Source organism: Emydura macquarii, unplaced genomic scaffold (genome assembly GCF_026122565.2).
Source record: "Emydura macquarii macquarii isolate MOO-44397 ecotype Brisbane River unplaced genomic scaffold, CSIRO-AGI_Emac_v2 contig_295, whole genome shotgun sequence".
NCBI lineage: Eukaryota > Metazoa > Chordata > Testudines > Chelidae > Emydura > Emydura macquarii.
In genome coordinates, this window is record NW_027130432.1 from 3,242,300 (window position 1) to 3,386,478 (window position 144,179).

General features: G+C 39.9%; 2 protein-coding genes across 3 annotated transcripts; both read left to right on the forward strand.

The window, feature by feature from the left end:
* The first annotated feature begins 3,160 nt into the window (after positions 1 to 3,160).
* HEATR3 (HEAT repeat containing 3) lies at positions 3,161 to 48,402 on the forward strand. 2 transcript variants are annotated; one of them, XM_067550748.1, is made up of 16 exons: positions 3,161 to 3,348; positions 8,024 to 8,196; positions 9,462 to 9,549; positions 12,637 to 12,746; positions 14,389 to 14,498; positions 15,212 to 15,352; positions 16,782 to 17,065; positions 18,235 to 18,325; positions 20,077 to 20,234; positions 22,686 to 22,768; positions 23,108 to 23,244; positions 24,607 to 24,695; positions 25,651 to 25,794; positions 25,895 to 26,071; positions 27,170 to 27,335; positions 47,715 to 48,402. In XM_067550748.1, exons 1-15 carry the CDS (start codon positions 3,205 to 3,207, stop codon positions 27,290 to 27,292), a joined length of 2,052 nt encoding a protein of 683 aa, XP_067406849.1. In that variant the 5' UTR covers positions 3,161 to 3,204; the 3' UTR covers positions 27,293 to 27,335; positions 47,715 to 48,402. The 2 variants fall into 2 exon arrangements, with proteins under 2 accessions (XP_067406849.1, XP_067406843.1); XM_067550742.1 differs by lacking the exon at positions 47,715 to 48,402 and having other exon boundaries at positions 27,170 to 28,693.
* Positions 48,403 to 52,129: 3,727 nt separating this feature from the next.
* On the forward strand, positions 52,130 to 104,777 carry TENT4B (terminal nucleotidyltransferase 4B). Its single transcript, XM_067550761.1, has 12 exons — positions 52,130 to 52,893; positions 70,826 to 70,949; positions 81,495 to 81,541; positions 86,707 to 86,827; positions 87,805 to 87,912; positions 95,004 to 95,132; positions 97,949 to 98,162; positions 98,902 to 99,028; positions 99,127 to 99,230; positions 99,988 to 100,175; positions 100,743 to 100,907; positions 102,144 to 104,777. The coding sequence occupies exons 1-12, from the start codon at positions 52,382 to 52,384 to the stop codon at positions 102,318 to 102,320; spliced, it is 2,016 nt and encodes a 671-aa protein (XP_067406862.1). The 5' UTR covers positions 52,130 to 52,381; the 3' UTR covers positions 102,321 to 104,777.
* Positions 104,778 to 144,179: the final 39,402 nt, after the last annotated feature.

Genomic DNA, 144,179 nt, shown 5'->3' on the forward strand with positions numbered 1-144,179 from the left:
TTTTGAACTAATGACCTACAGGTCATCCAGCTTCCCTGGAATGTCTAAACGTACTGCTCTTTTAATATGCTGAAATAGTGTAGGTCACCCTTTTGTAAGTTAAAATGCATTTTATTACTTACTATCATGGAATGTGGTGACACTAAAGTAGCAGTGCAGTCATTGCGCTCTTCTTCCCATCCCTTCTTGGGTTCCGATGAAAGCTGCATGGGTGCACGAGACAACTCATGCAATATTGTTTGAGAATTGGGGCCATAGATACTTTTGCACAGAGCCAATTTCTTTACTCACTGCAGGAAAGCAGCATTTAACCTATACTACTTATAGGTAACTGATGCCCTTCAGATACACTTTTATATTGAAAGGGAGAACTTTAGTAAAATGAAGGCTCTTACCCAAGACCAAATTCACAACTAATATCTGAGCTCTTACCACTTTTTACACTCAGGATAAATTAATAACTTTGATGTCAGCCTTATGAGTCACTGAACACAGTCTGCAAAGTTGAGCAAGTGTAAAGTCTTCGCAGGAAAAGGGCCTAAATTTTGTTTTTTATATTTGTTAACACCTTCACTTTATTTCGTTGCTTTTTTGCATTGTAAGATGTTTAACTAACAGGATAATAGATTTAAATCAATGGGGTTTGTCACTGATTTTAAACATGATTTAAAATTGGCAAGCCCAAGTAGGAAACCATGATTAAATAATTTTAATCTTAGAGAGCTTGATTCTCATTGGTTGATAGCTGCAAATCAACATGTTTTAAGGGTTAACTATATAACCTTTATACTAAATTTTGCTATCTTTTGCTAACCAGGATACACTAATCTATACATATTTATTTAAGCAATTGTATAGCTCATCAGTTATTCAGATTCTTCACTTTCACATTTTTATTATGTTAGAAAATTATGAATGATGCATTTCTTATTTACTATATAATTTCTTTTTTACTCATGATTTATGGTAAGCTCTGTTTGCATGGAAATTGGAGTGCAATTAAAAATGCACCAAAAATTAGCATTTTAAAACTGTTTTTATTATTTAGTTACCTTAAATGTGTTGGATCCATAAAGGAAAAAGGTTTATCAAAACATGTTTTGCATTTAATACTTATTTATTAAGCAAAGGCTTATCTCTAGTTAGTGAATGGAATTGATTGTTCTGGTCACCATGGCCTTCAGTAACTCTAACTGGTAAATCTCATCCTTACACTTGGTTTATCACAGATTGGAAGAGGAAAACAAGCTTTTCTGCCTTTTCAACTCCCAATCAGTTTCTTGACTTTGAATGAACTGATCATTAAACTGAACTAGTTGAATCAACTGAAAGAAAGCAAATGCCTCTGCAGAAGAGGCTACTACTGTGAAAAGTGGGTTAGTGCCTCAACAACCATTAGTTCCAGGTGCTTCACCAGTTTCAGCAGTTCTGTGGTTTAACTCTTCTTAAAATTTTGGCAATGAATGTACTACTTGAATACCTGATTTAATTTAAATAATTTAACAGATTATAATCTAGACCTTAACATAAATTGATATAACTTTTAAAAAAGTCCTTTTAAATATAAACGTACTTAAATATATCTAGACTTAAACCCATTTTTAAATTTTAAAACTATTTTTAGTCACTCTGCAGTTGTGAACAAAGGAGATGCAGTTTACTCCACTTGATAGAGCATTTGTACTAGACTCCTTGAATAGAAATTCAGTGGGGTAGCTCTTGTACCAACCCCCAATGAAGACTAGTCCTGTCTCTGTCTTAAATACCTTTTAATCACATCACTTATTTTCTCTGCCTCAGTTTTCTTATCTGTAAAGTTGAGATAATACTGTATGCTTCTTTGTAAAGCGGTCAGATACCCCCATTGTTACATAAATGGAGTATTTCTATTAATTGCTATCATGCTAAAAGTTTCCCCATTGTTCATATGGATATAGTAGTATTTGTATATACACTACATACCAGTTGTCATATAATGTTGCAGCATTCTGTGTAGAAGGTTACCGTACACTACTAAAATAAGGGCAGGACCAAATTTTTCCTTTGAATGAATTTGTTTGTATTGTATCTCCAGGAGGAGGATAAAAAAAAAAAAAAAAAAAAAAAAAAAAAAAAAAAAAGTTGAGGGCTGTGGGATACTCAGCTGAAATATTATGTCACTTACAGTTGAGTAGAAGGCCTACATCTATACATACATTATTGCAAGTACAGGAAATGCCCCAAGTCCTTGCTCTTGCAGGTTTTCCTCACTCAATTACTTTTGTCCTGGCTGCATAGCCTAAAATGAACAGCCTATGCCTCCTAGTGTGTCAAAACCAAAGGATCCACAGAACTACGTGATTGTAATGTGACCAATAATGGGGCTATGGTACTCTAGCAAGTCCAGGTCTACTGCCTATTTTATTATGTGTGTACAACAGTTTTGTACCTTTCTTTGTATCTCTCTATATAATGATTTCCTAGTTGTAGCATCTGCATCACTAGTGCTACCTCGGGGGCTTCTTTAAAATTGTGTTCTAGCATTGGCAACCCTAAGCGGCAGATTTAAAAAATAATGAAGGGAAATTTATTTTCTGTGTATTGAAACTCTACAGTTTGCTGTGGGGAAAGCTTTTCACAATCAGCTGGTTCCAGCGTTCTGCCTTTGGATGAAAAGTGAGTCTTACCTGCTTGTGGCTCGAGGACCAGGAGGTTTAAGAAACCCCCACGTACTGGCAGCTGTGTGATAAAATGGAGATGAGAACAGTGCTGCTCTCCTCCCTCTCCTGAAAAGTGCAGTGGCTCCAGCCTCTGCCCTTGTGGAAAGGCGTGGACTGGCCACGCACCCCTTAGCTTCCTTCCCTCCTGGAAAAGGAGCAGCTGGCTGGGCCTAGTCTCCCCACCACCCCTCCAAAAAAAACCAAAACCCAGCCTGGGCTGTCTATGAGCACTATTGTAGGCAACGGCGTAGGTACAGCATTCGTCGGGACCCAGGCAGTGCTCTCGCCGGGCTCGTGCAGCGCCCCCTAAGCGATCGGAGCCGGGGGCTCCTTCCCGCCGCCCAACGCGCCGGTGGCGGAGGATGCGCGGCGCCTGCGCCCGGCAGCCCAGGGGCGGAACACTGCAGACAGGCTGCGGCTTCACACGTGGGGGCTCTGCGCTCCCCGGCCCGGCGCGACAGGATCGCTGCTGCTGAGTCGCCGCTGCCGACCGCGAGCAGACACCATGGGCAAGAGCAAGGCCCGGAAGTTTCGGAGAGCCCCGTTCTCCCCAGCCGGGCCCGGCCCCCAGCGGGCGGTTAGCGGAGAGGGGCCGGCCGGCGGGGAAGGCGGCGATGGAGGCTCCCCAGCCGTGGAGCTTCTGGAGAAAGTAAGGGAAAAGCAGCTCCTCCCCCTCCAGTTCTGGGGATGGTGGGGGGACAGGCCGGAGTCCTGCTGCTGCCCCGCTGTGTGTGTCTGTAGGAGATTCCCGGCGAGGGGGGGCTTCTCCTTTCGTGTGCCCGGCCCCCCAGCCAGCCTAGAGGGGGACGGGACAATTGTCCGCCCACGTGGGACCGGGGAGATACCCCCTCCCTCCCCCGTGGATTGATTTAAATCAAGTGTCCCACTGCTACTTCTTTGGATATTTATTAAACAATGGTGCAAATCTGATCACTAAAAATGTTAATTTACAACTCAATACAGCATTTTGCACCATCTAGGAGGCTATACTTTGTGTAATTTTTTTAGGTGACTTGATTTCTATTAATTTAGGAAGTAGTACATAATACCCATTACCTGTGTCAAGCTGTAGGTGCAGCAGCAGTACATTAGGAACGGTAAGAACTAAATCATACACACAAACACAATAGCACTTATATTTTATTAAACTAAATCTTAAATGTTACATAAATGTTTCTAATTTTCAGTTGCCCAGTCTGCTGAGCGAGCTGATAGCTGTCCTTAAACTTTTTTTTTTTATTTTCAAATGTTATTAACTTTAACAGACAAGTCATCACAACACTAAACATATGTTGTCCTTAAAACTTCTACAACTAGCTCTTGTCTTCTCCACTCCCACTGTCATTTTTATTCATAGACTGAAACAAATACAAGTTTTCTTGCTTTTTCAACTCCCAGTTGATTTCTTAGCTTTGAGTGAATAATACCAAACGATGAAAATATTCTCTCTGCCTACAGAGGAAGCTACTGCTGTGAAAAGTTGGCTTAGCAACTGAAGGAACTCTGCTTCAAGGTGCCTGACTAATGATTTCCACCAATTCAGGAGAGTGACTTTGTTCAAAACATCATCAGTAAACATGTACTGTTTAAATGGTTCCGCTCTAGCCCTGAAATGTATTATAACTGGCATAATTGAGAAGTGATTTTGAGATGTCCATGCCCTGGCTGCATCATCTTCAGAAGTTAGGCATCTACCTTTATATCTGAGGTCGAGAGTGCTCACAAGAAAATAAGGTGGAGTTAGTGCTTTATCCATTTGCTTCTTTACTGCCTGCAGTTTAACTTTCTGGTGAGGTATTTCTTTCTTCAATGTCTCTTGAAGTGCCTTCCAAATTTCAACAGCATCAGCAATGCAGCAACAATTTCTCTGAAGTTTGTTTAAGGCTGTGGTTATATAGGCTTCAGTATACTGAGCATATTATCTACATTCCTCTTTAATCCAATGTTAGATACTTTGGATGAGATACTTCCATCTATTTTATCACGGTTTTCTTCACAAAGTTTTATGAGAATAGGCCAAAACAATCAACCATAGAATTCCATCGAACATCTTGAGGGAGAATTAGCCTGAATCCTTCTGCTCTCTTCAGTGAAGCTGAAGCAAAATTGTTGTTACGGAAGTATTTTGTGACTTAACAACATTTTCTTTTATTCCTGGAGAAGATGTACTTAAGTCTTTGGCTAAAAGTTGCATTAAATGAGCACTGCAGCCATATGTTATTAAGGAGCATCCTTCCGTTTCTTCTTCTAAGTATCTTCTCATCTTTGCCACATTTGCAGCATTGTGACAAAATTGCGCACGTGACAGTTGAATTTTTGTTCACAGTTTATTACAGCTGTCACTGCCACTCCTTTTAAATATTCTGTTGGGTGGGCATTTCCCGATGTATCTATTGTTTCTGAAAGATATGCAATCCCATCTTCTGTTGTCACACAGGCACATATTACTGGATCATTGTGTACATTGCTCCACCCATCAAGGCTTAAACTGGCAAATTTCACTTCAGTATTTCTTGCACACTGTTCAAGTTCCTTCTCATACACTGTATCTAGCAACCTTCCACTAATGTTTGCTCTACTAGGTGGAGTGTAGCCTGGTCGGAGGGACTCAACCATGTCAATGGAGTGTTTATTGTTAACAATGCGAAAAGGAGAATTTGTGGCATAAATGAACCAAGCAATGTTTTCCTCTATGGGTCTTGTTGGTATTTGCTGGTCCTTGCTACAAACCCATCCATGGTGGTGGTTTTCCCGGATGATTGAAATCTTTTGCTTGCTACTGATATTTTGTTGTCTAAAATACATTTAGTTGCAGCACTGCTGCTAAAAGTACCAACGGATGACTCTGAAGTTGTTGCAGATAGACCATCACAGTCAAAGTCTCTTATGCTTAAATGGAATCCTGAAACAAAATTCAAAAATTATTTTCAATAGATGTTCTTCTCACTCTATTTTTCAGTTAATCATTAACATTTTTTTCAGCAAGGATGCGGATCTGATTCCAAATTACCAAAAAAGCTAAGACTGACTGCACTTAGAGTGCACTTAATTTGGAATAAGCCCCATAGAACTCACTGGCACTTCTGTTTTTTGAGAAAACAAGAATAGAATGGGTTTCCCTTGGAAAAGCTGAGTTATGCTGAAGTAAAATAGAGAATAGACTTATGACATCACGATTATTGTTTGTGGCCACGATGTTCCAAAATAAGGGGCATGTATTATGTAATATAAAATAAGAAAATGACACACAGTGGCAACTGGCAACTCTAGTTTTCTCTTATGCAGCTTTCTGTACCGTATACTTGGGCGATAGATTCTAAACCTAGTTCACTAATTAAACAAGCCATAAGGATTAGCTAAACTAAACTTTTTTTTCTAGCAACATCCAACATAGCAAACAGCTTGGGAATTTACTTGTTAAATCACATTAAACTAAAAGACATAGAGAAAGTCTTGAAGAATGATGCATTGCAAAGTGAATTATTTAAGTTACTAACCAGTTGATCTACATTGTTCTTCAGACATATCCACATCTTCATCCACATCATTTTCTCCCAAGAAGCAGTTTTCATTGTTATGTTTCAGTCTTGCAACTAGGCCTTACATCTCCTCCTTGCACTGCCTACACTTGACACGTTTTCCTTTTTTACCCAGGGAAGGAATTTCTTCAAAATATTCCCAGATAGGGTCTCTCTCACGCCAGAAGCCGTGACAGTTTTTCTATGGCAAAAGTATGGGGGAATATAGGAAGCTGTGTGTGTACTGAATAATGTCTTCCCTTTTTCTTTCCAGTCCACTCCATTGTTCCTTTCTACTCAGCCTCTGTCCTTTGTCTCTCTGTCTTTAAGACAGTGTCTTAACTAACTTCTCTGCTTTGCTTGGCCCAGCTCCACCACCACATAAGCCCAGAACAACAACAATCCTATCCAGCCTGTATCTTTCTTTGCACGTGTGACTTTAGTTTGCTGAGAAACTGAAACAGAAACTGAAAGCCCAGTACTTTCAAAGAGCAAGAGCTGGTAGTTAGACTGGACAGATGAGCCATTCATTCATTTTTATGAAACTGTAAGTGTAGGTTTAGCATGTTTGTGATGAGATTTAATTGAAACTTATTTTTAAATGAGAGAAATTTAGAATTTTATTGATTTATTAAAAAAATAAAAAAATCCCTTTTAAATAAAAAAAAACAGATTTATTTGATTTAAAAAAAAAATCATTGATTTGTATCCACCCTGCCCCCCATGCACACACGCATGCAACAGGTTCCCAGCCAGGAGGAGAAAGAACTGTGTGGCTTGACTTGAGTTGAGCAGCAGGCTGTGATCCTTGCAGGGTCACACAGATTGCTGGGTAGTTTCTTGAGCCTGGCTTTACCTTCCCCTGAATCTGGGAGGGGAGCCAGCCATGGTGTCTGTCTGGAAGAGAATGCACTCCACACCTTGGGTGTGCAGGGGGAATGTTCCCGCTGTTGTGAGGAATTTCATTGGCTCATACACTACCTGGGTGGAGTTCGTTAGCAAAAGGATCTGAGTCTTTGCTCCCACTCCCTTTACCCAGACTCCTGCCTGATGTTCTCCTATATGGCCTAACAGCTGATCAGCCCTCCTAGCTGCCCCTCCCACCTAACAGCTGATTTGCAGTTAAGCTCTGCCAATGGCCTAACAGCTAATCAGCTGTTTGCTGAACCTCTGGCTGGCAGCTGCTTCAGCCCTGCCCCAGAAGTCACAGATGTCCTGACCTCTGTGACCATCCGACTGCGATCCACAAAAAAATAGTCCATGGATATCAGCATCCCCATCCACGGATATAAAGGGGATATCTGTGGATTTGCAGGGCTCTATCCCAGTGGCCTTGGGGGCTGTCCATCTCAGGGTCCTGGTTTCTTATTGACCCTTCCCCTGTCCTTTGGTACTGAGAGATGGCCCACTAAGAAGACCTACTAAATTTTAGTAAGGGGCCAACAGTCCCCTTACACTGACTCAGGCTTGAGCTGTAGTGGTGTGCAGTAAGTAACCTTGGTTCTAAAGCCTTGGCTGGTCAGTTTCCCACTGCTTCCCTTTTATTTTGTGTGCTCATTTTTCTTTTAAGATATAATTTTCGCCTTTCAGAGTTTAAAACCTAGAAGATCTTTTATTTTTTTAAAAAGTTTATTCCTTTAAAAAATTGTTTAAAAAATCTTATTCCTTTCCAGAAATAAGAAAATGTGATGATGAGGGGGAAGACAATGTAGTGTGGTGGGAGGAAAAGGACAAGTTTTGCCTCTTGCTATAATGTAATCTTTTGGTGAACTTCCTTTCTAATCTCCCTTGTTTGAATCTACCAAGCTGCAACACCCAAGTGCTGACATAAGAGAGTTTGCCTGTGCCAGCATTTCCAAACTGTTGCAGCAGAAGCATGCAATCCCAGCCTTTCTGCAGAAGGATGTTGTCCGGTGTTTGGGTCCCATGTTGCTTGATCAAAGTTTAGCTGTTCGTGAGACAGCAGCTGGAGCTCTCCGGTAAGTGATCAGTAATGTATGGTGTAAGAAGGAGTTAATGTTGGTAGGGTAGATAAGGGGGGTTTCTGATACAAGGAAACAAACTTGAATGTTGTCATCTTTGGGTTTGTTTGGTTTTTTTACTTTAACCCTATTATAATATGTTATTTTAATCAGAAAAGTCTTGATGAATGACTGTTTACAGTCCTGATCTCACAATGAGATTCATTCACTTGAGTAAAGCCCTACAGGGGTCTCATTGCAAGATCACAGTTTACCTTAGTAGTTATTGCTACTCTAATGCCTGCTTCTTGTGGCATGTTGTTTTCCATCCCTGTAATAGAAATAAATGCCAAAGGGCAAAATTTTAAATTCTTGAAAATATGTTTCATGTGGAAATCATCATTTTGATAATGGCTTGGGAGCAGCAGGTTGGTGAGAAAATGCAAAATAGTAGCTTTTAAGGTAACTCACAAATATCTGACACACACAATTGTATATGACTAAACATACTGCACCTGGACCTACTGTTGTTTACTTTATTTGCACAAAAGCATAATGTTAGTGTTTCCTTTAGACATGTTTAGTAACCGTTTCCTGTAAACATTTTGCACACAGGTGCTTAAAAGATTAGCTTCCAGTATATCAGAAGGAAGGACCTGGGGATATGTTTCCAAAATGAAACTTGCATGTTTTAGTAGGAGTAACACAGCCTCAGGGCACAGCTACACTGCAAAAAACACAAAAAGACCCCACAGCAGCAGGTCTCAGAGCCCAGGTCACCTGACTTGGGTTTGCACTGCAGGGTTAAAAATAGCAGCGTAGATGCTCCAACTTGAGCTGGAGCCTGAGCTCTGAGGCCCTCTCCCCATATCAGGTCACAGAGCCTGGGCTCTAGTCCAAGCCAGAATAGCTACACTGCTGTTATTAGCCCTGTGGCGCAAGCCTGAGTCAGTGGAACTGGGCTCTGAGACTTGCTGCTGTGGGTTTTTTTTCTTTTGCAGTGTAGATGTACAGCTCATTGACCTGCTGTCCACATGAGACCTGAGATCTGCTTTTTTTAAAGCTGAGTTTAATATATTTTTAGATTAAGAAATATAAGAGACTAAAAGCAGGTGATTCATACCGTAGCGCTTTAGTAATTAAACAATGTGTTCTTTTTTAAAAAAGTGAAACCTGTCAGAACCTTTAAATCTGTTCTTGTAGAAATATTTAAATATATAGTGTTTGAAATATTCAAGGCAGGTAACTATAAAATATGATCCAAAGCATTTAACTTGTTTCAGAAATCTCAGTGCTTGTGGAGGATTTGACGTTTGTGATAACATGGTGACTAAAGATATCATGACACCTCTTGTAGCACTTTTGAAAGAGGTATGTTGATTTTTTTAACTTCTGTACGATTTTTAAATTGTCCCAGTCATTAAAGGTTTCTCTTTTCAAAACTACCGTGAAGTGTTTGTAAAATTGTTCTGAAGAAGTCACGTGACATTAAGGCAGAAATTCTGGCAAGATTAATGTATTTCATAGTCTTTGAATTGTAAATGGGTTTTTTTTTTCTATTTGTAGTAGATACAACCAAGCATAATTAGAATATTAGCTGAAAATAAATAGCACCTCTAACAATCAACATCCAGAAACCCCAAGGGGAGAACGAGGTTTGAACCCTAAAGAATAAGCAGTTGAATCAACTGATTGTATACAATGATATTGGGCTAGAAAAGTTTTCCAAATAAGGTCTTTTATGAAAGCTTGTCAAATTCTAAACTTCTTCATCATTATGAGGTATATATACACAAACTATGGTTATGAAATTATGTATTTATGTATATGGAGAACTGTACTCATAAATTTCGGCTCCATGTCACGGCAGGACAGTGAGCAATCAGTCAGGGAGAGGCACCTCCCAAGCCAGGTGTTCACGCAAAATCAGACTCAAGTAACAATCCATTTCACAATTCAGAAGAAGACAATGATGGTCCATTCAAGTTCATGGAAAGTCATTGAGACAAATGGGGATTTTCCCACTTTGAATATCTGTAGTGACTGAAGAAAAATAAAGGCCCTTAAAACCCTTTTGAAATAGAAGAAGTTGGAAGTGAAAGGCAGCTGAAGGACAGTCTCTAGGTGGGAAGCTGTTTGTGAACACTAATGCCGGCCAATAGCTATGGTGTCTGTCTGCTGGGAAACTGTTCAAAGGCAATAAGTAACTGGTAATAGAAAAGGGATTTTATTTAAGGCTATGTCGACCTTTAAAAATACTTAGGTCGACTTATAGGACCTACCTATATGACTTATAGATGTCCACACTGCCCTCCTTGGGTCGGTGGAGTGCATCCTCACCACAAGCTTCTGGGCTCCCTGGGAGCCGGAGGAAGTTGTACAGGGCTTCTCCATTCCCCGCTGTCCTCCGGAACAGCCATGTCAATTCCATGGCTCAGCACATATTATTTTCTTTTGTTTATTTCGGATCAAGAGGAATATATCAAGGAAAGGGGAAAATGAGCCAATTAGAATCGTTGTATGCAATGGATAAAAAGCAGCTTGGAAGCTTATGTTTGAAATTGGAGCCATAGAACAGAGCGTTAAGGCACCCCAGGGTCACAGGGCAGGCTGTGACAGAACCCCTTACTGGTTGGGATGATCCCCAAAACATCACAGCATCCTGAGGAATTGCTACTAAACCCTTTTCACATAAATTATTACACAAATGCAACTCTTTATTTCTGTGATAGTTTACTGAAATTATATGCAGATTGAGAGAGAGAGATCCCAAGCAAGGATGTGATTCTGCGCTCTGATTTGTTAGCACAGACCCCTGTGCCCATGCAGAGGTCTGCTGAAATTAATGGGACTCGACACAGGTTTAGGGAGGGTGAATCATGCAAGCAAATCTGATTGCAGAGTCTTTACAATTTTACATTACATGCCATGTCTACTGAGCTTCACAGTGAGTGCTGTAATCCAAATTAATGATTGAATTTACAGTTGGCAAAGTTGCCATTGTAGCAGTCAAGTAAGGTAAGAAAGTGTTTTTAATACCTCTAATTGTACTATATAGTCTTCATTTGGTCCAATGGATAAGGCCCAACACTGGGAGTCAAGACCTGGTTTCCATCTGTCTGCTAACTTTACTGTGTTATCTTGGACAAGACACTTAACCTCTGTGCCTCACTTTCCCAAATTATAAAATGTAGATGATAACTGTCACAATCCCTGGGCAGGCTGCCACTTCTGAGACCCTTTTCCAGTCCACTGAGTGCACCCCTTTCAAGTGGTAGGTCTGCCCCTCCCCATCAATGGCTATTAGCAATCCCTGCCTATCCTGGCTGTTTGCCAGATGCTGGGAATGGTCCACGGGATGGATCACTTGATTATTTGTTCTGTTCATTCCCTTTGAAGCACCTGGCACTGGCCACTGTCAGAAGACAGGATACTGGGCTAGATGGTCCATTGGTCTGACCCAGTATGGTGGTTCTTTTGTTCTTTGGGATGGGCTCCCACAATCCAGCCGGTCTCCCATTGGGTCTCTGATTTACACCCCCTGGCTATCAACCATATTACTTAGCAGGGCCAAGGGGTTTGGCACCTGCAAGAGATTTCCTCTGGGAGCTTGTGGATGGGAATAGCATTCAGTGACACAAGAGCAGGTTCTTGAAAGCAAAGTATACTTACTTTGCCATAAGGTATCCAGCACTTAGGTAAGTGGATTTAAATTAACAGAGATCTACACAAACGTTGTCTTACCTACACTTGGCATTCCCTGTTAGGCCTTGGGTAGACCTGACGTAGCTCTTCTCTCTGGGCACCAAGCTACAGTTTGGTTGCTGCAGACCTTTAACTTCCAGTAAGTCTCTGTGTCATCCTGACAACTTCCTTCGGTGTAGTGGTGATCATTTAAAAGAACAGTGTCTCTTGAACACCAGATTCTGAGCCTTGGGTATTGTTTTACCTTTCCTGTCTTATTTCTTTAACAATCCTTCTTGATCTAACTATGCTTTCAGACAGGGTGATCACACAGATGGGTATATGACATTTATAAAAAAACAACATATTTCCCAGTTCTCCCCAATAGCCATGTTTGTAAAGTGCTGTGAGATCTACAGATGATGATCTGTAAAGCTGCTTAATTATTCAAATTAATGGAAATGACATTGTTTATGAGAAGCATCTGGCATTATTTTCTTGTGGCAGTCAGGCAAATAAACTTGTTGAACTTTTGTTTACAAGAAAGTGCTTTTGAAAACCAGGGTATGTGTGACATACCTTTACCTTTGTAAAAGTATGTAATTTCTTTTCTATGGAAGGGAATAGTTGAATTCTTATATGACCTTGTTTGCCATGATTAGTTGCAGATGAGCTGTAATTTCTGTTATTAAGCAACTCTTCTGAGATCTCTGCTTTTAATTTTTTTCTTTAGTCCAGTTCTTTTCCAAACCCTTTTTGTCTATTTGTTTACAGTGCAGTGCTGGACTAGAGGCCAGTGAGGTCTCCCCAATGAAATGCAAAGATACCAAGAATTATGTTGAAGACATAGCCAATGAGGCTGTTAATGTGCTATGGAATGTATGGTAAGCTCCATGTTAATATTAGCACAAACGCTTTTCTTATATACCTAGTTCTGAAAAATGATTTGACCTGTTATGCATGTTAATTGAGGGAAAAGAGAAATATCTTTGAAGATAAAAGCAATACTACCTGATTGTCATTCCTGAAAGTAGCTTGTATATTAACATGGTTATCCCTTTTCAAACTAGAAAAATGTATTTAAATATCTTTCCCACATAAATGGCAGATGATACAAAAAATAGTTTGTAAGTGAAAGATCTTGAAGATCCACAAAGTTGTTATAAAATTATTATTAATCAAGCAGTGAGACTGCTGAAATCTGACTTCCAAGAGTTACTCAACCTGAATTCTGATTTTGACTTTTGTGCAACTACTATACCAGAGTCTCCCTGAAGCTGAAGACTTCCTGTAGTTTATGGGAGACTGAAGACTACACCTCCCAAAATTTCCAAAGGGTCATCCTGTAATGGAGTCAGTAAGTTTGGCCACCCCTGAGTTATGCTATACCTAAGAGGCAAAATTTTCTAGCTATTAAACAGACTCCACTGTGGAGCCACTTTGCAGCCATGTGGGGGGAAGAGTGAGGATTTCGTCTCTTCCTCCTCCCTCTGCAGCTCTTCCAGGTGCCCACATCATATAGTCAGACCAGGGAGTGGATTTGCCTGTTAGTGCTTTCATGCAGGAAGGGTGCTTAAGCATATTCAGTATGTAAATAGTCCCATTACTAATTTACATTCATTTGTGTACCTGATATGAAGAAAATTATAGGTTGCACAAAGAGAAGTGGAAGCAATACTAATACAAACTCTGGTGCAAATATTAGCATGACACAATCTGACAAAGACTTGAGCTAAGAGTTCAAACTGACATTCAGCTTAGAATTGTTTCTTGTTGTTCATTTAGGCTCCATCCTGTAAGCTGCTCCATGTGGGCAGAACCTTGAGCCCTCATGCCTTCATTTGGGCTCCAGGCATCTGCCTACATAGAGTAGTGACAGAGTTGGAGTCTAACACTCCTAGGTTAGTTGCTAAAATCTAGAACTGTAAAATAATTACATGCACAAGTCTCTGTGCTGCCACATGATCTTTTGTTGTAATCCTTGCCATATGTAGAACTGGTTTTTTTATTCATTTGTCACTTGTCATGTATATTTTGAATGTAAGTGACTTTGAGACAGTGACCATGCTTTGGAAAGCACTTAGCATATTTTGGGCGCTAGACAAATAATAATTCTCATGAGTTTCCTAGCCACTGGCTGGGTTCTGTGGTATTTCTGTTCTGTTAAAGTTGCTGTCCTGTCTTAATATTTTAGTTCCTAAGTGAAATAGCTGAGGCAATTTAAAGTAATACAAATAAGATCAGTAAGATAATTAAAGTAAATGGCACCTTTTAGATTGTTCTACAAACATAGTACAGACTTCTGAACATCAACTATCTGTGCTCCTTACCTTGACTCCTTATTACTAGCTAGGAAAGAACCACCCCTTAAAGTGGAAAATGTATCCATGAGCTGTTAGTTTTTTTAAAATGGATTTGTAAAAATATAAATTCCAAAAATAAAATGTTTGAATAAATTGTTAGACCTCTATAATAGTAACTTTTGTTAAAAGTGAAAAATGTTTTATCATTCTTCATTTTTCTTAGTGAGTGCAATGGTACAGCAGTATCTGTATTTAATAAAGAAGGGTGTTTGGATGCTGTGTTACAATATTTGAAGAAATTTTCCACAAACGTAGATCTGGCTATCTCAGTAGGTAAGTGGTGAAAAGCATAGTGATCATCTTGTAGTGTTTTGATCTACAAATATAAATCTAGCTTTGCAATATGCTGTATTATATGATCATATTAGTGATCCTATAGATTCACAACTGAAAATAAGACTTCAGAAAGGATCCTTCTAAAAATTATACTTTGGAGGTTGAAATCTCGTATGCTTGTTCTCACTCCAGAAGGTGTATGGGATATTTTAGTGTTTGAGAGAAAGGGAAGGTTTTGTGGAGAAAAATAAACTAATTTAGCTTTTTTAGGGAAGGGAGATGAGTTTGTAATGCAAGGGTGCACCATCAATTGAAAAAGCTTTTCTCTGAAAAAGTTTGATCTAACTAATATTGTTACGAGTACTTCTCAACACTTCCACTGTTTTTGTTGTCCAGTCAGTGTTTGATCCAGAAAATATTTCTGCATGTGACTGAGTAACTGAATTCAGTGGGACTGCTCTCTGGGTAAAGTTGTTCATGTCCAAAAGGGTTTGTAAGACTAAACTCTTACATTGCTTTCACCTGTTTGTGAGTGTCTTTCATGCAACAGAAAACCTTTCTTTAATAGAAAAAGGTGATTGTCAGGGTTGATGTAGTACTGTAAACTACTTTTATCCTGCACTTATGAAATTGAGCAGCTTTCAGGATGATAGTGTCTCATCTGGTTAGAGAGCTGAAAATATTACATTTTTGTTTTTTTGTCACTACAGCACATTGCTTGCAGGCAGTGACAGAAGATAACCCAGAGCTACTTTCTTCTTTCAATGCTTCTGTGCACCAAGTACTGGAATCAATAATGCTATCTCCAGACAGTACCATGGAGCATATCCTTTTAAGGACACTGGTGGCAGGTATGGTTCAACAGGACCCTAACTTTCATAATTGAAACATGTTGTATAGGAGGTAAGGTGGGATGGGAGAGAGAGAGGTTTTAGATCTCCATCATGCCAAAGTTATATCAACAATTTGTGCCATAGTGCCAGCTAGAAGCAAGAGCTGGGTAGATTGTTCTCAAGTCTGTTCCTGCCTCTGTTATACCTTTGTCAGGAGGCCTGGGGTTTCAGATTTCATCTCATAGTGTAAGATATCCAATATCTGAATGATGCCTAAAGATAATGCTGCCTCTTGATTGTGAATTCAGTTCCAGTTTGGTTTGGTGTTACTCATTCATTAGTTCTTGCTAAGGGAATATTGCAATAATAAATATTATGTTGCTCTTACCTTACCTATGCTGGGTTTTGAAGCATTTGAAAACATATTTTGAACTTTGGTTTAGGAAGAACAATATTTCAATCATTTTTAATATGGTTTATCTGGCCACTCTGTTTAAAGCCAAGCTATTACACGGCAACAGAGATTTTGAAAGCGGTTTTACATGCTTGTCGAGGCTGCCCAACCAAGACTTGTCTAAAATTGGTTTAGCTGGAAATGTTGAAACATACTTTGAAAATCTGTTTTCAGACATGGTTTATAAAGCCCAGTATGAAGTGCCTGGGCCATCAGGTGCTTTGTTTTCATCTTCACCATCTTGTGTTGCACCTTTCAGTTAAGATGCTTAATTCATGATGATTTCTGACACTGAAGTAACAATTAACTAGAATTCTCCTGTCTAAAGCATTCAGTACCTGTGCTTGAAAAGGGAGGGTTTTATTTAATTTCTCTTTATTTTTGACTGTTTATAGGTCTGATGAATAATGATATCAAACAGTGTAGTGTGGAAGAAAATCTCTCTCTGTTCTTTTAAAACAATGAATAGCTCAAAATTAAACTCATTCAATGTCATGAGGCTCTGCTATATCTGTCAGGCAAATTGTCACCAGGAATGCCCTATGGAAATATTTGTCCATCTTTATGTGATGAGGTTTGCCCCAGCTTAAGGTTTTGGCCCCAGAATGTTCAATATAAGTTGGCACCTAAAGAACTGAACAGAAAGATGAAAATCTATAGGAAACTCATGAAATTTACATACTTTTCTGAAGCGGGAAGTTGTTTCTCAGTTAATGCAAGGGATTGGAAATCAGGAGACCTGGGTTGTTTCCAGTCATGCCATGAAACCTCTGTGTAATCATGGGGAAATGTATGTGCCTTGGATTCTCCTTTTGTAAGATGGGGATCCATATCTGTCTTTGAAAAGTACTTTGAGATTCTTGATGAAAGATGTGGTATAAATACTGAGTATTATAGTTCGCATAAGCTCTGCTTTTACAATTGCAGTGGCTACAAGAAGGTCATGCACCATGTAGCTTAATGGTTTTGATATTCTAATTCTTCCCTGTTTAGGCACTGTCTGGAACATAAAGGACACCATTCCATCCAGTAGCCAGGCAAGCACAATTAATGCTATCCTGAAGATTTTCTCAGAATCATTGGTGGTAGATTCTGGTGAAACAGTTATTAAGATGAAGGAAGCTGAAACACAAAGGTTAAAACTCACTGCAGAGGCAGAAACTGAGGAGAATGTGGGTGATACAATAGACAACTCTGTATTGAATGAAGATGATGAAATGGAAGAACCACCTAAAGGAAAAGTCAAAAGAGAAAATGACATTTCAGATCTGCTTCCAGTAAGTATGGCAGATTGTAGTTGACAGAGTTTAGTGCAGTGTTATGCTTTTGTTTAGTCTTTCGTTAAGTGTCAATCTCATTTTCCTGTAACTCATTCTCAGAAACAGATGGACTGTTTTAGGTGAAACTTTCCCAAAAAATTCAGCCTCAGACACCTGGCATAGAAATCTTCATCATGAATTGTTAATGTTTGGCAGAGTTGTTATAAGGAACTGAAAATAGGGTCCTATAATGGAAGGTGAAACCCAGCTGGGCTGGGTCTTGGCTGCTCCTCCTTCCTCTACCCACTCCTCTCTGGCATGGGACCATCATGTTAATCCCCACGAGGCAGCCACAGCTTCCCCATTGTAGGAAAAATTGCAGCAGTTTTGGAGTGGGTGCGGGAGGCAGGGGGTTGGTAGTCATGCCTGTCCTGTGAAATTCCAATACGTACCCATGATTCTGCTGTTAAATTTTTTCTTTTTTTTAACCCTGTGATTTACAAAGGGCCTTACAGCTAGGCCAGATTTGTATGGTTTTTCATCAGGACAGCAAAAGGCACATGCCTGACACAAAGGCCAAGCCTTGCCAAATTTCAGGTGCCTGTTCCAAAGCATGCAGGTGCTAGACCTTTTCAAAGAAAAGATTGTCAGAATTCAACCTGAGCAAAACAGTATAGTTTTCCCTAGCCTCATTCTCAGAGACAGCTGAGTCATTTTGGCTGAAATTCTTTTTTAAAAAAAATTAAGTCTGAGGCAGACATCCAGCCTGTCAAATTTCAGCCGGAATGGTTAAAGGTTGTGATGTAAGTAACTGAATTAATGGGAAGTGTCAGGCAACCTTAATCACACCACTATATATATATTCTTATAATTTGTTTTTATATATATATATAAAATATATATATAAAAACAAATTATAAGAATTCAGTAGAACATACTGAAGAGGGGGGAACAGAACAACTAGTAAGGGATAGAGGCTCTGTTAGCCTACAGAACTAAATACTGAACAAGTTCTGAAGTTTGGCACACACCAGTATTAGCAGAACATTTGATATTCTCTGTTAGTTTTTTATGTGACACCTATTCACAATTATATTTTATCTTCTTTGGTTGACAATGTAGCTACTTTAAAACTAGAGTGCTTAGCAGTGCTGTCCTCCAAAATTGTTGGTTTGTTTTTTCTGTAGTCTGATAAGTGGGAACTGAAACAAGTGACAGCCTTACTGATGGCTCAGCAGACTGCTCTGGAAATCATTGTTAATATGTGCTGCAGTGAAGGTATGTAGGCAGCTTTTTCTTTGTTACCATGGCTTCCATTTTTAGTAACATGGCAAATTTAGTTGGACAGTTCTGGGCTCTTATCTAACTGGACCTGCTAATCATCCCATTCTTAAAGGTGAACAAACATAGATTTGCATCCTTTAATGCCCCTTACTGTACATAAAGAATCTCAAGATACTAATTTCTAATCCTTTTTTTTTCTGTGTTTGACATTGCAAATTTGAGGTGTATCAATTTCAGGCTTCCCTCTCTGTTGGAGTCCTTCAGCAAGATTGTACACAATCTCAGACCACGTCTGCACTTAAGTTCCTCCAGCCATAGCTATGTTGGTTAAGGGTGTGATTTTTTTTTTTCATGACATAGTTGTGCCAGCAGAAGCCCTAGTGTTGAACATCTGGGTCCAATTGCAGGATTGGCGCCTCAATTTGTTACAGTAGATACATCTTTTACTGTTCAATCATATTCTCATTATGGAACTATCTTCTTCTTCTTGCATTGGCTTTATTATTGTATGTAGTTTTTATACCATTTTTCCTTTAACATCTTTGCATCCTAGGATTATGGAATGCAGCTTCAAAAGGGGAGGAGAGGCAGCTTTTGCATTGTGCTGACAATAGGAATTATATACAGACAATGTGGCTTGTGTGGATAGTTCAGAGGGCTCTATGTACATGAAGCTTCTTTTGGAAATTGGCTACTTTACTTTTAAAAGGGGGAAAAAATAACCAAATAACTTTAAGATTAATATTAAAATGAGTAACTAAACTTGTAATCTCTGACACTTCTGCACCTCACCATAATGTAAATTTGATCCCCAAGTTGTCCACATTTAGGTGATAACTTAAGTAAATCTTGCTGGTTCTAATGAAAGCCCTACTAACACCATATGTTCCCTTTGGTAATTTCTACTATGTGAGAAAATCTGCATCTAATAAAAGAAAGTCTTTTTAAATTAGATTTCTCATCTAATGAACAGTAATTCATAAGCTTTCCTCATTTAATTAGAAAATCTCTTGTGTGTAGCTGCATATGCTGCTGTTTGGTTTGTATTTTACATTGAGTAAACAATCAACCTTGCATTACTACTGTACAATACAGTTCAGGATTAGACAAAAATGAGGTCTGTAGGAATTAAGAGAAATCCAGAGACAGGTGTTCATTTAATTTTCAGATTTTTGGGGGACTAAGATGTTTTGATTTCCAAACTCAAGCTAGTATACTGAATTCACAGAAATATCCTCTTCACCAGGGGACCAACAGAATTAGCTGAAATGGAATGAGACAGACACCACACCCCTGAGGCCTAGCAGGCATTGAAGGAGCAGTGCTCCCTTCCTCTCCATGGGGGCATAAAGCAGGCAGCAGGAGTCGTCAAGTGGGGCTGCAAATATGTGTTTCACTGGGGACCATCTTTAATGAGGAAATGCTTAAATCCCTTGCCCTCTACATACTACATCTTGAAATGAATAAAATATCCTGAATTTGGCAGTTTGTTCCATCCTGTAGTATTTGATAAATTGAATAATTTTAAACTAAAAGCTAGCCATTAATTAAAATAATTCATATGATACTAGTTTAAAGTATCGTGCACGAGATTGTAGGCCTAAAATGCACTAGTCCCTAGAGATTTGGTCTTGTAATATTTTTCTGGAGTTAAACCAGGCACCAGACAAGATAATTCAGGAGTTGGTGATGCCTAGTTTGTATGATTCTTAAATTTCATTCTTAAATCTGTGTTCTATTCTCAGATCCCTCTGATGATGAATGGGAAGAACTCTCCAGCAGTGATGAAAGCGATCTGTTTTTGGAGAACTCCTACAATGAGGGCAGCGGGCAGCCCATGTCACCCCTTTGCCTCTCTGCGGAGGTTCATGCAGCACTCATGAATAATCTTATTCCAAAAAAGGTATATCATCTGATCTGTATATTTTACCACTGTATTTGGCACTGGTGTGATTGCTACTGGAATACTGTGTCCAGTTGTGGTGCCAACAATTCCAGAAGGATGTTGATAAATTTGAGAGGGTTAAGAGAAGAGCCATGAGAATGATTAAAGGATTAGAAAACATGCTTTGTAATGATAGACTCAAAGAGCTCAACCTATTTAGCTTAACAAAGACAAGGTTAAGAGACAACTAGATCATAATGTATAAGTATCGATATGGGGAACAAATATTTGATAATGGGCTCTTCAGTCTGGCAGAGAAAGCTATAACACATTCCAGTGGTTTGTATGGAATTTCCTGCACACTGCTTCTTTCCTTCAAGATGTGCTGGGAACCCTCCAGGTCTGTCCCTCTCCACATGGCAGCATCTTTTATAGTAGAACCTCAGAGTTACGAACACCTGGGGAATGGAGGTTGTTTGTAACTCTGAAATGTTTGTAACTATGAACAAAATGTTATGGTTGTTCTTTCGAAAGTTTACAGCTGAACATTAACTTAAATACTTTGAAACACTCCTATGCAGAAGAAGAATGCTGCTTTTCCTTTTTTTTTTTAGTAGTTTACATTTAACACAGTACTGTACTGTATTTGCACTCTCTCTCTCTCTCTCTCTCTTGCTGCTGCTGCTGCTTCTGCTTCTGCTTGATTGTGTACTTCTGGTTCCAAGTGAGGTCTGTGGTTGACTGGTCAGTTCGTAACTGGTGTTCGTAACTCTGAGGTTCTACTGTTTTTGCAAACTGCGAAGCGGCCCCTCGTGGCAGTCGGCAGCTCTGCAGCACCAATTCTGTGGGGGGGGAAAAAGGGATTTCTGCACAGCACATTAATTCTGTGCAAATTCTGCATTGCTCTGTGGTGCAGAATTCCCCCAGGAGTAGAAGATAATCCTGGTGATCCTTTCTGGCCTTGGAATCTATGAATCTAGTTAGTTCTATTTCTATCCTGCCCCACCAACCTCAACACAAGTTTCTGTGGTTATCTCAATTTTTGCTTTTCCTTTCTAGGCCACTTTAACAAACGCAGAGCCATTACTCTTACCTTTTATTTTAAAATAAATGTACATATATTTGGATCCTGCACAAAAGTACACTGTATTTTGATTAACAGGTTAAGAGCTTTGGGTTGTTAAAACTTGCTTCTAATTCATCTTTATGACTGATGCATGCTAGGAAAATAATTTTGATCCTCTAGAACTTAAAAGGGACACCATCAACTTAAAATCACATTTTTGGAAAAATATTTCACCTGCTACTTTTACAAGTAACATCTCAGATAACTATAACTGGCAAGACGAGAAAAATATTTGTTTTAGTTTGTTTGCTTTGTTTGACAGTATTTTTATTTTTATTAGTTTGCATAGTCACTTTGCTTTTTCTGTGTAAAGTCAGGTGTGTTTCCCCTGTTTGTGTAGATATTTCATGCAGTGACAGGGAAAGGGAAACATTTTTAAAATAAGAAAATGGGATTGTAAAATAAAAAAAATTCAGAGGGAAACTCCAAGGTAGGTATAAAATCCAAGACTAGGTTGAGTACATTTTTTTTTTTAATTGACTGATTTCATGTTGAAGGTATTCCTTTGTAATAAAAAGATCAAACTCTCAAACATTTTGTTCAGTGATAGTATGTTCTGTAAAGTCATATTGGGGACTCTGCCATTAAGTGTTGATGTTACCATAAAGATTTATCTGTGTAGGTGAAGGAATTTGATTTCTCTCAAATGAGGACCCAGAATATCAGTAGATGATCTGAATATTCTTCCTCCTTACTACCAGGGTCTTTTGTGGAGGGTTCTCTGATATTTTCAGTCCAGCTGCAGGAATCTTACCTAAATTTTTTAATCTTAAAGCTTGGTTCAGGGTTGCTTATTTGTAAAGTGCCTTGCTCGTTCTTTCTTGTGGGCTGGGAAAGTAACATGCCTCATCTTATAGTAGTAGTTTGGCAGTGTGGTAGAATTGAAAACAAAGGGTGTCTCTGCGTAAGGTGAATGGTATTCAAGGCCTTGTGTACTCTGGCAAACTGAACCTAAAATTTCTGGCAAGGTCCCTGGATTCTGCAGCATTCTGGAAATCATGGAGTGTATTCATTTAAAATTGTTTAAAGAGGTTTTACATTAAATATGGAAATTAGTAACTTAGTTTCAACAGTAGCCCTTATTCAGTTGAATTTAATATGGAAAATCTTATGCTAAACCCAGGGCATAACTTCATCATAGAAGTTGTCAGGGGAGAAGCTGGAGATTCCGGCAATTGAATGAAATATGGTTGGGGCTTTTGACATCTGGGGCAGCTCTGGAGTCAGTTTGGGATTGCTGGAGAAACACGTAGGTTCATGTTTCTGCTGAATGATCAATAAAGAAATAGCTAACATTAAACTGTCCTTCACCCCAAAATACTTACTGCTAAACTTTTTTCCAGATTCTTGAAAAAACTGCTTTTCCGAACAGTGTTGCTGTAGACATCTGTACGCACAGTGCATCTTGGAAGCCATTAATTAGAAAGTAGGAATTTCCTTGATTTGCTTTTTATTTTCAGTGCATTTGTAATGATCTTACTAACATAACATCACATCTTCAATTTCAAGATCTTTTGTATCACAAACATTAATACTTTAATGTATGGGTTCATCTTGGATCACCTTAGAGAACTGGACTTACCAGTCTGCTACATTGTTTTAGTAACAAGATACAAATATTTATATGCAGATACTTTGTGATCCCCAGGTAAATTATACTCCATCTCAAGATCTCATAATTAAATTAAAATTCCTTGCTTATATTGATCACTTTTTTATGAATAGGGCCTCTAAAGGTATATTTCTGTTATTTACTTTGTTCCAGAATGAACACAGTACAGTGCAGAGCTCTAATGTGTCTCCATAGCATTTTGTTAGTATCAGATGTGGATTGTCTTGGTGGAGCTTCAACACTTCAGTCACTTGCACAGCACCTCTCCCAGCTAGTTTTTTCTCAGCCAGGTAAGTTTAAGGCCATGGTATTAAATAAACTTAACTCAAAAGAGTTTGACTGCTTCTGTTATAGGTAAATTTTTTGTGTAGAATACCGTTTTTTTACTAATTTTTTCTTCACTGCCTTACAAATGCAAAAAAAGCTGATGTTGGGAATATGCTGCCGTGTACAGAAGCTATGTAAACTATTTACCCATGAAAGCTCTGATCGAATGCAGTTTTTGGAGTGTGTGGTATGTTTTACATCAGTGTGTGAAAGCACTAAGATATAAAGTGACTTAACCAGTGAGGCAGCACTGCTCTGCTGAGAGACCACAACATCTGTATTTGGTCATTTTTGTGGTGATGACTATTTTTTCTCTTGATCATATAAGTCAAACTATTGTCAGGGAGAACCGGATTCCCCGAGTCCATATAAACAAATCTGAATTTGAGAGAATTCACTTATCTGAAATGACATGTCACCAGCATTCTAATTCAGATTAGGCACCACAGGAAGCTATTCCAAAAGTGATTTTCAAAGCTTGCTGAAACAAAATCTAGAATTCCCATACTTATCAAAATAGGAAATATAACAGGCCTCTCTCTTTCTGGGGCATAAATTATGCGTGTGTGTGTTCTTTGTGTACCACTCTTGAAAATGTATATGTCTAATAATTTAATCATTTGCCCCAAAACATTTTACATTTAGGACTAAATATCATATCTGCTTATCAAATTTCCTGGTCTGATGATGATTTGATTTGAATGAAAATGATAAACCTGATGGACAATGTTCTTTTAAAACACTACCGTTGTGGAGTAGCAAATTTATCCCTATGTTGCTAAAAAGCTTCTTTGTTAATTCCACTGAGACCTGTTGTGAAGATTTCCCACAGCTACTAATGCTGCTTTCAGATTGAGAAGTAACGAGTTGAAGAGCAAGCATGCTGGAAATTAATAGTTTAAGGGCCCATCTACACTAGAAAACCAACATTTGCACATGATTCTGTGCTGTGGATAGGAGTGTCTGATGACAGATGCGCCTAGCTGTAGCAGATAATCGTGCTAACACATGTTGTAGACAGGCCCTAAAACACTGTAGCGAATTATGTAGATTACTGGGATAAGTAGATATTCAAAGCTCTAGTCACCTAACTGGGATAGGAAGTTGTAAAATACAGAAGCATATGCAGATACAGTTATGAACATGAAATTGTTGGCAGTTTCCACCCACAAAGCTAGAAGTCCTGTTTCTGAAAATCTAACTTTTAATGTACAGCAACACCAATAGATGTGGAATGGAAGGACATTTTTTCTCTGCTCTCAGTTCAGAAAGTCTTTAAAATGATTTGAAGATTGTTCTGACTCTTTGTGTTTATTTTTGAGCAGAATTTCCTAAACACACTGAATTCCTGGAAGCCATAACAAGTGCTTTGAGGGCTCTCTTGCAAACAATGGCATCAAAGAATATATCTCAGGTGAGAGTTTTTTCTACCAAATGTTGGGCATTCTAGTAGCTACAAGTACAGTAAATTTACAACAGATTGTACTTGAATGGTGTTTTAAACAAACCAATCTTTAAAAGAGTGGTAAATTCTTATGACTTGATGTTTAATGTTTTAAGCATTGTAACAGTGCTTATTAATACTGCTAGAATTAAAGCTATAAAAATTTCAACCTAATTTTTCTCATAGATTAATAAAGTTGTTGAAAAAAATATGTTCTTAGAAAAAACCTTTCATGGAAGTTTTGAGGCTTGTGATCATTTCCTATACTCATTTAAAGAAAAACAGTTGGGCCAACTTTCAGAAACAAAAAAAAAATGTAAAACCCAAGCTGTATCTGTGCAGCAGCAACAGGTTTTAGCATTTTGTCTACTAAATTACCAAGGCAAGAGGTGGATTCTCTCTTGCTTGATAGTTTCAAGACTGGATGCCTTTCTAGAAAGTGTACAAGTTATTGGGTTCAGTATAGGGGTAACTGGGTGAAATGTAATGTCCTGTGATATGCAGGTCAGACTAGATGATCTAATGGTCCTTTCTGGTTTTAAATACTATGAATCTAGGCCTAAAGATTTTGTGTCATCTTTATTAATGACTTAGAAGGAGTTATTAAAATATTTCAGTAAATATGTGGCTTTTGGTTCACGACTTTTTCCCTGCAGAGCCATGACAGTGAGCCTCAAGCCTGCTCTGGAGGAAATTCATGAAAGAGTAAAAGGATAATTTAATAATTTCCATGCTGATTCCGTCTTTAGTCTTTACATTTTTCATATTACTCAAAGCCTGCTTATCTGCTATAGGTTTGTCTGTCTTCTATAGAAGCATGTGACATAAGCATTTTTCTTTGAAAAGCATATTTAATTGAAATAGTGTTTCTCTGGAAATTTAATCTTGTCTGACATTGACTTTTCTTCCCTTTTTTTAAAAACAGTGTATGACTCCTGAGCAGCTGATGACTTTATGTGAAGCTGGTATTCATAGCAGCAATATCAGTGTTAGAGTAAATGTAGTTAGCATCCTGGGAATTGCTGGCAGTGTGCTTGCAAAAGTAGAAGATGCAGCTGAAACACTAAAGGTAAAAAATACATTGGTAGCAGCCCCTAAACTGCTTTAATAGCAATTACTTGCCATTGTTTTATAATGCCTTGTTTTTAAAAACATGTATATATTTTCAGATGATTGGAAAATTTCTTCTTGAGGTTGCTCTGAAGGATTCTTCTCTTGTGGTAGCTGGAGAAGCTCTGGATGCTCTCTTTGATGTTTTTGCAGATGGGAAAGAAGCCGAAAAGGCAGCAGTTCAGATTAAATTGCTCTCAGCACTGAAAGAATTCCAGCCAGTCTTCAAAATGAGGGTAGGCATCCCACAAACTAGTAAACAGTGTGAGGCCTCAAAACACAATGCAGGTTAAGACTTGAGATTAGTTTAGCTGCTCATACTACCAGGAAATTATATGGCATATTCCCACATAATTTTAAAGGATTCAGTGCCCAGGAGAGATGAAAAAACCTGATTCTCACATACTCTTATTCTGTTGTGGAGGAAAAGAAAAGTTCCTTTCTTGGCAGTCAATTTACACATGTGCATAAAGCAATAATTAATCCCTATTTACTGTGAGGCACCTTTGGTGTCTTAAATTATTGTCCATCTTTTTCTGAAATCCTAGTAAATTGATTCTGCCAATTCCTCCATGGGAACAGAGGACCAAACATGGCTAACTATTAGAGGGAGAAGCCCTCTTCTGAAACTAGCTTGACTTTTTGTTTTAATTTACATGGGTGTCCAAGTGTGCATATATATTTATCCTGTTGCTGCTTAGTTAAGATAGGTCTTAACCAAAATCCTCTACTGCTACGTGAGACTATACAAATGAAACTTCCAACCCCTCAAATTAAAGTATTTTTTCCTTCAAAGGGGAATACATTTTCAAAGCATCGTGTTGTTACTTTAGCCGGGTGACCCCCCTATAGGCAAAAAGCCCCAATATACTTTTAAAATTGATACCTTTCATTCCTATAGTTTATTGTTGGTTGGTATAATATCCTCTGGCCCAGCATTATAGGGCACAACAAATTCACTGTAGCAGAAACGGCTATCATACTCCAACAATTGACCCTTCATTAAATGTGTGAGTGCTTTGCATATCTGTAGAGGATAAATGCTTGTTACAGATTTATTGGATACCAATGATAGTATTGGCGAGATATCTGGCAATGACCTGTCTATATTAGGGGGAAATTCTGTGTTGCAGTAAAATGTCTTATAGTATGAATTGATAATAATTTGTGTGCGTGTGTGCGTGCATGCACGCTGTGAATGTGCTATTTTTGAATTGGTGAAAGTCAGGAATATCATATCTGCCAGAAGGTATCAGAGGAGTGCTTGGCTAGCTTAATCTGAAAAGCTGCCTTCTCAATTAAATATATCTATATATATGTATTTTTTATTGCAGATGCGGAAAGAAGGAAAAGGACAGTACAGTACAGATCAGTTGTGTGTTCTTGACAATGTAAAAATGAATTTGAGAAGATTCATTGCCTATCAAGAGACATTAGGGGAAAAAAAGACTTCTTGAAAAGGACTTTAAACTAAGGTTTTCTTTATTGATTGTCAAATATGTAAGTTTTGAATTCTAGGATTTTGGGGAGAGGGAGTTCTGTTTTTATGTTAACGTTGCATTTCTTACATTATGCATATTTTAAACTCTGGGATGATGCAATATTAAAGCTGGATTCAGCATATAAAAGTGTTGCATTACTGTTAACGCTTGTAAGAATGTGGTGTTGCAGTCTTAGGATATGTAACTTTCATTGCGTGAAAATTTTCATGCACCCTGGAACAAAATTATTCCACAAGAAATTTAGTTAAAAAAATAAAATCACAGTTGCTTACTAATTTGAGAAAACCCATAAAAACCTAGATTTTTTTTGTTGGGGCTCTAAGTACTGGCTGAATGCCTAAGAAAGTTAACATGTACTGTCAACTGTATTCAAAATTTGAAAGGGCAGCTTATGGCAAATTTCTTCAGCAAAGTATGATAGATTCATAGATTGTGATCAGCATTTGGATTTTTTTGCCCTCTGAGGCTTATCAAAGAAGAAGCTGTGACAAATTCACTTTCATCCAGTATAGTGAATTCCTATATGATAGGTAATTATTGTGGAAGTCAGTTTAGAAGAAAACCTGCAAAAGATATTTGGCCTGATTTTTACTTCATTTTTTGGGTGTTCAACTTTCTGAAAATCAGTTCAGTAGGCTTTACTTTCCTTCTGTAGATCCTACATCAGGGTAAAAGTTTGGATTCGGGGAAGTAATATACCTAATAACAAATATAACTATTTTTGTATTGAGATGTGATATATAAAAGATTTTTTAAAAATTGGTTAAATGGTCTACTCAAATGTTTGTGTTAGAGATTTTAAACTGAGACCCGTGAAAGGCCTGTAAAATACACTAGCTATTTTTGAAGAAGTGTTGCTGATTACGGATGCATAAAGACAAATATGGTCTTTTGTATATGAAACAATTTGTATTAATTTCTTAAAATGTATTTGTTTTAATTCATGAAAACAAAAGTATTGATGTAGAAAAATAAGGTTGGAATGTGTGTGTGGCTTTGGAGAACTGGGAATACAGACACTGGTTTTAAGATGTAATCAGTTTTATTCATTACGTGAAGTGGGACCTTATTCAAAGCTCAATCAGATTTTTATGTTATGATCATATTTTTACTCTATCAGCCCAGGAGTTTTTACCAGATTCCAGAAATTGATGTATTTTATTTTATTATTCATTGTCCTACTCCCAGTGAGAAGACAAAATATATTACTTAATTTCTCTAGAAGAGGAGATTTTATTCACAGCTTCTACCAGTATATATCTTTTTGGACACTATGTTGAGTTTGCCCATTGTGAATATATAAATCATTCCTCAGTGTGAACTAGCAGACACAAGACTTTTTAATAAAATAATTTTTTGCCGAAAAGTGCTATTATAGATATGCCAAAGGTCAATGCTGCAGTGGTATCTCTAGAAAGACAGGAGAATCCCATTTGAAGGAGATTTCTTTCCCAAAGATCCAGCTGATAGAAACGTGGAAGCCACCATCAGAATGGTCTTTGCGACTTCGTTGGACACCCATAGAGCATTCCTCAGGGCTGCATGCTTTGCAAAAGCCACAGTGTCCTGGCTAAATGACCTAAAGCCATGAAGGACAGAAAGTATCATGATTTCCTATCTATACTTAAGAAAATTTCCCTAGCAACAGTCTTAGAAGCAGATGCCATGATGCATGCAATGAGATTTGCATCCAGAGTCATGGATCTAACTCATCAGCCAGATGCGATATCTGGCTTTGCTCTTTGATGTTGTCTCCAAACAGATTTTCTAATCATCTAAATTCACAGGCTTTCTCCTCTTTGGGTAAAAACTAGACAAAATAGTGGCAGAAAGTGCTGCTAAACTGAAACAATCCTTCCCCACCCCGCTCAGTGCTCTGAGAAGGGACTACAAACCTAGCAATGGACAAAAATGCTCCTTTCTTCCATCTGCCTCACAAATGTGCCAAAGGAAAGATCGCAGTATACCAGGGGAAAACCCTGGAAAAATCCAGAGTGGATTCACTGTCTCTTAAAAGCCACTATGACAACAAATGAACATGTGCCTCCTCCCAAGCCTGAATCTAGGAGGCAGAATTTCTCACTTCTCAGAAGAATGGTCTCAATCAACCACAGACAGGTGGTTGAGAAGAGTTAGCGAGTGTCAAATACTCCCTTGAAGTAAGAGCCCTGCCCTATTCCTCCTTCATCCAGTCCCCCTTGAGTGACTTTGTCCAATGTGAGTTGGTGTTAAACAAAATCTCGCATCTCCTGGACAGGAGCAATAGAAAGGGTTCCCTCAGAAGAAAGATTCTTAGAACTATGCTTCATTTTCTTCATTGTCTAGAAGCATATAGGTGGTGAGGGGGATTAGAGCCATCCTGGATCTCAAGTGGCTCAACAAATGGATGAAAAAAATGGGATGGAGAGATTAGCTTTGATGTTAGCATCCCCGTCCCAAAGGGACGTCCTCTTTTCTGTAGGTTTAGCAGATGCACATCTCCATATTCCCATACAACCATGCCACCACAAATGGTTCAGATTAGCACATGGCACAGCCCACTTACCAATACCAAATGCTTCTATTTTGCATTGTCATCCTCTAGGGTCTTTACCAAGGTAGCTGGGCTCAGATTTCAGGGCACTCACTTGTATCCCTTGCTAGATGACATCTTGATCAGAGCATCAACCCAAGTAATGTTGCACAGTGCCACAATCCACATGCTAGATCTGCATCAAGCATACGGATTTGCACTTGACTCACTCCACAAAAATAGTTCACATGGGAGTGGAAATAAACACTTCTGTGGTAAAGGTGTACCCATCACTGGTCAGAGTCCACAAGATCCAAAATCTGACATATTGGTAAAGTGCGTGTGGCTGACCATAGTTTATTGTCTGCAGCTACTTGGCCTCTTGGTTTTGTGTTCAGGAATCACCTCATGGGCAAGTTCCCATATCTCCTGAAAGTATGGAACGTTCACTGGAATGCATGCAAAATCAAGTAATGGTTCTGAACTAGGTGCTGATCTCTCTGTAGTGGTGGACAATCACACGGAACATCTGCAAGGGTCTTCATGTATGCCTTTCAGACCAGGAGGTACTCACAACCAGTGCCAGCCTGACAGGATGGGGAGTGCATCTGGGACACAGGACAGTGCAAGGTGCTTGGAAGCCCAGGGAAAGGAACCATAGCATCGTTCTGTTGGAGTTAAGAGCTATCAAACTAGCCCTACAGAGGTTCCAGAACTACCGAAAGGGTGAATGTGTTCTGGGCCAGTCCAACAATGGGATCACTGTAGTGTATATTCACAACCAAAGGGGGCACAAGGAGTGTAACTGCACACAGAAGTGATGGAGATAATGGAATGGGCAGAGAGGACTCTCCCTTCCATAAGAGTCATACAGATGAAAGGAGAGCTGAACCAAAAGACAGAACTGGCTCAGGTGATGCAGTCAACAACTTAGAATGGTGTCTGAATCAGGGGGTCTTTATTCTGATTTCATAGGAGTGCACAGCCTTCCTTCAGCTGACCAGTTTGTTAATCGTAAGAACAAAAATTGGGCAAAGTACTTCACCATGGAAGCGGACCCCAAATTCCTGGGAAGGGATGCTCTTCACACAGATAGTCACAAGGCCTGCTGTATGCCTTCCTGCCCTTTCAACTTCTGGGGAGAATGATCCACAGGATAAGGTGAGAAGAAACAAAGGTAATAGTGTGAGTTTCGCACTGGCTAAGGAGACAATGGTTCTCTGAACTGATATTGGAAACATCATCGAGACCACTCATCTTTTACCCAGGCCCATTCCTCCATACAAATCCACTGTAGCTCATAGGGATAGCTTGTCTTTATTATATTCACTGCTTTCCATTATATTCAGCAGTAATGCAAGGAACCTATAGACCTGTATACTGTAAGACAGTAACTTCAGCAAGTTAGCATAAGGCTCGAGTCCTGTAAACGTTGAACAGATAAATGGCCCAAAGAAAACCCCAAGTATTGGGGAGCTGAAAATAAAATGTTTAAGAAGAATTTATAATCACAGGTACGTGATCTGACCACAAGAGTGTCATGGCAATGAATTAACAGGTACATGTGCTACAGCCACAAATATCTAACCACAAGAGAGCCATGGTAACTAATTGACATATATGATAAGATTGATATACTAACCTATAGGAGAAGAACACTCTAACATTAGTAAGGTGAGAAAATACAAATAGGAAACAGGGAAAATCCCCTACTGAATATGCATCCAACATAGTGGCATCAGCTTATCATTTTATGAAAGTTACCTCCCAGCCTTGGGCAGTAGGAGAAAGAGATGTAGTCCTTGGGAGGTGCTAGAACAGGGGCTCTCAAAGTGGGTGTTGGGACCCCTCAAGGGGTCATGAGATGGTTATGGAGGGGTTGTGAGCTGTCAGCCCCTGCACATGCTGGGGCTGTAAGCCCTCTGCATGGCTGACAGCCAGAACCCTTCAAAGCTGGGTGGCCAGAGAACAGCAGGTGCTGGCCAGATGCTCTGAAGGCAGCGCCATCCCCAGCAGCAGCGCAGAAGTAAGGGTAGCCTGACATGAAGGAGGGTAGCATGGCATAGGGGTTTGTCACTTTTGGGGATGGGAGAGTCATCACATCCTGAAATATTTTCAAAGGGGGGGGGTCCCAGCAAAAATGTTTGAGAACCCCTGTGCTAGAATGATGGCCACTGGTGATGAAGGAGAAGGTGATGATAATGAAAAAGATGATGGCTAACATTTCAGGTTGTTCTACAAGGGATGGTGTAAGTATATGGATGTGTAGATGTACATTCTATAATATTTCTACCTTATTGAGTTGAGGTATTTGTGACTGTGCTAAATGTATTAATAAATTATTTGTAATTATAGAAGAGTTCCTATAGTGCGAGTGTCATAACTGTGTACATCGGGGTTTTCAACTATATAGTAATTTGAATAATACTGGGCCTAATCTAGGGACAAGAACCTGTCAACCCTCTAAGTGACAACTGTGGATTCTTAAGTAATCAATATAATCTGTAGATCAGGCTACACCACACCATCTACAACCAATAGCCTAGCTATTGAAAGGGAAGCGTTAGCCATGTTAGGACTATCTTCCAAAGTGATAGTAACTCTCCTCTCCTCCAGGCGAGCTTCAACAATAAAGACTTACTTCTTCATCTGTACTAGGTTTAGCTCATGCTGTTGAGAACACAACAAAAATCCCATGGATCCTGGTATCCCAGTTATCCTGGATTTTCTTCAGGAAGGCATAGACAAAGGATTTCAGCCCAGCTCCATAGCATGCCAGGTGTCATTTATAAGGAGCATCCTATTTGCAAGACGTCTGGTCCTTGATGTAGAATCCTCAGGTATCCGGATTTCTTAAACAGTCAGGATGGCTAAACCTGCTATTAGACCCTTTCCTATGCATGACCTACCACTGTTGTTAAAAGCCCTAACAATCTACCCTTTTGAGCTACTGACACATCTTCAGCTTACCAATCCTTCCGACCGTTTTCTGGTCACCATCACGTATACTAGATGAGTCTCTGAACTGGCAGCTTTATCCATGCAGGAACCCCACTGTGTCTTCCATGAGTAGGTGGTGGTAAAAATCTCAGAATTGATCTTGCCCAAGGTGAGTTCATTTTCCCATGCCTCACAGGAGACCATCCTCCGTTCTGTCCAAAGCCACAGCCCCATTAGAAAAGCCGTAGCACATTTTAGATGTTTGATGAGCACTAAAGATTTGTCAAGCACACCAAATCAACAAAATGATTGAGCTCCTTGTTTGTTTCCTTTCATCCAAAGTGCCAAGGGCTCAGGGTATCCATGCTGTCACTAGCTAGATGGATCAAGCTATACATTGTTGAGGCATATAAAGCATCAGGTGCTGCTCTACTAGATGGCACCAAGACACACTCCACAAGATCTATGGTGACTTTGTGGGCAGAAAGAGCCTGTGGTTCCACCATAGAAGTCTGTGGGTCAGCAGTATGGTGATTGGTTAACATCTTTATTAGACACTATAAAGTGCTCTTGCTGTCCTGGGCAGAGGCTTCTTTTGGCAGAAGATCCTGCAGGCAGTGATCTAGCATAGCATTGCCATGATCTGGGCAATTAACTCCAGGGGCTTGTGACACAGATGCCCTTTCGTGCCAACTGGCAAAGGACTCGCTATTCTTTACAAGCAGCTCCTGTCTCGGAACTGACAAACTCAATGCATCCGCTACACCACTTTGATGATATTTATCCATGAAGGGTAACGTGAGGTCTCTGCTGAAAGCTTGTAACTTATTGATACTCATAATCATTGCGAGACGTGTATGGATAATATTTGAGGTATAATGTAACTATATTGAAAATTATGCCTGCATAGTCTTGGAGTAAAATTGAGTCACCAGGAAGTTAGTTGTATGTCTTGGTGATGGCCCATTCAAGCAGGAGGGATTGTATAGTGTATTGTTTTATTGCCCACTATTGCCACAACACAGAAAAGTCAATGGAAAAACATCAAAAATATAGTATAACCATGGAAACCACTTGGAAATGAAAAGGAACAATATGACAGTGAGGGGATTACCCTGTCTGTGAGTAAGGACAAAAGAATTATTCAGTATATCATAAGATGGAAAAGACACTCTGGAGCCATTCACTGATTAGGTATCTTGAAAGAGTGTGGGAGGTGGGTGGGGTAGCTTCATGAAAGACTGGGCCCTAACTCCTTTTGGCCAGCAAACACTGCAGTGAACTTTGGGATGAGAACCTACTTTTCTTAGCTCAGAAAAGTAACTATTGATAAGTGTAGGCCCTGGTTTGCATTTTATTTAGTTTTGTAAGTAACCATTTATTTCCCTCATTCATGCTTGTTTCTATTTGAATGTCTCCTCTTAAAATAAATTTCCATTTGTTTTTCTGTGATTGAGCTCAAGTGTTACGTGTGATACAGGAGTGGTGGGGTAAGGTAAAATTGGCAAACGGGGGTAAATTGTTCCTTTGGGAATGGAGGATCTGGGATTTCAGTGGGTGTCCAGTGCTCAGGAGATCGATACCACAAGGGGACACTTTGAAGGGACTTGATGGCTGGAGTGCATCTTTTGTCAACTGTCAAGATTGATATAGCCCAGAAGAGAGTGCTTGAATGGCTGACAGGCTGGTTGTGTTACGGAGCTAACATTCAGTTGGCACAGGCAAGATTTTTCTCAGGCTGGAGGACAGTGGCAACAAGGTGACTCTCAGCCTTGGCTGCCCCGGAAAGTGTCACAGGACTCTTCCCTATCTCGTTCTGTTTTTCTTATCCTTCACTGCTTGCTATTTCCCGTAAGTATCATAATTGTGGGAGATGCTGAGTTTACAGAATGGTAAATTTACTAGATAATTTCCTTCCTGTTAGCAGCATCTTCCACAAATCTACTCTCTCTGAATGACTTAATAGCCAAAGGACAGTATTTAATTTGGTAGTTACATTTGTAGGCCATAGCCTACTGTACATAATTTATTAGCTGGCATTGAAGTTATTGATACTAATAGCATTGTATGACTTTTTACAGTTTTGGAATGAATCATGTGGCTGCAGGCCAGAGGAGGGAGACACGGATAGCATAGGCTGTGGTATAGATTTTGAACTGCCTCCAGAAACTGCAGATAGGAGGGAAGTAGCCCTATGTCTCAGAATTATGGGACACGCGGCTAGCAGAAAGGAAATTATTGGGTAGACAATCTTACCATCGAGATCATCACAGTGGCCCCCTCTAGCCTTATAATCTATTGATCCCCTTACAGGCCCGACCCTTTAAGATATATGCAGGTCTGGCCAGAAGCCCAGAACCATTTTCTGCCAGTGACTTTGGATGATGAACTCCGTGCCTATAGAAACCCCATGAGGTTACATAGTGGCCAAGTGCCTTGGTTTCTTTCAGTATCAGCTGGCTGCAATAGCACAGACAGCAGATTCTTGCCTAATTTTTGCCCACACCCTTGATGCTAGGTTTTGGTTTTGCAGTTTTAGCCTAACAGTTGGTTTCAGGTTTTTGTTTTTTCAGTATCTTTGTCATTTAAGCCTTGTTGCCTGTTGTGGCCTTTTCCACGTTGGTTATGGCAGAGCCTGAGGAATTCATGAGGGAAGAGTGTTACTAGGTTCTTTCCTAGTCTGTGCTGTCCTGTCTTCTACAATTTGTGAAGACAGAAAGGTTCATTTAAAATGTGAGGTATCTTTTTCCTCAGGAGCTTGGCACCCTTGGTATTTAGGGCGTTCACAAGCAGGATCTGGTAGGACTAACCCTTAGGATAGTAAATCAGCGCTGGTAACTGCCCATACTATGTAGAAGCCTTTGGACACTGAAAATTACATGGCACTCACAAGCCCGAGGATAGCAAGAAGCTAATTTCCTGTGGTCCATCAACGTGCCTTTTAGAGCCAAAACGACCTACCAGTATTCCCAAAACCCTATAATAATTGGGGGAAGTCAGATTACCCACCTCAGATGTGAACAGGGTGCTTAGCAATTAGTTGGGTGGGAGTGAATTCTTCAGGAACCCTTCCATATTGTTTTTTAACATTTAATAGTATCCAGAGGTGTTATGGGTTAGGTGGTGTGGCTGTGCCATCTGGATTCCAGGCATATTCAGCTAACTACAGGTCTCTCTGGCCAGCTGTTAAATAAATACATTTAAAAAAATACCATTCCAGGTAACACATAGATCAGCTCAGAATCAGTCCATAAGAGTAAACTTAAGAGGATTTTTAATAATCCGTGCCGCCACCATGTACTGTTAATTTGTAGCTCTTCTAATTAGTGTGGAAACATCCTTATTGGTCCATTTTTATAACAAGGAGCTACTATGAAAACAAATACTAGAAAAAGAAATAAATGTACTACTTCTACCACAGTGTGTTCTGCAGTGTAGTCTGCTCTTTCCAACCTTTACCACCTTGTCTTTCCCTGCTGCTCTGATATCTGGTACAGTTTCCCCTTTGTTATTGTAGGACTGCTGATCTGCTAGAATATCTCCTTTCAAAAAGCACTCTTGCTGAGTGAACAGAATCCCTTGAACTGAATACCCTAATCTAAGTTGTAAATGACTACTTCTTGTAAGCTTTGAGCCCCAGTACAAGCCAAAAGAGCAACCTGCTGAGTTACAGTGGCACCCCTACAATGTCATCACTAACAATGGCCTAAGTCTGCAGATCTTCAGTGTGTCACAGTCATTAGGCAACCATTACAAAAGAGAGGATCATATATTCCCTGTATTATTAAAATAAATTATTTGTACAATCAGACCCCTGTATGACGTGCATCTATATGTCTCTGGTCCGGGGCCCAAAACTAGGATAAAGGCATGAATGAGGAAGACAAATTGCTGAGACAGTAAGCTTTTGCATTTTATTTCTGCTAATTTTTTATCTTCAAACTCTAACCCTTCTTGCCACTCCCCTGTGGAGGATCCTGCTGCCATCTTCCATATCTTCCTTGTAAAGATTATCTGTGCTCTTCAGTGTATGATCTATATGGCCCCACTGCTGTCACATTTGGATCCTTTATATGTTTCCATCACCATCTGCAGACTGCCAGAACAGCATGACCCTTCCTTCCACTGCAAATTAAGATTTTTATAATCAGCAACCCTTGTGCTTGTTTTTGATTCTGCACTGGAGCGAAAATGTTTTATTTAATCAAATACTAAATTTGTGCTCTTTTCGTTCTAATATTAAAAGTTTGAATGTTAGAAAATGCTGGTACCCTCTTTTTGCTTTATAAATTCTACTGGCAACATAGCAGAAAAAACAAAATAATCTATATGAAGGATGCCATATGTTGTATTATTAGCTGCCTTGTCTTTTATCATAATCTGTGTGCCAAGATGATAACTGGCTAATGTGTAGAAGACAATATAAAACTCACAATTGGATTTGTGGGATCCAGTGAATTAAAGGACCCTCTGAGAAAGATGAGGGTATTTTACATTTAGATAGTGCCCTTCATTTCAATTCAGTTACTGTTTGGGTGGAAGGTAGGTTAAAGAGAGGCTAATAGTTTGAAAATATATACAAACTTTGTGAAGTTTTTAAATAGAATACTTTGCCAAGTGAGTGAATAGGGTAGAGGAGAAATGGAATCTAATCCAAGAGAGCTGATTACACCTACAATGCAATTCCTTTCCTTCCTACTGCTTATCAGAGAGTAGGCAAAACATGCCTTGTGATGCCCCACTATTGGGAGAAAGCAGGGAATGTTGGGAATGAGCAGGTTCCATGGCAGTTAAGAGTGGCGGTTGGAAGTAGGAGGGGCCTGAAGACAGGGTAAATTGACTGAGGAAGGACTCGGAGGCAGGGAGAAAAAGTTTAGGGGAAGCAGCATAGATTGTGTGAATGTGAAAACTGAGGAAAGGTGGGCTTGTGTTTAAGGCACAGGAGTGGGTGGCAGGAGATCTGGGTTTTACTTCCAATTTGGACACACTTCCTGTGTGACCTTGGGCAAGTCACTCACCCCCCTCTGTACCTCACTGTCCCTATCTATAAAGTGGCATGATAACATCTACCGTATAGAGAGTGTGTGTTTGAAAAGTACCTTGAAGTGCTCTTCATGTAAAAATAATAGTTAATAATGGAGCTTGTGAGGTGAGGAAAGGAAGAGGCTTGGAGAAAAAGAGCACAGAGAGAAAAACTGAGAAATTGTCCAGAATAGATAAGTGCGTTCCTGATTCTCTCTGGACAGATGTGCATGTCAGCACATTGACCTAGTACCTGCAGCACACTCTAACCAGCATTGCAGAAGTTCAGTAGTGGGATCTGTTTGCAAGACTTTTAAACTGCAAAGCAGAACTATGATAATGACTTTGCCTGCTGAGCTCTCCAGATGTTGCTTCTGTCAGAAATGATTTGACATTTCAGGAAGGTGACCTTCCATAGTAATCACCTCATGAATACTGAGATTAAAACTGTACTTTTTAAATTTTGAACTAGAGTTAGTACTTTCCACAACATTACCTAGAAGCAATACTTGCAGTGGGTCATCCTATCCTTACTCCCCTTTCGTACCTTACTCCAAGCTTTGCTGGCAGAATCTGACCCTGTGTGAACAGTTAGAACACATAGCAAAGCAAAATCAACGTAGCTTTCTTTTATATAGGTCACTAATAAAAAACCATATGTACCACCTTAAAATACAAATCTTCCAAGCTATAGCTAAATCCACAAAGAAGATAAAGCTACCACTAGCAAGCTCCTTATGTTTTTATATAATACCCTAACATTTCGGAACTGGTTTCTTTTGATCGTTACTTCCAAATGCTAGAGAAGCCAATATCAAAATATGAAGTAATTACACCATCATTTAGCCCATCATAGTTTTCCTTTTGCTGGAATAGTTCACTTTGGGGAAGGGTTAGGCGATTTAAGATTTTAAGACCTTCAACTTTTGTTCACTTTTGATGTAGAGTAGAGCAGACTGACTCCAGGGGAAAACTGACAATGTTGATGTTAAAATATGTGCTGCTCATTTCTGGTAATTACGTATTTATTATATGCCTGATGGAATCATATGATGCAAGAACAAGACAACTTTTATAAATGGATTTCTTCAAATGAGCACACCAAGAAACACACATCCCAAAGGCCTATGAAATTGTCAGTTGGCTGCCAATGGAGTGAGTTTTATTTAACCATTTGTTACTAGTCTGCTGGTGCCTGTTCTTATTGTGTTTTTAACTTCCAGCTGGAAAATCAGATGTAGGAAAAAAATATTCCATCATTCTGCACAAGAAAGAAGGGAAGGAGAATCAAAGGATGACTTGACTAGCAAAGGACAGCAAAATGAAAGGCAAACCCTATCCCATTTATACCAACAACATGGTGATCTTGCTGCAGCTGTTTGTCTAGCAGATCTCTTGGTTAAATAAGATATACCAGAGCTAGATCTTAGGCTACTAGGACTGACTACTTGCTCTTTGTCCATACTAGTAAATTCAAGTCTGAGCTGTCCTCCAGACTCTGTGTACTCTGCTTCCTCTTGTTGAAATTCCTGAGGCACACCCTATCCACACTGAGATACTTCATTTCTCTCAGTGGCCCCCTCTGATCCTTTTCCACCACCTGATGAGACAATCCATCCCTCTTCCCTTGAAGAGATGCTATACCTATTCTGATACTTACATCCGAACGACCATATTGAGGTAGGCCAATGGTCCATCTAGCACAGTATCCTGTCTTTCAAAAATGGCCAGTGCCAGATGCTTCAGAGGGAGTGAACAGAACAGGCCAATTAATAAGTGATCCATCCCCTGTCGTCCAGTCCCAGCTTCTGGCTATTGGAGGTTTAGGGACACCCAGAGCATGGGGTTGTGTGTCTAATCATCTTGACAAATAGCCATTGGTGGAACTAACTTTTCTAATTCTTGTTTGAACCTAGTTTTACTTTGGACTTCACAACACCCCATGGCAATGAGCTACAATTGTGGACTGTGCATTGTGTGAAGAAGTACTTCCTTAAATTTGTTTTAAATCTGTTGCCCATTAATTTCATTCGAAGACCCTTAGTTCTTGTGTTATGTGAAGGGGTAAATAACACTTCTCTATTCACTTATTCCACACCATTCATGATTTTATAGATATCTGTCATATCCCCCCTTAGTTATCTCTTTTCTGAGCTGAACATATCCAGTCTTTTTAATCTCTCCTCATATGGAAGCAGTTCTATAACCCTAATCAGTTTTGTTGCCTTTCTCTGCACCTTCTTCTGATTCTAATATATCTTTTTTGAGATGGAGTGATGAGAACTGCACACAGTATTCAAGCTGTGGGCATACTAGATTTCTGTAGTGGCATGATATTTTCTGTTTTATTATCTATCACTTTCCTAATGTTTCATAACATTGTTAGTTCTTTTGACAGCTGCTGCACTTTGAGTGGATGTTTTTAGAGAACTATCCACAATAACTCCAAGATCTCTTTCTTGAATAGAAATAGCTAATTTAGACCCCATCGTATTGTAGATATAGTGGGGATTATTTTTTCCAATGTGCACTAGTTTGCATTTATCAACATTTAATTTCATCTGCCTTTTTGTTGCCCAGTCACCCAGTTTAATGAGATCCCTTTGTAAGTCTTTGCAGTCATCTTTGGACTTAACTATCTTAAGTAATATTGTATTGTCTGCAAATTTTGCCACCTCACTGTTCACCCCTTTTTCCAGATCATTTATGAAAATGCTGAACAGCACAGGTCCCAGTAAAGATCCTTTTGGAGCCCTGCTATTTACATATTTATATTGTGAAAACTGACAAGTTATTCCTATCCTTTGTGTTCTGTCTTGTAACCAGCTATTGATCTATGAGAAGACCTTCACTCTTATGCCATGACTGCTTAGTTTGCTTAAGAGCCTTTGGTGAGGGACATTGTCAAAAGCTTCCTGAAAGTCCAAGTGCACTGTATCAACTGGATCACCCTTGTCCATATGTTTGGTGACCCCCCTCAAATAATTATAATAGATTGGTGAAGCATGGTTTCCCTTTACAAAAGCTATGTTGACCCTTCCCTAACAGACTGTGTTTATCTAAGTGTCTGATAACTTTGTTCTTTACTATAATCTCAATCAGTTTGCCTTGTACTGAAGTTAGGTTTACCTGTAGTTGCTAGGATCACCTCTGAAGCCTTTAAAAAAATCAGTGTTATATTAGCTACCCTCTAGTCATCTGGAACAGAGGCTGATTTAAGCAATAGGGTATACACATACCACAGTTAGTAGTTCTGCAATTTCATGTCTGAATTCCTTCAGAAGTCTTGAGTGAATGCCATCAGGACCTGCTGACTTATTACTGTTTAATTTATCAATTTGTTCCAAAACTTTCTCTATGGACACTTCAATCTGGGACAGTTCCTCAGATTTGTCACCTAAAAAGAATGGTTCAAATGTGCAAACTTCTCTCATATCTTCTGCAGCGAAGATCGATGCAAAGGTTTCATTTAGCGTCTCTGCAATGGCCTTGTCTTCTTTGAGTGCTCCTTTAGCATCTTGATCGTCCAGTGACCACAGTTGTTATTTGGCAGGCTTCCTGCTTCCGAAATACTTAAATTTTGCTTATGGTTTTGTATCTTGCTAGTTGCTCTTCATATTCTGTTTCGGCCTGCCTAATCTTTTACACTTGACTTGGCAGGGTTTATGCTACTTTCCATTTGCCTCAGGAGGGTTTGACTTCCAATTTTTAAAAGATGCCTTTTTGCCTCTAAACACCTCTTTTTTTCTCTTGCTTAGTCATGGTGATATTTTTTGGTGGTTCTACAGGGATTTTTTGTTTGGGATATACATTTAGTTTAAATCTCTTTTACTGTGTTTGAAAATAGTTTCCATGTACCTTGCAGGCATTTCACTCTTGTGACTGTTCCTTTTAAGTTCCATTTAGCTAGCTTCTTCATTTTGTATTGGTCCCCTTTTAGAAGTAAATTGATACTTTAGAGTGTTTCTTTGGTATTTTCCCCCCTCCAAGCATGTTGAATTTAATTACATTATGGTTGCTATTACCAAGCGGATCAGCTATATTCACCTCTTGGTCTGTGCCCTACTTAGGACTAAATCAAGAATTGCCTCTCCCCTTGTGGGTTCCAGGACTAGCTGCTCCAAGAAGTAGTCCTGTATGGTGTCTAAAAACTATCTCTCCATCCAATCCTGAGGTGATCTGTACCCAGTCAATATGGGAGTAGTTGAAATTCCCCATTATTACTGAGTTTTCTATTTTTGTAGCCTCTCTAATCTCCCAGGCCATTTCACAATCACCATCACCATTTTGGTCAGGTGGTCTGTAGTACAGTATGTTTCTATTGCTATAAGCCTAAGTTTTCTATTTTCTCTGAGGCCCTGTGCATTCTACTAGTACAATCACAGTTTTGTAAGTAGGTCATGATACACTCATTTGACCTAGTTACAACACATTGTGTCCACACAGCAGCTTTTCTCATAACACAACCAAGTATCAACTGTGTACTGGTTTCTCCACATTTACCATGCTACGGAGTACTGTTTGTATTAGTGCATTGGGGAAAACCTGGACAACCATCCCATAGTGCCTCAGCTGCTGCTGCCGTCAGAGAAGATTATGGGTATTTTTTCCATGATGTTTGCTCTTTCTCCCCCACATCCCCTATTCAGATTCTGAGACTGATTATATAGTTCTCATAATCCTTCTTTCTCCCAGATACTGGCTTTACACTTTAGTTTGCTGCATCTTTCTACGTTGGGAGTTTCCTGTTAAAAAGGAAGCAGGACAAAAATGCTTGTAGAAGACAGAGAAATCAGTGACAAGGGAAAGGCACTTCAAGAGGTTTTTGTCCAATTATACTACAGAATTAAACCATAACAAAGCAAGTTTCTGAGCAGGGTAGACCCAGTTTTATCCAGTAGTGGCCAGGAAACCTGAGAATGAGAAAGTTCACTTTCAATTATGGAAACATTTAATCAAACCATTCATATGAAATAGTATCCCTGCTACCAGGAGTTGCATTAGTAGATGAGAGGCTGGACAGCTGCACTGACTACTGCTCCCTGGCAGAGCTGTTAGGTATGGAGAATGTGATGCTCTCCTCATGGAACCCAGCACTATAAGCCCTTGTGTTAGCACTCTGCCTCAGCAAGAATGTAGTCTGTCCAGTTCACCAGCAAACTCAAGATTCTACCAGTCTTTATTTTGTCTTGCAAATAACAATTCGCGACCCCTCAGTTCCCCAGAGATGTCTGTAGTTTCCAGTCCTTCTCACTGGCCACTCACAGGAATTGTTAATTTTTCTGCCTCCAAAGAGACAAGAACACACACCAGCCTGTTAGTTTAGCTGAGATTCACATTTACTTCTATATAACAGCACTGAGATGGTTTACAGTAACACTAAGCACAAATTTATTCATAAAGAACAAGAGATTTAAGTGATACTAAGCAAGAGAAAACAGGTAGGTATAGTTACAAACAAAACAAGATGTGCTTTCTAGTGACTAAAATTTAATTTTAGCATTTACAATCTTTATGTATACCATTTTCTCATTTACATCAAATTACCAGCAGCTCTAGCCCTCCAGGCCAAGGGATCCAACTTTCACAGAATCAGAAGGTGCCATTCCCTTTGTTCATTAAGTGATGGACAACTAGAATGTCTTTTTGTTCCCCTTTTATTTCCCAATGTCCATTTTCTCTGCCTCAAGAGCCAGGAAGATTTTCTGGGGTGCAGACTCTGTCCCTCAGTGTGTTCACTGAACCATGTCCTCCACTGCTTGTTAACTTGATTGCTTTGTTTATTTTATATGGAAATGTCCTTTCATTGTCCTCTGCCTGCAATCAAGCTGGTCAGACAGGTAAATTCACATTCCTTTGTCTAAAACAGGCTTGATTTATGCACTACTTCCAAAACACATTTTGTTAACATATTTCCAGTACACATACAGAATTCTTTACATATAATCCATGCATACATCACTCAGTGATATTCCTGACCAGCATGTCTTCAGTTACATCTGACACCCTAAAATATATGTTTTAGATACATATTGTGACAACAGTGTGTTGCGGATAGTGAGTATGTCTGGCCTGATACGAGTTACAGTATAGCGGGCCCCCTGCCAGTGGGCACTGAGGGGCTCTTACGGAAGCTTGTAGTGAGTGCAGTAGAGCTAAGGGAAAAAAGCCATTTTTTGGTTCGCATGAGCCCATCGTGAACTCAGGGTGAAACTGGACGGATACTTGGCGAAACCTACCCATTTCTATAACAAGTTTTGTTAATTTCTGGATGTACACCAATCCTGTAAACTCTACAATTCTACTAGAAACCTGATATATATGGACTTTCCAGTTATTTGTATATATGTGATTGCTTTAATCCTTTAACACTTCTCTTATAGTTTGTTTCTTTCTTTTTATAATAAACCTTTAGTTTTAGTTACTAAAGGATTGGCTGGCAGCGTGGTATTTTGGGTAAGATCCAAACTTATATTGATCTGGTACAGTGGCTGACCCTTTGGGGTTAGGAGAAACCTTTTTGGTAAAGAGCATAAAGTTTTAAATAACTAATCTCTTTACTGGACCTAGTGGCTGATTGGGAGCCAGAGACTGAAATGCAGTAAAGGGAGCTGTGTATATTTTTATTTTGGGCTTCTTGATAACCAGTGTGGGGAATCAGAAGCACTGTTTGTGGCTGGTTGGGAAGTCTGACTTCAGTGTCACCCACCAGTGTTGGGAGAATCTGCTCTCCTTTTACAGCCGGCCCCGACCTTAGCATTTTCAGGTGGCTACCCTAGGCACGGATGGGTCACACCCAGCACCTTCCTTTACCTGAGAAGGGTGGGGCCCGAGATTGCAATCCATTTTCCTGATTTATATAGGGCCTGGCAAGCTGATCGTACCAACTCTTAGATCTTCTCCATCTGACATTCGTTAGGCAAGTAGTGGTGGTAGGCTTCTGTTTTTATGCTAAACTCTGTTTTATTGTTACCCCTCCCTGTTAATCTGTTCCATCCACCTATTGTGTCCTCATACCTAGGTTGTAAAATCTCTGTGATGTGGTCTGTTGCTTTTGTTACTTCTCTGTACAACACGTAGCAGAATGGGGCTCTGATCTTTAATGAAATTCCAAGGTACTACTGTAATATAAATAATAACTAGCCAAGTGTACAGTTTGGATACTTCATAGTTTGTTTTTTAAATACACAAAGTGAACATGAGATTTTAGGATATCACCTGCCTGGCCACTCCAATTGGGTGGTGTGCAGTTGGCCTCATCGAAGAGAGAGGTCATGACGGATGGGATAGTGACTGTGCAAATTAATTTGGAGAGTGTGTGCTATGCATAAGGATCAAGATGGAAGAAAATGTACACCTTTCCCACTTTACACATCAACAATGAGGTTGCTCATTGCTCATAGAGTGACCTAGTGAGATAAGAGATTGGATAAGTAAGGAGAAGCTAATTTGTAAAGGATCTTCAAGATAAATATTAGAAGTTGGTATAAAAGAGGGAATGGCTCCACTGAATTGATGGGCTAGGAAGATAATTTTGGCAGCAGACTTTTAAATAGATTTAAAATGGGGGCAAAGTTGCAGTAATCCAGACTAAGGCGGGCAAGGTTGCAGTAGTCAAGGCAGGAGAGAAAGAGGATGCAGATAAGATCTTTGGTAATCTGGATATAGACAAAGCCAGATCTCAGAGATGTTATGAAGGAAAATGTGGAATGATTTGGATATGGCCTGCATGTGAGGCTCCAGACAGAGGGCAGAGACTCTTTTGGTCTAACATCCTGTATCAATTCATACAGTCACACAGATTAGTTATATTAGATGCCTACTCTGATACCATATTAATTTGCTTATCAGTTATATGCCTGTTGCCAACCCCAGTCTGTCTTTTAGATTGTAAACTCTGCATCATAGGGATTGCCTTTTTATCTGTGTTTGTATAACACTCAGCATAATGGCACTTTGATCCGAAGGGAGGTGTGCTGCATCTGGCATTTCTTGCCCTATTTGGGGAGGCTTAGCCTCCTCACGCCTCTTATACCTGCCACCCATCCTGTGCTTCACGGTTGTGCAGCACCCCCTATTTTTTTTCAGTTCTCTTCACTGCACGGACACAGCAGGAATTCCCTCTCTGGTGCCTTCCTGCTTTCATGGACAGAACACCTGCTATATGCCTTCCTTCTGATCCTCTTGGTTCACAAGGTCCTCCTAAAGGTCAAATGAGACAAGGCAAAGGTTATACTGATAGCTGCGGCATGGTTTGGTATGCTTCTGGACATCTCAATGGCAGCTCCAAATCAAGCTCGCATCCCTCCGCATGTGATGTCACAAGACCACGACCTGTTGCCTCACCCGAACCTTGCCTCCCTGCACCTTATGGCATGGTGTCTACCCTGCAGAGCAGGCCTGCTCGGAACAGGTCCAGCAAGTTTTGTTCATAGCAGAAAGCCTTATACCAGGGCTACCTATGTAGCCAAATGGAAACATTTCACTTGTTGGGCCTCTAGACGGACTCTCTCTCCATTCTGGTCTTCTTTGCAGTCTGTCCTGGACTATCTGCTCCACCCAAAACATCAAGGTTTGGCTCATTTGTCTATTAAGGTTCACATGGCAGCCATCTCAGTCTTCTACCCTCCTGTGCAGGGCAGATCAGGTTTCTCAAGGGCCTGGAAAGACTTACCCTCAGGTTTGTGACCTGATTCCTCCATCTGACTAAAACCTGGTCCTGTCGAGGCTTACAGGATTCCCCCTTTGAGCAATCTGCATCTTGTCCCATATTGCTTCTCTCTTGGAAGGTCGAATTCCTGGTGGCAATCACCTTGGTCAGAAGGGTCTCTGAGATCAAAGCCCTGATGTCAGAACGCTCCTTATACGGTGTTCTTCAAGGACAAGGTTCAGCTGCACCCCTATCCAGCCTTTCTACCAAAGTTTGTGTCTTTTTTCTGAAACCTCACAAGACCACTGTGGAATATCAGCTCCATACATTGGACGTTAGGCAGTCCCTCGCCTTCTATGTTGAGAGGACCAAGCCCTTCCGCAAGTCCATGAAACTCTTTGTAGTAGTAGTGGAAAGAATGAGAGGACTACCTGTGTCATCCCAAAGAATCTCGTCCTGGATAACCACCTGTATCCAAGTTTGCTATGAGCAGGTGAAGGTTCCTCCTCCGGCCATCATGACTGCTCATACCACATGAGGCCAGACTTCATCAGCAGCGTTCCTCGTGCACATCCTAATCCAGGATATCTTCAGAGTAGCGACATGGTGGTGGGTTTTACCTTCCCATGCCACTACGCCATCACCCAGTAGGCCTGTGATGATGCCAGTTTTGGTAGAGCTGTGTTGCAAGTCAGCACATCCACCTCCAGATCTACTGCTTGTGTGTCACCTAGTATGGAATGAACACAAACAAGCACTCGAAGAAAAAAGTTACTAACCTTTTGTAACTTGCTCTTCGAGAGAGTGAAGAGCTGGTGGCGATCCTTATACCAGCACATATGTGCACAGCTGCAGGGGGTGCTCAGGCTGTATCCTACAGATACCACTGAGGGAAAAATCTCCAGCAGTTGTGCACACAGCACGCACACACCTAGCATGGAATGGACGTGAGCAACACATCTCGAAGAATAACAGTAATGAAAGGTAACTGTTTTTTATAAAAACGATTACATTAAAACCAGAATTCGTATGCAACTGCAGTTTGCTGCTGTTGTAAATGAAGCGCACACCTTGTAGATTATTGGTATGCTATATAACAAACAAAAAACCATGTGCTTGAAAATTCAGGTTCTCTCAATAACTGTACAAACATTCTCAGAGGATTTATAAGGAATATACGTCAAACCTGTTGTTAGAATTTCAAATCCAGCTCAGGGTGTTACTGACTGTGTTATCTGATGGCTCTTTTCCAGCATATATCAGATGAGCAGGGGCTCTCAGTCCAGATCACAAAGCCATGACACTTGACCAAATGGGAGACACTTGCTGGCAGTCTCAACAGAGGCCAAGGATTGACGACTGACCTGCTCTCTCACACCTAGAGTGCTTCTGCATCAGGATCAAAGCTGAGGAACATTGACAAGGCTGTGTGGGAAAGCTTGTATTATCTGTATTTGTCTTCTGAATAAAACTCTAGAGCTGTCATGCCAGTTCTTTTCAGGAGCCTTAAAATTCATCCCAAATACTTGAATTCTCCACAAACTAAGAACTGATTTCTGAAAACTAATTACACTATAATTTCATATTGCTTCTCTATCTTTTCCCCTATTTGTTTTAATTTTGTCTTGTAATAAAAAGACAAGCAATTAATTACTTTCTGGCAAGCTAGTATAAAATGTCATATGTTTAAGGCCCTACTTAATTCACAATATTGCAGACATTGCGGATCCCGCAACATTAGGCTTCTACTGCAGTTTTGACAGCAGGAGCCCTGGCCGCCCTGGGGGCTGAGAGCAGGGTCCTCGCTGTCAGCATGGGCTCCTGCTCTCAGCCCCAAGCTGCCTACAGCAGGAGTCCTCATTCCACTCTCAGCTCTGGGCAGCTGACCGCCAGAGCCCCTGCTCTCAGCTGTTAGATTGTTTCCTAGTAGACTGTTGTTTGTACACCTTGTTGAAATTATGTTAATTAAAATATATATATAATCAAGAAAGAAAAATATTTCTTATTTGGATTTTCACATACAGACCTCTTTGAAAGTTTGGCCTGTGTTCCTTTGTCATTAATATTAAAGAAAGTTTGACATAGTTAATAGTATTTCATTCAGTTGAGTTCTGTAACCTACAAGCTTTGAGTCAAAGAGATCCTTCTAATTTGTATGAAAAGCGTCATATATAGAAGGTAAGCAACACTGAGCTGTTTGTTATGATTTCCATTAAGGAAAGAGAGAGAGCTATCAGTGGCCTGGAACAGGAGTGGATGTGGAGCTTGGGGTGGAAAATCTGAAACTGGAGAAACAGTAGGAGAGAGGAAAAGTGCCATCTTGCTTTAGAAAAGTAGCACAAAAATGATACAACCCAGTAACCCCATTCCAACTACACTCTGGGACTGCCATACTATTTATGACATAGAATGCACCACATTTTATTTAAATGGGGGTTCAGGAGCTCCTTGCATTGTGGGATATAAGTACTGAGATGCCCCAGAATAAATCTCCATCACATCTAAACAGCAGACACCATTTTAAATAGTTTATATGTTGTTGTAACTTTTATGATTGCTAAAAAAACTTTGCTACCTCAGAGGCATTTATGAAGATAAAGCCATTAATGTTTGTGAGGCACTCAATTACTACAGTAATCGCTGAGGGGCTGAAGAGGGCATATAAGTGCCTAGGTAAATTTAAAGGTATTGATGAGAGTTTCATTGATGGGAGTTCCATTTTCATGCTCCTAACTTGTTGAAAATTCTCCTCTGGGACTAAAACCTTCCATTCTTTGTCTTATCTCTGAGGTGAATATTTAAAAAAAAAACTTTTAAAGACAATTATACTAGCAATTTTTGAGTTATTGGAGAATGAAAGACACAGCATGTTTTTCTTTTTTGGGGGTAACTGGTTAATTTAAAAATGGCTGATCCAAAAACACATTGTGTGCCATTTTTGCAAGTAAATAATCTTTATTGACAGGTTGGCCTTTTACTAGGTTTGAGGCAGGGAGGGTGAATACAAATTGTGATTGAAAAGTCACTTCGGAGTATGCTCAGTTTTTTTTTTTTTTGGTTTGTGGCTTTTTTGCACAGCTTAACGAAGTCTCCACTTGTGACATGTTTTCCAGACATCCTGGCCTCACTTCCCAGGCATAAGGGCTACTGCTGGGACACCTTTCAAGTGATGGATTTTAAATATTTTATTAAACATACACAACATGGTTTTTCAGAAGATTCAAATATGCTGCAGTCCTGCAAAGACTTAGGCATATACATAACTACACATGTGAGTTTAAACTAAATATCGTTGGCTTCAGTGTTTGCAAGATTGGGGTCTAAGGTTCAATTTGTTGTTATTGTTGCTTACTGCCCTCTTATGGGTGACCTCAAAGAGTGTGTTTTTAAGTTGAGCTTGTGCTCTTCTTTTTTTCTTTATCAAATGTAAAGAGGCCAGAAGGTAAATTCAACTATAAAAAAAAATGTTTTTCCTGTCTTTTTAAAAATTTGTTGAAATACTAGACACATCAACTCAGATCTTCTATGATTTTGTTGGAGGACTTGTTGGGCATCTTGGAAAATTTATAGTGTTAGCGCTCATACCTTAAATTAAAAGGAGTGTTGAATATTTAACAATGAGTTCCTTTCTCCAAGATGTGCTATGCACAAGTCCCTGCATTAGGTCCCAGTCAGTTTCTGATGTCAGTTTAAGGGCCTGGATTCTGATTTTTCAAAGCAATTAATGCCTCAAACCCCAGCTACCTGAGACAAAATTTTGATCACAATAGCTGTGCTCCTCTGCAATAATGTGGATTGCAAAACCCAGGACAAAACACATGAGAGCTAGGGCCAAAGTATTCTTTGTTGAGGGGATGCATCTATGGAACAGTCTTCTAGAGGACATCATGTGAATCCAGATCAGATCATCTTTAGCAGAGATCTGAGCCTGTAGTGTAAAGGAGAAGTGCCAGAAACTCCATTAAATCCACCAAGGACTTTGTTACTGGTCCTGATTTTATGTGGAAGGCATTCAGATAGTATAGTGATGGATGATAGTATAACATTGTGACAGATAGTAAGAATAAAACAAAAATACAGTAAAGTCTAACTAAAAATCCTTTCTCCACCTAATTGCTTAATTTTCATTCGCTTGGCTTTGTGATATTTCTCCCTAGTTCTCCCGTCTTCATAGCCTTGAATATACTAGAGAAATATGGCATCCTAACCACCTTTTAGTCCCCCAAAATCTGTAGCACACCATATGTCCCAACCAGATATGTTCACAACTGTGCATAGACTTTCCAAATAAAAAGCTAACAACTGGTGTCAGCAACAAGGGCAGTTGAACAGGTGTTGTACATGGTTTGGACCATGAAGTAATGCTTACAAGGTTTAAATGAAGGGTAAACTCCATTGCATTGTTGGGACCATTTAATAACAACATGCCTAAGCAATCCTGCTCCCTGCAATTTAACAGTGTAATCTGCATTGTAATAAACTGGTTAGTTTGTGTGTGTTCTTTTGCATGGATGCAGACGTGAATATTTCACATGCCATGAAAGGGCTAGAGAATTCAATTTCTACCTCACTGCTGCTGTGTAGTCCCATTTGGCCATGGGTTCAGATCTGTTAAAGTACTTTAGGAATGGGAAACATACTGCTTTCAAAATCCACCTATCTGCATATATTTTATAAAATTAATTATAACAATTAGGAAAAATATCATGAAATAACTATCAAAGCACATCTTCCTGTATTACCTAGAAGAACATAGTTGTAACTCACTAATGAGACCTGACAATGGGAGGGTAAAAGTATAAATTTTTAAAACGAATTTAAACATTTAAAACAGCAAAATACTATTCTTGTGTTACTAATCACATTTTAATGCATTATTAATCACATTTTTGCACTATTTATGCAATTTATTTACTTTTTACATTTCATTCTGCTTTGTTTTTTCTCAGAGTCACTTTCTCATTTTCTGGCCATCATTGCATACATGGCAGAGCGATATTTAAATCCCAGTGAAGATCTTGAGTTGGAGACTGGATGGCCCCAGCTGCTCCAGCAGAGCTCCATTGTGCAAAGAACCATTTGGGCGAATCCCGTTGCAAGATTAGGCACAATCACTGCTTTCACTGCAATTAAACATTTTCTTCAGCGCTAAGGCTTTTAGGACTTTCTTCTCACAAAATCCAATTTAGCATCTAAACTCCCTACTTCCATTTCCGGCACTGAAATTTCGCGGACTCTGGTCAGGTCAGGTCAGAGGCTAGTTGTTTCATTAATTTATGACGATGACAAAAAATATTGAGTGGCTGAAGAACACGAGGAGGGAGACGCTAGGAGAGCAGGGGACTCGGGGAGGGCCGTGAGGGGGGAACGGGGTAGCGAAGACCCTGAGACAATGGGGTGGGGAGAGGAGAGGGAATGCGAGAAGAAATGGGGTGGAGGGAAGCGGCCTGGCTGCGCACATGAAGATGGGGAGGGCGGGGAGGGAAGAGTTTGGGAGCCAAGGTTGGCATACGAGAGTGGGAAGAGGCTAGGGCCGGCGTGAGGGTGTCGGAGCTCAGCCGCAGCGTGCGAGAAGGGATACGGCCCGGCGTACTGGCATTCAGGGAAAGGGGGGTTGTTAACGCGCTACACTAAGGCCACGAATAACGCGCCTCAGCCACCGCCTCCTCCTTTATTACGCGCGGCCCGTGTGTGCCTGCGGCCCAGCCGGGCCCCGCCTCGCCTCGCCTCGCTCGCTCGCCGGGAGGGGCGGGGGCTGCGTGGAGCGCAGGCAGGCAGAGCAGAGCAGAGCAGGCGGAGCTGCCCTCCCTCCCTTCCTTCCATAGGAGCCGCCATTAGCGCTGGGACCCGGTGACAGGGTCTCGGCGACGGCGGCCGGCGCGGAGCGGGAGCGGAGGCAGGCGGGGTGGGTCCCCGTTTGATGGATCCCCGGATCGCCTGGTTCCAGCCAGAGCAGCTCGGCCCTTCGAACCGCCTGTGGATGCAGATCTGGGAGACTACGCAGGGGGTTCGCAACCTGTACTTCCAGCAGCAGCGGCAGCAGCAGCAGAGCGCCCCCGCCGGGGCAGGCCCGGCCTCCCCGCCCGGCATGTACCGCGCCCCCTGCACCGAGCCCCAGCCCGACTTTCTGCCGCTCGAGAGCGCCAACAACCAGCACAACCACAGCCGCCACCAGGCCCCGCCGCCCCCGGGGCCCACCGCCTGGGCCCGGCCTGCGCGGGCGGCGCCGCTCGCCGCCTCGGCCGCCGGCAACAAGAGGAAACGTGATAACAAGGCCAGCACCTTCGGGCTCAACTACAGCCTCCTGCTGGGGCCCCCCGAGCAGAGCGGGGCCCCCGCCCCGGGGGACGGGCCGGCCGCCAGGGCCCAGGCCGAGCCGCCCTTCACCGGCATCCCTTGGAAGAGGAGGAACTACAGCCAGGGAGTCGTGGGGTGAGCGCCCGGGGCCGGCACGGCCGTGAGGGGGAGCGGGCTAGGGGGCCATGCGGAGCGCCTGCGGTTGGGGGAGCGATTGGTGGGGCAGGGAGAGGCCTAGGCGATCGAGAGGAGACAGTCATGGGACGCAGGGCCCCGGAGATACTGCACATGCGAGGGGAAGCCACCCCCATGGGCCCAGGGCGGGCCGGCTCTTTGGGGGATCATCATTTCCCCTGGCGCCGCCTCCCTCTTCTTGCCCTGACGGACGCACGTGGGGTGGGGTGGGGTGGGAGGGAGAGCAGAGCATGCTCAGTCCCCACCGCCCGCTGTCATTGCACAGACATGCATATGTGCGGGGGGAGAGGACATGTTGCATGCCCTCCTGCTGTCATTGCACAGGCACTCATATTTATTGGGGCGGGGGGGAGAGGGACGGACGACTGTTCTATAGGCAGCTTCTTCTGCTGTCATTGTCGATACAGACACACATCAGGGGCATCTTTCACTGGCATCACTCCCTGCTGCCATTGCACAGATACACTCACATGGGAGAGGGTGGGGAGGCATGTTACCCACTCTAGCATCTTCTCTTGCCGGTTGTCATTGTCCAGCCGCAGGCTCACATTTGGGGGCAGGAAGAGTTATTGCAAAGGCATCCCCTCTTGTTGGGTTTTCTCTTAAAAACCCATGGCAATAGGCTTTTTAGAAATATCATTTTTAGAAATATCATTGTCCAGCCGCAGGCTCACATTTGGGGGCAGGCATCCCCTCTTGATGTGTTTTCTCTTAAAAACCCATGGCAATAGGCTTTTTAGAAATATCTGAGAGTGAATTATATAAGGAGAAGTAGAGGGGTACGTTGCACAATCAGCATTTTATAGCATTTATATATTATATCCTGATGGGCAGGAATCATCACCATTTCTGCTCCCAGACATAGCCAGGATAGGATTGGTAGGAGGCATATTGTATGTGAGGTTAGCGGCAGTAATGGATGGAAACCTAATTTAATTGCACAGACACAATAGCAGGGGATAGTATCTAATTTTACAGAGTATGTAAAGATAATCTTCAATTACAACAAAAAGTGTTATGTTCTGAAAATGCCCGGGAGGTGTCTGTATGAATACTAATGTTGCAGACACGTCTGTATGCAGGAGGGAGGAATCTCCTTGCAGACTCCTCCTGCTGTCACTGCATGCGCACATGGTGTGTATTTCACCCTTAGTTTGTTTAATGAATGTCTGCAAAGCACTTTGGAGATGGGAAAATTGCTTTAGTATATATGTGTTTATTATTTGTAGAGGCTCTTCCTAATGTCAATGTGAATGCACATGCCCCTGGGAGGGGTGAGGCATTTTACTCAGACATCATCTGGAAGCGGGGAGGCATATTTCTCAGCATGACCTGTTGTGTGTATGGCACATGGTGGTGAGGAAACTCTGAAAAAGCCTGCTATTGCATTCATGTACGCTTGCATCAAGTAGACTGATCATGTTTTTCAGAGTTCTGACACTCCATTTGGGCCCATACGCATAGTAGGGAGCATACCTTCACATATCTTCTACTAAAATTGCACATGTGTTCACAACCACTTGATGAGACATTTTGCACTGACCCCTTGCTCTCATTGCTTTTATGTGCTATATATTAATACTACACTCCATGTGTTTCACAGACCTTTCCTGCTGACACTGAATATACTCCCACAGAGAGTATATTTTGCTGAGGTCTGATGGTACAGGCACAAGATGCCATTTCTGCAGTGCTCACTAGCTGACACTGTTCCCCTCTCTGAGAGGCTGACATGCAATCTGGGGGATGTCAGTGTGGGTTAGTTATGGTTTGCATAGAGCTTTTCTAATTCTGTGGATGTGTGCATCTGGATGTATTGCATAAATTGCCTTCAGTGCTGTATACATATTTGGTAGTATGTCTAACAGAGCCCTCACCATCCATCATATCCCCATTTTCTATATGAAGGGGACACTATTTGTATAGCTTCTCCTAATGTATATGTGTGGGCTTAGGGTGAGAGATCTGGGTAGAACCATTTGGACACTTCTTTTACTTCATGCATACATTCACATTCTGTCTCTGAATGGAGACTATATGATGATGGATGACCTTTTTTTTTAAGCTTGTGTGTTGCAAAATATATTAACTTTGGACAATTGTCTTTCTAGTTGCAAGACGAGAGCATGTCATTTGGGGAGTGTCTTTGGCTTGCCAGAGATGACTTTCTGGGGCTGTGCACACAAGTTCAGCAATATCCCTACTTCTATTCTTTGCACAAAGTGAAGTTTGGTTTCATGGTTCATGTGCTGGAAGTTGTGTGAATGACCTTTCCTAAGGCTGAGTTGCACTTCCATTGAGCAGCCAGCTGTTGAGCTGAGGTATCTTCCAGGGGCTCATTGAGATGAGCCTATGTTTTCAGAACTCGCTAGTGCTTTTGGGTGCCTCTGTTTTTGTGCACCCATTTTGAAACGTCTCAAAGGACCCTGATTTTCAAAAAATGCTGAGCATTTGCTTTCTCAAAATAAGGCCCCTTAAAGATGGGCACCTAATATTGCTGGTCACTTCTGAAAATATTAACTGTGTAACCACAGGCTTCCCACTCTCCTGTCAATTCTTGTATTGCCCTTTACTTCTAATCTTATGCTATTTAGTTAAAATGTTGCATTGTAAGTGAGGAGGTCCCGTTTAAAGTTCTGCAATAATCGCAGAATGAAATCTTCCATAACCTTTGTGAAGAGTTTTAAGTGCTTCTGACTGGTTTTTTGCTTTAAATTACTTGGTCAGAATGTGTCATTTAATTTTTGCAAATTAGCTTTTATTTCTGTTTATTTTCTGTTCTGTCATATGTTTACTTTGAGACTGAAGGGTTTTTTTTTTAAATGTGTTTTCTCATACATTAGATTTATCTTTTCCCACTATGGAAGATACAGAAAACAATAGGTGAGCTTCAGTGAGATACAAGGACGTTGTTACTTAGGTCTTCTGGGTGACAATCACAAGAGCCAGTTGGATAATCAGTGTCACCAAAACCCCAAACGGAAGTAATATAACTGCAACTCAGTGCAGACTTTACTTTTTGATATATGAAATGCGAGAGTTATTTGGTTTACAATTTAAACACTAGCTGGATCAGAGATGTTTCAGTTACTGTCAGGGATTTAAAAAGATGCTGTCAGACATAAAGGCTCCATGTTGAACCTGTCTGAAAAATAACCCTTTGTACAAAAGGGTTCCAAGATAGAAGAAAATCACAGCTTCTTAGCTTAGTGAAGGTAACTCCAACCAAACTCAAGTCATTGGGTTTGCTTGTGATCATGGTGCACATGTGTATATCATGCTAACCTTCTGCTTTGCCTTTTGCTGCTTTGTGGGCAGGGCAAAGTAGGGTATTTCTATACAGTCTGCTCTGGCCCTGACAGTGATCCTTCAACTGTTGATCATTTAAACTCAAATACTCAGACTTGTGTAACTGACACTATGAATTTTCCAAAGTGGCCTCCTGGTCCTGTTTGTATATTTGATTACTTGTTTTTTGTTTTTAATTTTAAATCAAGCCTTACTAAGCAGTTGTCACTGTTCATTCAGTATATTGTCTCTAAAGCTTCCTTGGTCTCTTAAATAACTTATTATTTCATACACTAACTTGCTTCCATAATTCAGACATGCAGGCTTATCACTAATAATTGCAGATTGTTGCCAGTGTCCCAGTGTTATGAAACTCTAGAAGGTAATGTTGATCTGAGAAGCCTGTAATCTTGTTCTAAATGAGGTTTCTGCTGAGGTAAATATATTACATTAATTATTTTCTAATACATTTTATACACCTGTAGGGTAGTACTGACCAATATAATTTATTGCCTCTTCAGATGCATGCTAAGATTTTTTTTATAAAATGACACTATCAACATTTACAGGTCTCAAACTTACTCCCCTACCTTGCTATTTCAGTGCAAATTATTGACTTGAAACGTAGAAAAGCCCTGACATTAATGTTCTAAAAAAGTATATGTAAGTTGAAGCTTTCTGTTTATTTTTCACTTTGGTGTCAGTTTCACTAGTATGAAGTTATGGAACACACCATCTTAATTTTCAGAAAGATTAGATCTGAGTTATTTCCAAATCTCCTTTACTTACACAATTACCACAGTTGCAATCTGAAATGTGGTATTTACTTTCCTGGTGGGGTGATACCTGTTGTATGTATAACTTCTTGTGCAAAATGGGTGTACAACTGTGGATACAAACAAACATGTATGGATCTAGGGTTTCAACTTTCTGAAAATCAGGTCTATAGCTCTTACCTGCGAGAACAGTATGGATAAGCACTTTACAATATATAATTGTGATAATTGAAGTTTAGAAGGCTAAGATTTTAGGTAAATTAAACATGCATGTTGCGGTGTTGGAAATACTTTAGTATACATATTGTTTACCTCTCTGACCGTCATCATGTTCCATCAGGTATATATGAATTTTCTGTTTTGATGTTGGATTTGGGTTGAGAAACATAACATTTGCGTTAGGATGTTTTACATACATACTGAGTAACCTAACTGACAAATACGTATTAAAAAGTGAAAAAAGGTGGAGAGGGAAAAGAGCAAGAATTTGCCTTGGTCCTTTTCCTTTATACATCTGACAAAATCCACTTTCACTTTTGGTTTTGTCACTTCACTGCTATAGGAATTAAAGTGAGTTATAGCTTTTATGCTGATTTGGGAGAATTTTGATTGTGTAGACTTCTCAGGGTTTGTCTACAAATAGAGCAGTGCAGTGGTGCTGTTTCACCACTTTAGTGAAGACACTGTACTGATGGGAGAGTAACTATACCAATGGGAGAGAATCTGCCTTTGCGAGAGGCGTTACCTATGTTGACAGATATAACTGCATCACTCGAGAGAGTGGATTTTTCACACCCCTGAGTGATGTAGTTATACTGATGTAAGTTTTTAGTGTAGACCTGGCCTCAGCCTGTTAGCTGCATTTTGCGGGGAGTCAAAATCGGAGCTCTGCCGTTAACCTCCAGAGGCATGTGGCGGTTGTTCGTCTGTTTCAAGAAGTGAGATAAAACAAATATGCTTTGGGGGAGGATTCAAAATGTAATGCTAAAGGCAGTTTGAGAGACCGTTTTGAGGAATACCATAAGTATTATATAACAGTATTGTTTGGATATGCAAAATCTTGGAGTAGGGCCAAAATGTTCAACATGTTTATATACATGACTAAAGGGGACTGAGAGGCCTGCAGGTTCTCCACATGTAAGGAAATGGTGGTAATTTTATTGTTTAGGTTTTTTAAAATGTTTTCCTCTGGCAAAGTACTTACATTTGTTTCTGTTTTCATGACTTGGGTGTTTGTTTCCCTGGGGATGATGAGGTGATTAGGTAGGTGGTGTCTTAGTTTTAAAAAAACAAACAAAAAAACCAGGCGTTACTTTGTTCTTTTTTCATATCAAACTTTTACATATTAAGCAGTGCTGTAGGGTCTCTTGTGTACTTCAGTGATTACTCAGACTTCTAAGTGTGGACTCTTTTACATAGCAACGTCTGGTTTGAAAAAGGGTTTTAAGACTTTTCATGCCTTGCATCCCTTCACCCTGAATCCTTTATTACTATCGTGTTAGGGCTGTATATTTGTCCTGTTTTTCATGTAGCACATTAAGACAAAGTTCAGCTCAAAACCTGGTGTATAATTTTGAGTCCAGATAGCTAAATTAAAATGGATGAGCAGCCATACTAATCGTTAAAAATTAAAAATGACCTGGTGCTTTTTAAAGAAAAAGGAACCATTGAAAAAGAATTTAACCCATCATTATGTAATATTTAACTCCTTTTTAGTTTAGAAATAATAAGATAAAAGTCAGGACTCACTGTTTCAACTCTGAAGCCTTGTTTTAAAGGCATCTTGTTAATTCTAGGAAGATGTGTATATGATTTTTACTGACAAAACATGCAGTTTTGTTGTATTTCATACTTTGTTTTTAAACACTTCTCATTTTCCTAATTAACAGAACCAGAATGAACTTTGACATTTTCAACATTGGATAGTTAAATATGTTCAAAAACAACTACTGTGCCAAACTGTAGAGTTGGCTTTAACTTTAGCTTCTGTTTACATATGCTCATGGTGTAGAACTCTTAGCTGTAAGAAAAGAAAATGAAGATCCTTTTATTATATTTTAAAAGCATTATAATAACACTTCATTCTTCTTGTTAATGTGAACAAGAGAGCATTGGATAGAGTATCTTAAATGCACAATGGCTTCTTGAATTAGATAAAGTTTTGTCATCTTGGATGACGTCTAATGTAAGAGACACAAGTTGGGTGAGGTAATACCTTTCTTTGGACCAACTTCTGTTGGTGAGAGAGACAAATTTTCAAGCTTATGCAGATCTCTTCATCAGGTTTAGAAAACCTAGTCAGTGACACAGCTAAATGCAAGATGGAACAGTCTTGCTAATATCCTGGAACTGACATGGCTACAACAGCACTGCATAGGTGTCTAATATAAGCTGGCTACCGGGAAGGAGAATTTTGTCCTGCCTGAAAATTGCTTTCTTCTGATTTATCTGCATGTTGCTCTGAAGGATATCCCCCACCCTCTCAAAGAGATGGACATTAAAAACTGATGACCAGGAGTGCTGTCTTGGCATCCTTTCTCAAGTAAAATAATTTTACAGGAGTAGCAACTTGACCTTAAAACATTTTGAAACGTGAACCTGCAGTAGGAGCTTTTCCAAGAATATTATGCCTCTTGTTATCTTGGAACAGGATAGATACCTGGACTGAGGCAGAGGAACTCCTACTTTTAAGGTAGCACTAAAAACACTTTAGGCAGTATTCCTCTGATTCAGTACAGGAGTACCGAGACTTAAACCACCTGTAGTTACAGTAAAGCGTTGTATGTTGCTGGGCTGTGTCATGCAGGAGCCTTTACCCCAAAAAGGTACTTTTTGATGACCTAGATGTTAATCCTACTGTTAGTAAATATGTAGCCTGGATAGAGTGAATCTTTAATCAAGGTTTACTGATCACTTTTTAAAACTTGTTATGGCTTTCTAATGCTTTGTGGAGGCTTTAGAAGCAGCCAGTGCTTTCTTGAATGTTCCAAACAAAACAAATAGACAGTCTGTCTTTTTTAACTCTGTAGATGTGTGTGGAACAAGTTATCATATGCATATATCCAGACAACTATTTTGTTTTCATTCTGTGGTTTTTGTCTAAAATTGATATGTAAATTATCTCTGAAAATTAGTTTTCATATTCACTTGGGCCTTTATGGTAGAATGACTTTATCTTTGTGGATTCACATATTTCTGGTAAACTGAAAGTGCTTGAAGCTTATTAAAGTATTGAGTTGAACATAATGCAATGTGGAAAACTGTCTTAAGCTGAATAATGATGGTGACTGCAAAGGATCAAATAGAGTATTGGGTCGGTATTTGAGCCAGGCTTAAAACAATTGGATATGCAGCTGGATTTTTCTCTAGTTATTTCCCAGTTTTTTTAGTTGGACTGTTGACTTAATGTATTTCTAGTTGTCCATGCAGAAAATCTCATATTGACTTGGCTTGATGTTTACTTTGATTGTGGTTTGGACTTCAATATCTGTTCTTCAAGTGATTACACATGTTCATTCCACTCTTGGTGTCGGTGCACCCAAGTGCACAGTTGTCGGAAACTTTTTCCCTGGGTGTTACCTGCAGTGCGGCTTGAACTCCCTTTGCTGCTGTGTGCCACTGCATGTATTTACCAATGGCAGAGCCCATCCTCAGCTCCACTTTGTTCCTTCTTACCGCCTGTGATTTTTTGTTGGAACTCTGTTCCATACCAGAACAGTTTCTCTCAATCTTTGTGAACTGTGTGTAGTTAGTCTGGTTTTTAGTGTTAGGGTAGTTAGTAAGTTTTAGCTGTATTTTTATACGTATAATACAAAAATAATTAAAAAAAAATAATTTGGACTTGATTTCCCTGTTTGGAGTTTTTCTATTCAAGGTATACCCTGGTCATCAGGTTTCAAGTCTTCTCACTTCCAGCCTATGTCAGTGAGTAATCCACACAATAACTGCCTGAAGTGCTTGGAGGAAGCATGTATGAAGGATCAGTGCCAGATCTGCAGGGAGTTCAAGCTGTGGATGAAGAAGGTTGAGGGAGGGTAGGCTGAAATTCCACCTGATGGAGGCGATGCTCCGGCCACTGTCGGATCCATCCTGGTCTGACTCTTTGCCAAGTGCTACACTCTCACTGAAGCTGCATCTCCAGCTTTAGTGGAATCCCAGTACTATTCTCCCTCTCCCAAAGAGAGGAAGAAATACAAAGCTTCCAGAGAGGCACTGGCCAGGGAAAGGTCTTCACCCTCTAAGTGTGGTAAGAGGGTTAAGAAAGAACAGAGTAGAGTGCACCTGAAACCTAAGCACTCCTCAGAATTGGTCTCACACTCAACACAGTTGGCTCTGGTTCTGCAAGCGGCACTATCAAGCCCGGTGCTGCAAGTGGCATTGTCAACTTCTTTAGCACCACAGCAAGAGACCATCTTGGTGCCAGCTACCCAGGAGGCATTTGTGGCAGCAAGAAACCTGCTCTGCCTCTTGGTGCAAATGTCTCCTTTCTTACAGGAGCCCAGTCCCTCAGGATCGTTGTTACTCTGCCAGCAATTCAACCTCCTGTATCACAGTTGCCTGCTTCCAGACAATCAGCCTCATGGTACCATCGAAGGGGAAGCCTGCTGTGATGGCACTGGTCCTTTGATTGCTAGGCTTTCAGCACCAGTCCCTGGCACTGACTGGATCAGCCTTGCCATGATCATAGGAAGGGGAATCCTTGTTGTTGGACTCAGCAGTGGGATCTTACGTGTCACAGCTCCAAAGCAGGACCCGCCAATCTCTGCATGGATTCTTTCTTCCCACCTACCACTGTGACCCTTCAAGGGATCTGCCATGGGAATGTGTCTGGGACAGTGGGGCCCCATATCAGTCTCCATTTTGGAACTCTTGGGGTTTTATCCCAGCTTCCAGATCTTCCCCACACCATGCATACTCAGTTCCCTTGTCTAGAAGGGCTTAGTCTACACACCGAGTGGCTCTGTCCCCAGAGTTTACCACACACAATTGCTACTGGCAGCACGCAGGCATTTTCACTGATATTAAAGTTACACTTGCTCAGTCCAAGTGTAAACTATCCTGTTTGCCATTTCTGTGCCAACTTGCTAATGTAATTGCTGGTTGAACAGCTTCAGCAGTGCACTTGCACCATTCAGTGCAATCTTTCAATGCTCTTGCTCACCCTTCAGTTACAGGTTTGGAGGCTTAGAATACTGGTTCGGTCCCATGTCAAGATGACTGCATACCGCCTCAAGAGCAACTGAGGTGGTACTTGGCTGGTCTCCCTTCTGCTCAGCTGTCTCCACTAATTCCAGAACTCCCAGAGCAACAGAGAAGGACATGAATGGAATGAAAACTATAATAACTTTTTTGTCTTGTGGAGTATCAGTTGAAAGGGGGAAAAGGGCAACCCCCCCTCCCCTCCCCCCCCCCCCCAAAAAAAAAAAAAAAAAAAAAAGGTTGGTTGGTTAGACATATACAAGCATCCCGAAATGTGCATATTTTATTATGGTTGCCACTGCTTTCCATTCACTACCTCCATAGCATCTGAGATTTGAAAAAGAGAGTAGAAATAGGTCACTAGCTGTAGTGCATAACAAAGCTTGCACTCATCTGCCTTCTTACTCATCCCCAAGAAGCAGAACATCTAACCCCTCCTCCCCATGTCCCAACTGCCTTACAAGAAGTGGGAGAGCAACCTTTAGTTCAACCATAAAACTAGAGTAGGTAAAAAATAAGAGTTATTGAATAAATGAATGAAATGAAATTGAGCATCTTATCTTCTCAAAGCATTTCCACCTTTGTGTTGCAGTGGTCACCAGGCCTTCAGGTCCAGAGCTGGGTGACTTGATCCAAGTGTGAATGCAGGACAGCATATGCCATGCCTCTCAGGGAAAATGTGCTTCTCCCTTTGCAGGATAGAACATCTTGAAGCACCTGTTGGAATAAACCAAAAATGTGAACAGGTGCATATATGTTATAGCCTAGCATTGTGTCTGCTTTAGGGAAGCTGCCTACAGATCCCAGGGTTGCTGAATGCGGATATGATGTGTATATCTGTAATGTAGACAATCTGCACTGGTGCAGGTTGCAAAAATACAATTCTCTGCTATCTTGTTTTTATATTTTTCTCTTATGTGGCTATCCTAGTGGTACTGAAACGTTGTCAGATATTTAAGTAGGGGGAAATAATCTTTGCTTTGAGTCTGGATTTTAGAGAGGATAGGCTGATTTCATCTGTTCTTTATTAACAGTGTAAATTACATCTAAATACAGCGCTGGATGCAAATAATATATGTATGATTAACAGCTCTTTTAGCATGTTATAAACAGTTCCAGTGGGGCTTGTTGATATCATAACTTTTGTTTGTAACTTAAATTGCATATGGTTCTCTGTTAGATTTGAAGCTGCTTGTAAAATCATCTGATAGGTTTTAATCCTTTTATAAAAATCTTTGAACATTTTAATGTAGAAAATCCAGTTAGAGTGATTTATAGAGACTCTTTTGTAGATCACTTTAATATTTCAAAATGTAATGCAGAAACATTTTATTAAGCTTTGACTATTGCCTTAGTTTTCCAAGTAGCAAAACAGTATTTCCAATTTTACTTGAAAAATTTTCTTTGGCTAGCCGTACAAATAAATAATAGCTGTAGAAAGATATCAACATACTGAAAATATCATTTTTTCTGCAAATTAAACGTGAATTATGTGTACATTTGCACTACTTCTACTGCTTAAAAGGATCAAAATTTCTTTGACAGTCCTAGTGCAAAGGCTGAGTCTAGTTTAACTTGCTCCAGAAAGTAAATGATGTCGGAAGTTTTGTTTTTTGTTGTCATCAAGACTCAAAATAGTATTAATTAATGAAGTTGAGACTTGATGCTATCTTCAAACATTTGGTCCTTATATGGATATAAAGTAGGCTTACTACACAAGCATACTTGAAGCTCTTTGTTAGTGTTGAGACACTACATTCTGAGATATAACAAACACTTTAGTTTACAGTAGTAAGTATCCAAGCAATAGCATTTTTAATAGGTTTTAGAAACAGGCTTTTGCCATTTTAATTATGAACAGCCAAACCCCAAGACTGCAATCATGTACTTATTTCTGATCCCCCAACAGACTAGCATATTTTTTTAAACTATTTTACTATAAACTCCTGTCAGTAGAGATTTCATTATTAATACATTTGAGTTCACTTTCCTTGAGGGGAAACGAACCTCTCAAGCTAAATCAGTCATTTGTTCTTGGTTAGGTATAATACATGCCAGACAGGCTTTGCAGACTCACTTGTGCTTTCATGTACACTCTTATCGATAATGAAAAACCATCTATCCAGAATCTTTTTATCACTAAGCTTGATAAATGGTTTTAAAAAAAACCTAACAACCCTCTGTAAATGTGGAATGGTCACTAGAAATTACTGGCAATGCTAGATCACTGGAAATGGTTTGAAAGGCATCTGTGTTCAGGCATAACTATGTTGCATAAACTGAAGTAACTGACAAACTGATCAACGCATTGGGTGTCTTCCTCATGAGCTTGCAGAACTGATGTCTGTATCTTAGTAAGGGTTATTCTTGCTTTTTATTGAAATGTGGTGGTGTTTTAAAACATTTTTCTTTTTTTTTAAAAATGTCTTTAAAAGACACTTTCAGAAGTAATCCCACCCCATTCTCAATCTTGCTCTTGGGAAAAAAATCCCCTGATCTTCCATTCCACCCCCCTAAAATAGGGGCAACAAAAATAACTTCCTGAATGAGAGTTGTAATGTTGTTACAATAGCAGTTCCTCACTTGGGTAACCCATCTTTAATACATGCAGAATCTAATGGACTTGCTGTGGACATGATAGCCCATATCACTAAGGAGTGACAGTGAGTCTTCTGTGGGCTTGTGTAAGCACAATTACTACTTTATCTATACCCCTATAGCTTAAGTATAAAGGTTTTTATATTGATATAGCTTTATACCAATGTAGCTATTTTTATACTGGAAGGGAAATAAGCTGACACAGGGCACCTCTGTACCAGTATAACTGTGTCTACAATGGAGATTCTAATGGTATAACTAGTTCAGTATAAAAAAATCGCAGTCCTAACTGACAGTTTATACTTGTACAAAAACTGTCTCTTGCATAGTGGTTCAACACACCCAGCTGCAAAACTACTAGGTGGTCTACTGCTAGGATTTTTAGCTGTTCCAGCCCAAGATTTGGAGAGTTTGATATTTCAGTATCAAGGTGGATATCTTTAAAAAAGGGATGCTGTCGACTCAGGGTTTTTTTTGTTTGTTTTTTTTAAATATCAGTTTCTGACGATAGCACCGTTTACATAATGTCTTGATTTTTTTTTTAAATTCCCTTTAAATATTTTGTTTCTGTTCCCCTGTTGTTTATAAAGACCATTTTTAGCAAGGGAGAAAGTGACAAACTTTTCAGGGGAAACAGTGAAAATTATACAAAATGTGGAGGAAAATATAGACTTGTAACTTTTTTCTGTTCATGATCTTCAGTGCTATCTGTAACTATAGTAGGCACAAAATTCAGACCAAAATATTTGGGGGTTTTAAATTTACTGTGTTACTTTAAAGTAAAATGTGGGTGATTTTTAAATTATGGGCTTGTCAGCATTGATCTAGTTGCTTTATGAAGCTAAGTTCAACACCAGTCAGTTAGCAGCTTTCATATACCTCCTCTAAGAAGACAGGACAAGTTATTTGGGGAAGATAAAAGCAATTGTCCATAATTTAGACTAATATTATAGATGTTCTGTCGATATTTAAAAACATTGTACTTAAACATACCGGACTCTTCACTGTTTGAGAACAGAGCAAACACAAATTTTGGCCTTCTGCATAATATCTGTACTGAAGTCCTACAAGATGGCTTGAAAATTTCTGTGCAGCATATGAACCCTATTCTTGCCATCTCTGACATCAGTTGCAAAACTCCCATTGCCTTCAGAGGGAGTAAAATTAAATTTGTGACTAAGGCCCTGATGCAGCAAGGTACTAAAGCATGTGCTTAAGTAATTTTAAGCATGTGAGTACAGTAGTCCTATTGGCTTTAGTTTTAAGTTAGTTCGGCACATGCTTTAGTACCTTGCTGAATCAGGGCTTTGGCAGTTAAAGGCTATCTGTCTTATTTAACATTTAATTGCAGCCCAACTCTTCAAGGGGGTGTATAGTTTACACATCATCTCTAGCCGTAGTTGTGGGAAGCAAGAAATGTGCCTTTAAAGCTAAACCAAAGAATTTTTTTCCTAGGACCCTGTTCCCATCTGAATTTTTCAGCAGTGAGAAATGTTGTCAAAATCAAAACCGTGGTAGTGTTAGCCCTTTTTAAAAAAGCTGTCTTAATTGTGATTATGATTGTGTATCAGTAATGCAATGATTCCCAGTGATTGAAGCTCCCTTCCTGTAACATATAACACTTCAGTCTCCCATGACACAGTAGCCACATGATTTGCTTTGCCTGCTTTCTCACATTCCTGTCATTTGTTTTTCTTTTTTCTTGCTTGTCTCACTTTTTTTTTTCTTCTCACTGTCTTTTTCAGGTTAATTTCCATTTCATGTTTTTGTGTCCCTTCCTCTCTCTCTCTCTATCCAGATTCATCCTCCTTTTCTTGCTCCTCCAGAATTCTTCCCCCATCTGTTCTGTTTCCCATTGTATATCTCTCTCCCTTATCTCAGGCTACATAATCATTCCTTGTTGTGTTTCCCTAGTTTGGGAGCTGTTCCTTCTTATTTTCCTATCCTCCTTGTTTTGGGAGAAAGCTGTTGCATATTCTCTGACTCCTTTCTTGCCTCCTCCTAACCCCTACTACATCTGCTATACAATGCAATTCCTTGCCTGGGAAAATTGTGTCTTGATCAGTTGGAGTAATAGGTGAATTTCTGGTAAATGTGAATATAAATCCAATTAAAAATAAACTTTACTGTGAAGAGTGTTTTATTATTACAATGTAGCAGTTTCCTTGAAGAGAATTGTGACCAGATGTGGCAACCATTTTCTGCCCCTGGGTGGAAACATTGCCACCGAAAGAAAGAGTGATCACCTGGAAAAGAAGGGCAGTGAGTTTAGACTACTGAACAGACTGGTTTTTGTTGTGCAGTTTGAAAAGATCAGGCATCTATTTTTGAGTTGAATTTCAATTAATCGTTACTGTGTTAGCAAGGGACTTGCTGCACAAGACTCCTTGCTCCTGATGAGCTTTGACGAGAATATTTTATTACTGCGGTGTGAGAATTTTTTTAAAATAAAACAACAACAAAAAAGGCTTTGTCTTACATCCAAAGTAACTTAATGAATGCAGTAGCATTAAATAGTAAGAAAATACTGTCATAGTGCTAGAACTAATATTGTGGATGCTTTTCATCTTAAACTAAATATTTAGAGTTCCTCATGAGACATTTGTAAACAAATTCCATTAATCCAAACAAACTGTTTAAAGACAGTTACTTTAATAGTAGACCTTGATTGTCATTTAATACTGCACTTATAAACTTTAGTTTGTTTTCAGTGCAATATTCGTATTGAACTCATTAATTTTAATTAGATTCACACAGATGAATCACTTTGTATTGCACTGAAACGTGCTTCTGTCTAGTTCTATTTGTCTTGGCCTGTCTAGTCTAGTACTTTTTGCTAGTGGTAGTTATGGGATAGGACTGTATGGTAACAGGAGTTATTGATTATTAGAACTTGGTGTCTGCCTTGGAATGCTCATTGTTTCTGCCAGTTTCAGTATAGGGAATCTTAGCAGTATGGACTTCTATTTGGAATGGGTAAGTTACAAATATAGCTTTACTCAAAGGGTTGATCAACATTCTCTTTAAGAGTGTAGTTTTAGAGTATACCTACACTGCACCCATTGGCAGCGGTGTGAGAGTATGCGTAGCTACATGCATCTGTGAAAAGCAAGTTCTGTCTACACTGCAGAGTGTAGCTGTACACGTTAGTAAAAGGCTCTGGCGCTGCCTTCCCCCTGCCAGAGCCTTTTGCAGCAGGAATAGGCTCTGGTAGTGGAGAGACAGCCGGACACTACACAGTTAAAAATAGCAGTGTAGACGAGAAGTCACTGCTTGGATGTGTAGAGAACTGTGTAGGGTACATACCCCCGGAGTTCAGGCATGGCTTTACTTGCAAGAACCATGCATCACCATCTGCTATTTATACCTGTGCTAGGGGGTCATTTAGTGTATGTACTCTCCACACCACCATAAGGAGCCTGCAGTGTAGATGTGTTAATGGTCTTTGATTCATGCATTTACAGTAGCTCAAATGTTTCTAAAAAAGTGACATTAGAAAATATCAGTTAATTAGCGTATTTGGTTTCTATTTTGAAAAATGAAGCTTTTACTAATTTTCTCAGATGTCTTTCTAGTGCACTTATGACTTACAGTTGTACATCCTTGTGTGTTGCTTAATTTCCTGTCTCTTGGCTTTGTAGCTTGCACAATTTAACAGATAGCAAAATCAGACATACTAAGTAAAAGTATTGATGTTAACATTTTAGAGGAAATGGAATGTTGTGGTTTTTTTTTCATAATTTGGTTGAATAAATGACCCTGTCAAACAAATACATCTACTTGCATAAGGGTCAGGTGATACATCAAACAATTGTTGTATGTGGATCTATTGTAATTCTCCGAATTATTCTGTTTAATAGATAGATGGTTTTACAGAATTGTTACTACTTGAGTTAACAGGAATGTAGTATCCATTAAGAACTATATGAGACAAATCTGTAACAGTAATCTTTTAAAGCAAGAGAATCAAATTTAAACAGTAAACTGAGTGACAATCAAGTATCTGAGTTAATGGACATCTCTCTCCTTTTTCCCAGAACCACTGGAAACATCCAATTTCTAATTTTTCCTTTTCAAAGTTACAAATAGGAAGAACTAAGTTATCACTCTTTTTTTATTCTGGCAAACAGACTGTTTAACTACCATGCCCTTCCTTTGTCACTGGACTCCTGGCCATTAGCTCTCCTTCTCAGTAATCTAAGTGGTAATGTGACCAAAAAAATCAAGCCTCTCTGTTAACTGTTGGCAATGGAGTGTTCAGACTAGAGTTCCACAGCATGTGCCTGTCACACAAACTTAATTGCCATGATAGAGTTATAGTAATAGAAGAACTTACAAAATATTACCAACAGACAGAATTTCATCAGGATTGCTAAGAGGAAACATTAGTGGTGGACTAGGAGACCTTTGAGAAACCAAATGTTTATGTAAGCAAATACCTCCAAGCAGCAGATCATATACAGTATATTGGGGGATGTGTGGTTATGGTCTCATGTTTAAGATTTGCGTGAAAGGGAGAGGAGGAAGGAGTAAGATGGGAAGATGCAGTTTTGCTGTCAGAAACACTGTTGCAATACCTGAGGAATAAAATGTCCTGCATGAACATGACCTAGTTATGCTAGTATAAAAGACTAAGAAATGAAATTAGCATTTATTTATGTTCTTTGTATAGTTAAGTAAAAATAAAGAAAATATTTGATCCTCTAATCTTTTGTCAGTTTTAGTAATCTACAATGTTACTTGTAACAGGAGAATATTAAAATGTTTCAGACAGATGAGATTTGAATTGTCTCTTTAATCACAGTACTTACCATCATGTTCTTGTCATATATCCTTCACCTATTTCATAACATCTGTGGTATAGCTTCTGTTTTTCAGCATTTAATTATCTATTTGTATGTGGGGAGGTTAGGAAGACTTTTCACCTCCCATTTGAGGACACCAACTTTGTAAATCACTCTCCTTGGCAGTCTATCAGAGCTTCTGGGCAAGATGCATTTGTTTTGACAATTAGCTTTTTAAAATTTTCTCTTTAAAATGCCTAGCTGCAACTATAATGGGCACTGTAGGAAACAAGTGAAATAAACTCAGGAATCCTATGCCAGGGATTTATTTAGTCTTGCAGGAATTCAATGACTGTATAAATTTGGAGGTGTTGACAGAGGGAACATGGGAAAAATAGGCTTTAGTCTTCTAGTTACTCAGGAGGATGTTGCTATGTGCTAGTTCAAATGGATTCACAGAATTCCTGGACTTGTGTAAAGAGACTTGTGTTTAAACAGCTACTCTAAATTGTTTAATTTACTAAAACCCCACCCAAAATGGGGGAAAAAATCCTTTTTCTTAAGCTAATGCAGTTGATCAAAGTGATTGCCAACTTCATTCTATCCTGTGTTCCATTGATGTGTGTACACAACTCCTTTTTAAAACTAATAGGCGAATACAGTGCTTAGTGTGAACGTTTCTGCTTAGCAGTGGGCAAAAAGGTACGCATAATTCAGATGACTCTAACTACAGACAACTGTTAGTTCACATTTGCTTTAATGCCTCAGAAATGATTTTGTATGGATTAACAAATCACTTGTGCTGACACAGATGACCTAGTTGGTGACAAGGGGTTAACCGTTAGCTAAAAGGCTTTTGTTTAAATATTTGGATACTGTGCAGTATGCTGAACTCATCATTACAGAGTTACTTGAAGATTTAAACCTTTATATGTCAGACTGATTTAAAACATGTAGTGGTGCTGTTTTTCACTTTTAGTGTGAACAAAAGCAGCTTTGATTAACTTTCACATTCTTCATAAATGTGATATAAGACTAGCCTATGTTATATAGGTTAACATATTGAAATTAATCTTCCATAAATCTCAATTTACTTTTGTTGAAGGCAGACACCAGTTTTGTTTAAAGTCAGTGTTCAGGGTCCTAGAATTATTTCTAAGCCATTTGAGATAGTAGCAGCCGTTTAATTTTCTCTTTTTGTTAACTTGTCTTTTTTTCTCTCTTCAGTCTTCACGAAGAAATCATTGATTTCTACAAGTACATGTCTCCTAGACCGGAAGAAGAAAGAATGCGAATGGAAGTAGTGAACAGAATAGAAAATGTTATTAAGGAGCTCTGGCCAAATGCAGATGTGAGTAGGACTTGGCGTGCGCTAACAAAAAGCTCTATTTCTACTTATGTCTTTGTAAACAGCTTTTTTTTTTTTGTTACAGTATTATTTTTCCCCATTATTGCAAAAATAACTTTATCACAATTTGACCATATGGAAGATATTCACTATTTCTACAGCACCGTAGTTGAGCATGACACTTTAGACATTGTTCCTATATGAACAAAGATCCTGGCCAGGGAAGCTAAATTAGACATACTGCCAACAAAGGAAGGGTAAGATCTAACCAGAGTTACATATTTGGGTTTTTGTTACCAGGCATCCTAGCTGTTTTTTTGTTTTTGTTTTTTTTTAAATGTTATTTAAGAGTATGAGAGCAAGCATGAATGTAAGAACATGGGGAGGGCTACTTGAATGCATTGAGGTGGTTTGTCCTGCTGGAAGAGAGAAGCTTATTAGGATAGAGGTATAAGAGGTGGTATAGGAAGGAACACATCACTTGGATATAAAATAGAGACATGAAAAGTGTCATGTTGGGGAGCTTTTGAAACTCCAGCTTGATACAACAGGATTACTCAAATATGACTTGAAAATTTTACCTGCAGTCTACAAGCCTGAGGGCTAAGTCTACTAGCCAAAAAGGAAAAATACCTCTGCTGGCATACTCAGAAAGCTAACTTATTTTAAAGGATCAGATAGGTTTGTACCACATTTAATTGTGAGATTTTTAGTTCAAAGAAATAAATTTTTCTACTTAATTTTTTTGTAAATTACTATTAGATCTAGCCAAATAGGAAAAATTGGAATAGCTGTACATTTCATTGGGTTTTGTCTAATAATATTTGACAAATAGCTTTTGTTCAACTGTTGGCCTTGTTGAAGACTACAAATAATCATTGAATAATTTAGCAAATACTGGTAAAATCAAATGTGATATATAAGTATATCATATCATGGCATATCTTTTTCTCTGAAATTATCTTCAGTGTTTCCTCTCTTGGTTGTTTGTTTATGCTACCATCTTCCATAGACTTCCTGTCCCCCTTTCTTTCTCTCAAATCTGTCTCTGCCTTACTTTCTCTTTTCTAACTCATCCTATTAGTCTTTCCCTCTCCTGCCATCTTACACCTCAGGCTTAGAAATTTGACCAGACACCTGATAGCTAATGGACTATATGTATTAGATGAGACAGATATGAAGATTGAGGGGCCCCACTATTCAGGGATTACTCCCATGTGCAAAGCTAATCCTGTCCCACCTCCAGCTGCTGTCGGAGGAGGTGACAGAATTTTTACCAGGATGCTGTCAATGGACCATAACTAACTGGACTCAGTCTTTCATATCTGTCTAGGGCTAGTAGTTGTCTCAACTTGGAGTCGGTCTCCTTTTCTTCCGCTCTTCCAAACCGCATCCAATCATCTCTGTTTGCAGAAAGGGGGAGTATCTTAACTTTTGTTCCCCTTTCCATTTCAGATTCTTTTGGTTGCTTCAGGAGTTGAAGTTCTGTGTTACCCTACAGTTATTTCTGTGAGGGTCTTTGTGTGTTCCCACTCACGGGTTGTACTGATGGTGGAATCTTTTGTTAGCAGTGCCTGTTAGTGTGCCTCAAAAGCCCTTCTTGTCCTTCCCCTCACTGTTCCTGAATGTTCTGAAGGTGAGGCTATAAAGGTGGGTGCCACAATTCAGCAGACTTGGCTTCTTTTAACAGCAGCTGATGAATTAGCAGCAGTTCTGGCCTCTGGCACAGATTGGACAATGCCATAGATAATTTAAGCTTTAGAACTTAATATTTAATGGTTTATTAGTATTAAATTTTACTTCAGAAGTTATTTGTTTTTGTTAGTGAAGGGTAGTCTTGGGACTTTGGTTCCTATGGCAGCATCAAAAAGCTGGCTTTTAACAGGTGTGCCTCTTGTTCCTCAGTCTTTCCAGCTTCTGATTCCCCCACAAGATGCTTAGCCTACTTTAGAGTGACATTCTCTCCCTTGCATTGCTCCGTGTGCAGCACTTTCATCCCCAGGGGACAGAAAGAACGGCAACACAGACGTCAAACATTACTTCTTCAAGGGACTCGGCAGCCAAAGCCTCCAGATCTGCTACTGGATCCACAAATATGCCTAGGTCAGCATTGGCCTCCAACATCGTTTTCCATTTTTTGAAAAACAAGCAGCATAAACCTCTGCTCAAAGTTCCTAATACTAAGAAGTCTGCGGTACCAAAGAAGGACCCAAACCAGGCTGTGTGAAATCTAAATGTAGACACATCTCATTGGACACTGTCTCTGTAAGCAGAGCTATTTCACAGGAGCAACCCCTCTCTGATCAAGAAACCTCTCTTCTGGGGGAAGAGTCAAAGCAAAAAGGGCCAAACACCTGGAGGATGTCTGCTCCACTTGTATCTGTTGGATCCTGAAGCAAGACAGAAGGACCATGAACAGCAATGAAACATGATGCTATTCTATCAATTACATTAGATCCAGTTCTCTGATTTGAATCTATGAGGCAAACTGCATCTGCCCATAACTGTAGAAGCTCAGATCCACCACGCAGATCTGCAACCACATTTTTTTTTGTCAGCTCTGCAAGGAGATGATACACAGATGGGGAAAATCTGAAGAAACTCTCCTTCTCTTTCCTTCTGTATATGCCACCAGAAAAAAGGAGGTTAGAGGGATGTCATACATTTCTAGACATTCTCCTCCTGCCCTCTAAAACTCCTACAGGTTTATCTATAAAATATTTTCCCCTTTCCTACATTTCCTCTGAGGCCCTAATCTCGCCCATAATTTTGGAGTCAGATCTAAAATAGGATCTCCAGTCAAACTTGGAATCTGAACCTAGCCGACCCAGTGAGTTACCACATTTTCCATCACACAGAGAAAGGTATACTGCTAGGCACTCTTAGAGACAAGATCCATACCTTAGCAGATACTGAGATGGAGCCTGGCATGGATTATGGACTAGAATGGCACATAACACCATGAACTAGATGGTCCTAATTGTCCTTCTTTCAGGCATTACCGTAAGGCACGCCATACTAGCTATAACAAGAAACTACCCTCTCCCAGAGGCCTGGGAAGATTTCACCCATCTGATCTGAAGCTTCTGGGTTCATCTATGATTTCTAGGAAGAGAGAACATTTCCTAACTGTTAGATAAAACATACACTCAGAAGAGAAGGAGCTTATGATGCCAGAGGAATATCAGGAAATATACCAAGCTGAAGGACTGACCTCTCAAATCAGGGAATGTGGAGGTTACATCTACATCTTCTCCTTCAGAAGATGCAGTCTTGTTCCAGGAATTACTACTACTCAGAATATCCTTTTTTGTAACAGGGTGAGATGCCACCTTAACTATCCTCAATATTCTTGGTCCTTCGTCCAGGAATAGAATTGTACTCCCAGTCTATGAGGAATGCTTGCCCCCCAATAAGAATGGTATCGTCTACTCTTGCATCCATCAAAGGTTACTAGTTACCTCATGAAGATTTTTTTTTCTTTTTTTATATACATAGCCAGTCCCAAACTTACTAATAATGGTGGTTGCTGCTGTCCAGAGGTTTAAGGCTAGTCAGATACATTCTAGGCCAGTGGTTCTCAACCAGGGGTACGTGTACCCCTGGGGGTACACAGAAGTCTTCCTGAAGGTACATCAACTCATCTAGATTTTTGCCTAGTTTTACAACAGGCTACATAAAAAGCACTAGCGAAATCAGTACAACCTAAAATTTTATATAGACAATGACTTGTTTATACTGTTCAATATACTATATCAGAGGTTTTCAAACTGTGGGCGAGTTCATTTTAATGGAGTCACCAGGAGCCAGTGTTAGACTCGCTGGGGCCCAGTGCAGAAAGCAGAAGCCTGAGCCCCACCAGATGAAGCCGAAGTCCGATTTTTTTTAAATGAGGTGAAACTTGGGGTATGCAAGACAAATCAGACTTCTGAAATGGGTACAGTAGTCTGGAAAGGTTGAGAACCACTGTTCTAGGCCATCTAATAAAGAAGGCAACCCCCCTACCCACAAACACATGCCTTGGGTGGAAAAATATTTTTATCCGCAACCTTGGGCATAAGTGTCAAATTATCAAGCAATTATGACATACTACCAATAGTCACCTTTGTGAAAAGATCATGGTATTTTCAAATTCTGTCCTGAAGACAAAAGGAAGTTAGTTGATGCCCTGATTTCTGCAGGGCAACTTGCTGCAAAGCATGTTCTAAGAGTTTTATTTATTTTTCTGACACAATGCAAGGGCAGTAACTTCAGCCATTCTCTGACATTCTGCTTGGCTCAGGTCTTAAGGCCTCCCTCTAGAAACAAAAGCAAAAGTGGAGGAGCTCCGCTTTAAAGGAGGTGGCTTTAGCAAAAAAACCAAAGTCCTTGGGAAAACTGAAGGACACTGGATCTACAGCCAGATATTTGGGAGTATACTAGCAACCAAGAGGGAGGTTTGGTGTTCCTGTGTTCAGGTTTCAGAGACAGCAATTTCTATGTCATCTTCATCCTACTTTTCTCAAAGATGCCACTGCCCACATCAAAAATATCCTCCTCAGTAACAGCACCAGTAAAGGAGAGTGTCCTTTACACAGGGTTTAAAATAAGAAAACCTTGGAGTTATCTTCTTTGCCAGGCCTTTGGCCTCTGGTTTTGATAAGAAGTTTGAGAGCTACAAACCAGTATTGAACCAGATGACCTCCACCTCTTCTCCCCTCAGATGTCTTGTCTCAAGACTACACATGCCTAGCTTTTTAACTTTTCCTCAAGGGTTAAGTTTTCTAAACAGAATCTTTCCAGGTTTTGAAGTTAGGCTGACTAGGCTATAATTTTCTGGGTCCTCTTTGTTCACCTTTTTAAAGATAGGCTCTGTGTTTCCCCTTCTACAGTTTTCTGGGACCTCACCGATCCTCCATGAGATTTTGAAGATAATTGTTAAGGGTTCTGAGATTGCTTCAGCTAGTTTCTTGAGTACACTAGAGTGAATTTCTTCATGTCCTGCTGAATTGAATACTTCTAATTTACCTAAATATTCTTTAATCTGTTCTTTTCTATATTCTGGCTTGTGTTCCTTCCCCCTTCCTGTTAATATTGTGTTAAGCATCTGGTCACAGTTAACTTTTTTAGTGAGGACTGAAACAAAATAGGCATTAAACACTTCCGCCTTCTTGATGTTATCAGTGATTAGCTTTCCTTCCCCACTAAGTTCAAGACCTCCGCATTCCTTCATCATTCTCTTGATCTTAATATATTTATAGAACCTCTTACTGCCTTTTATGTCTCTGTGTAGGTGTAACCTCATTTTGGGCTTTAGCCTTTCTGATTTTGTGCCTACATACTTGTGCTATTCTTTTGTACTCATCCTTTGCAATTTGTCCATGTTTCCACTTTTTATAGAATGTGTAACTCAAAAGTATTATGGACTTTTAAGTTAAGGTCTTTAATTGGGGTGAACGAATTAAACTCTAGCCTAATTGTCTAGTTTGTGCCAAAAGGTAAACTTTGGTTACTGCACCAGGGCAACACTGCTGTAGATGATAGTTAAGGTTAAGATTCTGTCATGAGTATTTTTAATAAAAGTCAGGGACAAATCACGGCTTCTGTGAATTTTTGTTTATTGCCTGCAACCTGTCCCTGACTTTTACTAAAAAATATCCTGGGGTGGGGGAAAACAAAGCTGCTGGGGCTTGCAGCTGCTCTAGCCTGCTACTTCAGTGGGCTGGCCACTCAGTCAGCCACTCTGTGGTCCAGAGGCTGGCCATCCGATCAGCCTGGCCCATTAGCTATTGGGTAGCAGCCCCCGAAGTCACGGAGGTTCTGGAAAGTCATGGAATCCATGACCTCTATGACCAAATCTTATCCTTAATGGTAGGGTAATGCTGGAGCTCATGACTCCAATTATTGTTGTAATTTTCATCTTGTAAAATTTTTGCATGTGCTTTCAAATTTAAACTGTTGTTTAATTTTGAATAAAACATTACAGTATTAAATTAACTCTACAGAATGTAATTTAGAAATCCAATGTCGTTTCACCTGCCCTAAGGATGTTAATGGTGGGTGTTTCACTGGGGGAAGCTTGAATGGTACCTGGTCTCCATCCTGGCTCTAGGCAGTGCTGTTCATATGTAAGTTTTATTTAAAAAAAAACCCTGTAAGTCTCAGATGTGGCAAATCTAGTTACAGCGTAACTTGAATTTGAAATTAACTAGGCCCAGGTCTACACTTACGGCGGCAGCCGACGAGTTACGCAAGCTACGCAGAGTAGCTTGTGTAACTCCCGTTGACTGCTGTGCTTCCCTTCTGCGCGCCGTCTTCACTGCACTGCACCGCACTGACGGGAACTATGTTCCCGTTGACACACCGCTACACCACTTAAGGAGGTGGATTACCAGCATCGACTTCCTGATCAATTGAGCGGGTCTACACTGACCGCTCAATCGATCCAGAAAGATAGATCTGACAGCGGCGACTTTGTCGCCGTCAGTATAGACATACCCTAAGATTAAATGTGCTTATATACTTTGACACTAAAACACACAACCAGCAAGATGTAAACACCCTGACCAAGCATGTGTTGAAACCAGTCATGTGCGCGCACACACAAAAACCCAGTTAGTGTCCCCATGAATGAAACTTTAAAAACAAGACATGGCACATATAATGTATTCTTCCCCTTTGCATTTAAGAAAAGGATAAAAAGGTGGTAGAATAAAACTATAAATCTTAAAATGTAACGTTATTTATATATTTCAGCAATTGTCGTTTGCTCTCTTACTTGAGGGGGATATGCTTAAAAGGAAACATTCCTAGTAAGTGAGAATTGTTCTTGGCATCAGCCGGGTTCCTCCATAAGAAAAGCTTTAATTACATTGAAACTGAACAACATTTAGTGATTTTTAAAGTGAGGACATTTATAATAAAAGAATTTGACAAAGTGAACAATAAATCTTGCTAGTATAGTAGGCTCTCGTTAGTAGCAGCATATTTCTGCATGACATCGCTTTTGCTATGTTGCTTCAAAGCGGCTGTTGCTGTTATAGGGAGTGTCATCTGACCAAGGTTGTATGAAGAGTTGAGTGTTACTGAAGGGGTGGGGGCAGCCATGTTGGGGGGAGGGGAGATATGAGGGGAAGGACTCCAAGTTTGGGGGGAATGGGACAGGGAGCCCCAGGTTGGCAGGGGAACCCAGTCTGCAAAATGGCTGAGCAAGTGTGGCTGCCAGGGACAAGCTGAGGATGCTTTTCCTGGCAGCTTCATGCCCCATCCTGGTGAGGGATGGCTGGCTGGGGGGATGCCTCCTAGCAAAGACAGAGGACACACCCACACCCCACCGCTGGCAACCAAGATGGAGGGGAACAGCTCAGTGCGTGGGCGTGGGGGATTCCCGATACTCACCACTGCAAAATAGCACACACACACACACCCCCCACCCCACACACACACACACACACACACACGCTGCTGTCTGTAAGCCAGAGTCTGAAAAAAGGAAAGGAAATTTTCCAGCTGCCCTTCTGCTGCTCTCCTGACCCCAGCTTCCCCCCTTGAAAAATCCCTCTCTTCCAGACCCTCCCCCACAAACTCCTGCCTACATATGCTGTCCATGCAGACTGACTCTGTCAGGGAAGGCAAGCGAACAGGGCTGTGTGCTCTGGAGCTGCGCTGATGGGCCAGAGTTCAGAGGGGAGTGGATAGATGCAGTTTGGGGGGTAACATTCCTACATGCCCCCCCATCTCTGCCCCTGGATATGACATCACAACGTTGTAAATGTTGCTCTTATGCGGCGGCTATGTTGCTGTTACCAGGTGGACAATTCACAGTAAGGAAAGTGGTCCCAGGGGAAATGTTGCTCGTAACTGTTGCTCTTACAAGGTCTTGCTGCAAACAAGAGTCACTGTATTGTATAAACAAAAGTTGTCATACAATAAAATTAAGAGGCAAGCTTGTCATTATTCTTAGCTGTACTTAGATATTACACAGTCCTCTGTTGGTCAGAGAACAGTTGATGTTGCATACCTTGTGCACTGCAATTATGACAATACCATAGTTGGATACAAGACGAGAAGTAGTAAGCTTGTCTATTTAAATTGGCAAACATAAAAGTCACTATTTTAAATGTTGTGGTGTGGGAGGGGAGAGAAATATAAATGGGCTTACAAAAGGTTCCTCTTTTGCATTAACTTGTGAGTGTTGTCAGGACTTGTGTTTTATTAGAAAGAATACATTTGGATACATTGCTTGGTAAAGGTTTCTTCAGAAACATTAGCATTGTGTTAATGTCTGCAAAATCCAAGACAAAAGGAAGAAGTCAGTAAGGCTTGGTCTACACTAGCAACTTAAATCCACACCCCTGAGTGATGTAGTTATACTGACCTAGCTCCCAGTGTAGTCAGTACTCTGTTGATAGGAGGGCTTCTTCCTTAAACCTACTTATTACCACCTGTCAGGGAGGTGGAGTATCTGTGCTGACAGGAGAGGCCTTCTCATTAGTGTAGGTAATGTCTTCACTGAAGGATTATAATGGTGCAGCTGCATAAGTGTAGCATTTTAAATGTAGATGTGTCCTAAGATTGCAAAGATGTTGCCAAAAATATAAATAGTTTACATGCAACCAAAAAAAATGCACCTGCACCAACACAAGAAAAATGCTGACATATAGTACTAATAGCACTCATAGCATACTGCGAAAATTAGTGCTTGCAGTACTTCTGTGAGGTAGATAGTAATATATCATATTTGGGGTAGCATAAAGGTATGAGTGGCTAGAGAGCTAGAACACAAACTCTTGTGCCTGCGTATATTATCAAACTCTGATGTCTATCTCTAGTTTTATTATTTTAAAAAATAGTTTCACACACACTGAAGTATTTCTTATGATTCTGTCATTGGAGTTGGGGCATCATGTACAAATTTGGTTCACGTTTTCAGCAGTTTCAATCACTATTTCGAATACTTTCAGGCCTCTTGTGGAGTTGATTATTTTTCACTGTTGCTAGTTAGTTGCTGTTTCGGACTGTTGTGCAAATACGTACTTGGGTAGTTTTCTGCACAGTGAAGCCCTGTGGCCCCTTGCTTTGCAGTAGTAGAACTCTTTGCTGTGCATTTCAATGACAAACTCAATAATAAGGGTCTCAATGGATCCCATTACAGCCTGGTGGATGACTTTTTTTTTTTTTTTAATCTATGATTTCTTGATTCTTTAGTACCTGGATTAAAAATCTTGACATTCTGGCTTTAGGGAAGCCAGTGCAGTCTGTCCTGTTATGAGAATGTATGCATGCTTAAGCACTAAGTTTTGTTTTTATATATATATATAATTTTTTTTTTTTTTTTTTTTAAATGTTTTACCTTGGGCGCAAGGGAGCACAAAAGAGCAAAGGCAATGATTTAAAACCATGAGAAGAACTCACCTATTTCTTTTAAAAGTACATTGTAGAGTACCAAGACATTTATTTGCAAAACACTACAATTTTTCTGTGTATCACTATGCCAGAAAAATAATTCCCAGAAGGAGAATATAAATCAAATTTAAAAGGGTAATTTGAAGTGTGATTGCTGTGAATCAAGCAAGTAAGTGAGAGATTGATCAGATCAGACTATGTGCCTCTCTTCATGGTGGCTCTAAGAGATGTACTGTGGAGCCTATATTGCTGAAAGTTAGACCAAGTATAGAGAGTTTACTTTCAAATCCCAGCAATGCACCATTGAGAGCTGGTGCACAAACCTCACCATGAGACCAGGCTGAGCTAATTAGAACATGGTTTTGGACACCCTATAATGCGACATGTTTACTTGTACTATATCTTCACTAAAGCAGTGTGTTATGCGTTCTTAAGAAACGATTAGGTATTCTGGTTTAGGGTTTTTTTGTTTGTTCTGTTTTTTGGGGGGGTTTTTTTGGTTGGGCAGCAATAACCATATGAATGCCACTTGTGCAATTCAGAAGGAATCTGATTTAGTTCTTACTAATTTACTGATTTAGTTCTGAGAAAGATGGGATTATCCAAGGGTGTGTATCTGTATCCTAATACAATGTCTAGAAAAATTCAGTTTAAAAACAAGTCAATTTTAAGTTATGAACACACACAAAGCAACAGAACTGGTAAAACTTTTTTTTCCCCTCCAACCATATTCAATGTTTTGTTAAATGTCTCTTGTTTTGTGTGGTAAATTGGAGTCTGACATGAAATTTTTCTGAATTTGAAAATTGTAAAATGAGAGATTTGTAATGGAAAAAGATGATGGAGCTAGAACTCTACTATCATGAGCAGCACTTTAATTAGAAAAAATATTTACTCTGATACTGTCTTCTAGCTGTACAGTTGCTTACTATCATGAATATTTTTAGACCTATTACTGCATTGCTCTATTTCTAATCTTCTTTTAAAGGTAAAGATGTAAATACTTGAGTTTGCCAAACTCCTGTTTTATGATCATGTTAAACATTTCAGTAATACCTAAAACTGCCAGTGGAGGGTAGCAATAGTCAAACTTTACTAATCACTTAGTAGATAATTGTCAGAATTTTAAAAGGTGCGTTCTAATGCCCTATTTCTCTATTACAGGTGCAGATATTTGGAAGTTTTAAAACTGGTTTATATCTACCTACTAGGTTAGTATCTTTTCAGTAACTTCTTATACAGTGTTTATACATGTTTTGATGTCTCTTACTCTCCTGTTTACATTTATCCCCCATTGCTGTATGTTGAAGTTGTGTGCACTGAGATAGATAGAATACTGTTCCTGGGGTGGAATATGCACTTGTCATCCTACTGTCTTCCTAACTACTGGTTTATATCATGTATTTTGTATCCATATTACATTCAAAGCTCACTTGTATACAGGTATTTTTATAGAGTACTCATTTCAGTGATGTTTAAGATTTTGCCTTTTCTGAAAGACTTTCTCATGCTTTAAAATATCTGACTATCCCTGAAAACTGCTTAAGCCTAAAGGTAAATATTATACTTTTCTTCAGTTCTCCTAATCAAATACACTATGAAATATAAAGAATGATTGATGCATGATATGAAATAGGACACATCCACCTGTTTAGGTCCTTCTTGTATTAATTTAAAATTTGACCCCATTGATATTGATTATCAAGAATAGACTTAATTTTGTAATTCAGCCTAATTACAAGATTAAATCAAACCAAAATCTTAGCTTTATCCCTACTTCACTGTGATTTTTCTGGCATGTGATAAACCTGACATTTGAGGTAAAGTATTAAGCTATTTTTCATATTAAAAGAGAAGCTGAATCCCATTTTTAGAAGAAGAAATTAAAACAATATTGCCTAGTTAGTTTGGTTGACATAAATGATTGTAGATGTCTTTGCCTACTAAGATCATAAGAATTCAGGCTTCTTTTTGTATAATAATGTAAAAAATAGCCTTCTATTTTGTTAGGTTTATTGTTTACATAACTACTTAAATCAAAAGAACTCTTAAAGCTATCAACATCAACACTAATCAGATGTTGAAGATGAAGTGTGTCTATTTAGTCGCACTCAGACGTCTGTCACTGAGATCTAAAGGAGCTAACTGCAGACTTATCTCAGTCCATTAATAATTTCCACCTAAAGAAAGTTCATCACAAGATCACATTAAGATCTTGTATGTAGGAATTTGAAATAATTTTGCCAATTAAAAATGTAAAATATAAGTAAGCTCCAAGCACTGATGGTTACAGGATAAAGTCCTACGAGCAAGTCAAAGGCTGTAATTAACACTTTATTTTTAAAGGTGTGTAAAGTTTTCTTGGTTTTTTTCCTGTGGAACATTTCAGAATGAGTAATTAGTTGATTCCCAAACCTGACTACAACATTCTTCTCTATTCATAATTATTGTTTCTCATCTCCTCTTAGGAAGAAAATGCTTAAATAAAATTAGAAACCAAATTAAAGAAAACTTTGTCATGGAATTTGTTTTGACTTGTGGAGCAGCAAGAAAGAAATCAAACTGAGTTGCTAAATTCCTGGCCAGTAGGTCTCTCAGAAGCATAGGTCCCCCAAATAAACATGCTGCCTGCTTAAATTTGGCTTTGTTCTTTGTTTTTTCAGACTATTTGGATTAATTAAAAATAGATTAGGTGCTGACAATGTAAGAAACATATGCATCTTTATTCACTGGTCTAATAGACTTAATTCCCTTGCTGCTCTAGTCTTGATGCTTGGCATTTGTTCTGAACCCTTCAGTGCTTCAGATTTTGATTATAATTTGTAAAGTTGGTTTTCATTCTCTACCAAAACTCAGTTGTAAGAATTTAATTGAACTTTCTTAACTCTTTATGCAGTAGTGAGAGGCACCTCTGTCTTGCTTGCTTGTTGTTCTGGAGCTTGCCTACTTTGCTATTCAGAAGAACGCCAATGCTCAGAGTATTTGATTTAATAAAACAAAATGTTAGGCTACCATTGTATACTGTGCTTCAATCTTCTTTGTTATTAGTGTCTAACAGTCACACAATTTTCTTTTGATTTTCTTCATTAATCTCTAGTTACATAGTGTAGATCTGAGGTTTTCCTGTTAAACACCCCATTGGTGGCCTTTTTTGTGTCTATTCTTCTAAAACAGAATCCCTTGAATATCCAATTATTTTAGTGCCAAGGGCTAATTAGATGATGATTGTTCATCTGATGGGTTCAACTTGTGTTGGCCTGCAGGTAATATGTATTATCAGGATGTTAATATATTGCTCTCTCTGGCCTGGTGTATGCTAGAAAAATTCTGTGTCTGTATGAGCAATGAGTTTAGCACTGATTTAGCTGCAAGCATTTAGCACCATTTCAGAAGAAATGTTTTTTCTGAGGAGGTTTTAACCATATCTTTCTGAAATGTGCTGAATGCTGCTTGTCTTGGTCAGCTAAAGGCATATAGTTGGTGTGACCCATCCATGCCTAGGGTAGTAGCCACCTGAAAATGCCAAGGTCAGGGCAGGCTGTAAAAGGAGAGCAGATTCTCCCAGCACTGGTGGGTGACACTGAAGTCAGACTTCCCAACCAGCCACAAACAGTGCTTCTGATTCCCCACACTGGTTATCAAGAAGCCAAAATAAAAACATACACAGCCCTCTTTACTGTATTCCAGTGTCTGGCTCCCAATCAGCCACTAGGTCCAGTAAAGAGAATAGTTATTTAAAACTTTATGCTCTTTACCAAAAAGGTTTCTCCTGACCCCAAAGGGTCAGCCACAGTACCAGATCAATATAAGTTTAGATCTTACCCAAAATACCACGCTGCCAGCCAATCCTTTAGTAACTAAAACTAAAGGTTTATTATAAAAAGAAAGAAACAAACTATAAGAGAAATGTTAAAGGATTAAAGCAATCACATACATACAAATGATTTGAAAGCTACATATATCAGGTTTCTAGTAGAGTTGTGGAGTTTGCAGACTTGTATAGTCCCTCTGGTATACATCCAGTACCTGGATGGGTCTCAGTCCTTTGTTTCACAGCTTCAGTTCAGTTGTAGATGAATTGATCCAGAGGTAGGTAGGTGGCTGAAGGCTGAAGATGACTAAAGACAAAATTGATGTGTTGCAGCTGCCTTTTATGTCCTTTTCTTTTGCCATGCTGCTTGTGGAATTTTACAAGAATAAGATGGCATCCAGAGTCACATGACTAAGTCCTGGTGACTCATCAGGTATATCCCTGGCTTCTCCCCCTGGGCCCATTGTATCTGTGAATTTCCTTAATGGGCCATTAAGTAGGCTAGTATTGCAGCCATCCTGTCTGGGGTGTCGTCCAGACACGGCACAATTTGAAATACAGATATATCAAACAGATCCATAACTTCCATTACATATATAACACACAAATATAAACATCATCATCTTACTTAGCACATTATAGCCTTTCTAAAAGTATCTGACATGGCATATCTCATGTGAACTACTATGATTTTGACATATTGATGTCAAACAACATAATAAATCCCAACCCCCCCCCCCTTCCCCCCAATCTAGCTAGCTTGACACCCCCAACACGAGATTGGTGTAGAAAGGAGTAATCAGAGCTCCTGAATACACCTCAGGGGCCCCCCCTAATCCAGCCAGGGTCACAGTTGGATTGGTGTTAAACCTGTCTGTTGCTGATACTGATTGTCAGCAATGGATAGCTTGTCTCTGTGCAAATTGTAAAGTTCCTAATATGGTTTCTGTCAATGAACAGAATTCTAAAATCTGCATGAAAATAATTTCTAAAGTATTGTAAGATAGATTTCCCCAATATTTTCCCCTCTATAGTTTACCTGGTTCTTCACCAATAAATTGACTTGCCAGTTTGTATAGGGCTAAATCTCTCCCTCTTCACCAAATCAGGCTGGTCTAGTGCCTGATTCGAAAGCAGACTTTTAACTACAAATCAAAAAATAAGCTTGGTAAAATGTATAGCTCAGCTTCTTCAAAGCCTCCCAAAAAGTCTTCACTGTTTTTTAAATTTTAAAGACTCTTTTGGACCCTAATATAATTGCAAACTGCTCTAGGCACCTTTAAAATTTCTATTAGAATGCCCATCAGGGCTGTGATTACCATTAGATGAATGCTATCCTTGCTGATTCTGAAATCTGTTCTGTCTGAGGACACTGATAGTTCATGCACACAAAGAAACCATTATGTTTTTCCTTGAAACTTGTAAGGTAATACTGGATAACTAACAGTTCTATCAGTTGATTGATCTGCTCCTTTTCATCTCCTGCAAACCTCATCTACAGCTCAAATTAGGCTCCTATGGAGCTCTCTCTCCTGCAGCTAAAGATGCTCTGACTGTTAATTCTAATCAGTTGCTCTCTTCAACTGCAGAGGAAAACTACCGAGACTTAGTTAAAACACCTTAAATAACTAACTCACTGGTTCCCAAACTGTGGTCCATGACCCCAAATGGGGTCATGCCATCAGCAGATGTGGTCACAGCAATCCTTAGTATGTGGAGGACACCAAGCTGTCTGGTCCTGGCAAGAAATACTTCATTAAAATGGGGTCATGATGACGACAAAAAGTTTGGAAACCCCTGAACTAAATACTTACTGAACCTTTTTCAAAATTCTGCTTCAGTATTTATTTAGAGAATAGGTGTGTAAACTCCCTTGGTGAAGGGTTTCATCTTGGATATTTCTCAGTGCATTGGGGGTGGGGCTTAGCCAGTTTGATGTCAAGCAAGGCTGAAAGAATCCAAGAATTTCAAGATGGTTCTATATATTTAGAAATTACTCTGATTAATGTAGTCATTACATCAACTATTTGCATACATTAACAGCTCATAGACCTTCTGAACACTTTATTTTCCATTGGTTTTTTTAATGAAAAGGTGGATTCATCTGTCCCACTTGGCATTATCCAATTGTCAAGATGGTAGCTTGCTGTCTGATTTAGTATATTTAAAGTGTTGTAACTGTTGGTCCCAGGATGAGTGATGCAAGTTGGGTGAGGTAATATCTTTTATTGGACCAGCTTCTCTTGGTGAAAGCTTTTGAGCTCCATCGGAAGCCTAAGGTCACCTGAAGAAGAGTTCAGTGGAGTTCAGAAGCGTCTCTCTTTCACCAAGAGAAGTTGGTCCAATAAAATATATTGTCTCCCTTCGTATATGTAAGACATTTTAAAAATAATTACTCTGATGTATTTTAATTCTTCCTTTTGCTTAAGAGAATTCAGTGAACTGTTTTCCTTACATTACATTCTGTTGGCATTTTTCCGGTTACATACTTTTAACAATATCCCAAGCCTAGAATCAGTACATGCTTTTACTCTACTATGTTTATGTTATCTTGCAATTTTTCAGTGATATTGACTTAGTTGTGTTCGGAAAATGGGAGATGTTGCCTCTGTGGACCCTGGAAGAGGCTCTTAGAAAGCACAATGTAGCAGATGAAGATTCAGTAAAGGTTCTAGACAAAGCAACTGTAAGTTGTTTTCCAGTTTTAGTTTTTTAAAGCACACTTCTACTCTGAAAATAACATTATTTTACTCAGATATTGTTTTGTGATGTTCAAAAGCGAATCTGCTTATTTAATGACAATTTTATTACTCATAATGTGTCCTGTAATTTTTTTCATTTATGGACAGATTTGCTAGGCTATCTGAAGGATATGTCTAAACTGTATTTCATATCTGGCTCTGCGGAACCAGCTTTGTGGACTTAGTGTTTATGAGCCCAGTCTTAAGTTTCCATGTTGCATTGTAAACTTGGACTTACAGTTGCTGGACTTGTGTCGCACAGCCATATGGTCTCTGACTTGAGCTGCTTCCACACTGCAAAACAAGAGAGCTTGGATCCCAAGCCACAGCAAAACTTGGTCTCTGATCCATCCCCCTAGCAGGACCTAGAAACTGGGTCCTAAGTACTTGCTGGTCCAAGTCAGACTGATTTTTGTGTGGATGTAAAGAGGGCTCGGGCTCAAACCTGTGTGAGAGCCCAGAATTAGACATACAGTGTAAGTTTACACTGCGCACTCTTTCCTCCTCTCTCTAAGAATGTTTTCATGGAATCAGGGATTTGTTGTGCATTTGTGTCCCGCTGGTGTTTTTCTCATTAGAAATTATACTGTTTTGGCTGCACAATTACTTGCGTTACAGCATTTTAAAATGTTTCAGAGCAATGTTATGCATAATGGATTTTAAATTAAAAATAGTTGCAGTATGAGTTTAAAAAAAAATTCTCAATGCAATGAAAAGTTTAAAAAGGGGTGAGACCTTAAATTCACAGTGCTCCTGTAATCTTTCTGTCCTTTCTACAAATCTATAAAACAGTTCAAATTTGCTAGTGCAGGTATTTGCATATCATATTTTAGTAATGAAGCTAAATATATCTTGAATACTTAGTAGATTACTTTTCCTTTTCAGGTAGATAAGTATTAACTTTCTCTTGCTCTTTTGTCAGGTACCTATTATTAAACTGACAGATTCCTTCACTGAAGTAAAAGTTGATATCAGCTTTAATGTACAGAATGGGGTTAAAGCAGCCCAACTCATCAGAGATTTTATCAAGGTTAGATGATGCTTTATACTAGTATAATGGCATTGTACATTGATAATTCATTTTGTAATAACAAAAGGGTAAAGTAAAATGCACAATCAAATGTGCAGACTCTCTACTTTATCCTTTGTCAATCTGGTACCAAAATATTGCTGCTCTTAGGGCTCAATAATAGTAAAGAGCATGTTGCTGTCTAAACAATCTGGAATTAAATATTCATGGAAAGCATACAGGGAAGTTCTAAACTGTATGTTTGCAAGAGATGGTGCATTAGCATCAATACTGAATGTTGTGTCTTACTGAGAGTTCAGTTCCTTTATTTCTCAGACTACAGATAACAAGGGTCTATTAATCAAAGATAGATCAACATAATATAGAGACGTTTATACATTACCAATTGGGGAACAGACTTGCAGCAGTTATATCTTCACTCAGTTCATATTTTTGTTTCCCTTGTTTACAACAGATCGGACACTCCTTTTCTTTATCTAGGTTTTGTATATATTTCAAATATTAGTGGACCATAGAGTATAAGTAGCCCTAGAATATGGAGAAATTTGCAGTAACTGTTCCTAGTACACTGTTCATACTCTGCAAACCTTAACAGAGCATACATCTTGCTTCTGACAGATTCTGCATGTACAAAGACAAAAGTTTATAACAATTTGACTGCTAGTAAATTTCCTCAGTAAAGCTTAGCATGAATGCAAGGCATTCTGGGAGTACAGTTGATAATTATAAAGCTTAACGTAAATACAAAGTATTCTGGAAATACAATATTGGCTAATAGTCTTTACTACGTCTGTTGTTCTAGGTATTCATGCCTGCAATGATTAATGCCATAGGTTGGTACAGAAAGCCTAAATAATTGTCAGGCTTGTGTAGTATTAGTAAACATGGCATTCCTTATTTCATTGTAATTTCTATGTAAATGACATTTTAAGTCATAAAAATGATGAGAACAGATCTGTTGCAGTTATTTTTGGTTTTTGACTTAGTCTGATAGGTTTAATAGGTTTGTGTATTAAAACCTTATATATAATTTTTGCACTTCCTTTTCCCTGCTCTCATTCTGACCTTTAGACATACATGGTAAACCTCTTTCGGTAAGGCCATAAAAAAATCTGTTAGCTTTCTGTTCTGTGTAGATACACAGAGAGAGACACTTCAATTTCATTGAGTGTTGGCTATTCCTTCTCCAGTGGTAACTGCTTTATTATATTTTCTTTCTCTTATCAAAACTTGTTAACCTTAATGGTCAACAGATGAAGTAGATACTTCTACAAAGACCAACCTCAAGTATTTGTACACAGTGTTGAAGCCATGCTTGTCACAGGATGTTAGAGAGACTAGATGGGTCAAGTAATAACTTTTATTGGACCTATTTCTGTTGGTGACAGAGACGAGCTTTCGAGCTTATTCTTGTCTTATTCTCAAAAGCTCGTCTCTGTCACCACCAGATTCAATAAAAGATATTGCCTTACCTGCCCAGTCTCTTAAGTATTTGAACAGTTAGAACCACAGAGCAAAATCTTTAGACTTTTTGACTTAGTAAAGCTATTTGCATGAGTAAGGGAAGCAGGATTTAACCCTTAACCTTAAAAATTGATAATATAGTTCTGTTGTAGTAACATCAGGTTGTGAGCCAAATTTTCAGACCTCACGGGTTTCAATAGTTGCCGCATAGGGAGTAGGCCCAGCCGGCAAACACTGGCAGGAATCCGAGGGGCACCCATGCGTCACCTCTGCTTGGAGAAAACCCCATTCCTGACAAGTGTTCTGTCTGTACATATATCTTCAGACAGGAAGCCTGAGATTCTCACATGCAATGTCAATCTTTACAGTATCACTTTCCTCTGTACATGCAGTCTCGGTACAGGGTACATTTATAATTTCTAGAGACTTAACTATTAGGGCGTAACCACAATTTTCTCTTCTCAGCCTGACTCAGATAACATCTATAAGGCCTATATCTGGGATGTAAGCTAGGGTCCCATAAATGAAGATTATGGAACATCAACATTTTTTGGTACAGATAGCCATATCTCATGAAAGATCATCCCAGTCTCTTCAAAATCCTTCACCTTCTCAGAGATTAGCTCTTTTAAAGTTTACTTTCCTGTTTCCTCTTCAGGATATATCAGGAGTTCTTTTCCTGGGGTTATGACTCTCTCCCCTGGATCAATTCATGAATGGGAGTGAGAGGAGTGGACTTCAGGACACTCTTCTACTCACTGTAAGAGACATAAATCAATAAGGTTTCAACTCTCTGAATCTCTCCATCTTGGCCTCACATACTGTACTCCTATGGTGTGTAGATCTGGCCTTATTGACTACCATAGAATTATCAAACTCGGTTTTTGGGACCCTGATCGTCAAGACTTCTTTCACCTAGAAATAAACTGCCTCATCCAGCTGGATCTCCCAGAACAACACAAGTATTTCAACGTGGTCAAGTTCACAAGCGGAGCAAGACATCCAGAGTGGTGGTGATCATCAAGAAGAATATGCAAGCCCTTCTGCATCTGTGGTAATTTCTTCATCCTCACTGGATGAAGCAGTTGACCCCTTTGTCCTAGCCACTGTTGATGATTTTAAGGCCTACTGAAATGAGTATCAGACATCTTAGAGATCCCTTCAGATGTTGCCCAAGAAAAGTCACAAACTGTTTAGCATCTTTCACCCTGTAACTTCAGGCAGACTAGTGATGACCATTAATGAGGGCATTCTTGAGCCAGCCAAGGATCTGTGGCAGGCGTCAGCCAATTCTAAAAGAGCAGATAATCTTTAGCAAGTCCTTCCAAAGGGAATCAAGTATTTTTCACCCATCCTGTTTCAGGATCTCTGATGATGGCTGCAGAAAAACAAAATGTGGCTATCCTAAGTTATTCGATGATTAAGATCCAAAAAAACTGGACCTGGTTGGAAGAAAGATCTACTCTTCTGCTAGTCTGCAAATTAGCAAAGCAACTTACCATGCATTGCTAGCAAAATGTAGTTACTTCAGTTGGGACAAATCTTCCAGTTCATGGATGGACTTCCACAGGATTCAATATACATGGGCTTTAATTCATCTTTGGAGCGCTAGCTGAGTGCCAAGTCTGCATTACAAACAACCCTAGATTTTTTTGACACATCTGCAGGGACAGTCACTATTTTTATCCACAGGTCACCATGTCTGCAATCATTGGGCATACCAAAAGAAGATGAGACCTCACAATTGAGGACCTGCCATTAGAAGATCATGGCCTTTTTAACATCATGACAGAAGAAGCACTCCACTCATTCAAAGGTTTTTAGAAAAACACTTCAGTCCCTAGCTCTCTAGACTCCAGCTCAGAGAAGTAGACTGGATAGACATGAAACCTTACCTAGGCAAAGACCAGCCTCCTTGTACTATTAACAGCAACAATTCTCAGACTCTCCCATGTAAAGACCTTGCTACTGACTTCCTCCTCTTTTACAGATCACACAGTATCACACAGAGGTAGCAATTTGACACCTGGTCAAGAGTTCTGGACTGAACTATATGAGCTATACCATTCTGCCCCCTATTTGACAACCATCTTTCTTTATTTTTGGAGACTTTGAATGGAATCACTACAGACTGCAGGGTCCTGGAATGGGTCAACAAAAGCTGTTGGTTCCAGTTTCAGTCCTTAGCATCTTCTCACCCACTAGCCCTGTCCCTCATTGGGGACCCCTCTCATGAGATACTGCTGAAACAAAAGGTGGACTTCCTAGTACAGATTGGTGCAGTGAAGAAGATACTATTTTATCCTGACAAAGGAGGGCGAATGGTGCCTCATTTTAGATTTCAGGCAATTGACCATATTCATCTGTTTGGTTCAGGATGATCATTCTAGCTTCTGTAATACCCTGTCCAGGATCCTCAAGAATGGTTTGTGAGACTCGATCTGTAAGATGCATACTTCCATGTATCTATTCAGCCCACAGAACCTCGGTCGGAAAAAGACATTACAGGTACAGAACTCTGCCATTTGGACTTTCCACAGCACCAAGAATTGTTACCAAATGCCTATCATTAGTGACAGCCTATTTATGAAGACAGGGCCTCCACGTTTATTGATGATTGGCTGACTTGGGGTAACTCCCCCACAATAGATCACCAAAAAGTACAAAAAGTTCTCATTAGTCTTCTTCTCTTCTCATTAGTCCTCGAGATCAATCCGTCTGCTCTTGTGCCGACACAAACAATGAAGTTCATAGGAACGATTTTTGACTCCAGGTCAGTGAGTGCATATCTTCTGCTGGACATATTTTGCACCATGGTGTATTTCATTTCAAATCTACACAATCCACTCAGAACCTCAGTGAAGGACTTTCAGAATCATTGGGTCACAGGGCCTCATGACACCTGTGATGTCTTATTCCAGACTTTGCCTTCTACCTCTTCAATGGTAATTATGATCAATCTGGCACTTACTGCAAGAACTTGCAGGTTGTAGTTCTTTTCCAAGATCTGTCCTCTCTACTCTGGTGGAAAGAGCTGCAAAAAGTCTACCAAGGCATTGTGTTCCCATCTCCCACCAAAACTCTGTTAACAGATGGTTCTAAACAGGACTGAGTGCACACCTAGACAATCTTCAGACTCATAGCCATTGATCTCCAACACTCTCATCTATACATAAATGGACTGGAACTCAAAGCATATGTTTAGCATGTAGAACTTTCCTGCCGCTCCTCCAGGGAGCTACCATTCAAGTCCGAATAGATGGTGCTGCAGTGACACAGTATGTTAACAGAAAAGGTAGAGTGACATCATCTCCTCTCTGACAGGAGACGGTTTAATCTACGGCTCTAATGCATACAACATTAAATCAATCTTGTAGTTGTATATCAACAGGAAAGGTTTTACTAGTCATGAGTAGACTTTCAGAGACTTGGTCCTCAATCAAGTCTTCCTCAAATGGGGTCTTCCAACCACAGACCTCTTTGCCACCAACTTGAACAAGAAATGCATGGTGTTTTTGCTCCCAAGGATGCATGAACCCAGGCTCCCTTTTGAAGGCATTCCTTATCCAATGGGACAGACACTTGATGTATGCCTTCCTGCTACTCCCAATAGTTTCCAGAAGAGTAAGATGGGACAATGGCCTGCTAATATTTATAGTACCAGCATGGGTACATCAGTTCTGGTACTCAGATCGTACACATCGACCCCTGAGCTCTACATCTGACAGTATGGATTCTAGCTGGTTAAGTGCTATAGACAGGAGCTGCTCCATAGAGATGCAAGATATTTTGATTAAAAGCATAAAGTCTTCTACAAAACAAACATATAGTTCCAGATGGAAACTGTTTTCACTCTGGGATGTTTGGCATGATCTTCAACCCTATGACATTTATTCCTGTTGTTATGGAGTAGTTACCCTTGAAACGTTCAGGACTTGTCAGTTAGGTGAGGTTTCATTTAGTCACAATATCTGTCTGTCTCACTCCAGTATATTCTGACATTCAGCTATGTCTTAAGTTCTTGAAAAGGTCTGATCCACACACTTGCCCCAGTAAGGGATTTTTCCCCTTTCTGGAACCTAAATATTGTATTCCTGGCCCTAATTAATTTTCACCCCTCTTGAGCCTTTAGCATCATGCTCCTCATACCAACTTTCTATGAAGAGAGCATTTTTGGTAGTTGTTGCCTCTGCACAATGAGTGTGATTTAGGTGTTAAACATAGAATCTCCTTATATTATATTTCACAAAGACCAGGTAATTCTCAGACCCCACCAAAAGTGGTTTCAGACTCCATTTGAATCAATATATAAACCTTCCAGTGTGTCTCCTTACCTAGCTACAAAAACTAAATGCTTGGAGGAGCAAAACTTTATATGGTCTGTCTTGAGGGCCCTCTCCAACTACTCCCATTGGGGGGAAGAGTGGAGCAGGGGCCTGGCTGCCCCCTCAATAATCATCAGGGGCACAGAACTTCTCTGGTGCCAGGACTGCAGTGGTGGGTGGGAAGGGAAGGAGGGAAGAACAAGCTGCTCCGGCCAGGGAGGAGAAGGAAGAATGAGCTGCTTCTCTTGGGGTCAGGGAGGGAAGAGTGCGTGCTCCTCTCGGTGGGTGCACAGAACATGCCCTCCCTCCCCAAAAGGGGGTTGGGAACAGGTCTGAAGGATGGGCTGTTATGACTCAGAGACTTTCTTGAAATGGGTGTTGGATTGCATTAATAGCTCTTATGAACTAAATAAATTAACTCCACCCTCTCATATTAAAGTACATTCTGCTATGACCCAAATGATCTATTTGGCATGCTTGAGGAATGTCCTTCTATAAAAAATTTACAGGGCAGCAACTTGGATCTTAGTACATACTTTTGTCCAGTATTACTCACTAGTGGCAGGTACTAGATTTGATGCCCAGTTTGGTAGGGGAGTCCTGCAGTCTATTTAAATAAAACCCCTGAAACTCAACTCCATAGACAGAGAACTGCTAGCCAGAAACCCAGAGTGGGATCCCGGCAGACAAAACAGTTCTAAGAACCACACTCACTGTAATATAAGTGACCATTCTGAAATAGTTTGTGGATTTAATGACTTTGTATTTAATAGGTACTTCAATGGGCTACTCAAAGGCATCAAGTTAAGTACACATATAAGTGTCTGTAGGATCGAGGCCTCAGTTTGCTTTGCTTTGTTACCTGTCAAGTGTCCTGCTACATGCTGGACAGATTTCCCCTTAATTCTCAGTGCAAATTTTTCTGATCTTGTAGGAAAAAAAGTATGTCTGTGTGTGTGTGTTTTGATTCAAACAAAACCAGCTTATTTCCTCTTTACTATTGTATGAATTGAAATAGATACTAGTAATGGACGATCACTGCTCCTCATTAATTTAAATGCAAAAACTGTCTTGTCCATAAGCAAACTGCTTTAAGTCCACCTCCCCTCTGTTCCGTGTCCAAAAAAACAACCTCATAGATAGATATCTTTGGTCATCACTTTACCGTTTTATATTGTGAGTCAGTGTTTATATGCTTGTTTTGGTCTCAAGGTTTATGAACAGCCAATTTCAGTGTGGTTTTCACAGCAAATGTATTCATATATACAACATTAGACTAACGTCCATGTTGTTCTTTTTCAGAAATATCCTGTATTACCATATCTAGTTTTAGTATTAAAACAGTTCCTGTTACAGAGGGACCTTAATGAAGTATTCACAGGTGGAATTGGTTCTTACAGTCTTTTTTTAATGGCTGTCAGCTTTCTCCAGGTAAGTTAAATTAAATTATTGATGCCATTAGGGCAAAAAGGATTTGTTTCTTGCTTTAAGTGACTTAAGCATGTTATCTTAAAATCAATTTTTGTTTTACATTTTTCCTCAAATGAATTTACAGTATGGTTCTACTCTGAAAAGTAACTTTAAAAATGGCATCATGGCATTGCATGTCTGTTGCTCAATGACTTGCAGATTAAATTTGCTCAGTTTAGAAGTATTAAAATAATATAAATATTCCCCTAACTGCCAGCCCTGCCAACTGAACCTTGCTCAGAAAATCAAGATGTTCTTTCCTGCTCATGCAACATCAGAAACATTACCAGTGAAAGCCAGACTCTCTGCTGTCTATGCCTGTAATCCTCATTGTCTACAGTTCCGTTGCACAGTTGTAAACGAAGGCAGAATTTGGTTCTATAATTGGAACGTAGATAATAACTCACATTCGCAGTTTTGTTTTGGAGTGTTTTACAAGAGTAAAAAGTAGTTAAACATCTTAATCTGAAATTGGTCTTTCTCTGCTGCTGGATTCTTTAGCTACAGCAGGGAAAAACTCCAACAGATCCACCTTGCTGGAGTCTGTCCCTGTTGCAGGGAGCTGCCAGCTTTCCCCACTGCCTCCCCACTGCTGGAGCCTTTCCTTGCAATGGAGAGTGACTCCAGCAGTGGGGAGACAAGGGGACACTACACTGCTAAAAATAGCCCTGTCGATGTGGGAGGCGCTGCTTGGGCATGTAGCGAGCTGGGGGAAGGGGTGGAGGGGTTGGAATTCTGTGTATGTACTCTACACATCACTGTAAAGAATGTGCAGTGTGGACATATCTTAAGAGCAAGAGGGTAGCTTAAGTCATGACCATTTCTCTCTCAAGAAAACTCAAAAGGGAGCAAGTTCAGATAGCAAGGGTTTGGGGGTGTTTTTTTGCATGGATTAAAAACATGAATTTCATTAACATCCATCAAATGCTAACAATATATCTCACTACAACCCAATAAACAAATTACATGAAGGGGGGGGAATTGTCTTCAGTGATTTAACATCCTTGATAAATATGAGCCTGAATCAATCCAGTAGAATCAGTCTGTAGTTCGTGCAGATTTATGCTTTGAATTAGATGAAAACTTTTAAAGAATAAAGACTAATGTACCAACCAACAATGCATATTAAAGCTGTATTCCCTGGAGAGGTTTTGACCATATCACAACCATGAGTAAAACACAAGTGATTTGTTCATGTTAAAACCCCCAGGATCCAATAAAAGTATTAATGGTAAATGCTTAAGTTATTTGCAGGATCAATTCTCTTCTCTGCTTCTCTTCCTCTCCTCTTCTGTTCTCTGTGCATGACTTGTGCGTTTGTCAGCTGTACATAATATATGCAAGAATCTAGAATAATCCTTGTATTTATGCTTGCATAATGTTAAGAAGTTTCAGGTGGCATTTTAATGCTTGGGAGCAGAGGAGTATATTGTCATGTCCCAGAACCCCCAAAATAGCAATATATTACTTTTCTAAGTTGTTTCTGCATTCCTTTTGTTTAAAAAAAATCACCACTCCAGTTACCATTTAATTTCCTATTAGTTCCTCCCATCTTTCATTACTGGAAGTTATGTTCTTATACTGCAGTGATGATGATGTAGCTTCAGTTTCCTACACTTTTAATCAGATGTAACTAAAGCATAATATCTTCAAGATTTTACCATTTGATTTCACACCCACAAATTGAAGCATTTCAGTTTGTCTGTATCAGATGTGTCATTCATGGTAACTCCATAAGTTTGATCATTTTATAATTTAATTAGAACAGGGTACATAATCAGGTTAACATTTAGCTGGAGCTATCTTTATACTACCTGTTCATTTCAGATTATGCTTGCTATATATATGTATTTTGTGTGTGTGAGAGTGAGAGATGGTTTTGTTTCCTTTGTCTTTGGTTAGTTATCCCAAACAAATTTACATCGGACCACTTGTGATATTGATTTCTAGAGGATTCAGCTAATTGTGATAAAATATTTTTGCATTAATTGTATAATGCACAAATACCTTTTTATAGCAATATTATGGTACTCTTGAGAATTATTGCAGAAATTTGAAACAGTTAATTTATCATGTTCTGGCTTTGCCATATACTATGTGTTTTAACTTGGAAGAAATTATATGCTTTAATAATAAATATATTTTCATGTATTCATACTAGAAGAATAGCTCAACGATCAGGCTTTTTAGTCTGTTCCCAGAGTTGGAATTCCACAACAACGGTGAAATAGTGGTCAATTAAAAGAATATTCTGAGTATTAAGTAAATGAACTAAGCAAGCATACCTCTTTTAAAGAACATTTAGTCACTCTCAATCCAGATCTCTCTCTTGATGACTAAAGGCATTTTTGTGATCAGAGAAATGGATTGATATCCACTTAAGTTTTTACATATTCTAACATGGTTTAAACCAGTTGCTCATACTTCAGAATCCATACACAGTAGTGTCTGGCCCATATTTAGACAGCTGAACAGGCTAAATTATGCTTGTGTTCCAAGCACAGGTCTGCGAATTGAACTCCAGAATTGTAATCCATGCTTTGACACACAATCCGTTGGTAGCCTTGGAAATTCACTTAGTTTCTGCATCTGTAAAATTTGGGGAACGCTTGCTTGCTTCACAAGGGTGTTATAAAGTGCTTTGATACCGTCAACTATTAAATACATTGAACAGTTTAAATCAAGGCAGATGATTGTATATAGGTAGGTTACATGTAGTCAATAAAAAGGAATGTAAAAAAATTTGAAGTCAAGTTTATTTTTCCTTGTTTTAATAGCTACATCCCAGGGAAGATGCCTGCATCCCCAATGCCAACTATGGTGTCCTTTTAATAGAATTTTTTGAATTATATGGACGTCACTTCAATTATCTGAAGACTGGAATCCGAATAAAGGATGGTGGTTCATATGTGGCTAAAGATGAAGTGCAAAAAAGTATGCTGGATGGCTATAGACCATCAATGCTATATATTGAAGATCCACTACAGCCAGGTATCATAGCTTAATATGCAAAATGTCAAATACAGCATACTGACTATGGTCAAATGCTATAGAAACACGTCACCCAAAGAAGTCAAACAGGAAAAGTAACTTTTTAAACTATTTTTTTTAAAATCCTTATTCAGTTTTTGAAGACTGTGTTTATGAATTCCAAGTGGAATTGCTCATTTTATTCATAAAGTATTCTAGAAATAAGGAAATTAGCCTGTCATGTCTAACTTATGCTATAGTGTCCTGTTGGTTCTCTAAAGTGACCAGAATGCCTACTGATTTCACTGTGTTGCAACAACACTGATGTTCCATTAATAGGGTTCAGTTTTTGGTATAATTGACAGTGGATAAAGAAGGAGATTATTGCTATTACGGAGGCTTATTGATCTGAAACCTCATGTGGAAGATGCCAGACAAAATAAGTCTTGTATTTATGCTTTATACAGCACATGCTTTGTTTTTCACATTGTGGATGTGTGTAATTTCCCATTTTGACATCTTCATATATCAGATTCCTGCTTCCACTGGTCTTTTAGATTCCTTTTTGCATTTTTCTCAGTTAATTAATGTTTGAATTTTATCCCCCCCCCACAAGAAATGATTTAAGGTGGGTCAGGATTTCAAAGAAAGCAAACCCTTTTTTCTAAAGGCTCATTTTTCTATGAGCTCTTACTCCAGTGTTTCAAAGTTAGTAAGCATTGCATAGAATTAATGGATTATCTATGTATTTATTTTTAAGGTAATGATGTTGGGAGGAGTTCATATGGTGCCATGCAAGTGAAACAGGCCTTTGATTATGCATATGTTGTTTTGAGCCATGCTGTATCACCAATAGCTAAATATTATCCCAACAATGAAACTGAAAGGTAAAAGTTTAAATGTCAAGTCAAACCATTAGTTACATGTATTCTTGTGTATTTAAAACTAATCCTTGGTTTGTTTTTGTTTTTGTTTTTGTTCACAGTATATTAGGTAGAATAATTAGAGTAACGCAAGAAGTGGCCACATACAGAGATTGGATATCAAAGCATTGGGGAATGCAGAGTAGGATTGAGTCTTCATGCAATGGTAAGATTTGGCTACCAGTGCTTGCTGCTTGCTTTGCAAGTTTTTTGAGGGGTAGGCAATGTAAAAATATTTTGCTGCTTTTGACTCAGATCAGGTAAAGGGCATAGGTCTAAATAGGAACAGTGCACTTTACATCTCATCTATAAGCAAAAAAGTGGCTTCTGTCAATCTGTTTTATATAACAGTAAAAATTGCCTTAACATAGTCTACTTTATTTTCATGTGACTGATTTTTACTCTACTCTTGCTCCTTTTTTTACCACTTTTCACAAAAACACCCAGGGCCAGATTTTCCAAAGACCTCTGTACCCAATAGTTGCCATTTAGGAATCCAAATGAAGAAGCCAGATTTTTCTGGACCACCTACCACCGATTGGTTCCCATTGAGGGAAAAATGAGAGCTGCTGGATGCTGAGCACTATGTAAATTGGGTCATTTTATTTAGACGTGTAGATAGCTCTAGAAAATCTATCTCAAAACAATCCTATCCAAGGCAAGGAGAAGTAATTGATAGACCTCAGAAATACTTTTTCCCTTTTGAACGTTCATGTTGTTGGGCTATGCACAGTTGGTGGCAGTTTTTCATCATGTACAATAGTGGGTTTTCTGAGTATGGGTCCAGTCCTGAAACTGAGACTCATATGGACAGTTCATTGATTTCAGTGGGACTACTCTGAAGAAATGCTATGCTATATTTACAAAATGCAGCACTTAATAGAATTTAACGCTATTTCTTCCTTTGACTCTCTTTTTTCAAGGTAATGGAGTAACTTTGATAGTAGATACTCAGCAGCTGGACAAGTGTAACAATAACCTCTCTGAAGAGAATGAAGCACTGGGAAAATCTAGAAGTAAAACTTCAGAAACACTTAGTAAACATTCTTCAAACTCTTCATCAGGTCCATTGTCTTCCTCATCTTCCACATTGTCCAGCTCTAGTGATGTTGTAAGTATTGAAAGGTTTTGTTTGAAACTTGATTAGATTTTTTTCCTCTTTTGTATATGTATACAGTATAACGATATAGGTATAGCCAATCACTTCCTCCATATCTCAGATTTGTGTAAGGGGAAGGTCTTCATATAATTCTTATTTATTCTAATTAATTGTTTTGCAGAAAACATAATGTACCTCTATATTTTTATGAAAAGTGCTCTTCCTTATACGAGTACAATCATATTCTTTGCCTTCTTTTCATTTGTGAAATATCTGTGTTTCAAAAGAACAATAGATACATTGTAGGAAATATTCCAGAAATGCCTGGTAAACACTTGTTTGAATAGAATCTCCATTTAGATTTCTTTTAATCTGGTTTAATATACTAATTTAAAGATCTCATGGAATCAATCATGCATCAATGTATATACAAGCCAGCGCCCATTTATTGGTTGTTTTTAGAGTCCTGGATTAAAAGGCTTAACTTTTAGTAGGACCAGCATGTTTATCTCTTCAATTTTGTCCACTTTAGTTTTATTTTTAAAATATAAATTTTCGAATACCTATATTTGCATGAAGGATTCTGACGGAACACCGTGCAAAACATCTAAACAGTTGAATTGCCATCAATCTGCTACAAAGAGAGTGGGGTCACAAGAAATAGCACTGGAATCCTCCCAGTCCAGTGGGAAGATGCAAAGCAGCCAAACAGCTAATACATCCAACAGCACAAACAAATCTCAGGTTTGTGAAATGTTTAAAAGAAATCTTAAATGCCTTAATTACTTTAATGGTATCTGTATTTCTGAAAGTATGAAGACCTTACGGAAAGGACAGCTTTTAGTGAAGATGTAGAGCCTTTTTTTTTCTGCTGACTTTCATTTCTACTTTTAAACCACAGTAGAGTAAGAGGGCTATTTTCCTGTTGAGGTTTTGTATAAGTAAAGTTTTGTGTGATTACCCCAGAAAAATGAGCCTAAAATGTTAGTTGTCACCTGCTTTTAGCTGTACTATAAAGATTTATATTCAAATTTAAGACCTGCCTCCCAAATTAATTGTTCACTTTTTGTTGGAGAAATGCTTATTTCATTAATGTAACATGAAGATCCTTTTCTCCAAAAAAAATATAATGATAAAAAATAATTTGATTGATAATCTCAAACCTTGAAAGGCCAATAGGTCTCTCTTGTTAAACAGTATTCCTGTGGCAATACAGTAATTTTGGAAAATCATGATTTCAAAGCACTTTTCAATTTGCACAACTTCAGTTTATGGTGCCATGTCACATTTTTTTACAGGAATCTAGTTCGAACATCTTAAATATTAAAAATAATCTGGAACTTTATTCCTGAATGGAGCAGGAATTTCAGAATGTTTTTCTACATATTTAGATGTAAATATTTTTATTGACATCTGTTAAAGATTTCCAGATAATAGTAAATTAGATGTTTTGCAAACCAAGCCCTCTGTATCTCAAAGGATTTACCATGAAGCATTTTGTATGCAGTGTGGCTTGGGTGAACATTGCCCTGTCCTTGTGCAAGACTGACATTGGGATTGAGATCCTCATCTCTCCCTTTTTCTTGACTCAGAAATCTGTTTCTGTAAGGTGTAGTACAACTGTTACAGTTCTGGCTTGCATGGAGCACAGAAGTGAGAACAGTCTTACCCTTTTTAAAATACAGGGACTAATACTTCACTTTGTACCTTAAATTAAATTCTGTAATCCTGTCTCTCTTTTGATTGTAATATTTAAGGGCTGGAGCCCAGAATCTTTTGTGTCTCTTCTGAGAGAAAGAAAGTTGCTGAAGTGAAAGAAAACTTCTTGTGGTGCAGGCTTCCCATCATGTCAAGCTGTCTTTAAATGCATTGCCTCTTGAAGCTGCAGTGTTTTTATTTTTTAACCAGTAATACAAATGTTGTCACGGCCATATTCTATTCATTTTAATATTGATTTACCAGCTCCTTTTTCTTTTACAGCATGGATCAGCAAGATTTCGCTCTTCCTCCAGCAAAGGCTTCCAGGGTCCAACAAACTCAAACCATGGTACCTCAGTGACAAACAAATTGCATCAAGGCAGCAAATCACATCAGTGTTTCCATATCAAAAAGAGGAAACACAAGAAGGACACGGCCTTTTCTGACCTTTGTAGATAGTTGCCTATTTTATGACTGTTCTTCTGTGTGCAATGATCTCATGCTACAGGATAGTTTGATAGTGACTCCTTGGATCTCTTCTGGAGTTTCAGACTGTTCAGACATTGATTAGCAACTGCATTTTTTTCCCAGCTCGCCACGGAACGGATCATGAAGATTGATCACTGCAAAAAGTGGAGAAAAGGCTGATCATTTGATCAGTCATATGCTACAACAGGGTCATTTAGCATATAAAATCTTGAATGTAAAATAAATATATCTCCCATCAGCTCATGGTGAACTGTAGAGGTAGTGTTCAGTGTGTTTGGGGGGATGGTAACAAACAAAACACAAAAAAAAAAAAAAAAAAAAAAAAAAAAAGTGAAAAATCGTATTTTGAGGGAAATCCAGCCTTTAAAGATGAAACAGTAATTTGTGCATGATTTTTTATTATTTTTGCATATATTTACCATTTTATTGTGTGTATATATAGATGACCATATAGGAAAATTGACATTTGTAATAGTGGATTTGTTAATACTTTTTACATGACATTACTGTTTAAATTGTAAACAGAATTTTTTCTCAGGATTAGTTTGGAAAATAATCTGAATTGTCATCTTAACATCCATATAAAGACACTACTTTAGAATTGCTTAGAATTGCTTTTCCTTCACATTGACCTGATTTAATAGAACATTTATGTTCTTAAAAAGTTGTTCCTCTAAAGAAAATGGTGGCAAATGAAGTCTCATTTGTATAAAGTGTACATGTAGTTTTATGTAAACACTGAACTTTAGGTCATCTCTGACAAATTACCTTCACCTTGTTTTCTAGAGTTCCATTGTCTCAGGCAATGGGGTTTTTCAGTTTGTTTTTGTTTGTTTATCCCCATCCCCTCCGCAGTCTTTCATTTTTAAAGAAAAAAGTCATTTTGGGATTTTTGTCCTTTTTGTTGCAGTAAAAAACAACTCAATTTGTTACAAACAGTTGCATTCCTGGGCTGCTTCAATCCCACGCCTTTTGTTTGTGCCTTTTTCCCCTCAAAGTCTGTTTTTGTCTTTTTATATTTTTGCTAAACTCGTGGGAGAGAATAACTGTTAAAGCTATAAGTAAATTTTACTATTAAAATACTTTTTCTCATTCCCCTTTTAGGCATTTTTATATTGACACTAATAAAATTAGTCTTCAAATAATGGAAATATATTTTGTATTGCCTTAAATACCCAAACCTTTCATATCTTCCTAGTGCTACTTCATTGAACTTGTTACCATTAATCAAAAGTTTTAACATTGTCTGGTTCAGTTACACTTTAAATTTTGATTGCAATAAATTAATGCCATGAAAGCGAATTAAATGTATGCTTACATTCACATGTACAATTTGAGAAAGAAGTTGGGGGCTCTTCAATGATAGAATGTTAAGTGGCATTTACTTTTAACATTTTTTCTTTAAAGAGGAAAGAGTTTGTGTTCAACATACCTGCATGTATTCGATGCAGCTGTCCTGGAGATGATGTTTTTATAAAAAGTACTGTTAGCTTTTAGAAACTTCTTTTTAAAATACATATACAATATACTGCAGACCCACCTGACCTTTAATGGGCACTGATCAGTGCAATGACTTTTTTTTAAATAAAATAATGCTAAAACAAGACCCAAACTAATGTCATCACTGAAATAAACATCTTCAACAACATATTGGTGTTTTACTTCAAAAAGGAAAATATATATAACAAAAAGATGGAAATTCATAACAATTACTCATACAAACATTAAGAGCTTAAAAAGTGATGTTAATTTGACAATGTTTTAAATTTTAGATTCACATTTTTATTCTGATCAGATCATTTTTATTAACAAAATGTTGCGCTTTTGTTCATAGAAACTAGTACACATTGTACCACATTATGCATAACCACAGTATTTATTTTGTTTTAGATTATTGTGAATGTGTAGACTTATGTTCACCACTTAGGAAATAATTATTTATAAATTATATTAAACCAGTATTGTTAGCTGCTATTAGCAAAACTGTTCCAAACACTTAATACTTGCAAAGATCTGTATCGCATTTACCACACTGAAGTGTTTTTAAAAAGAATCACCCTCATTGTTGAAAGCAGAGGAACTCTTAGGGTGCAGATATTAGTGTTCCAATAAGCATGTGATAATTTTAAGGTGGTGGTAGCGGGAAGATAATCTTGATTCCGTTGGGAATCTTAGGTTTGCCTCAATTTATGGTTTTCATAAATTTAATGGAAAATAGCTTTTCCTGAGCTGCAAGTTTCTTTTTGGTAAACAGTATCTTTCTAAAAGAGAAAAGAAGCATGAAGGAAAAATTGAGGTGTATTTTACATTGCCTCAAATGACCAGCATTGTATTCATAAAATACTGTATATCTTGCAAATCTTTATTTAAACAGAACAGTTGAACTGTTCATTTTTCAATCTGAAGTAAAATACTTTCAAGACCTTTTTAGTTTGCCTGCTCATTTGTCCTGTATATTTCATCTCTGTATTTGATTCAAGTCTAGTTCCTTTTTGAGTTTCAGTACTTTTGTGAAGATTTTGTGAATATATGAAAAAATAAATGTTTAATCTAAATACTCTAGTTTATTCTTGACATTGACACATTTTTTTTCTTCTGCTGTACTATAGATAGAACAGGGTATTTAAAAGCTCCTGTTCATAGTATGATTTTTCCCCCTCATTCATTTTTCTGGATATATTCACTCTGTATGACTGCTTCTTTTTTGAGTGATTGTATATGTCCATTCCACATCAGGTGAGTGTGTGTACCCAGTGTACTAGCATCAGAGACTTTCCCTCACCAGTATTTGTGGGGGTGGCACATGCAACCTCTACTGCCTGATGCTGCTGCATGATGGTATAAAGGGCACAACTGACCCCCTTCAGTTCCTTCTTCCCTTCAGTTCCTTCTTACTGTTTGGTTTTTGGTTCCTTCTTACTGTTTTTGGTGCATTCCACCTTACTACTGCTTGCTTACTACGTGTTCTTAGTGTTCCGTATAGTTTAGTTTAGTATGAGGATATTTAATATTAGGTTTCCTTTTAGTGGGGTAATTTGTGTACTCTTCAGTGCCCGGTGTTCAGATACCAGTGCCATGCCTCAGACTCCAGACTTCAAGCCTTGCGATGGAGGCAAGAAGTCATTGCTGGTTAGTGACACACACTCCAGGTGCCTAGGGAGGAGCTCAGATTAGGGACAGGTGCTAAATCTGCAGGAGTTTTAAGCCCAGAACTAAAAAAGACACAGTGATCAGGTTAAAATACTTTCTGATGGAGGCAGCCCTATGCCATCCTCCGAGCCTCCATGTTCGGGGCATGCACTGACCTTGTCTCCTTGGTTAGGAGCACTCCTCCGGTCTTGGCAGAGGCTTGACACCAATCTTCCAGTACAGAAGAAGAGGCACCAGAAGACAGCATCAAAGAACACAGCAACCAGGACATTGGGGTCCCCAGCACTGAAGTCCAGCAAACATGCTGGAAAGGAGGGTAGAGTGCACTCGACACTGAGGCACTCTCCAGACAAATAGTACCTCAGAAAAGGGTAGCTGACTCTGGCCCTTGTATCAGCCCTGTTGAGATCAACCACTAAGGTGAAACCATTTGGCTCAGCAATACTGTCTTCGTTGGCTCAGCAACAGCAAGAGACCATCCCGATGTACTCAACACCCGAGGCATATGCCATGGCATGCAATTTGCTCAGTCTCTCGGTACTGGCGAATCAAGAATCGTTTCACCCGGTATGGATGGTCACTGACAAGGATTTGCAGACTACTGGAGTTCAGCACCTAGTACAATGGGCATCTCTGGGCACTGTAGTGCCCTTGTACAATGTTGAGAGGCAAGCTGGCAGTGATTTCACCAATATTCTCCTCTCCGGACTCACAGCACCAACAGAAGCTGCATCTCCTGGCTCAGATGAATCTGGTTCATCATCAGAGTTGGAAGTTGGCTCTTGTGTTATAGCTGCATCACATTAGCCATCACTCTTCTCCGAGGGGTTTCCACCCCTGAGAGCAGTGGAAGTTCTGTGTTGGCTGGCCAGCAGATTGCTTTGGGTTGGAAAGAATTGGGCTCAGGGACCAATATCCTTGGCTTTATTGGAATCTTTAGGGGTTTTCCTCTGCCACCACATCATCTTTGCACCTTCCCCACTATACGTTCTCTAGTAGCTGTCTTGAGCCTCCCTATCAAGAGCTGCAAGAAGCTGGTCCCAATACTGAGCTCGGTACCGAGCAATCAGCTCTGGTGAATCCTCCTTTGGAGGAATTGGGGAAAGTTCCACCTCAGTCGACCTTGGGTTTCTCCTCCTTATTGCCTGATGAAGTACTAGTATTGGAGGATTTCCTCACCTCCACCAGACAATTACAAGGCCCACAAGGACCTTCTAAAGAGCATGGTTTCCTCCTTTTTCGTTTAGATGGTTCAGGGAAAATTCATGCAGATTGATTGATATCTTGGGATCTGTGGGACCTTCTCAAGTGGTGCTCCCAATAAATGAGGCTGTTCTAGAGCCCTCTAAACAGCTTTGGGAAACACCATTTTCCTACCTCCAAGAGCTAAAATGACTGAGCAGCAGTATTCTGTTCCCTTGCAGGGCTATGAACATTTTTACCCCTCCTCCACCCCGGGTTCTTTGGTGGTCTGCAGTTGTCAATGAGAGAGAGCACAGGGCCAAGTAGCTACCCCACCAAATCAAAAGATGTTGAGGAGCTTGGTGGGGTTTTTTTTTTTTAAAGAAAAGTTTGGTTTTTTTTACAGCTGGACTTCAACTCCACATTGCTAATCAGCAGGCATTTCTGGGGCATTATTATTTCTCCCTCTGGGACAATGTTTTAAAATTTATGGATAAGTTGTCAGGTGAGGTGAGACAAGAATTTCTTCTTATGATGGATGAGGGAAAGATGGTAGCTAAGATCTCGCTTCAGGCAGCATTGGAAATTGTGGATTCTGCTGCTATAGTCATGACATCAGCCATTACAATGCACAGATGTTTGTGGCTCTAGTCATCAGGTCTTCCTCAGAAAGTCCAACACATCCAGAATCTTTCTTTTGAGGGATTGACACCTTTTTCACAGCAGACCAATGACAAGCTTCATAAAAACTCAAGTCTTCAGGCATTTAGACTCCTTTCCCAAAGAAGAAGCAGTTCTGTCCGCACCAGACTCATTATGCTGCCAGTATGTTTTGCCACCAAAACCAACCTATGAAGAAAGACAAAAGTTACAGGCGGAAACCACCTCCACCTACTCTTTTGTTTGCTGCCAGCTCATCCAAACAACCTGGGAACATCAAGCAGTCAGTCTGATGTACTCATCGAGGACAGCCTTCCAGTTTGCCATCTTCTCCTACCCCTGTATTTTCCAACAGGCTATCACACTACTTAAGCTTGCACCCACATCGCTACAGACCAGTGGGGTTTTTTTAAGCATGGTTGTATTGGGGTGCAACCTCCAATTTATTTTTACCTCCTGCCCCTTTCTAACCTGCTTCCCCATCCTTTTTCAGGGACCTCTCTCACAAGTGCTCCTTCAGGAGGGACAGTCCTGTTGGGAGCCATAGAGAAAAATTCTTTTACAGAGAGGGAAGGGGGGTTATTCTTGCTACATCCTAATCCCAAAAACAAAAGGAGGTTCACTTCACATCAATCAGGCAATATATTTGCAAACTTTCTTCCCCAAGTTTCATGCTCACAAAGATGAGGAGAAACTCCACAAGTTAGATATTAGGAGAGTGCTAGCATTCTGCTTGAAGAGGACTAAACCATTTAGATTCTCCTCACAATTGTTCTTGGCAATTCCAGGCACACTTCCAGACTCATCTCAAAGAATCTCATCCAGGATCTTCTCCGGTATCGGTTTGTGCTACAGTGTGGCCAATGTACTAGCTCTGTGTGGCGCGGAAGCTTGTCTCTCCAACAGAAGTTGATCCAATAAAAGATATTACCTCACCCACCTTGTCTCTCTAAATTACATGCTGTTTCACACACTCAGGGTTTTGTTTTGTTTTTTGTTTTAATTATGTCAGTAGCAGCCAGAGGCCCTGTTCAGGATTGGGGTTCTACTGTGCTAGATGTTGTGCAAAGATATAGTAAATGATGGTTCTTGCATCAAAGAGTTTATAACTTTGATTGAGGCTCTCACTTGTGTTGATCCCAGACTTTTCCTGAAACAGATCAATGTACTGCATGCATGCATGACCCTACAATTTTAAATACAAAAAGAGGGACACACCAGCCAATAGGGGGAGACATACTTTCTGAAGCTGCTTCAATGCCTGTTCTTATGTGAACCTTTCAAAGTCCAGAAGAATGATGCTGTTTCAGCTACCAAGAGTATTTAAGGTATTTAGAAGAATATTAAGAAATATTTTAAATATTCTTTCATAGGGTGTCAGACTTTGTTCCTTTTAGTTTACCTTCCTTGCTGATTTTTTTAAAAAGTTCAAAAGATATTTACAAGTATAGAACTTATTTAAGCTGTTGTTCTCATACTCGTATCACTCTTGTACCATGTTATAGAAAAAAGCCTGATTCTTCTCAATACAGAGTGCTTATTTTATAATAAAACAAGTTAACCAGCCAGTAAACAAATTTTCCTTGAGTGAGGGTCCCTATTGTATCCCACTGAGGGTTTTGATGGATGTGTGGTATGCATCCAGAGATGGAGAATTCAAAAGTAATGTCTGTGCATGTGCCATGGCTCACCTCATGGTTTCATCGGAGAAGAAAAAGGGTAGAGCAGACCGACCACGTTTCCAGTTCCTTCTCACTGCTTCATGGTCCAGTCAGAGCTTTCAGTGCCCTAGTCTCAGACTCGTCTTTAAAAAAAATATCATTATACATAGCTTTAGAATGTTATGATTTATGGTGTATAGTGATTTATAGCTGTTTTTATAGTAGTTTTAGTGAATAGGATAGATAGTTTGAGGGTTAGTTTTTTCCATTTCTCCTCCTTTCCCCCCCTCGCACCCATACAGGAGTACTGGACTATGCCAAAGACCACAGGCTTTAAAATCTGCGCCTCCTGCCTGCGTTCCTTCTCAGTCAGTGATGAACATCAATGCTGCCTCTACTGCTTGGGAGAAGCCCACATTGCATCCAAGTGCAGCATCTACCAATCCTTCCTTAGCCATACCTAAGAAGGCCAGGCTCTCTGCCTCTGGAACTGTGGTTCAGGACATCATGTCTTATGGAACTTCACGTTCTATGCAGGCTACTGAGGATTTACAAGGCTTGCTTCTTATTTTAATAATTTTCTAATAACCTTTTGTTAAACCTTGTGGATTACCTTTAGAAAATATCCCTTTTCATTTTCTTTGTTACATTGGATATTTTAAAAATGAACTCTTCCCCCCTGGATCTGGGGCCATGCTTATGATCCTGAGACACACTACACAACTATGTGATCAGAAGTTACTATGCCAGATCCTAGCGATAAACGAGAAATAAAAACACCCAGTAATTAAAGATGAGGAGTGACGTTACATAAACAAAGCGTATAACTCCACCTTTAGTCTCAATAGATTGACTCTTGTGCATAAAAATGCATAGCTAATCCTGGAGTCAAAGGCCTTTAACTGAAAATTCTGTATTGCCCTTCCACGCTGTTCTGTGCGATCTGCTCAGTATATCTGAAATCTTTGGTTGACATTTCTTTACTATCCTTTTTATTTTTCCATACAGACTGCTGTATTTTCTGCTCTTCCATTTTAGTCAGATAATCTCCTATTAGGTCATCACTCACCAGTCCTACAGTTTACTCACCCACTGCCAGCCCCACTGTGGTTATTCTGTATCCAGACAGACTGAGCGCCAGAAACATTGTAATAATTTAATCTTGGGTCTCCTTAGACCATTGCCAGATCCTTCTACTTTCCTCAGTCATGAATGAACAGGTCTAAATCTTCCATATTTCAAAGCCCATTTACTGTAGTTTATCCTTAATGGTGGGAGGGGAATGGTATTAATTAAGTTTTTAAATGAACTCTTTGGTATTGGGTGTGGGTGTTGTGTTGCTGAGAATCCTCTGTGGATCTGTGTTAGGCAGGCTCCCAAATGGCTGCCAAGACACAGGAATAGGAAGAGCTCAGTTTGCATAACCCCGTCCATCTGGGTTGCTGATGCTTTAAATCGCAGAGTAGGAGGGGCAGCCAGGCATGTGATGGAGAGAGATTTGCATTACTTCATAATTTTTCTCCTAATGTGCAGGTTTGGATACCTGCATATTTTCTGTTCAAATTGCATTGCTGTTAGAATGGCTGGATAGATCTTCAAATGCTCTGCTCTGTGTAATCCATAAACAAATAAATACATAACACCTAGCGTTTATTTACTTAGTGTTGTTACAGCTCTGGATGTGTTCAAGAAAGGATCCAAAGAAGCATGGCTGAACCCTGAATTTGCCTGGTTGGGCTCCCTATGTACCTGGAGAGGAGAGTAGACGTCTGTTGCATCACAAGCAGAGTTGGAGACCTGGAGAAAATTATCAGATAAGGCATGAGGGTTTTTTTTTGTTTTTTTGTTTTTTCAATCCTGCTGTCCAAGCTTTTAAACACTGCATGTTGGAAGGGAAGTATTCTGTGTCCTAATCTAAAGAAGCTACATTACATGGTACAGGTGTGTGCTTTGAGAGCCAAAGGTTATGAATTCTATTCCCAGTGCTACATAATGTGGTTTGCATTCCAGGATGTCTGAGACTGTGTAAGTTATGCGGTACTAGCTCACAAAAGATTACTCTAGGGAATTTTCAGCAAAAATTTGGAATACGGGCCTGTGATGGGTATGTACTCTACACAGGCCCTGAATGGGTTAATGTGGACCTGTGAGGCCAGTTGTATTAACTAGCTGCACCTGGAGGGAGAGCCAGGCTTACCTGGTCATGAAGCCTTCCTGGGTAGGAGCAAACTAGTTATTATAAAAGAGGAAGTTTGTAACAGAAAGGAGTTGCAGGGAGAGAGTCTGCAGTCACTCTTTGGCAAAAGAGGTGGTGAAGAGGAAGCCAGGAGAAAAGGGAGGGGATCCTAGTCCTGAAAGAAGGATCAACCTAAGGAAGTTGCAGGGAAGAAACCCAGACTTTCTCAGGCTAAGAAAGACCTCAGGGCAACTGCAGCAAGGAGTGGGACTGGGCCAACCTTGGCTACTGGTTACAGGGTCCCAGGACTGGAATCCACTGTAGTGGGAGGGCCTGAGTTCCCCTACTAGCCACTGGCAAGGTATCACCAGTCTGGAGGAGGGGACAAGGACACTAGAAAGCACTGAGTAAAGGGTGTGAGGAGCAGGGGCCCAAGACCCTCTTGTGAGGACATTTGACTATTTCGTGTGGGCTTTTTGTTACCCCAGAAGGGATGGACTAAATTGTGACATGCCGGTGGCCCGACTTACTGAAGAGAGACCACTACAGTGAAGGAGCAACTGTCAGCAGGGAGCACCTCAGTGGAAGACAGATGCTATGCTGCACCTGGCCATGAGGAGACGCTCTTCCAGTGAGTGAACTCCTTTACAAGGCTATTTAGGATCACTCATGCTAAGTGATCCAAGACCTTCAGACAATGGTGAATGGCATATGAAAAGCTCTTACAGAAGCACCTCTCCTAGCCCATGACATGCTGACTGAATTGTCCCTCTTCATCTTTGCTTTAAAGATCTAATGCATATCAATTTTTTAAAACTAGTGTAAGTGTTTTTAATTGTGTTATGCTACAGCTCTCTTTCCTTATCAGTTGGATCCAATTGAGGATTATCATATCTTCATGTTCTTACCTTTGTTTTATTAGACTGGATGAGAGAATCCATGCTATCAAATGCAGGGTTCTTTGAAATATGAAAGGTCTGGAATACCTTGCAACACTCCTGTTTCGTTGTAACTATGGCGGCATTGAACAATAGGGAAGGTAGACTTGCTTAATGAAGAATGCAGCATAAATTTCTAAAAGGTTGGAGGGAGATGCATCATTTCTTGAAGTCACATCACTGGGCACTGATAGTGCACAGACCTTTTGTTTGGTCTCAAAGCTTCATTTTGTAGCCAACTAGGGCTTCCACAGAATTGTAAAGCATTCAGCATTAGATCCAAAACCAATCAATTTTAATTTGAACTGATGTGTCTATGGTAGCGTACGTAAATAAGTACAGGACGATAAGCAGAAAGACCTTCAGCCTAGAAACCTGTCTTCTTCACTATTGGCAATTTTTCTTTATAAACTGCCATCCAAGCTGTTCAAACTAGCAGAGGCACTCTATGCTCAGGCAAACTGGCTTGCCAAAGAATTGATTCACACCACGTACTGAGAGACTCAGCAATGGATCTGCTCATTGCCCAACAAATGGGAAAGTTCCCAAATTCTGCAACAGAGTCAAGGAGCTGAAAGCTCCTGCCATAAATACTTTGTCTATAGGATTGGCAGTGAGCCTGAAATCAGGATTCCTCTGCCCAATCTCTCATCCTAAGAGTCCTTTAAAAGATTTTTCTTTATAAACTGAGGCAATCAAAGTACTCATTGCCCAACATGACCTCTGTGGTCTTTTGGTACTGCAACCTCCTGCACTGTGCATCAGGGCCTCAGGTTGTCCGACTTACTCCCTCCTTTCTAACTCAGAGTCCAGGCCTTCACCCTAGGCCAGAGAAACATTCTCTAGTGGCCTGGAGACTGAGAATCCAGACTTCATGACCATAACATCTACTAGGCATCTAGTCACTTTCCAAAAGCCTATGATGGGGTGAGAAAGTTTGATTGTGGTTGGATAGAAAATCTCCGCTAAAACGCCGATCACCTCCATCTTAGAATTTTTCAGGTAGGTTTTGAATTTTGGGTTGTAAGCTGGCATGTTCAAGGGGAAAACTTCTGCTCTTGAGGTAATATGAGGGAAACCAGAAAGGTTCATAATGGGTACCCCATCACATTATCAGTTTTACAAAGTCTGTATTTTACTTGAAACCAAACTTTCACTCTGTAAAATCTAAATTTAAAAGTCTTGGCTCCTTTTCTGTCTAATGAGCCACTATTCCTGTAGACTTTCTCTCTTTTAAAGCAACTTTTCTCTTTATAGCTATATCAGCCACGTGTGTTGGGCAGGGAAGAGTTTCTGATCCACCATGGGATAAAGCAGTTCTTGGATCAGTCCAGGGTTTATTTACAACTCAGGATCCTCATTTCACATCAGGCTTCTGTGGACTGGTCACCTGTACTACGCTTTTCCCCCTCTCCCACTCAGGCACGAGATTCTGCTAAAGATCAAGCAGGACCAAGCGCAGGTCATCCTAATAGCCCCAGTTTGGCCCTGTCGGCATTGGTTCGCCACTTTGCTAAATCTTTTCATAGCGGCTCCAATCTTGCTCCCTCTACGCCCAGACCTGATCTCTCAGGACTCTGGTCAGCTCCTCTATCCGAACCCTCAGATCCCTCGACCTGATGGCCTGAAAGCTCCATGGTTAAATCCCAGAGAGATGACTTGTTGGAGCAGCTTTGTCAGGTTAGGAAGCTTGATCGATCAGGGCTACTTACCTCTCAAAGTAGAAGTGGTTCTCTACATGGGCTTCCCAATGTGAAGTCTCACCCATGCAGTCATCACTGCAGGACATTCTCAAGTACTTAATACACTTGAAACAGCAAGGTTTGTCTGTCTCCTCATCCAAGGTTCACATTGCAGCAATATCGGCTTTCCACCATTGGGTGGACAACTGGTCAGTTTCTTCACATGAAATGTCTATCCATTTCCTCAAGGGCCTAAAAAGATTATACCTCCAAATGCAAGAATCCATCACTCCCTGGGACCTAAACCTGGTCTTATCAAAACTTATGGGTCCTCTTTTTGAGCTGTTGGCAGCGTGTCCCTTATATACCTTTCATGGAAGGTGGCTTTCTTAGTGACCATTATTTCAGCTAGAAGGGCCTCTCATGTCAGAACCTCCATACAGTCGTCTTTAAGGATAAGGTGCAGCTACGTCTTCATCCTAGCTTCCTCCTGAACGTGGTTTCCCAGTTTCATAGCAATGAGGCAATCTTCCTACACATTTTCTACCTGAAACAGGGAAGAACAGTGGCTTTATTCTTTGGATATTAGATGTGCCCTAGCATTCTACATAGAAAGGACCAAGCCATTCCATAAATTACCCAATTGCTTGTAGGGTAGCTGAAAGGATGAAAGGTCTCCCCATCTTGGCTCCAAGACTTTTCTCGGATCACATCGTGCATTCACAAGTATTATGCGCAAGTGGAAGTTCCACCACCAGCTATCTGGAATGTCCACTCCATGAGAACACAAGCATCATCAGCGGCATTTCTAGCAAAGATCCCTATTCAGGACATTGGCAGAGCAGGGACTTGGTTATCAGTGCATACGTTCTCTGCTCATTACACCATTACTCAACAGCCTAGGTGTGACCAATACATGCCTCGGGTAGCCCATCTGAAAATGCCAAGGTCAGGGCAGGCTGCAAATGGAGAGCAGATTCTCCCAGAACTGGTGACTAACACAAGTTAGATTCACCAACCAGTCACAAAAAGTGCTTCTGATCCTCCACGCTGGTTATCAGGAACTTAAAACAAGAAGTTACACAGCATCCCTTTACTGCATTCCAATCTCTGGCCCCCAATCAGCAGCTAGGTCCAATGAAGTGTGAAGTTATTTAAAACTCTACTCACTATATAAAATGTTTTTCTGCTCCCCAAAGGATCAGCCACATTACCAGATCAATATTGATTTGGATTTTACCCAAAATACCACACTGCCAGCCAATCCTTTAGTAACTAAAACTAAAGGTTTATTAGAATAGAAAAGAAACAAACAAAGTGAGAGGTGTTAAATGGTCAAAGCAATCAGACAATACAACTGACTTCAAAGTCCACATATATCAGATTATCTGCAGTATTGTGGATGTTGCAGGCTTGTACAGTTCCTCTGGTGTACATCAAGTACCTGAATGGGTCTCAGTCCTTTGTTCAAAGCTTCAGATGTAGAGAATTTGATCCAGAGGTAAGAAACAGGAGTGAAGACCAGATGGAGATGGTGCAGCTGCCTTTTATGTCTTTTTGCCATGTGGCCTGTTTCAAACACAAGCCCACAGCACATGCATGGAAAAGCACTTGGAGTTCCCTGTTCACAGGCATGTCTCTACATGTCGTGATGACTCTTAGGTGTAGATCCTGGCTGAATGCCCTTGATTGGCCCTCAGTCAGGCTGGACAGGGCTGAGGCTAATTTGTTGGGGGTGTCACCCAGCAGTACAGCACAAGTTTTAGATACAAAAATATCACACACATTCATAGCCTACAATACAAAGATGAAAAACACATATAGATGAGTTTATCTTTGGTAAATCATAACTTCTCCAGTGATACCTTACATGGCATATTTTGCAAGATTTGTGGTAATTTTGCAAAATTGATATCAATAATATTATAAATGGTTACCCCTAATCCAGATAGCATCACACTAGGAATGATGCCAGATTCAGTTGAGCTGGTTTTCTGTCAGCGTGTCCATGAATTCCAATCCCGCCTCCTATGCAAATGTGTGGGAGTCATCTACAGCGAAATGGACATGTGCAAGCACTTGAAGAAAAAATGGTTACTTACCTTTCCATAACTGTTGTTCGAGATGTTTCACACTCCTACCCCTCTATATCAGCGTTGGCCAGAAAGAAGGAACTGAGAGGGTGTGGGGTCGGCTGGGGCTTTTATACCAGCGCTATGAACATGCAGCACAAGAGGGCGCCCAATCTGTCCTGACCGGTATCACTGAGGGAAAAAATTTCTGTTGACGGTGCTTGGGCTGCATGCACACCTACAGTAGAATGGACATGTGCAACATCTCAAAGAACTATAGTTATGGAAAGGTAAGTGACTGTTTTTGGGGGGAGGATTTTAACTAGGGTCATTCTTGCATCACAACCTGAGAAAAGGCTTTTGCAGAAAAGATGGGTAAAGGTGCCACCTTGTGATCTTTATGTATCTCATAAGGTATGTTAGCCATGCCTGTGGCAAATGGGTGCTGAGTACTGATGCTTTGAAAAGGCCTTTTTCCTCCTGAGCTGAGAAGCCAGTGGGTACTGCTACCTAGTGGGCAGAAAGGGAAGACATTGTTTTAAAAAAACCCAAAACTATAAATCTAGTTTCTGTAATGAGTCATTTAGTAATATAGAACCTTCCCAGACTTTTATATCTGGATGCTGTTAGTTAATTTAGCTGTTAGACTTGATATTTAAAAGAACATTGAAAAACTCAGTCTGTATTCTGTAGATCTGTTACTGTATCTAATTGAGGTTTCTCATAAGGAGAAGAAATCAATTTAAGAATGTGCAGAAACCAGCTTGTAGAAGGGAAGTCTGGGAAGTTGGTCACTCTGACTGGCAAGCTCAAACAGCACAGGAAAACCCATAGATGGAGACTGCTTAATGCTTTGTTAGTAGAAAATCAATTTACAGGTAGGGAAAATGTCCTTTTTGTTCATATTTATGGATGGGGCAGGGTTTCACTCTTCACCCTATGGTTGCTTAACTAATCAAACAGCTCTGATATTGTTTTACATTATGAAAATCAACACTACTGCAATTCTCTTCTCTGGTTCAGAGTTTATTCACTGTAGCAGATTATTTTCAGCTCTCACTATCACCAAAACATTCTTGATAAATTGATTGATTGCTTATGCAGGCTTGCAATCTAGCACCAGAATTACCTCTCTGAACTCAAAAGCGCCTTCTTTTGTTCTTTAATTTTGTTTGATAGCTGATTAAAGGAGATTGCTGTGAAAGATTACTGTGCTAATACTTTCTCTTGCTTTTGATTAGAACATGGCTATATTTGATGTTGTACATTGTGACATAAAAGATCTGAATTAATAATTGCTGTTTATATTCTCTTCCCCCATTTATAACTTCCCAAATCTGCTATTTCTTTCCAATTCTCCTTCAACAGCCTATTTGCAAACAAAGTATTCATCCAATCCCACAATATCTAGGAGACTGTTAGGATTTTTTTCTCTCCACTGGAGTGGACCTTGAATCAAAATCAACTGTGGTTGCCTGGCAATCAGTAGCTGTGAAAAAAACCACAGCATGTCAGACAATCTAAAGATGGCTAATCCAGCATTAGATGGAAAACTCTACTGTATTTCCTTCCTCCACCAGTAATTGTATAATCATTTTCTTTTCAAATCCTTTTGATAACACATGATCAGAAATTAGTATTAGATTGGCTATAATGAAACAGCATTTGTCCTAACTTTTCCATAAGGATTTCCATTGATCCTACACCTTTGTTTCTATACTACATGTTAGTAACTCATGCTGAGATCACTTTATTATGTTACCTTCTTTTGCTTAATAAAGTCCTTGTTTATCAGTCTAAACACACATCACTGGAGCATCTTCACACCTCAAAATGAATTAAAAACTAGATCAATAAAAAGCAACCTATGCACACTGACAGAAAACAACTATTGCATAAATGTAGATACAGTACTACCCAACCCCAAATGTTCAAGTCAGGTCCCAAAAGTCAGGCTCCAAAAGAATCATGAGATTGGCTTAAAAATCCTGAGTTTTTAAAAAAAGAAGAAAAGAAATGTAGGGATTTTTTTCTTTTGTGCTATTTTCTGAGGCTTTAGGATGCATGTTCATTCATGTTTTCAAGCTTTCCTGTGTAACCATGATGGCTAGAATTTTTTTTGAATAAAAGGAGAGCATCTTCCCAAATCAAATATCTCCAGGACCTGCAGCTTTGAGAACATCAAATATCATGAGACTCTTGATAAAATCACAGGAATTGGTGACACCGGGTAGGCAGCAGTATTGCCAACTTCAAGATATCAAAAATCATGAGTTAGAAACCTAAAAATCATGAGATTGGCCCAAAAATCATGATATTTTAAAAAATTATATTGTGATTTTAGGTCAGTCTCTTGATTTTTTAACTCTCTCCGCCCATCCACAGCATGTGTTCAGGTTACAATGAGTGTTGCCCACTCTCCCACATGTAGCGGATAAAGTGATGTTGGCCCCTGCTGCAGGAGCTCTCACCCCCACATCTGCCCGTCTCCTGCCTAGCAATTAAGCCAGTCCCCCATAAGTTGTGCCCCGCCCAACCCCCTTGATTTCAGCCCCTCCTCAGTTCAGTTCCCCAGCCCCCACTGAATCTCACCACCCTCAGTTCACCCTCTGAGCACTCACCGCATCTGCTCAGAACCCACCCTATCAGCATCCATCCTCCTCAATTCACCCCCAGTGCAGCCCCTCAGGCCATAGTTCAGCTCTCCCAGCCTCACTTCTGTTCTTCTTAGGGTTCTTTGCCCTCCCCGGGCCTGGGGGGGAGGAGGGGGGCTGCAATGGAGTCCCCTCTCCCACTTCCCGGACAGGCAGGGGAGCCCCAGACTGGACGGAGAGCAGGAGCCTCAGCCACCTGGGGCTGACAGCAATTTCTAAGTAAAATTAAGCCTCACTCATGATCTCGGGCCAGAACTCTCATCTCAAATGTTAGGATTGTGTTTTCAACCACAGTGTGTCAAGACAAACGTACTTCACTGTTACTGTAGACTGTCCCCGAAAAAGTGCAACTTCTGAACTAAACGATGATGACAAAAAAAATTACATCAGTTACTGGTTCAGATAGGTCACTAAATTTGCAGGAAAATCTCTTGAGGTTTATCTGTAGATGATAGACAAATACTGCTGTTTAAAAAGTTACCATATTGAAGTTTTAATAATAAATAATATCTGAAGCTGTTGGATGACTCACCAACATGGCTCAGCCCTCATCAACCACAGAGCAAGCTTCTTGGACAGTGTCATGAAATACAGAGGTTGAGAAACATGGAAGCAAAAAGTTAAGAGAAAAGGGAAGGAACTAAGTTTTTCCAGTAATAAAAAAGTGATGATTTGCTTATTTTATTGTACCCTGATAGTTTAAGTATTAAAAGAACCTAGTGCAATGATCGCAATTAAAAATTATTTCTGTTGAGTAAAAGAATTAACGTTTTACATCACAATGGCAATGTGAGGATTATTTTTTAAGTACAAAACAATGGAAAATAAGTGATCCTTGAAATATAACACTAGTCTTATAGCTTTTACTGCATTATTAATTTCTCTTGTTATCAGCATTTAGAAGTAAAAGCTCTCTGTGGAAAAAAAAACAATACTTTTACCCATGTTCTGCATACTAATTGGAATATTTTTATCTTTAAAGACTCTGCTGTAATGTTATTTATTGAAGAAAAATTACCACCACCTATTTTGGAGAGCAGTCGTGGTGACTAGGATTATTAATTAGGATATAGCATTGTGGTTTAATTTTATGGCCTCATTATTAGAAAGTGATTCCCCTTTCGGTTTTTTGTCTCTACTGAAATCCTGATTCTTCCCCCTGCTTCCCTCTCTCGCCTTTAAGTCTTCATAGAAAATCAGGTTGTCTATACCTATGTTCTATCTGGTATAGAACTCAGAGAATGTGCAGCTTAGACGTCACCACTGCGGCTGGCTGGAGCACAAGAATTCGGTTGTGCAATTTTTTTTTGAGGTTTTGACAATTGTTTCTAATCCAAAGTGGAACAAAAACCAAGACCTTTTCAGTCATTTGTGGGAGAAGGAGAGAAACCCCACCTCATAATAACCAGTAGCACAGTGGTTAGGGCACTCACCTGGGCTGAGGGGAGACGGGTTCAAATCCTAGCTCCAAATGAGGCAGAGCACTCCTTTTAAAGCCTTTCCGTCAGTTTTGACTAAACTTTTTCATCTGGAAATTTTCTCAGCCCTAGGATGGAATTTCTGAAATAAACAACAGCCCAGTAGTGAGGGCGCTCATGTAGGATGTTCAAATACGTGGTCCAAATCAGGCAAAGCTCAGGGACTTGAACTATATCCCAGGTGAGTACCTTAACCCCTGACTATTCTGGGTACGTGTTTCTCTCTCCCACACACACATCAGAAATTCCATTTTGCGCCTCAAAAAGTTTAGTTGAGATCAATACTTCTGTGAAAATTTTTGGTTTGGATGAACAGGTATTTTTCCAACAAAAACAGTTTCCCAAAGTTCCTGACCTGCTCTACTCATATAAACAGTTGTTAATGAATTGGAAGTATCCATGCCTTTTTTTACTTCCAACAAGCCAGTTCCACACCCAGTTTCTCCTTCTTCTTATGCCTTATCTACATAGGACATACACCAGCTTAACTCCCCACAAACATTCTCTTATTCCCATATAAGAATCACTTTTCAGTTTAGCTCAGCTTCTTTCTTATGCAACATATGATAAACCAAATAAAGGCACTTTTATATTGGAATAAGAGTGTCTATGGGTGATGGTGATGGTAATCATATTGGTAAAACTGTATCTGTTTAAATTCACACCTTAGGTTATATATAACACCTTTCCTGTGTAGACAAGGCCTGCGAAACTTCTCCTCTAAAATTGCTTTGCACACAAAGGATACACTGAAGAGCCAACAACACTTTCTTATCTCAGTGCCTACCACTCTAATTTCAGAGACACCTAGCCTCTTTTCTTTCTCTATGAGTTATGGGCGAAATCCTGGCTCTGTTGAAGTCAATGGGAGTTTTGCCATTGACTTCTATGAAGCCATGATTTCATCTGTCTTTTGTCTGGCATTATAATTTTTCAATCTGTTTTGCAGCGCTTTGAACGTTTGTAATTTATTGATAAATACAACTTACTGCACATTAGGAGGGATAATATGAAGTACACACATTAGTGGGTCCTACATGAACCATAACCACTCAGGAAAAAAGACTGAGATGTCATAGGGACAGTACAGTGAAAACGCAGTCAGCAGCAGCAGTCATAAAGCAAATCAAATGTCAGAAACAATGCCGAAGCCAGGCAATGAAATAATGAGAGGCATCGAAAGATGTCCGTAGGAAGAGAGTATGAAAAGATTGTGCTTTAGTAATATCTACTGGTTCTACGTTCCACAAGTTAATTGTGTGTTGTATAAATTCTTTTAATTAGTGTTAAATTCTGCGCCCTTTAGTTATGTGCCCTTGCTCTTGTATTATAGGGGAGGCTAAATGGAAGAGGCTGATCTACCTTACTCATTCTATTGATCTTTTTGTATACCTCGATCCTATTCCCTTTTATTCTTGCTAGTTGAGTTTTTCAAAACAGGGCAGGAGATTTTGCCACACATCTTCCATGTATGGCTGAATTTCTTCTCTGGCTTTGAAATTAAAATGTACTTGGGCCTCTAGAATCTCTTTTTGGCCACATCACAAAAATCACCTCATTTGGCCTCTTTTTGGCAGCATCAAAAAAAGACCAAGGATGGAGACTGAACAATCCTCTTACCTCTGGAAGTGGTCCTTCCATGTCAGGTTTGGGAAACTTCAGTGTGTTTGATGATGCACATTACATAGACACCACAGAGTCCCTGCTTCAACAGAGGTTGGAAGATAGGTATATGCCTCCATCCACCTTGTTGTATGTACTATTATTTTTTAGGATTTTTTTTAAACTAAAGAGTGTAAATTATTCTCCGAGAAGCCAGAATGTTTCATGACCACTATAAATTCACATACAAGGCCTAACTCTCAGCTGATATAAAAACAATGTCATTCTGTTCATTTGATGTTTTTAATGGAGCTATGTTGAGGTACACCAGCTAAAGATCTGGTCCACTTTTTAAAAAGTTATTTAAAATAAGCTAAGCAAAACTTTGTAAGTTTACATTATGTAGTAAGGACTGATTTCACCAAGAGTTTTCTGCAATGTGCTAATTAGATTTAGGTCTGTACATCTCATGAAAATTACATAAAGATATTTTCCCCTGGAAAAAAAAAAATGTATACAACCCCTTTGTTCCTGGCTGTGAAAAAGCCAGTATTTTGTTTTAGTTGCTATGTTTCTGGCTGCTAACTCAAAGAAGATTTTAGAAGTGTAAATCAAAACCAGTTTGCAGTATAATTTTGCCATGCAGTGTGAAAATAAAAAAATCTGTTCTGTTCTGTTACTTAAATCCACAACTTCTTTCATTTTATAATAAACTTAACCTCAGTGTTATGGAGCCAAATAGGGAAAGCTTTAATTTATCTCTTATTTCTTCCTCCTGTGTCTTTATGTGAGTTATTCTCTTGTGTAAGATGGACTTATTTTAAGAAAACTATAGAATATCCTTTCCTAGCACCTGATAACAGTTCTTTAGACAGGGAAGGACTAGTTCTTCAGCATTTAAAATTGCTGACAAATGTTCAGATTTCAGAAGAAAATGTTACATTTTAATACAGTCAAACAGCTTTACTCCATTACTGTAAGAAAGGTGACTTACACCATTTGCAGCTCTCTGTATAGAAGTGAGGCTATGTCTACATTACAGGCTGGAGTGGCATAATTTATGTTGCTCAAGACTGTGAATAAACCACCCGCATCAGTGACATAAGTGACACCAACATCAGCACTCGTGCGGAGAGCCATAGCACTCCTGCTGCCATAGCTTGTGCTCTTTGCGGAGGTGGTTTTTTTATGCTGATGAGCGAGCTCTCTCCTGGAAGCATAAAGTGTCTTCAGCAGAGGCGCTGCGGTGGCGCAGCTGCATCAGTATAGTGGCAGTGCTGTACATGCTAATTAGTGACCACTTTGGATAAAATTATGCAGTCCTTACTCAGGCAAAAAAAACTAGAAGGGGTTATACAACTAGCCAGACATCCTCTCTCAAGGTACAGTACGTGTAAGAGCAAAGAACCACTTCTTGTTTTACCTTTGAGCCTGACCCTGACAAAGAATGTTAAGCATGAGTAGGAGAGAAGATAAGGGGAGTTTCTTGTTCTTAAGGCCAAGGAAGTCAAACAAAGCATCTCAGTCAAGGCCATGGTTTACGGTTAGAGAACAAAATTCTAAGATCCAAATGTGACCCATCTGCTCAACACTGTCTCATCCACTTAATGGTGTGAAAACTGATTATTTCTAATCAACACTACATATGTGTCATTTTGTATTGCTGTAGTAGTCACTAGTGCAGCTATTTTAACCTTTGCAGCCTGGAACAGATCCATCATGCTAATAAGGGGCAGCAGGGACAAACATCCCCTCTACCATTCTTCCTAATATTAGCTGCACTGCAAACAAAGAGCATGGTAGGGCATATCTTTCTTAGCATGCTCTGCTGTGATGCTGCATGACTTCTGATGAACATTACAAAGGGATGTCTTGTGTAATTTAAGAGCACATTATTGTACTTATTAAATAATAGTAACCCTACATGCAAAATATTCCAATGCCCATTGCATTTTCAAATCACCTGCTTGGATTTGAAAAAATATTCTCTGAAATTGCAGCCCTGTTTCTGCTGTGCCAACCAAGTGCTGCATAAAAGTAGTTTGCAATCTAGGAACATTGCTGGTGTTTATTTGCACAGAAGCCCTTTTCAAATCCTGGTATAGATCTGTTTGTAGAGCAATCAGAATAAACCTGGTATAGATCTGTTTGTAGAGCAATCAAAATAATCTAGGGCAATCATTTAAATAAAATCTGCATACAAAAAAGTCTGCAGATAAAATAATGTGGAAGTGACTTATTGGAACCAAGTTCTCTTCTCAGATAAGCACACATTACTTATACTGAAGTCGGTGCCTGAGCTGTACCTGTTCTGAAGGCAGATTGAACCCACAGTGATTTAATAAAAGGAAGCTTCTCCTACTATCTGTTTTTTATGATTAATATGTTTTGCCATTTCAGCTTTTTAAAATATGGACGTTTGTCTCTTTCATGCTTTAATCTTAGTATTTGGCACTCCAGCAGTTTAAAGTTGAACAGAAAAGTCTGTACATCTGAGAAAAAGACTTTGAATTTTTTTACATGCTACCTGATTTTTTTTAAATGACATAATTTGCATTTGGAATAAAATAGCATCCCTCAAAACCTAGTCTGAATTTAAAAAAATAAAACTTGCTGGTGTTTGCTATATTTAATTTAATACACTAATAAAATATATTTAAATTTTAAAAAGCATGTTAAAAATAATCAAATTTTAAAATCATAAGTTAGTTACAGTTGCTTTTAATGAACTCTGGAAACATGAACATTACATTTCTTTTGATCTTTTCCATATGCATGCTGATTTAATTATTGTACATTGGATTTTTTTTGTTTTTGTTTTGAAGGTACTTGCTTAGAGACACAAACCTTGCCACTAATAACTTTGTTCACAATTCAAATTAAAAATACACACCCCACTATGTCCAACATTTGGCCCGTGTCATTTCAGATGAGTTCTGTTGATGAAGAGCCTGATTTTTAAGATGTCAAACACCTAGGGCCAACAACTGTGCTTTGCACACTCACTTAGACAGTTACATATCTATATGGTTGTTTGGGGGTATGCTTTACCTATGCAAACTAAGGGCTAGATTCTGCCACCTTGATTCATGTGGGGTAGACCCTTATGCTGAGTTCAATGGAGCTACTCCGGGCATGAGGTCCCAACCACTGTAAGATTGGCAGAATGTTGCCCATTGAAAATTAAGCCCTACTTGTACCTGAGATATAGTGCCCTTAGCCTGGAAGATACATTAACAACAGTAAACAAGCAGAAAAATGTGTGAGGGGACAATCTCAGAGTAACATATACAATGACATGGCTCTTGCACATTATCGTGACTCCACGTTTAGCATTTCCCCTTTTATATTTGTCACATCTGTCTGGCTAGCACGCATAGTTATGGAAACTAGTAGCAGCCACACTCAACAGTTATGTGTATATATTGTTTTTATCTATAGAATGTTTTAAGTACCAATGATAGAACTATCCAAAGACAACACTATATTGATTACATTGGCAAGATCGGGGTATTTAGATCTTAGTTTACGATTGCGTATAAGGACAGTATGTATATATATGTATACATGGCAGTGAATAGTCCATCCACTCTGAAGTGTCTCAGAATTTTGTTAAAGTGGTAAATGGAGTCCATCTGTTCTGAAATAAGGCCACTTATGATCTCAGCACAGCAGTACACTTTCCATTTCCTGCAGTTTTTTAATCTTGTAATCTAATCCAAGTTTCAGTAAAAGAAAGGGGTTCTTTGGAACAACCTCTTCACAGTGAGATTTTATTTTTCCCTTGCAGTGATCAGGAGACTATAAAATGGATATTTATTGTCGTTATTGAATAATACTGTGCACTTATATAGCTCCTTCTGTCTGAAGTTTTTAATCTTTTTCTAATGCTTTTCAGACATGTGATGTATGGAAGTACAATTAACCCCATTTAAACAATGAAGAAGCAAGATACAGCAAGGTTAAGTGATTTGCCCCAGCTTGCATATGAAAACTGTAGCAGAGCTAGGAATATAACCAAGCTTGCTGCCCACTCCAGTAATCATTCCTTCGCCTTCTATATCCTTTGTAATATTCCCATAAATAGCTAAAAGTGGATCCTAATTTCTTTCCCAGGCTAATTTAATTCCAGAAATATTTTATTCATTGGTCTGCCTCAGAAAATATACAGGACACCTTATTTGACCACCAACTCTTCAATGAGATTCAGAGAATTCAGCCAAAATGTTGTGTGTGTGGTATATGTGTTCTGTATAAAACATTAATTCTTTTGATGATAAGCTCAGATGTACAATAATGACCTACAGTACTTTTATCTGCTAGCTAACATCAAGCATACTCTTCAAGAATACACTATTGAGTAGCCCAACTTTTGCAGGTTGGGAGGCATAAACAGAAAAAATACCTGATTTCTGTCCTAAAAGTACAATTTTACCTTACTAACATGGTTTAACAAGTCCCATGGTCTTTTGCAGTTTTCTTCTCATCTTTGGGGTTGGCTATAGCATTTCTGCTGCCCTAGGCAAACTTGCAAATATCCACTTCTCACAGTCTGAGTGCAATCACTCCTGACTAATAAACATTTTGAGGTATTTTGCTACTCTATATATACTCCCCAAGGGCCTGATCATAGCCCAGTGACGTCAATGGAAAGACCCCCAGTGTGGCAGAGCCAGTCTTGGTCTGAATCAGTTACCGGAGGTCTAAAGTCCATCTAATTAGGGCTGCAAAATCCACTGGAGCACTAAAATAGTGCCCAGGGACTGGCTGTTTGAATATGAGCCTTCTGAGTGAACCAGCACTTCTTTTACTACTAAACTAGAAAAGCAGATTCTGATTATAGCACAACCCATCCTGGTGTCTTCATTCTTATCTCTGAGAGAGATCCCAGAGGATAGATTTCCGTAATTGCTATTCCACATGGATGGCTCTCTCATCATGAGAGTCTCATGAAGGGTTCCACCTCTCACCCCTCCTCTTCAGTGTTTATATATGGGGCTACTAGATGGTTAGTGAGGATGCATGGTTTAACGTGTTTTCAAAATACTGATGATACTCTGCTCTTCTTCATTTTGTCTGACTTAGAGAATGCATCTGAGCACCTGGGGATTGACAGGAGCACATTGGTTGAAACTTAGTCCAACTGATGTGATGGTAGAATAGGAGACGCAAATAGAGGGTACCACTATTCCCTCCCCCCATGCAAGAATGTGCGTCCACAGTTATTCAGTTGAGTTTGCATTTTAGTCATCCAGGTTGTCGAACAGCTGCCAGGAGCCTATCGCACGGCAGCAGTTACTAGGCCTGCTTTTTTCTTCCTGCATCTAGTCAGGGTGTTGTGACACTGTCTCAGATGCTGACCTCACTACAGCTATTCATGCCCTGTCACTTCAAGTGTAGGTTGCTACAATGTGCTCTAGACAGGGCTACTCCTTAAATCAATTAAAAGCTGTTACAAAGGCCACAGAGGCGAATATGAAGAGTAGCCTACCTGTCACTTTTGCAAACCAAATACAGAGGCACATTTGTTACTTTGCAATCACATGGCACTTCACAATGTCCAGTCCTCTTGTATGTATTTTACAGTAAAAATAAAACTTTCCTTTGGGGGTCTTCCTTGGACTGCTAAGATGTCCAGCTGCTGGGAGTTTATTAATTTAAAAAAATCCAGAAACATTCTGAATATGTGGGGCAACACAGAATTGGCAAGGGATCAAATTAATGAGTTCTTTTTCATGATTCTGCTTCCAACTTCCCCCGAGACTCACTGTGTGGACTTGAGCAAGTCTCTAAGGCTAGCATTCTCACACCTCACACCTAAAGTTAATTATTATACTTGAGCCTATTTTCAGAGACACTGCGCATCTTCCTCCAGCTGAAACTAATGGGAGCTGTGGGTACTTAGCACTGCTGAAAAAATAAGATCCAAGGAGTCTGGGCCACAATCAGAGGCCAGTTTTGAAAACATTGGCTGTAAAGTCTCCATGCTTTCAGTATCTGATCCTGTATTCAATGAGAGTGATGCATGCTCAGCCCTGGACAGGATTAGTCCTTTATTTTCCCAGATGTAAAATGGGGGGAACAAAATATTCAATGTCTACACAAAGGAGTCATCTAATTTATTAGTAAAATGACTTGAGACCCTCAGATAACACTCTACCCCTTTCTTAGTGACAACTATTTCCACCTCTTAATTTCTGTGACCCCGAGGCATGTTTTCTGAGCCAGCTAACTTCTGTAATAACAAAGGAGTTTCTGAGAAGCCCAAATTGGTGAGATTATATATCCTATCAGCAGGAGTAGAAGAGTCTGCAGAAACAGGAGAGCCAGAGCAGGTTGCAAAGATCAGTAGATAAAGGGGCCTGTGTTTAATACACTCCAGCCCTGGGGGCAGCAGGGGCACAAGCAGAGAGGATGAGCTGAGGCAGCACAAAACAGCATTCAGGCACTTCTAGCTGTATGTGTTTTTAGAAGCGCAACACATCGAAGAGGAAAACAAAGTGTTCGGATGCATAAGGAATGGGGATAGTAAATAAAGCTGAAATATAATTCCCCTTTTCCATCCAGGGAACACTGTGCTCAGTTCTGGTAACTGTATGTCAAACAGGATATAGCAGAACCAAAGGGGGATTCAAACACAAGTGACAAAGCCATTAGAAAACTGCCTGTGAAAAAGCATTGAAAGCCATGGGATTACTGTTCGGAAGGCAACTAATAAGATGAAGATATGATAAAGATATATGGAACAGAGAGTGGCAGGGAGATGGTGAACTGGGTGTCCCTGTTCATTCGCTCATACTACATGAACAAGGCTGATTTATTCGGGATAGTTGCAAAGCAGCACATTTAAAACTGAGAAGAAGAAGTACGGCTTTTGCATAATACACAGCTAGCCCTTGGGATGCCTAGCAACAATATATCACTGAGACCAAGAATGTAGCAGGATTCAACACTACCAGGCTTATGGGGGCGGGGGTAGTGTACAGAGAAAGCGAGTGCCTGTTTTGGAAGAGGGAGAAAGAAATCTGCTCGTTTCAGGGCATAAACCAACTTTTAACCGAGATTATTAGGCTGAGGTTTCCCTTGCTGGCAGGACCTATGTCAATGTCGGGCTTCAGGCTTCCTTGCAGCTCCTTCTGCAGCACCTGGGACCGGCCCCTGCTGGAGACGGCACCGGACGAGCTGGGATCCGAGCCAGGGTGGTGATTCCTAGGTTGCTATGAGCAATGCCTGGAAAGAGGCCGACCCAGTTCCTTCACTCCCCCTTCTCTCCCCTTGGCAGACTCCCAGCCAGCTCCTGGGACTTCTGCCACTCTCCACACCCCGGCCCCCTGCTGCCCGGGGCTCCCCCTGGGCGGCTCCTGCCGTTCTGGGCCCCTCCCACGGGATTCCTGCTGCTCTTCGCATGGCACAGGACGTCTGCCAGCGCCTGCCCTGCCTGGGCCGACCTCCCCGCCCCGGCCCTGCCCGGCCCATTTGAAAGCAGACGTGACACCCTCCCCCCGTCAGCGCAGCCCCGGGAGCAGCGACCCCGCCGCCCAGCCCAGCCCAGCCACCGCCGCCCAGCGCCGCGCCAGGGCTCGGCTCACCTGGCCGGAGGCGGCGCCGCTAGGGGGCAGGGAGCTCGCGCCGCTTTTCCGCCCGGGGAGCCCAGCCGCGGCTCACCCTGGAGACAAGACACAGCCCGGCCGCAGCTAGAGAGACGGGAGGGGAGAGAGGCGCGGCGCGGCGCGACCCGACCCGCCGGCGGCCGCTGCAGGTGAGACGCCGGTTCTGCGCCGCTGTCCCGTGGGGCGTGCGGGCCGGGACGGGACGGGAGGCAGCGCCTCGCCGCCGTGGTGGGTGCAGGCGGGGGAGCGAAGGGCAGGTTCCGGAGCAGCCCGTGACACTCCCTTCCTCAAGCGCCTGGCCACCGCAGCCGGCCCCGGCCCGGCACGGTGTGCAGCTTCCCGAGGGCCGCGAGCGAAAGCCCGGCGTTGCCCAGCCCAGACGGACTAGTCTGTTGGGCCGGCCCGTGGACAGTGTGTGGCCGGGCGTTCCGCCGGTCCCGGAGCGCTGTGCAGCCGCTGAAAACGAAGGGGGAGAGGGGTCTTGCTTAACAGCTGCCAACTAGACTGGGCGCTCATCCGTTCGGTGTGCAGCGGGCTGTTTCCTCCCTTTAACCTGCTTTCCCTCCCCGTAATATTTTCTGCATCTTCTGTTCTTGGTGTGAGTTTAACAGTTATTTGGGGGCAATGGGGCCCGTTGCTAATTGGACTGAAAGTCAGCCCCTTCTGAAGCAAGTGCTGTTCCAAATGGGATTTCAACTAATTTGAGACAGCTGTGTGTGGATCCTCTCGTTTCTTCCATTCTCCTGTTCCCCAAATGTTAAAGACAAGTCTTCCACTTCTAGGCCCGCCTTCAGCAACATACCGACTGATGCTTAATTTTCTGTGGCGTGTAGTCCCTCAATAGGAGTAAAGTTAAGCAAGGGTGTGAGTGTTTGTAGAATCCAGGCCCTAGAAAGAAGGTTTTGAGTTGACCTATGTAAGAATCCCTTTGAATTTCATACAAAGAGATCTAAAAGTGTTAATGACCTAAATGTAAAATATTTTAAAATAACTTATAGCTTTACAGTAAACCAGGCGCACATGGAAGTTAGTGAGTCAAGATGTCTCACCATATGACAAATAGCAGAGGAAGCTGCACCCAAGAAATCTGAATAAAGATGATGTCAGACTTGCCACAACCTGTTTCCAAAGTTGATCCACTTGATTTTAGCAGATTGTAGTAAACCCAGTTGTGACAAAAAATATATGGCAAAGTATGATAGAGAACAGAAGAATGGAGTGAGCCAGATCTTACACTCCAGTTTGAGTGCACAAGTCCCATTGAAGTCAGTGGCTGTTTTATGTGTGTACTGGAGAGCTGAAGTTATCTTGTGTGTTCACATCTTTTCTTAATGTTAGAAATTTTCAATGGATAATCAGTGAATTGACTGGCCTTTTTCTGTAGAAGGGGACAGCAGCAGATAAACAATATTATCTCACTTTCTGAGAGTGGAAGTTCTGGATTAGCTGGTAAATCTTACTTGGATCAGGAAATTCTAATAAAACTCTGAAGAGAGAGTACCTTTTGGTCCTGATCAATGTGTGTTTGTAGGAGGTTTGTGTTAATGCAATGGAGATATTGAAATCTATAGCAGGTAGTTCTACAGACTATTTAGAATTATTTTCTGCAGAGACTTACACAGATGCTTAGCTTGATTGTATGGAGTAGTCCTAAGGAAACTGCATGCAGTGTGTGAAGTTAAACATCTGTGTAAATCTTTTGCAGAATCAGGGCCTTTGTAAATGCTGACTTATTTAAGGTATATGATTTTCCATTAAAAGCTGTCTTGAGGGGAGATTGATTTAGTTGAGGGTTGGTCCTGTTTTGAACAGGGGGTTCGACTAGGTGACCTCCTGAGGTCCCTTCCAACCCTAATCTTCTATGATTCTATACCACTGTGTACCAAATGTAAAATTACATTTTACAAGCTATCCAAAAGCCTAGTTGATTCCAATAATAAAAATGCCTTACTTTTGTAGATATGAAGAGATCTAGTAAACTCAGGGATTGATGATTATTCCTTATTTACACAGGCCAGATGATTGAAAACGTAACTCCCTGGACTTGTGTTTTGCACAGCAGAACAACACAAAGCCAGGAAGCTGACTTAACAGTAGTAGAGTATTTTGGGTATCTTTTTCTACTATTTCTACATCATGTGGCCTGGCATCACTGAAAGGGGTATTAGGAAATCAGAGAGAGAACTTGCAAAAAATTTTAAAGAGGTTGATCAATGTTTGGTAGGCCAAAATAATCATGTCAGTGATTCACTTCTAATTTTAGTGGGAAAGTTTTACACTATGGAGACTTATGTGACAACTTCAGCTTAATAACAGGATAAAAACATTCCAAAATGTTTACCATGGCAATCAAACTCCATTATTGGTACTTCTTATTTGTTTAAAATAAATAATATTTTGCAGTGCCAGATTGTCATATTGTTAACACTGAAGACTGTGATTTCTCATCTATCGAGCCTAATACTCATTTCATAAATAGGACTTTCCACAACTTTGTGGTTTTCACAATTTAGAATCTATTGAAAAATCAGGATTTGGTCAACAGGAGTGCTGACCATTGGAAAATACATTTGAAAGCATTTTTGGACTGTTTTAAAATAAATGCTAACTACAGTATTTGAATTTGGCTCAGTGAGGAAGAATCTGCTGTTTTTCTAGTCATATGTAAATAACATTTAGACAGTGTTTTGTGACTATGATTTGTTATAGGAAAAAGATGAGCAAGAATTTTGAAGATCATTGATTAGAAAGAGAAATAACCAAAGGTTTTATTGTATACACACAGACTAGCAGGCTTAATACCCGCTGCTTTACTTCAAAATATTGACATTTTCTCTAAAGGGGGGATATGCACTTATTAACACTAGCACCAGAATACAAATGTAGAAGATCTACAGCTATTGTTACAAAATATCTTTTGAAGATAAGCAAGAATATTACAATATTGTCAGCATCTGTATTTTAATAACATTTGTAAGTACTGAGAGAGAGAAAAGAAACTTTCTAGGAGGCTTAAAATATGTCAGAAATCAAAATGCCTTTTATTTAAGGGATCCTGGAATAAGAGTATTGGCATATTCATTTTTTATTTGCTGTTTCCATCTCCTTTAATCAGAAGATTAGACTAGTGTTACGTCTGCTGTTAAAACCCAGGCTAGATTATACTTTTTGTGTGTGTATGTGTGTGTGTGGTGACACAAGTGCTTGGGTTTTGAAGATACTTACCTTGTAGTGATTGCCATTAAAGTCAGCCCATGCCAACAATCTCCATACAATGGTATGTGTGATACTGCACTTTCCCACTATGCTCAGAATAGAAAATAACGGTGTTATCCAGAATACCACTGTTAATGTTAATGTTGACTTTTAGTGTTTAGCACTATATGTCATGTAGGATGCCAGAAGCAATTGATAACAGAAATCAGAATCGTTGTGGGTTCCTGTAAAACAGCCATTACATTTTTAAAATTGTTCCTAGTAAGCTAATGGCAATGAGATAAAAGAAAACAGGAAGATACTTAGGGACTGAATTATGAGCCTCTTGACACCCAGATGGCTTGTGCTAAGTGAAAGACCACGTGATAATTTGGAGATAATTAGTTTTAGATGGTAGCCTAAATAGAATAGACAGCAGTGTCTCCACTTAATACATATGTTTGTGTGACTTGGAGTTGTACAGTCATCAAAAAAGACACTATCTTTGGGAATTACAGAAAATCCTGGATCCTCCCACTTTGCACCGCTACAGATTTATTTCTTGGGTTACATCTTTGATTTAGGAATAATAAGGCCAGAAAGGACTATTATGATCATCTAGTCTGACCTGTATAACACTGGTCATGGAATTTTACTCAGGGTATGTCTACATTACGGAGTGAAGTCAATTTAATTTAAATCAACCTTCACGCACCGAGCTGCAGAATTTGAATGAGCATAATCACATCACGCTCATTGCACTCGGGGGATTATGTCCCCATCATCCCTGCTTACATCGTCAATCAAAGCAGTGCACCGTGGGTAGCTATCCCACAGTGCAACTATTTGCAGGGGCATTTGGGAAGGTTTTCGTCCTCCCATGATGCAACATCCCTCCTCCTTCCCCCCCTTCTTGTCCCAGTCCAAACAAACAGATGCTTGCCTTTTCGTGCCATTTTTTCAAACCCTTCACTCTCTGCCATGTGCATGCCATTGCCTGAGAGGAATGGAGCCCGCTCAGCTCTGCACTATTATTGTGCAAACACCTCAGGACTTATTCTACAGTATTTCCAGGGGCGAGACAGGAGCCGCAGTGCAGAAAATTACTATATTACAGAGGCCGCCTTGCTACAAGCCATAGAATGAAACAATTCCTGTTTGCTGCAGGCTGTCATGCACCATCTGCAGTAGGTGGAGCGCTGTTTCTAGTCCTGGGAAACAAGCAGTGACTGGTGGGATCGCATAGTTATGAAGACGTGGGATGATAAGCAGTGGCTGCAGAACTTTTGTATGCGAAAGGCCACTTTCTTGGAACTTTGCTGAGCGCTCTCCCCACCTCTGAAATGCATGAATACTCACTTGACACCTGCTTTGACAGTGGAGAAGAGAGTGGCCATTGCTCTGTGGAAGCTAGCAATGTCAGGCTGCTACCAGTCAATTGGGAATCAATTCAGAGTTGGTAAATCCATCAGCTGTGATACAAGTGTGCTGTGCCATTAATAGACTTCTGCTAAGAAGGGTAGTGACTTCGGGAAACGTGGAGGACATAGTGGAAGGCTTTTCCGCAATGGGGTTCCCTAACTGTTGGTGGGGCCATAGACGGCACTCTCATAGTCTTAGCACTGGACTATCTTGCCACAGAATTCATAAATTGAAAGGGATACTTCTCAATGGTGTTGCAGGCCCTTGTGGATCACAGGGGACGCATCACTAACATCAGTGTGGGGTGATCTGGAAAGGTGCATGACGGGTGCTTCGTTAGCAACTCAGGTCTGTTAAAAAAGATGCAGGCGGGCACTTTCTTCCCTGACTGAAAAATAAATATTGGCAATGTTGAAATGCCAATAGTGACCCTGGGGAATCCTGCCTACCCCTTACTCCCCTGCCTAATGAAGCCCTACACCAGACATCTGGACAGCAAGAAGGAGCATTTCAATAATAGGCGCAGCAAGTGCAGTGGTAGTCGAATGTGCATTTGGACGTTTAAAGGCGCGCTGGCACAGTTTGCTCATTAGGTTAGACCTCAGTGAAAGAAACATCCCAATGGTTCTCTCTGCCTGCTGTGTGCTCCATAATGTCTGTGAGACAAAGGAGGAGAAGTTCCTATTGGGTTGGGTTGTGGAGGCAGATAGGCTGGCCACCAATTTTGAGCAACCAGATGCTCAGCAACGCTGAGAGCCAATTGTGGAGTGCTGTGCCTCAGGGAAGCATTGAAAAACTGCTTTTGCAACGAGACACAACGGTAATATGCATCGCTTATCTGTGCTGGGCTTTCACTTCACATCCCCTACCAATACAGTTCCCCCTCCACCCCCCTCCCTTTATTCCTTTCTTATCAATAAATAAACAGCAATAAATTGTAAAGCAGTACTTTTTTTTATTGATGATCCTTCACAGAGCTTGGGAAAAGGAAGATAATTTAACCTTCCACATGCGTTGTCTGGGGGCTGAAAGGGGATACAGAGCCCAGTTTGGCTGTGCACACAGGAAACAATCACACAATCCCACTCCTTAAAGGGGCCATCACCTCTTTCTGCGCTACTGAACCAGCGATGAGTGGAGCACGTATTGCACCCTGATCAACTTCCTCCTAGACTACTTGGGAGTGGGGGCTAGGAAAGAGTGCGTTAGTTCAGAGTTTTGCAGGGGCTGCAGAGGGAGTCTCTCCTACCATTGAGCTTCCGGAAGCTCAACCATATGCCTCAACATGTCTGACTGTTCACGCATTATATGCAGCATCTCATCTTGTGTTGAACGCTCATGCTCCTGTGCTGCCTTCGTGTTGTCCATGTCCATGTTCAGTTTGTCTGATAATGAAATCTTCCATGCTCTTAGCTCTGTCAGCAGCCGCAGAGGCGTTCGTTATCTCATCAAACATGTCATTCTGAGTTGTTTTCTTCGCCTTCTTATCTGCGACAGGCGCTCTGCAGGAGTATAAGAAGGTGTGTTGAGGGCTACGTTGTCCACTGTAAGAGAAGCAAAGCACAAGGTACCCACTGTTAATTCATCTCATGGACAAAAAACAATGTTACAATGTAAAAATAACTCCCCTGAACATTCCCAAGGGAAAGCTAGAATCGCATACCATTGTCTAAACTATTGCAGGGCTCCGAGTGCCATTCAAGTCATGGTACGTAAGGAGCTAGTGCATCTATTTTAAGGAAATCCCTGGTCCATGCTTCCCAGAGCAGCATACATGTTGGGCTTCTATCATCCTCCATAAATCAGGCTTTTAAGAGGCAGTGGAAAGGGTGTGGGGTGGGTTGGGGTTAACTGTCTCTGAAGGAAAAAAATGGGCCTCTGTTTGTGGATTCCCGAGGCCCATGGTAACAACATCCTGCTTAGGGAGTTGCAGTGTGCTGAACCAAGAAATCATCCCTGGCTGTGGAATAACACACACTTCAGAAAACTGTCTTGGGCAGGTAATGTAAATGTGCGCCATCTTCCCTAGGTAACCAAGAGTGATATCAGTCTGCTGAGGATCACACAGGTGGAAAAGGAGAATTTGTTGCAAGCATCTGGCTACAGGCCTGGCCCTTATGCTGCTATGCTGTGTTCCGCGATGATGCCTGCACAATTAATAACAGAGTGGTGGGGGAAAGTGTCCTATCACAGTGGAAGAAATAAGACTGCCTTCCAAAGAAATTTTCTGCAAAGAATTGCAGAGTACCTACATGAAAGCTTCCTGAGATATCAGTGGAGGATTCTTGGAGCATCTCTGTGCACATAAATCATCTTTTCTAGGGTGAACCCAATGCTTAAATACACCAACTATGAGGAAGCACAGCCCCACCACAAAACACACCACTTTTTTTCTGCTGGTATAAAAGATTCTGGACTGGGGATATAACCAAAGAAGTGCAATATGCAGTGCATACTCACATGTTCCTTCCCCAGCAGCCTGGTCAGTCACGGTTTCCAGCGTCCAGCTGGGCTGCTCCTGTGTAGCAAACAGCTTTTGGCTTTCAGGGAGAAGGGATACCCCACTTGCCTGCACCCTATTTTCCTCCTCATCCTCATCCACAGACTCGTCCTCATTTATTCTGGCCTCGGATTCCACCGTGATATCTACGCTGTGTGGAAGCATAGTGGTTGGGTCTCCACCAAGAATCACATGCAGCTCCTCGTAAAAGTGGCATGTTTTAGGTGACGAACCGGAAGGACTGTTAGCTTCCCTAGTTTTGTGATGTGCCTGCCTGAGCTCTTTGATCTTAATGCGGCACTGCTGCGCATCCCTGTTGTGCCTCTTCTCCAAAATGCCATGAGATATCTTCTCATAGATATCCAAATTTCTTTTGCTGGCTTGGAGCTGGGCCAGAACAGACTCTTTGCCCCACAGACTGATGAGATCCAAGACCTCCGGTCGGCTCCAGGCTGGAGCGCGTTTGGGGCATGCAGTCACCATGATCAGTTGTGCAGGCAAGCTCTCTCCAGGCTGACCTAACAGTAAATGGGAATTCAAAATTTCCCAGGGCTTGAGGGGAAGAGCTGTTTCCTGTTTACATGGACATGGTGCAGCAGAGCGCTAATGTCCAGAGCATTATAGGATACCTCCCGGAGGCCAATGACATTGATTTACATTGTGCTCTGCCTACACTGACGCTCATTTGAGCCATACATTTCAACTTCAGCGCTACGCCACTTGTGGAGGTGGTTTTATTAAGTCAAATTTTACTGTGATTTTGGTCGGCGGAACTGACATGCCAGTGGAGACGCATACTTTATATGGTCAACGGAAGCTGCATTCCGTCGACATACATTGTCAGTGTAGACGAGGCCTTAGTGATTCCTTTGTCAATTGCATACTCCTGGTTGAGCTCCATCATTTGTTTTAGAAAGTCATCCTGTTCATTTCGTAGTTGGGAATGGCTTTTTGTTTGCTTGCTTTGGGGTTTTGGATATATATATAATACGTTAGTCAGACTTCACTAAGCACATAGGGAAATTTCATGTTGAAAGTCTGTTGTGGGGTTTTTAGATGGAAATGCTTGCATTTTTACTCTGATTTTATTTTTAAAAAGCTTGTTGTATTCATTATAGGTGTCCAGGTACCTGCCACTGGGCAGGGATATAAAATTATAAATAGGAATCCTGTGTCTCCAATATTTTTTTCTTCTCATTTGCTCTTCAGAATATCAAGGGCTGCATAAGCACTCTGACTGATTCATGAGTGACAGTGGTATATGACGAGCATTACACTCTAACAGTGGGTGTTTTCTGGCCCAGGTATTGCAAATGGTTTGGTTATTGTGTAGACATAACACCTGATACAACTCTGATGCTTCATTCTGGGTTGACATAGAGCTACATTTTCCAAAGGTGGGTTATTTTCCCTTCCACACGGAGATGTGGATCCAAGGGAGAGAACATGAGTATACATGCAATGACTAGGATTTTCAAAGGAGACTGTAGGTGTTAGGTGTTCAAAGGCTTCCTCTGAAAATCCCAGTTTATGGGTCTGATTCGGCACACCTTTACTTCCACACGTAGTGCTTAATACTGCTACTATTATTTAGAACAAGATTTTGATACTCATATTCTCACTGAGTTGCACCTTATTTCATGAATAGTTCCACTGACTTCTGTGTGTGGTACACCTTTCAACATGAGTTAAGATATCAGAATCTGGCCCTTAGTGAGTAGTCTGATTTGAAGTCACATGAGGACTGGGCCCTCATTGATTTAAAACAGCTCCTTCTCTCCTTCCCTGAGAAGGTGCCCAGTCATTATTAAAGTTCTCAGGAAAGTCTCCTTAAAAGTCTCAATTACAGTATATTTCATTTCAAGAGCTGAGTACTTCTTCTAAGAATTATTAGAAGTGGTGGACAGTAAATATTAATAAAAGAAATAAAGGACCTGTTTTTAAAAAAAAATAAAATCTGCAAAGATTCAAGACGTTTATTTGCTGAGTTGACAGGATATTACAGCTGATAAACTTGTATTTGTACCTGTTTGTCAAATCAGATCATCATATATTAAAATCAGGAACTGCACTTTCATCCTCAGCTTAATACATTTTCAGAAACATAGTAATTTGTAAGTAATAGCTTCACAAAACCCTTGAAATCTAGTGTTCACTGGTGCATACATTTTGCTGTTTGAAATGGGGAAAAAGAGGAAATGTTTTGAGTATTTCAAAACTACTCAGTATGGTTCTTAAGGGAAGATATGTAGCAACAAACTCTTAAAAATGCACCATTGTTGCTTTTTCTGTGCACACAAATGATACTGAAGATACTAGATCTTTATCATACTTGAATTTATTGATCTTATTGCTTAGTAACCATATTTTAGGAGTCCTCTTGCCCAGGAAAGTGTTAAAATCTGTATTAAGTTTGGATATTGTTGTAGATTTTAGAGATCCAATCCTGCAAAGACTTATGAACCGCTTGGCTTTGTGCTCAGTAAATAGTCTTATTGACTTGATGTGTCCAAGCTAAGCATGTGTGTAAGTCTCTGTGTGATTGGGGACTTTATCAGGCATATTTCTGTATTTTGAACTCCATCTGCAGATCTATGCTTGTTTTCGTTCTAACTGTCAACTGGCAAAGAATGGAGCTTTAAGTAGCCAGGTGAATAATTGTTTGCTGTACATTGACTTTGAAGTATGTGGGGAATTGACATAAAGACATTACAGGCACTCATCTATTAAATGCCAGAGTCCTTTATGCAATGTTCTGTAGATCTAGGCAGCTGTCAGTGCATGTTATGACTTATGCTGATGGAACTGTATTCAGATGAAATTTAACTTCAAAGTTAAATTTGTTTAAAAAACAGATTTTCAATCACAGTCCAGTGAAAGTTCATGGTTAGTTTCACAATTAATAAATATTATCTTAAGTATTTTTAATAATTTATTTTTAAAAAGTGGCACAACTTAAACTTGACTCTGCAGTCAGTTTACAGTAAAACTGATATTTCAAAGTCCTGCATATATTTTGCATATAAAAAGATGTAATATTGAACCTTATATGTTAGGGGAGTGGCTTCTTGATTGAAATTTTATGAGAGTTGTCTATATTGTTATCGGTTGCTTTGTTGACTTTTAGGTGTAAATTTCCTTTATTGAAATTTAAAATGTTAGTATCTTAACCTACCTAAATTATACATGAAAATATGAAACCGTAGCCCTGATCCTGCAGTGAGCTCTGCATTAACAGAAACTAAGCCCCACTGAGATCACTAGGGAGTATATTGCAGGATCAGGCCATTATCTGTAAATGAAGTATAAAAAAAATAGACTCTCTTCTGATTGATAAAATGCTGTGAAGGTCTTTGTAATCTGTCTCAGTGCTTGTGGCAATTCTTAGTTCATTTTCAGTCTCTTGTTGCATTCGCTAAAAGAAAAAAGCTCTCCCCCCGTCCCTATTGGGTCATGTGGTTAATTTCTTGATCAGTTTGGAAGTTCGTTGTTAAAGTTCTATATGGGAATTGTGCTTTTCCTATCATTGAAGAGTTCCGAAATAGGCACAGTACTTCCCAAAATGTTTGGAGAGGCACATGTTTCCTATGGTTTTGGAACATAAATGGAAAATAACAGTGGTATTACCATATGTATCCCAGTAGAATTATAGAAAATTACCAGCTGATAATGGATAGGGTAGGGTAGGGTGACCAGATATCCTGATTTCATAGGGACAGTCCCGATATTCAGGCCTTTGTCTCATATAGGCCTGTTGCCCCCCACCCCCGTTCTGATTTTTCCCACTTGCTATCTGGTCACCCTAAGCAAGGGGCAGGTGGCAAGTAGCATTATTACTATGTGGCATTACTGCAAGTAGGCATTACTGCTATGATTAAAATTTTTGTTTATTGACCCAAAACTGCAAACTGCAGATAGCTTGTGTACGTAACCACAGGTTGCTGTTGCTGTGTCCCTTCTTCTAGCTCCCTTCTTTTTGGGCAGGTTTACACTTTAAAAGATTCTCCTGTGCTGATGGGAGAGCTTCTCTGGTTGGCATAGTTAATCCACCTCCATGAGAGGCAGGAGCTATGTCAATGGGAGACGCTCTCTGCACTGGGGGTTAGGTTGGTAAAACTGCATCACTCAAGGGCGTGGATTTTTCACACCTCTGAGTGATGTAGTTATATTGATATAAGTTTGTAATGTAGACTTGGCCTTACTAAATCCACTCATTGCATTGCCTTAAATTGGACAGAAAGCTCTTTGGAATGTAGACACTGTCTTAGGTTGGCCTCTGGGCGATGCGATAGCCACATTTGAATATGTACTGATGGAGTAATAGATAGGAATGATCAAACATAATCATAGATTTGTTTTCATGTGCCTGATGAACATGAAAGATGTGTGACAGGTATAATTGTTTTGTTCAGCAGTATTTCTAACACTTTGCATGTGCAAATCACCAAGTGTCATTTCCATTTCAGGAATAAAAAGTTAAGTAATTTACCCACAGTCATGGAATGATAAATGGCAAAATCAGGATTAGAACTTGTGTCTCCCAAATGCCAGTTCTTGCCCTATCCACAGGATTGTTCTGTTTCATAGCATGGTAATGGAGTTAAGATATGTGTGTTTATGTTGTAGGGTATCCTTCAAACAGAAACCACCTTTGTTTTCAATAAAGTTTTAACGTAAACCAAACAAACATTCTTTTCTATAAGAGTTAGCTTATGACAACTGGATTGCTATATCACTGGGTTATAGTGGAATCCTAATAGTTTACTGTGCACGAGTTTTTCGATGATTTCAAACAAACAAAAAGCAACCCAACCCAAGGTACTGTTTGCTTCAGGTTCAATGGCAAAAACTCTTCCTTCCCCATGCTATTGTACACTGGCTGCTGCCTCCTGAGTCAAGAGATGGCTGTGTTTCATTACTGCTATGTGTATAAACAAGTAGCTGCAAGGCACTTCAGGATAAATGTAATTATTATTCTGTAACTAGAAATGAGGATCAAACGTAGTGTGTTTCACTTATCCCACTTTCTTTTCTTACACAGAAGCTATCATTTATTCCATGTAAAAATAAAAATAACAAAGGCCACCAAAATTATAATGAAACAGGTAAATTACCGATAGGTGAGTAGTATGTTCCCATGAATCTGACTGAACATACTCCTAGCAATAATAAGTCAATATCTCACTGAAATCTCCATATGCTGGGGTTTTAAAAGTATATTTATGGGTGATACTTAAGCAGCTTTCTCTACCCTTCTACTAGAGGGTTGCTGAAGCTGCATCTGAATTTAACCTTGCTATGTATTCATTCTCACTTATCTGTGTACTATGTATTACTTTTTGCTAAAAAGTAATACAGGGCCGTGTATCATTTTCTGTTACAAAAGATATGTAGATAACTGCCATTTAGCATGTGAATTGTAAAAGCCATAGTTTTTTCTAATTTGCAAGATTATTTTATAATACTTTCTGCTAGGGAATCTGATCATGGCTGTCAGTAACTAAATAAGAGAACACTGAATCTTTTCCTATGCATCTAAATATAGTGAACATGTCAAGGCACCAAATCCTGTTGCCCTTCTATAGAACCCAGCCAGACTGGTGTGGTTTTGCAAAGAGTGGCCAGGAGCTAGCAGAGGTTTCATGCCAGTGCAGGCTCCTTGTACCTTGAAATTAAGGGCACCTGGTGGTAGTGTGGGGGGACAGCTGCCTTGGTGGCTCTATGTTGTCATGAATCCAAAGGCCATTCACTCCTGTAGAGTGGGAGCACACCAACTGCAGGGGACTGTTGTATGTCTAGGGCTGAAGAATTGGCTTTAAAGTACTTCCACTGCTGCGCCACAGCCAAAGTGGTGGGTGGGGGCAGGTTTTTTTCCCTGCCTGTGTGCAGAAAGCCAGTGCAAAGCCTGGTCCCTTTGTTTATCTATATGTTACTTCTAGCATGTTGCTTCAAATATTTACCATATAGTAATACTTGTTATAAATGTACTGAAAAGATATCTCCTAAAGTGGCTTGCCTAAATTTCTTCAGACTTTTCAGAAAAAGTCTCTTGAGACCTGAGACAAATGACAGGCCAAAAGAATTGTAAGAGAGAGAGTGCTTTGGTCAGCAGCTGCATTGGAACAAGAACACTTCCATGTACATCAAAACTTCAGACTTTTTTCCATTCATTGAAAGTGTAAATAAACTGAAAGGAGATTGATAAAAGGAGTTGTTAGCTTTTCCTCAGTGACATCACATTATCAGGCAACCTGCCAGATGCCTCGGGGCAATAGTTGTGGCGTCATTGGAATAGCAGAGAGTGCTAATGAGACAAGCATGTATCAATAGCCTTTTGCAGGTGTGTGTCACCAGGGACAGTCCAGAATTTATCACGAGTGAAGGAATCATCCAATGCACCATAAAACACCCTATTTCTCTGAGACACTTGGTTAATAAAATAATAAATTCCTTTTTATAATACTCCCTTTGTAAAAGTCTGGAGTTCAGAGCCAAGGGCTTTGCTGATACTATCAGTAGAAGTAATATAGAAAGTGTTTTTTAAAAACAACTTTGGTTAAGCTGGGAGGTCTTCGGAGCAGCCTTATCATAAATGCCTAAGATAGGTAAATAAACTTGGAAAGAGAATACAAGTGACTGATGACTGTATTGGTAGTGATTTTAGTTGCTACATTTTTTTTTTTTTAATCAGTTCAAAGTTTAGTTGTAATGATGTTTAGTACCTCATTGTCTTCATTTGTACTGTATTTGCTGAATGCTGGGAGTTTATCATGTCCAAATTATTGTTAGTTTTGCTTTTATATGGAATTTATTTTGGTTATGTTGGAGGTTTATTTTCAAAGAACTCTGGTGAATGATCAAACCACCTAGTGATGACTCACTTTTACTCAGACATACAGTTTTTGATTCATATAACCTACGTGATGAGGAAAAAATAATTCCAAGAAGATGGCAAAGTAAACTGCAAAAGATTGTATAATGGATATAGGTAGGCAGCAGAGAGCGGGCCGGATCCAAAGCCCACTGAAGTCAATGAGTGCCTTTTCATTGACTTCAGTTGGCTTTAGTTGGGCCTTATGATCCTGATTCTTCAAGGTGTTTAGTGCTTCATGCAAGGTGACAAACATTAACTTCTCATGCAGTCAATTGGAGTGGGTGACACTCAGCACCTTGTACAGAGTGAGCATAACAGTTCGCAGAATCAGGCCCCAAAGGAGGACTTTCACGCTGAAGGGGCAGTGTGGGGAGAAAAACATTTATACCAAGAGAAATGTTGGAGGGTTGTGTCTTTGTGTCTCCCCCCATCCATTGCTGTAATTGAAGTTCTGTGAGGTTTAAGAAGAAATGTGTCCTAACAGCAACGCACAGATCCAGCCTGAATTTCCTCAGGTTTAGGGTGAGTTGGGATCTGGGATTTGGTTTACAAGCCTGTTTCTAGCTTAATAAGATGCCTGTCTGATTTTGCACTTTAGTCTTATCTTATGATGGCTTCAGTCTAGTGCCATGAAAATGACTGAAATTTCACTGTATGGTCAGATAGGAGCAATGATCTCTTGGCAATAAAGATTTGTTTATACCAGTAGCTTTTAGTATTTAGCAAATATGCAAAGAGAAATGTTGAAAAACATGTGACAAGTGCATATATTTGTTCAATTTTGGTAGATTTGAAAGTTTTGTTCCAGGGTGAAAGCTCTTCTTTAAAACAGCTTTAAAAGAGGTAAATCAGATGAATTGATGCAGATACTTTTTATTTTAATCTGTGCATCTTGTTTTATTATCTATAATCAAAAAATGGGGTCTTTTCATAGGTAGCCATGAGACATGACAAGTGCAGTTTCCTACAGGGC

Bases quoted from the DNA above. Each gene is read 5' to 3' on its own strand.
- HEATR3 (XM_067550748.1), top strand. From the start codon at position 3,205: ATGGGCAAGAGCAAGGCCCGGAAGTTTCGGAGAGCCCCGTTCTCCCCA. The intron at 12,747-14,388 runs GTAAGCTCCATG...CATTTTTCTTAG, and splicing joins AATGTGCTATGGAATGTATG to TGAGTGCAATGGTACAGCAG. The intron at 20,235-22,685 runs GTATATCATCTG...ACTTTTTTCCAG, and splicing joins ATAATCTTATTCCAAAAAAG to ATTCTTGAAAAAACTGCTTT.
- TENT4B (XM_067550761.1), top strand. From the start codon at position 52,382: ATGGATCCCCGGATCGCCTGGTTCCAGCCAGAGCAGCTCGGCCCTTCG. The intron at 52,894-70,825 runs GTGAGCGCCCGG...TTCTCTCTTCAG, and splicing joins TACAGCCAGGGAGTCGTGGG to TCTTCACGAAGAAATCATTG. The intron at 100,908-102,143 runs GTTTGTGAAATG...TTTCTTTTACAG, and splicing joins ACAGCACAAACAAATCTCAG to CATGGATCAGCAAGATTTCG.